The following is a 130,826-nucleotide window of genomic DNA, read 5'->3' as shown; positions in this document are numbered from 1 at the left end:
GGCTCAGGGCGGCTAACAACATAATTCAGGTTTAGTTATACAGAAATAGATAAAATTACGTTTAAACATTATAAACATTTTAATTAAAAATTCTACTTAGATTTAAAAATTAATTAAATTAAAATTAGTAAAAGTGCTAATGCTATGTTTGCTGTTTATGTTCATGATGGCGGTTTCCTTAGCAATTTCCATTTTCATCAGCGAAAGCCAGTCGGAAGAGGAAGGTCTTGCAGGCCCTGCGGAACTGTTCAAGGTCCCGCAGGGCCCGCATTTCCTCTGGAAGTTGGTTCCATAGGCTCGGGGCTATAGAGGAAAAGGCCCGGTTACGGGTGCTTTGCAGCTTCACCTCTCTCGGTCCGGGAATAGTCAACAAGTTTTTCCCGGCTGACCTCAGTGCTCTCTGGGGTTCATATGGGGAGAGACGGTCCCTAAGGTAGACATCTTACACAATTAAAACAGTAAAATAAAACATATAACAGTGGTCTATCAAAACTACACTCAGTTTCCAATGCCAATTAGTTATAAGCCAGCCGGAAGAGGACTGTCTTACAGGCCCTGTGGAACTGGCCAAGGTCCCGCAGGGCCCTCACCTCTTCCGGCAGCTGGTTCCACCAGAAAGGAGCCGTTACAGAGAAAGCCCTGTCCCTGGTAGATTTCAGGCAGGCTTCCTTTGGCCCGGGGATAACGAGCAGATTTTGAGATCCCGATCTCAGTACTCTCTGGGGAACATGTGGGGAGAGATGGTCCCTAAGGTAGGCAGGTCCTAGACCATATAGGGCTTTAAAGGTAATAACCAGCACCTTGTACCGAACTTGGTATATTATTGGCCAGTGCAGAATCCGGAGCCCCGGCCAAATGTGCTCCCATCTTGGGAGCCCCAATAACAACTGGGCAGCGGCATTCTGCACTAACTGCAACTTCCGGGTTCGGCACAAGGGCAGCCCCATGTAGAGGGCATTGCAGTAGTCCAACCTCGAGGTGACCGTTGCATGGATCACCGTTGCTAGATCGTCACCCTCCAGGAAAGGGGCCAACTGCGTCGCCCGCCTAAGATGAAAGAATGCGGACTTAGCAGTGGCTGCTATCTGAGCCTCCATCATTAAGGAAGGCTCCAATAGTACCCCCAGGCTCTTGACCTTGTGCGTCGCTATCAACGGCGCACCATCAAAAACTGGCAGGGGGATTTCCCCTCCTGGACCCCGACGACCCAAGCAAAGGACCTCTGTCTTCACCGGATTTAGCCTCAGCCCGCTCAGCTTGAGCCACCCAACCACGGCCTGTAATGCTCAGTCCAAATTTTCTGGGGTGCAGGCCGGCCATCCATAAGCAGATAGAGCTGGGTGTCATCAGCATACTGGTGACAACCCAGCCCATACCTTTGGGCAATCTGGGCAAGGGGACGCATATAGATGTTAAATAACATTGGGGAGAGGACCGCCCCTTGAGGCACTCCGCAATCAAGTGTGTGCCTCCGGGACAGTTCACCCCCAATCGCGACCCTTTGTCCCTGACCCTCAAGGAAAGAGGAAAGCCATTGTAAGGCCAACCCCTGGATCCCCGTGTCGGTGAGGTGGCGGGCCAGTAACTGATTGTTGACCGTATCGAACACTGCCGATAGGTCCAACAACATCAGCACCGCCGAGCCGCCCTGATCCAGATGCCATTGAAAGTCATCTACCAGGGCAACCAACACCGTCTCCGTCCCATGGCCTGGGTGAAAGCCGGACTGAAGGGGATCAAGGCGGAAGCATCCTCCAGGAAGCTCTGTAGCTGCCTCGCCACTGCCCTCTCGATGAGTTTGCCCAAAAAGGGCAAATTTGAGACTGGCTGGTAGTGTGCCAATTCGGCCGGGTCTAACGTTGTTTTTTTCAAGAGGGGACGGACCACTGCCTCTTTAAGCGGTGTTAGAAAATGCCCTTCCGTAATTCTTCTGTGTATTCTTGCCACCTCTTCCTGATCTCTTCTGCTTCTGTTAGGTCCCTACAGTTTTTGTCTTGTATCATGGCCATCTTTGCATGAAACATTCCCTTGATTTCTCCAGTTTTCTTGAAGAGATCTCTTATCCTTCTCATTCTATTATTTTCCTCTATTGCTTTGCGTTGTTCCTTTAGGAAGGCCTCGTTATCTCTCTTTGCTGTTCTCTGGAAATCTGCATTCAGTTGGATGAATCTTTCCTTTTCACCTTTGCCTTTCGCTTTCCTTCTTTCCTCAGCTATTTGCATTTATAGCCTAACTCAAACACAACACAGCCTAACTCAAACAGGACACAGTATCTTATTCCAAGACACCGTAATGCTGGACAACACATCCAATTACCATGTTAGATTAGACAGGGAAGCCATTGAAATCCAGAAGCATAAACATAATTTCAACAGGAAGGATGCAAAGTTTAAAAATGAATAGGGCATGTTCCTGAAAAAAACATAAAATGCCCTACCTTCCTTGTAGCCACGATGCCGAGTACACCAGCAATGTGTGCATTCTGCCCTCTTCTGCTCAGAGGCTTTCACAAGAAAGCCGCTATTTGTACAAATTGCAGTCCGGTGACCCCCTCATAGTCTAGGTAGCCCTGACTTGTTGATCTTTACATTATCTGACTTCAGACTTCCTCACAGGCTTCTGATTTTGGAGTGGCACTCAGCATCAGTCTGTTTCCATATTGAAAGTCCCATGGTGTGGCTTCATATGGATTTTTCAGAAACCAAGAAAATCCTCTTAGCTGTCAGGAAAAAAAACAACAACCCAACATTCTGGAGGAGCAGAGATGGACTCGCTTTGCTGGTCGAAGAGCTACGTGACTGCGATTACTGATAAGTGAATCCCACATCCTGTCTGAGTCTGGAAATGACATGTTCATGTTGAACGTTCACTATACGTATGTATGTCTATACATGCCCTGACCTGAATAGCCCAAGTGATGCAATCTCGCCAGATCTTGGAGGCTAAGCAGGGTCAGCCCTGGCTTGTGTTTCGATAGGAGACTTGCAAGTCAAGTTCCCTCTAAGCTGCAATCAGCTTCAGTCTTCTCTGTATCGTTCCAATATGTGCAGCAGAATCTTGTGAGCAGAAGTTCTACTTGGTGAGCTCCTGGCATTAAAGCGGTGAGCTCCTGCATAAATTATTGTGCTCCGGGGGTCATCCTTCCTGAGCTAGGACAAAAAGGTGTGAGCTGGAGGCTAAAAAAAATCTGAGCTAGCTCACGCTAACTCAGCTTAGAGGGAACACTGCTTCCAAGGAATACCGGGCTCATGATGTGGAGGCGGGCAACGGCAAAACCGCCTCCAAACATCTCTTGCCTTGAAAATCCTAAGGGGTGCCCATAAGTCAGCTATGGCCTGGCAAGAAAAATGTATATACATATGTATGTGTGTGTGTGTGTGTGTGTGTGTATACATACATATACAAACACACACACACATATATATATAAACACACACACACACACACATGCGGTCTTATTTGGAATACTGTGTGCAATTCTGGTCACCGCACCTCAAAAAGGATATTATAGCACTGGAAAAAGTGCAGAAAAGGGCAACTAGAATGACTAAAGGGTTGGAACACTTTCGCTATGAAGAAAGGTTAAAACGCTTGGGGCTCTTTAGCTTGGAGAAACGTCGACTGCAGGGTGACATGATAGAGGTTTACAAGATTATGCATGGGATGGAGAAGGTAGAGAAAGAAGTACTTTTCTCCCTTTCTCACAATACAAGAACTCGTGGGCATTCAATGAAATTGCTGACCAGTTGGGTTAGAACGGATAAAAGGAGGTACTTCTTCACCCAAAGGGTGATTAACATGTGGAATTAACTGCCACAGGAGGTGGTGGCGGCTACAAGCATAGCCAGCTTCAAGAGCTCCTGCTGAGTCCAAGGCCTGGTTTTAATATGTATGTAATGATTGTGGTTAAAATTATGTTGTTCTCCGCTCTGCCCGCTTTTAGGAAAGGCCAGAATATAAGTCAACAACTAATGATGGCACTTGTTTTCTTTGGCCACTGTGTGACACAGAGTGTTAAACTGGATGGGCCATTGGCCTGATGCAACACGGCTTCTCTTATGTTCTTAAGTAAATAAATATAATGCACAGATAGAGCTCATGAGGAAGTGACCTTCTGAATTCTTGTCAAAGAATGGGCCTTCCTTTGTACTGGGTTTGACACATGAAAAAAAAGATCTTATGCAGGATTTGCTTTCCTTTACTGTGCAGGTCTCTTGCCAGTGGATAAGAGGGGCTGAATAATGGCAGTTGTGGTTGCCAGCTCGCTTTCTGATGAAGACATGAACGTCTAGAAGGATGGTGGACCATTTGAGAGTCCTGTAGAATTATTAATCCTATTGGTTTCGACAGTTCTCTGGGGGACTTTGGAAGTCTTAGTGTGTTATCAAAAAGCAGGACTTTTTTTGAGCAGGAGCACAGTTCCAGCTGGCTTGGCATTAGAGGGTGTGGCCTAATAGGCAAATGAGTTCCTGCTGGGCTACTTCTACAAAAAACCCTGTGTGAAAAAATGGTGACGCCATGGGGTGTGGCCTAATAGGCAAATGAGTTCCTGCTGGGCTTTTTCCATCAAAAAAGCCCTGCCGAAAAGATACTGAGAATGCACATGTTGTGAATGAGTGGCAGATGGACAAGATATGCTGTGTGATGGTTATGGATATGGAAGGATGCATTAACATCCCAGAGACTGGCAGCATATGGGAAAGATACACTTCACCAGAGAGAACAGAGGTGTCAAACTCATTTGTTATGAGGACCGGAACTGACATAAATGTCACTTGTCAGGCTGGGCCATACGTGCCTTAAAGTGTAATGCCAGGTACCAGAGATAGAAACTTTGCAAAAGACACAGGCAAACCCAATTAATAATATTATTTTTCACTCAAAATACAAACATGCTTAAAATATTAACACTCTTAGAGTATTTCCACTGCCTGCTAAGCATCAGCACAGGGCTCTTCTTACAGGGCCTACTATAAGCTCTTGGAGGACTGGCTACATCAGGGGTGTGTGGCTTAATATGCGAAGGAGTACCTGCTATTTCTAGGATGGAAAACCACCGCCTTCCCAAGATTGCCCTGTATGGTGAACTCTCCACCGGCCATCGAAATAGAGGGGCACCAAAGAAGAGGTACAAGGACTCCTTGAAGAAATCCCTTGGCACCTGTCGCATGAACCATCACCAGTGGACTGACCTAGCCTCAGATCGCAAAGCATGGAGGCACACCATCCACCAGGCTGTCTCTTCCTTTGAGAATGCACGCATAGCTGGTCTTGAGGACAAAAGGAGATTGAGGAAGAATCGCACTGCTACAGGACCAACCCTAAATCAGACTTTTCCCTGCAGCCGCTGTGGCCGGAACTGCCTGTCCCACATTGGTCTTGTCAGCCACCAGCGAGCCTGCAGCAGACATGGACTACTGCACCCTTCTTAAATCTTCGTTCGCAAAGCCAAGCCGAGAGAGACCTGCTACAAAAAAAAAAAAAAAACCCTGGATCCACCTAACACTAATAGGATCCAAACCACATTTTACCCATTTGTCAACAAGAATATTATGTGGAACCTTATCAAAAGCCTTAGTGAAATCAAGATAAACTATGCCTACAGCAGTCCACTTATCCAGCAAAGTAGTAATTTTCTCAAAAGAAAGACAGAGAGATAAGGTTAGTCTGACGTGACTATCAATCTCCTGCATTAAAAATCCCTCCTTGGACTTGGAGTTAACAACAACTGGCCAAGGAGTGCTTGTGAAGGGATCTTCATCCTCTTGTTCCAGGTTCCTCAACACCAGTTGAGTTCGGCAGGGAAAGTTTCCCCCCTTCTCGTTTGGAAGAGCCTGTGATCCAAAAGCGACAGGTGGAGGTGCTCGCTGCCAGAGGAAGATACCTCCACGCTGTATTGTTCCATATGGTAGTCCATGCTGCAAGCAGTCACAAGGCATTTAGTCCTGTGCTATTTGCATCCTGGTTGCCCAACCTATCTTTTTTAAAAAGAGATTGTGACCTACATGTGCCTGCTAAGATAGCTTTCTGTCAGAGGATTACATGAAAGGAAAGAGGCTGGGCAGAATCCCTTATATGATGCAGAGACGTTTTCTAGGCCATATTGCTCCATACAGTAGACTCCACTATTGTTTGTTTATGGTCTAACGATGGGTACAGGTTTCTCCAGATCCCAACCTTCCCTCCCCCATTGCTTTCCCTATCTGAAATGGCCCCTGAAAGCTCTACTAAAGATATTTGTTCATACTAATAGGCGGGGCTTTTTTTGTAGAAGAAGAAGATATTGGATTTATATCCTGCCCTCCACTCCAAAGAGTCTCAGAGAGGCTCACAATCTCATTTACCTTCCTCCCCCACAACAGACACCCTGTGAGGTAGATGAAGATATTGGATTTATATCCCGCCCTCCACTCCGAAGAGTCTCAGAGCGGCTCACAATCTCCTTTCCCTTCCTCCCCACAAAAGACACACTGTGAGGTAGATGAAGATATTGGATTTATATCCCGCCCTCCACTCCGAAGAGTCTCAGAGCAGCTCACAATCTCCTTTCCCTCCCTCCCCCACAACAGACACCCTGTGAGGTAGATGATATTGGATTTATATCCCACCCTCCACCCCGAAGAGTCTCAGAGCGGCTCACAATCTCCTTTACCTTCCTCCCCCACAACAGACACCCTGTGAGGTAGATGAAGATATTGGATTTATATCCCGCCCTCCACTCCGAAGAGTCTCAGAGTGGCTCACAATCTCCTTTACCTTCCTCCCCCACAACAGACACCCTGTGAGGTGGGTGGGGCTGGAGAGGGCTCTCACAGCAGCTGCCCTTTCAAGGACAACCTCTGCCAGAGCTATGGCTGACCCAAGGCCATACTAGCAGGTGCAAGCGGAGGAGTGGGGAATCAAACCCGGTTCTCCCAGATAAGAGTCCGCACACTTAACCACTACACCAAACTGGCTCTCCATTAGCAGGAACTCCTATGCATATTAGGCCACACACCCCTGATGTAGCCAGTCCTCCAAGAGCTTACAGTAGGCCCTGGACTAAGAGCCCTGTAAACTCGTGGAGAATTGGTTACATCAGGGGTGTGGCTTAAAATCAGGGCTTTTTTGTAGCTGGAACTCCTTTGCATATTAGGCCACACACTCCTGATGTAGGCAGTCCTCCAAGAGCTTACAGTAGGCCCTGTAAGAAGAGCCCTGTAACCTCCTGGAGGACTGGCTACATCGGGGGGGGTGTGTGTGGCCTGATATGCGAAGAAGTTCCAGCTACAAAAAAAGCCCTGGAAAGCGTTATATCTCTAATTGGGAGAGAACCTTAATTTGTGTCCAGCACCCTTGGGTTTGTCTTCAAGCATCAGCATCCTTAATTTTCTTACGCCAATAAACAATTACATGCAAATTTTCTTACATCAATAAACGGTTATACAAAAATATACATACCAATTGATATTTCTTAGGATAAGAAATTGGACTGGACAAAAATATGGAGCAGATAGGGTTGCCAAGTCCAACCCCAGAAATATCTGGGGACTTTGGGGGTGGAGTCAGGAGACACTGGGGTGGAGCGAGGGGGGAGGGAGGAAACGGCACTGGGGAGCGTGGCGAGCCGCCGCGCCGCTGTCGCCTCTTCTCCGCTCGCCGTGGCTGCTCCTCCGAGATGGGCTCAGCCTGAGCCCATCTCGGAGGAGCAGCCACGGCGAGCGGAGAAGAGGTGGCAGCGGCGCGGCGGCCTCGCCCGCTCGGCCTCTGGGGTGGAAGCGGAGGGGGGGGGTGGAGGCGGGCTGGGGGCGTGGTGAGCCGCAAGTCCGGGTCGTAGAAGGGCCCGGATTCGCGGCTTGCCATGCTCCTGGCCTGCCTCGCCCTCCCCTGCACTGCTGCTGCCTCTTGGCTGCTCCTCCAAGATGGGCTCAGCCTGGGCCCATCTCGGAGGAACAACTGCGGTGGGCGGGGAGGGGGCGGCAACGGTGCGGCGCGGCGGCCTCACCCGCTCCAGGATCGGGCGGCTCGCCGTTTCCCCCCTCTCCCCCTGCTTCTATTTTTTTGGGGAGCGGGGGAAGAGGGTGGAAATCCTGGGGTCCCCCGCCAGGGCGGGAGGGTTGGGAAGCCTAGGAGCAGAGGTCCATCAGTGGCTATTAGCCACAGTGTGTGTGTATATATATATATGTGTGTGTGTGTGTGTGTGTGTGTATGTACACACACACATATATTGGCCACTGTGTGACACAGAGTGTTGGACTGGATGGGCCATTGGCCTGATCCAACATGGCTTCTCTTATGTTCTTATGTGACACAGAGTGTTGGACTGGAGGGGCCATAGGCCTGATCCAACATGGCTTCTCTTATGTTCTTAAGCACTCATAGAAGCATAGAGATGCAGAACACAGGGCAGTATTCAATCCATTATGCATCATACCTCTAATTCAATTGAAACAATCAAGAAAAAAAATAGCAAGGCAAAGAACTCAAGCTTCTGACTTAAGCTGCTGCTAATAATATAATCATATATGCCAGTTTGAACTTACAACTCGTAGAGTCTATTCTATTATCTCTCAATCTGTTGTCCAGATAAATCTTAATATGCTTTCTTTGACTTGGTCCTTTGGCTAAAGGGCACCAAAAACCCTAGCACCAGCCCTGTTCCAACCTTTCTTGTTTGCATTAAATCTGCTCCCAGCTTCTGTCAAATCGCCTTGCAGAAAGCCAGGTACTTCCCCTTTAAAGACAGTGGGTATGGTTTGAGAGGTGGAGTCAGCTGGACTGAAAGTTTCCTGAGCGGCGGCTATCTTGCGTGGAGAATTCAGGCAGAGTGGCTGTGAGTTATTTTGTTGTTATGAGATAAGGATTATTTCTCCACACACACACATCACTTGCTAAGCGCAATAGCAGCATGCTTGGGGATGTTTACTGACAGCGGTTTTTAAGGCATTCAGAGGTGGTTTGCCATTACCTGCCCGGGAAAGCAGGGAAGCATAACATTGCTTTCAAAGCAAAGCACACTGCAGTGCATAGAACTTTGATATTAAACTTTCTTCTCTGGAAATGATTGTGCAATCGTATCACAGTTAAACACAGAAACACCCAATTGGCAGAGGACTTTGTTACCTTTTATGGCTATCCAGACCACACTGGTTTACCATGTGATCAGTCTGCATGCTTAATCAACAAACAGCTTGTATTTCAGCCCACAATACCTGATCCCCTCGTCCGATGAAGTGTGCTCAGAGAGCACACGAAAGCTTATGTTCTGAATAAAACTTGGTTGGTCTTAAAGGTGCAACTTGACTCCTGCTTTGTGCAACTGTGATAATTAATTATTGGTGATAATTAATGGATAGCCACATCCTATCGTTAGTTGGCCCTGGTGGCAAGAGACGTCCTGTGTATTTACCCTACTACAGAGTATATAAAAGGCTGTCATGAGGAAACGGAGACAAGGGCAACAGTCTGTAAGAAAACACTAGAGGAAGCACATCCCGCCCATCCCCGTGAAAGATATTGAGAAAGAGAAAAAGAAGCAAGGATGATGTCGGAAGCGTTGATTGCCCTGCTGGTGTGTCTTCTGGTTCTACACTTTCTGAGACAACTCTGGTCACACAGGTCCTACCCTCCTGGGCCACTCTGGCTGCCCATCGTTGGAAACATTTGGCAATATGCCATCAAACCACAAAAAGATATCGCCATCAAGGTATGTCATTCCATATAATTAACCCGTGTAGTTCATTAGATAATTAAAGTGAGAACTGTATACAATCATTTTCTTACTAGGCTCACGCCATTTCTTGACATTCTTTGGTAGTCCTCTATGGCAGGGGTGGCCAACGGTAGCTCTCCAGATGCTTTTGGCCTACAACTCCCATCAGCCCCAGCCAGCATGGCCAATGGCTGGGGCTGATGGGAGTTGTAGGCAAAAAAAAAATCTGGAGAGCTACTGTTGGCCACCCGTGCTCTATGGAATCTCACATATCAGGCCTGCATCTTTGTAGAGCTCACTTAAAGGAACGTTTAGAGCTCTCAGCAAGGAGAGATGTTCCGCCCTCTCTTCTCAAGAGGATGTCTACAAATATTCTCTACAGAGTTGCTTCATGATCACCATGTGAGTGCTCAGATCTAAGAAAGAGCGCTTGCAAGGAGGGAAGGTAGCTTGTCTAATCAATGACATGAACACCGAAGCATCAACAGTTCCATTTAAGCAACCTGTTTTCTTTGCTGGTGGTCTCTGCACAGTCCAAAAAATCTGCCATCAGGTACAGGCTGCCAAAGGAAAACAGGCTCTGAAGAATGGCTCTTCCAAAAGTAGCCGTTTTAGCCCAGTGCATCACTAGGAACTTCTCAAGGCCTGAATTGTTGACCTGATAAACACTTTTATGTATATATGAAATAGAAACATGCCTGGAGAATGTGGCAGAATCAGCCACTCCAAAGTTCCTTTGTAGTACTAGCCAATTATAGAGAAGGTAGAGAAAGAAATCCTTTTCTCCCTTTCTCACAATACAAGAACTCGTGGGCATTCGATGAAATTGCTGAGCAGTCGGGTTAGAACAGATAAAAGGAAGTACTTCACCCAAAGGGTGATTAACACGTGGAATTCACTGCCACAGGACGTAGTGGCAGCTACAAGCATAGCCAGCTTCAAGAGGGGATTGGATAAACATATGGAGCAGAGGTCCATCAGTGGCTATTAGCCACAGTATACTGTTAGAACTCTCTGTCTGGGGCAGTGATGCTCTGTATTCTTGTTGCTTGGGGGGGGGTGCAAAGTGAAAGGGCTTCTAGACCCACTTGTGAACCTCCTGATGGCACTTGGGTGTGGGTTTTTTGGGGGGCCACTTTGTGACACAGACTGTTGGAGTGGATGGGCCATTGGCCTGATCCAACATGGCTTCTCTTATGTTCTTATTTTCATATCAAGCTTTAATGACATACCATTTCAGCATTTGAAAGACACATTCATTCCCTTTGCAGGACTGGAGTAGCCATGAAAATGATTTTTAACCATCTTGAAATCATACCATATTAGAGGTCTAATGCTAGTTCAGTATGAAACTGCTCTGATATCCTTCCATTCAGGAAAAACAGAGGAGAGGGGAACACATCCTTAGCTAAATGGAAATCAGTAACCATTTTAAGGAGAAAAGTGACATATAGTATTAGTTTGGATACTTAGCAACATTGGATATGCCAGATCATTCAGCATTATTGCCTTGTATTCAACAAGCAAAGAAAAACAAATTTCAATGTCATTTAGCCCTATATTCAAGCTGGTTTTGACAATCACCAGCCCTTCAATGCTACTGAAAACAAAACTCTCCTGAATAGTCAGTCAGTCAGTTTATTAATACAATCATTGACCAGAACATGTAAGTCATTTAGAACAACCCTAAAAGTACCTTATAAAAGTCCCACGAAGAGTCTACATATTAAGATTTGATGACTTGAGGGTTATAACAGTAAAAAAGAATATAACAGATTATTATTTAACCTTTTAAAGCTTTTAAAAAGTCACTTTAAAATTTGTTAAAAGATTCACAGTTTGGCCTATTTGTCTCACTTTTTGCGTTTTTTATAAACCTGGGAACAGAACCTAGCCACCTGTCGCTGTCTAAATAGTCAAAGAATAGTGAATGACCCTCAATAAGGAGACAGAAAATTATCCCTACTGCACGTAGTGAAGAAATGGCTAAAGCAGAATACTGAAAGTGCACAATACAGACCCAAATGAATCAGAGCTGGTTGTAGATCATAACTGTAAAACCTTCAAAAATCGCAGAATATGAACTTAATGGTCATGTAATGGCCAGATTATTCTAAAGAGACTCTGCTACCTAAAATATCTTCTGCTCATGAATCATTTTGAACTGGGTGGGGAGAAGCAAGCACTGAGTCATTACCGACCCCTGGGGTGACGTCACATCACAACGTTTTCTTGGCAGACTTTTTGTTACAGGGTGGTTTGCCATTGCCTTCCCTAGGCCTCTACACTTTACCCCCAAGCAAGTCGGGTACTCATTTTACTGACCTCAGAAGGATGGAAGGCTGAGTCAGCCTCGAGCCGGCTACCTGAACCCAGATTCCACTGGGATGAAACTCAGGTCAAGAGCAGAGCTTGGACTGCAGTACTACAACTTTCCACTCTGCGCCACAGGGCTCCTCTTTGGAATTGAAAACATATGAGTTGATTTCTAAAAAGAGACAAATGGGATGGAAACATTCATTTTCAGCAGGAAGGGTTTAACAGGAAGGGTTTATTTTGTCATAAGTAGGAAAAACAAAAGAATACAAAATAATGCCAGACCATTCGGAACTCTGGAAAAAAGAAAGGATTTTCCCATGTCTCTTAAAGGATACTTTTTAATCAGCGAAACATCTAGGATTTCTGAAGAAGACAGCTGAAAAGACAGAAACGGACATTTACACTAGAGTAGATGATTAGAGTAGAGGATTGTGAGGAACTCCAAAGGGATCTGTTGAGGCTGGGTGAGTGGGTGTCAACGTGGCAGATGCGGTTCAATGTGGCCAAGTGCAAAGTAATGCACATTGGGGCCAAGAATCCCAGCTACAAATACAAGTTGATGGGGTGTGAACTGGCAGAGACGGACCAAGAGAGAGATCTTGGGGTCGTGGTAGATAACTCACTGAAAATGTCAAGACAGTGTGCGTTTGCAATAAAAAAGGCCAACGCCATGCTGGGAATTATTAGGAAGGGAATTGAAAACAAAACAGCCAGTATCATAATGCCCCTGTATAAATCGATGGTGCGGTCTCATTTGGAGTACTGTGTGCAGTTCTGGTCGCCACACCTCAAAAAGGATATTATAGCATTGGAGAAAGTCCAGAGAAGGGCAACTAGAATGATTAAAGGGCTGGAGCACTTTCCCTATGAAGAAAGGTTGAAACGCTTGGGACTCTTTAGCTTGGAGAAACGTCGACTGCGGGGTGACATGATAGAGGTTTACAAGATAATGCATGGGATGGAGAAAGTAGAGAAAGAAGTACTTTTCTCCCTTTCTCACAATACAAGAACTTGTGGGCATTCGATGAAATTGCTGAGCAGACAGGTTAAAACGGATAAAAGGAAGTACTTCTTCACCCAAAGGGTGATTAACATGTGGAATTCACTGCCACAGGAGGTGGTGGCGGCCACAAGTATAGCCACCTTCAAGAGGGGTTTAGATAAAAATATGGAGCAGAGGTCCATCAATGGCTATTAGCCACAGTGTATGTGTGTATATAAAATTTTTGGCCACTGTGTGACACAGAGTGTTGGACTGGATGGGCTGTTGGCCTGATCCAACATGGCTTCTCTTATGTTCTTATGTTCTAACCATTCAGAGTCAATGTTTTCAGGGGAAAGAACTCAGAGTGGGACAAAACAGGTGCAGACATTCCTACTAGTTAACGAATCTGCCACATAATTGTAAACTCTTGCAACATGTATACCCAAGTGCCAGATCTCAATTCCTGGGCAGCCATTCTTGAGTTCTAAGAGAAGAGGCACCGTATAGCTGAACCGGTGCGTTCTTACTTAGTCGTATAAAGTTTTGGGGAGACCTCTTCTGGGGACATCTGAATAATTTTCTCTCACGTAGATGGGAAGAGAGAGGAGCCCCGTGGTGCAGAGTGGTGAAGCTGCAGTACTGCAGTTAAACTCTCTGCTCACAACCTGAGTTCGATCCCAGCGGAAGCTGGGTTTAGGTAGCCAGCTCAAGGTTGGCTCAGCCTTCCATCCTTCCAAGGTCGGTAAAATGAGTACCCAGCTTGCTGGGGTGGGGGGGAGTGTAGATGACCGAGGAAGGCAATGGCAAACCACCCCGTAAAAAATCTGCCGTGAAAACGTTGTGATGTGACGTCTCCCCAGAGTCAGAAATGACTGGTGGTTGCATAGAGGACTACCTTTAATTTTTTAATTTTATTTTTTTTTAGATGGGAAGAGACACCTTTTTCCAGGGCTTTTTTTTTTAGTAGGAATGTACAGGAACACAGTTCTGACTGGCTTGGTGTCAGGGGTGTGGCCTAATATGCAAATGAGTCCCTGCTGGGCTTTTTCTACAAAAAAAATGCCAACCTTTATGGACTGAGAGCTTCTTTAAGTATAACCATACTGACAGTGAGTGCTTCCATCAGTCACTTTTGAGGGGGAGAAAGAAAGAAAAGAAACTCTTCTAAATGAGGAAGGAGGAAATTTTCCCTGGGAAAAAAAAAACCTGAAGCATTTGGAATAAGAGAATGAACTAGCAGCATGGGATTCTTAGTATTCATTCCTACTGAAATGATGAATAGCTCTTTGGAGGTGCATACGGATGATCTTGAGAGCCAGTTTGGTGTGGTGGTGAAGTGTGTGGACTCTTATCTGGGACAACTGGGTTCGATTCCCCACTCCTCCACTTGCACCTGCTGGGATGGCCTTGGGTCAGTTTGGTGTAGTGGTGAAATGTGCGGACTCTTATCTGGGACAACTGGGTTCGATTCCCCACTCCGTCACTTGCAGCTGGTGGGATGGCCTTGAGTCAGCCATAGCTCTCGTAGGAGTTGTCCTTGAAAGGGCGGCTGCTGTAAGAGCTCTCTCAGCCCCACCTACCAAACGGGATGTTTCTTGTGGTGGAGGGGGAGGTAAAGGAGATTGTGACTGCTCTGAGATTCAGAGTATAGGGCGGGATATAAATTCAATATCTTCTTCTCGTTCGTCTTCTTGTAGGGTTGCCATCTGTTGGTTGGTAACTTCCTGGAGATTTGGGGGTGGAGCCTGTGGAGGGTGGGGTTTGGGAAAGTAATAGACCACAGCAGAGTAAATGAGAGCACTTCTCACTTGGAGATATTGGAATGGTAGGATGCCACCATTACTATGTTGAGTCCCTTCTTCATACTACAGTGCGTGTTGAATATCAGTTTACTCAGCCTGGGAACATCGATCAACACTCTCCTATTTTTTTTTACACGCTGTTGTTGACCAACCTGCTTCAGCAGTCAACTGTAATGCTGAAGATGCCAATACAGAAACACTTCCTGTTATCCGCAAAGAGCTTGGATACCTGGAGTGTCGTTTTCTAATCGCCTGAATTTGGGAGAGCCAAATTCCAATCTCCAGTCTGTTCCAGTCACTCTCTCTCTCTGTCTTATCAACTTTATGGAATTGTTAAAAGATAGGGTGCAGGTGGGGAAAATGGTGCATGACTTTGTGCTTGAAAATTTTAGTTTTATTAAAGGGGAAAAACCAGAAGGCGTGCAAAGAAAGTAACTACTTACAAAACTGGACGCCATAAAATAAACCAAAAGGAAAAGGTGAAGGGGAGGGGGGATATTAAAGGCTTCAAATTTTATCTACAACAAAAGTAATTTTGATTTTAAAAATTTCCTTTCTTATAATAGCAAACATGAAATCTCTCTTTTTTTTTCATTCTCCTCAGGCATATTTCCTAGTCAGAGAAACCATCAATGATCAAGACATCCTTATCTTTTTCTTTGTTGTATTGTAATAGTATTTTGTTTATTTTTCCTAATGGTTGTTTTAGATCAGGGGTGTCAAATGTGTGGTCCGTGGGCCAGAGCAGGCCGCCAGAGGGCTCCTATCAGGCCTGCAAGCATCTCACTGTCATCTGCTTCCTTCTCCCTCTCTCTTGCTTCCTTGTGCATCACAGCTTGCTTCGCCAGGCTTGCTCAATCGCACACGAGCTACAGAGCAAAGCCTCTATTTTCTCCATTGGCTAACCAGCACATGAAGCAACTTTTGTACAAAAGCTCTTAATGCCCAGCCATTTCACGTTTTCCCCTGGGTCATAGGCTCAACGCATTGACCATGAGATTTCTCTAATGGATGTCAAAAAATCAAAAGTGAGTTGGCAGCTTACAGATACACACCTGAATAACACCTGAACAGCAAACTCGAGATTGCTTCAACACAGACAATTGTCTCCAGATTTTGATGCAATAATTCCAAGCAAGAGGCATCAGTTATCACAGACTGTTAAATAAACAAAATATTGCAAGAGTGCTAATCTTTAATTATTCTTTCATTATGGCTGTGCCCTTATAAAGTTTATATCTCTGCTATTTGACAGTACAATTTATGACACACATACATGGCCCAGCCCAACAAGGCCCCCTCATAACAAATGAGTTTTGACACCCCTGTTTTAGATTACCTGTGATCACTTCTTCACAAACCATTTTCTGTCGTAGATGGCCTCCTTCTTTTGCTATTAATTCTGCATATTTTGATGCCATTTGACGATATGGCAGCCACTGGATATTCTTTCCTTTGCTTTGTATATCTTGCCAAGTTTTTAATTCTTCCATGACTTATCATGTGATCATATGTTGGGTGATCATTTTTTTCACTGGTTCTTGCATCACAGTAGACACTGAAAAGGTGAAGGGGAGGGAGATATAAAAGGCTTCCAATTTTCTCTACAACACCTATAATCCAGATTACAAAATTTTCCTTTCTTATAGTAGCAAACGTGAAATCTCACTCCTTTCTTTCTCCTCAGGCATATTTCCTAGTCGGAGAAACCATAAATTATCATCAATACATCCTTATCTTTTTCATGCAGAAAGTTAATGAAAGATTTCCAGTCTCTAATAAATGGTATCATTGTATTTTTCCTTAATCAGTATTGTAAGAAGAAGAAGAAGAAGATATTGGATTTATATCCCGCCCTCCACTCCGAATCTCAGAGTCTCAGAGCGGCTCACAATCTCCTTTATCTTCCTCCCCCACAACACACACCCTGTGAGGTGGGTGGGGCTGAGAAGGACTCTCACAGCAGCTGCCCTTTCAAGGACAACTTCTGCCAGAGCTATGGCTGACCCAAGGCCATTCCAGCAGGTGCAAGTGGAGGAGTGGGGAATCAAACCCGGTTCTTCCAGATAAGAAGCCACGCACTTAACCACTACACCAAACTGGCTCTCAAGTTTAGCCATAAGTATAGCCATAGCTGCAATCTGGATATACCAGCCGTTGGCCATGGCTGTACAGCTGGGGAACTGCCTTTGCCCTCCCGGAAGGAGGGAGAGGCATGTTGTCATGGCTACACTGCATCCGGGTGCTTTAGGGCCTGAAGGTATGGCTGGGAGGCTTCTGAGCAAGCTCCGCCTTCACATTCCGTCTTCACCCTTCATAGCAGCCATTTTCTCCCAGAAAGTTGATCTCTGCCAGCTGGAGATCAGTTATTAAAGTGGGAGACCTCCAGGCCCCACCTGAAGGCTGTCAACCATAGGTAAAGAAGAGTGAACAGCACATGTTACAGTCAAACAAACCAGCTGAATTGATCTAATTTTTTTTCTCTTGTCTCTTTTGATGCAAATGGCAGCTGGCCAAAAAATATGGAAACGTTTACATGGTGTGGCTGGGATCTATACCTGTGGTTGTACTATCTGGATATGAAACAGTGAAAGAAGGGCTGATAAACCACTCAGAAGATTTTGCTAACCGGCCTGTGACCCCATTCATGAAGGCTATAGCAAAAGAACGGGGTAAGTTGTTGGGGAAAGTTCAAAATGGGTTTAGTGAAAGATTATCCTTGTCCTCCCTGCAGGTACAGGGAACAAGAGAGAGCAAAGGAAACATCTGAACGTCGCGGTCACTTTTAAATGTATCTGTCTGGTGAAAACTGGAAACTGAAATTGCTCTGCATTCACAAGCTTAGTCATTTGGCACTGCCACATATGTGGTTGTTGTTAGTTTCCTAAATAAACTCGACTGTCCACAAAGGAGACCTCAGGCTGCGGTATTCTGAAGGGGATCTGGGGGGAGCTGAGAGGAAGCTGTCTGATACTTTTGTCACGGGGACAGAATCTGGGAATGTAGCACTTCCCAGCTTTCCTCTTTTTTCCAAGTGGGCCTTGAGAAATCTTCATTCAACAAAGGGAGAGGGTTGCTCACACCCTGTTTTTACTTCAATCATTTACTTGCTGCCATTAATAATGCAGCTAAAAGCATAGACGGCAGGAATTTGGGGGATGAGTATGTCAGGTTTCATTCTAGTCTGTATGCCTTTAAATTTGAATGTGTAAGCTGTTTTGAGTCGTGGGGAAAATGGGGTAGAAACAGTTTAATAAATATAAATAAATAAATCCTGCTTGGTAACAAAAAAAAAAAATGCACGGTAATGTTATTCCTGTCCAGTGTCGTGATCTCTGAATTGCCAGCTTTCTTTCTTTTAAAAAACCCAAGCATCTAGCTAACCCTTGCGGTTATGGTTTGTACAGAAAAGGGCTGGTGTGACAGACAGGTAAGGTTCCGCCTCTCCCTGAGGGCAACCAATGGAAGCGGACAGAATGTTAGGGAGAGACAGTTGGAGAACGACAGTTAAGAGAGTTGAAGACAGAGAAGTTAGTGAGCTGAGGGTGGGTCTGTCTGAGATCATTTCTGCAGTAGTGCAATTCCCCACCTTTATGTTTTGAAAGCTGCGCATTATATAAATTTTTCCACAGTGGATTTTTCCTCACTAGAGGCAAAGCCAAAGTTTTCTCCTTCTTATCCCGTGTTTTTGGAACCCCCAGTTTTAGTGGGTTCTGAAAATGTGGGGTGGACTTCCGGTTTCGGCGACCTAGCCTAGAGAGCGACTCGGACCGACTGGTCCAAAGCGGCTCTCTAATCGGGCAGCAGAGGGGTCCTCCATGCGGGGAGACCCGAGTCTGGGACCCAGGAAGTGTCCCAGAAGGCGGGCAGCTTGAGTCGAGGGTCAAGATTGCCAGCGGTGGCCGCCTCGCGAGCCTCGCTACCCCGATCACCATTTTTAAATGGCATCGGGGTTGGCTGCCAGATTTCTTCTTTCTCTCCTATCAAGTGCTTCTGCATGATAAGAACATAAGAGAAGCCATGTTGGATCAGGCCAACGGCCCATCCAGTCCAACACTCTGTGTCACACAGTGGCAAAAATTTTTATATACCCACATACACTGTGGCTAATAGCCACTGATGGACCTGTGCTCCATATTTTTATCTAAACCCCTCTTGAAGGTGGCTATACTTGTGGCCGCCACCACCTCCTGTGGCAGTGAATTCCACATGTTAATCACCCTTTGGGTGAAGAAGTACTTCCTTTTATCCGTTTTAACCTGTCTGCTCAGCAATTTCATTGAATGCCCACGAGTTCTTGTATTGTGAGAAAGGAAGAAAAGTACTTCTTTCTCTACTTTCTCCATCCCATGCATTATCTTGTAAACCTCTATCATGTCACCCCGCAGTCAACGTTTCTCCAAGCTAAAGAGTCCCAAGCGTTTCAACCTTTCTTCATAGGGAAAGTGCTCCAGCCCTTTAATCATTCTAGTTGCCCTTCTCTGGACTTTCTCCAATGCTATAATATCCTTTTTGAGGTGCGGCGACCAGAACTGCACACAGTACTCCAAATGAGACCGCACCATCGATTTATACAGGGGCATTATGATACTGGCTGATTTGTTTTCAATTCCCTTCCTAATAATTCCCAGCATGGTGTTGGCCTTTTTTATTGCAAACGCACACTGTCTTGACGTTTTCAGTGAGTTATCTACCTATAACATCAGACTTCGCTACTTCTGTGACGATTGTTTTACCTTCATTCCAATACTTAATTCTTCAAGTAAGATTTATGAAATTCAGCGCTTGAGAGTGGAAACTGAAGTGGAACACGGACTGAGGCAAAGGTGAAGAGAAAGAGGGGGGGGGGAGAATACCCAACTCCCTCCTTTTCTTTCCTGAGGCTTCAAAAGGTTTCTGCCTAACTTGGTGATTTCCCTAGTGTTATCCTGCAAAATATTTGGCAAAACTGGAGGGAGACGTTATGGAAACTTAATATCAAACTAAGTCAGTAACTTTTAAAGAAAAATGTGTACAAGATGTTCTATAGATTGTATATAACCCCACAGGAATTGTGTAAGATGTATACTAACATGTCTAACAAATGTTGGAAATGTACTAAACATGTCGGGTCCTTTTATCATATGTGGTGGACCTGTGAGGTGTTGAAAGACTATTGGAAGATGGTTCATGAACTATTACAGAAAACTTTGAAGACACAGATTCAATTTAAACCAGAACTATTTTTATTAAACATATATCCTGGTGACTATTCCAAAGAGATGAGACATTTGTTGGCTCATATTAACACAGCAGCTAGAATTCTTTTGGCACAGAGATGGAAACTTCAGGAGATCCCCACGAGATTGGACTTGGTGGGGAAAATTCTAGATACGGCCGAGTTGGACTGTTTGTCCCAGTTGATGGCTGGGAAGTCTATGGAAGAAGCAAGAAAATATTGGGTAAAACTATATGTTTGGCTAGACACGCAAGACTTTTAAGATTCTTTGGTGTGAACTTATATCTCCTATCTCCTGTATTTTGTATTATAATATCATTTATATTGGAAATATAAGCTTAAATAGACATTTTAAACGAAGACTTACATTCACTAAAACATACTATTTAGATGCTGATGATTTAATCTAAAGAGATAACAATATGTGATAATATTTGTACCTTAAGAAAGCATATTACACGCAGATTAGATTATTATCATATTGATACTTATAACTTTATTTTTCTATTTCCTTCTTACCCGGTCCCCTTAACTTCCTGGAAAACCAATAAAAACTTTTAAAAAGAAGACGACGACGACATTGGATTTATATTCCGCCCTCCACTCAAGAGTCTCAGAGCGGCTCACCATCTCCTTTATCTCCCTCCCCCACAACAGACACCCTGTGAGGTGGGTGGGGCTGGAGAGGGCTCTCCCAGCAGCTGCCCTTTCCAGGACAACCTCTGCCAGAGCTATGGCTGACCCAAGGCCATTCCAGCAGGTGCAAGTGGAGGAGCGGGGAATCAAACCCGGTTCTTCCAGATAAGAGTCCGCACACTGAACCACTACACCCAACTGGTATATTTTAAAACTGAAAATGTGGGATAAGGAGGAGAAGACTATGGGGTTCTACCCATTGAGGAAAAATCTACTCTGGTCAAGTTGGCTTCTATAGGGCAAAGTGCTGGACAATGGAAATTAATGAGGGCTTTGCTAATCAAAAACAAATGTGTTTGTGTACCCTGCAATCAATTCACAGACGACATATGGAGTCCTCACTGAGGGTCTTTTAAGGCAGATGAGAAGCAGAGGTGGTTTGCCAATGCCCTTACCTAATGTAATGGAAAATGCGGAAGACCTACGTCAAGCAGATAGGGGTGGTGATCTACTCTTTCCAAACCTGCGTACGGCAGCACTAAGCTGCAAAAGGGTTGATTGCCCTGAACAGCTGAACCATGTTTGCCTCAGTTAGAACTGCTGCGGAGCCCTGCAAACCAGTCCCAGCTGAGGCTGATAATTGAATAGGGTAGGGTTATGTTAAATTAAGCCTGAGCGGCCTAGGTAGTTTTTTGCTCTGCTCTGTTCTGTGGAACACCTGAAGGAGCTGCTGCCTGATGATTGCTTGATGAACAGACGTTGCAGTGGAGACAGAAAACAAGAGGAACCTCCCCAGCCAAAGCAACAAGACTTCTTGAGAAGAAGAAAATGAAATTGCATTTATATCCCACCCTCCACTCCGAAGAGTCTCAGAGCGGCTCACAATCTCCTTTCCCTTCCTCCCCCACAACAGACACCCTGTGAGGTAGATGAAGATATTGGATTTCTATCCCGCCCTCCACTCCGAAGAGTCTCAGAGCGTCTCACAATCTCCTTTCCCTTCCTCCCCCACAACAGACACCCTGTGAGGTAGATGAAGATATTGGATTTATATCCCCCCCTCCACTCCGAAGAGTCTCAGAGCGGCTCACAATCTCCTTTACCTTCCTCCCCCACAACGGACACCCTGTGAGGTAGATGAAGATATTGGATTTCTATCCCGCCCTCCACTCCGAAGAGTCTCAGAGCGGCTCACAATCTCCTTTCCCTTCCTCCCCCACAACAGACACCCTGTGAGGTAGATGAAGATATTGGATTTATATCCTCCCCTCCACTCCGAAGAGTCTCAGAGCGGCTCACAATCTCTTTTCCCTTCCTTCCCCACAACAGACACCCTGTGAGGTGGGTGGGGCTGGAGAGGGCTCTCACAGCAGCTGCCCTTTCAAGGACAACCTCTGCCAGAGCGATGGCTGACCCAAGGCCATGCTGGCAGGTGCAAGTGGAGGAGTGGGGAATCAAACCCGGTTCTCCCAGATAAGAGTCCGCACACTTAACCACGACACCAAACTGGCTCTCCAGAAGTATCTTTGTAATTGAAACTTTGATCTTATGTTGTAAACTTTAGGATAGTTGGCCTTTGAGTTGGTGAATAAAACTGCTTTCTGTTTGCAAACCGACATTGGCCTGAAATCAATCAAATGACATGGGCAGTACGTCTTCCTCTGCAAAGCCTTCCTTGGAGATACAGAGCCTTCCCTGGTACTGACCCGGCTTAGCTTCCAAGATCTGATGAGATCCTGGAAGCTGCCTTCCCTCCCAATGCAAACATACAGTAGCTGCCCAATATCAGAGACACATCACTGAACCAGATAGGGACTGACTGCAGTCGTATGATTTATAAAGAAGGGACAGCTTTCCAGCACATTACCATACAGAAGCATTCATCTTGCTGTTCTCCAGCCTAAACTGTATAGCAGTAATTGCGTTGAGTACTAATTTCTCATTGGTTCTTTATGGCTTTAGGTATTATATTGTCAAATGGCCACACCTGGAAGCAACAGAGGAAGTTCGGGCTGGTCACCATGCGGAAACTGGGGCTGGGAAGAAAGGCGTGGAGCACCAAATACAAGAGGCGGCCCATCAGCTTGTTGAGACTTTTGCACGTGAGAAAGGTATGCGATGACAGGAAATTGGGCTGGCCATTGGCTTCTGCAGTCTACCAGTGCCGCAACACCAGGCCCCATTTCTGCAATGTTCCCCCACTGACGTTTAAAGTAGCAGCAAGCAACAAATGTAATTTCGTGGCATCCCTACCCCCACATCAACTAGCCGGTCAAGAGCAGCAATAATAGCCCTAGATAAGTTTTCCCACATTGGGATTTAGAAACACCATCAGCTATGCTTACATGGCTTGCAAACAACTGTTCATCCTTTAATTTATAGTCACCCATAGAGGATTTTTTTTTTTCCCTACTCCCTCTCTGCCTATTTTATGAGCGAACCAGAAAAAAACAGAAGAATTATGGCTATAGTAGGATTAGGGCCGGCGCTAGGACAGTGCTGCTCGAGGCAGACCCCTGTGCCACGTTCTCCCTCCCCCCCTGAAAGCTCCCTTTATGGATACATTGCTAAGCGTTATCTAAAAGATAAACCACTCTTAAGATTGCAAAGTTCTCACGTTCTCTTACCTAACTTTACTATGAAATTCACTCTTGACTGTCCACAGAACTTACAACAGACTTTGTTTGCAGGGCAGCCATTTGACCCTACAATGCCCATCACCAATTCCGTCTGCAATGTGATCTGTGCTGTGGCTTTTGGACACCAGTTTTCTGTTGAAGATAAAGAATTCATCAAACTGATGGAAGCCATTGGCGATATGGTTTCATTTTTAAATACCATTATTCACGGTGTAAGTCATCTTCTTTTGCTGTCCTATTACGTCAGGCAAGCATCTCCTTGATTGCCTTTACTTCCATCTTTGAAATGAACTCTTTAAGATGACCAAGGTCACAGAAGAGTTTCAAATGTTCATTAGTTGACTCAAACTATATGGTTTGAATGAGTTCTATCAGAATGAGAAGACTTTCAATTCGATAATGAGCAATGGAAAAATAGACATCAGTGCAGATGCCTTTTGTTCATGGGATTGGATTTAAGCAAAAATTTTACACTTTACCTCTGCTGGCTGATCATTCCTTTGTTATATTGATTCCCTAGTTTGACTAGGTGATGTATCTTATGTATATCTACATCTAATTTTACCAATATATGGCCCAAGCTGAACCAGTAAGAAACGCAAACTCATTAGTCTCATCTGAAAGGAATTCATGAATGGCAGAGAGATCATAGAGACGTACAACAGATTATAAAAAGTACCTCTATTCTTGCAATATTCAGCCTTGTTATCACTTCTAGCCAACCAAATGAATATCATCTGGACTCAATAATAATTTCATTGTTAGTTACCTGGAGCCTGGTAAGATTCACCCCAGTAAAGAATGAAGAGGAAGGAAAGAAATGAAGGAGCAAACAACTCATCCCACCAACCCTATGCTATTCTATATCATTTGTGTGCTTATCTTTGATCAGACAAGTTACCCAAACTCTATGTGCCAGAGAATAATATGGACAGTGTCTTCATAACATCTTCCATATTCCTATAAACAAGTACCATGTTCATCATTTGTCTTGGATTTTCAGCCTTGTTAGAACTCTGCTACAGGCATACTGTCATTATCCCTCTGAGTTGGAGGACATCTTGGGTGTTTCCCACCATCGTGTCAGGGAGGCAGGACTAGAAGGTTTTTTTTTTCCTTCCTCTTCCTGTGATACTGGAACACCCATCTCCTCAGTTCCTTTCCTGCCTCGAGAGGGAGAGCAGCTTGCTGACTTAGCTCCACTAGACTATTCCTCGATTCTGTTCATTTTTTCCTTACTATTCCTTCCTCTTCTAAACTTACTCAATATTTTTTCTATACTCTGTACTTATCAGTTTTTCTTTTCTGCTACATTACCCAGTTTTCTTCCTTCCCTCCTTCCTCTCACGAACGGCAAGGGAATGGCCTGTAAAAGGCCTCATTGAAACCAGTGCATAGACACGTAGGCAGAGCAGTGCGAATGAAGTCCTTCAGGGACGAGTTTCTAGAGGGTGTGCCCAACATCAGATCGCTGCTTATGCCCACGGGGGAGAAATCTGGTGCCGACATGTCCTCTCAGGTTGTCTTGGCTCTCGGCAACGTTTCTAGCACCAAGGACACGCAGCAGCACAGTCAAAAGCACTCGGGCTCAGTGCTTACAGCAGACGAATCTCCTCACCCTCAACGTCTAGCCAGGAGTGGCAGCCATCTTTAAAGCAGCATTTTGGCACAAAGTGCACACAATCGGCATTACACTCTGGAGACCACGGCTGCCGCCGCAGTTCCCAATCTTCAGTTGGGAGATAGGGGGATGGAGTAGTCCCCATCGGGGCAAGCCTCTTCTTCCGGTCAGTTGCAGGGACAGCAGCCCGGTAATGTACCCAATCTCTTGGTACCCTTTCCCAGAGAGTTTATGCATATGCTTCAACAAACTATAAGGGCTGAGATTTTTAATTCCTGCCGCAGTGGTGACATAGGGGCAAGTTCAATGGGCTCTAGGTCTCCCTCCCCTCCCCGAACTCCCCAGCACCCATGTCAGCAACAACTGGGAGGGGGGGGCAGTTGGCCAACTAAAGCTGCCATGAAACAAGCCCCAAAATATAGGGAGCCAGTACATGATGTGGAGGACATTCACTCTGATTCTGAGTCGCAATCCAGAGATAGAAAGGATTTCCTTCCTGATGAGGAGGTAGAGGACATTAGTGTCCCTGAACAATCAGTTCGCTTTTCTAAGTCTGAGGATTACCAATACTTGCTGACTAAAGTTATGGCAGCTTTAGCTCTCCAGGATCCCTCTTCAGAGGAAGTGGTCTCCAATTCTGGCACCAATCCCAGGAACAAGACTGCGGGGGATAGAGAATTCTTCCCAGGGTCACACACTTCAGCAAAAATCTTTCCATTTCCCCAATTCTTTGAAAGGCAACTTAAGGCGGAGTGGGTCAAGCCTAATTCCAACCGGCAGTTCCCTAGCTTTGTTAAAAAAAATTGTATGACTTACCTGCTGTTGCAAACAAAATGTTCCTGTAGTGGATGCTCCAGTATCAGCGATACAATCTTCAGGGCTGGTGTCTGAAGACGGCCACGGTTCCTTCAGAGATAACTGGGACACTCAAGAGGTCACACGAAGCCACTGCCATGGCAGTCAAAGCCTGTGCAGCATTATCCATTGTTTCCAGAGCAGCCATAGTCTGGGCTAGGAGGCTGATTCAACTCTTACCAGAGAATAAGGAACTCCTGGATGGCACCACCACCAGCACATTCTCGTTCGGACGGACAACATAGCTGCCAAGACCTACCTGAATCATCAAGGGGGCTCATGTTCTTCCGCTTTGTCCAAGGAGGCGAAGATACTGTTCAGCTAGTCGGAGCATCCCCTGTTATCCATTCGGGCAGAGCATATCAAGGGTGTGAACAATGTACAAGCAGACTGGCTCAGCCGGTCGATAATTCAGCCAGGGGAATGGAAACTGAAGACATCCCTGTTCCAGCAGATAGTCAATCACTTTGGTCAGCCGACTATGGATCTTCCATCCAAAAGCCTTAGTGGTGGATGCGTTATCAATCATCTGGCCTCAGGAGCTACTATACGCGTTCCCTCCAATCCCAGTCATATCCAGGTTCTTTCGTCAAGTACAACAGCAGGGTGCACAAATCTTAATGGTAGCTCCTTGGTGGTCTCGTCGTCCATGATTTTCCACCATTCAGAGATGAGCAACAAACCCACCTCTTCATCTGGAGGTGATGCCCGACATGCTGACGCAGGGTCCCATCTGGCATCCTCATCCAGAATGGCTGCAGCTGACCATGTGGAGATTGAACCTTGGTTATTCTTCAGACGTGATAGACACATTACTGGCATCCAGAAAAAATTCAACTACCAGAATCTACAATACTACCTGGAAGGCTTTCCCCAGGTGGTGTCACAGAAAGTCTAAGGACCCATTAAAGCCATCTGTCCAATCCACTCCTGAATTCTTGCAAGACGGGTTGAAGTCAGGTCTGGAGCCTGCGATGTTACGGAGAAAGGTAGCAGCGCTATCTTCGGTTTTTCAGCTTATGGATGAGGCAGATGTGGCCAGTCATCCTCACATCCACAGATTTCTGAGGGGAGCTTCGCTGAAAAGTCCACCACAGGTCCATAGATTTCCTACGTGGAGATTGCATACTGTTCTTATAGCTCTCACTAAACCACCTTTTGAGCCAATACAGGACATTTCACTGAATATCTTCTTCCTGATCTGGTGTAGTGGTTAAGTGTGCAGACTCTTATCTGGGAGAACTGGGTTTGATTCCCCCCACCTCCACTAGCACCTGCTGGAATGGCCTTGGGTCAGTTTGGTGTAGGGGTTAAGTGTGCGGACTCTCATCTGGGAGAACCGGGTTTGATTCCCCACTCCCCCACTTGCACCTGCTGGAATGGCCTTGGGTCAGTTTGGTGTAGGGGTTAAGTGTGCGGACTCTCATCTGGGAGAACCGGGTTTGATTCCCCACTCCTCCACTTGCACCTGCTGGAACGACCTTGGGTCCGTTTGGTGTAGTGGTTAAGTGCACGGACTCTCATCTGGGAGAACCGGGTTTGATTCCCCACTCCTCCACTTGCACCTGCTGGAACGACCTTGGGTCCGTTTGGTGTAGCGGTTAAGTGTGCGGACTCTCATCTGGGAGAACCGGGATTGATTCCCCACTCCTCCACTTGCACCTGCTGGAACGACCTTGGGTCCGTTTGGTGTAGCGGTTAAGTGCGCGGACTCTCATCTGGGAGAACCGGGTTTGATTCCCCACTCCCCCACTTGCACCTGCTGGAATGGCCTTGGGTCAGTTTGGTGTAGTGGTTAAGTGTGTGGACTCTCATCAGGGAGAACTGGGTTTGATTCCCCACTCCTCCACTTGCACCTGCTGGAATGACCTTGGGTCCGTTTGGTGTAGTGGTTAAGTGTGCGGACTCTTATCTGGGAGAACCGGGTTTGATTCCCCACTCCTCCACTTGCACCTGCTGGCATGGCCTTGGGTCAGCCATAGCTCTGGCAGAGGTTGTCCTTGAAAGGGCAGCTGCTGTGAGAGCCCTCTCCAGCCCCACCCACCTCACAGGGTGTCTGTTGTGGGGGAGGAAGGTAAAGGATTGTAAGCCACTCTGAGACTCTTCGGAGTGGAGGGCGGGATATAAATCCAATATCATCTTCTTCATCATCATCTAAGTACCCTCTGGGGAATATGTGGGGAGAGAAGGTCCCTAAGGTAAGCAGGTCCTCAGCCATATTGGGCTTTAAAGGTAATAACCAGCACCTTGTTGCGGATCCGGTATAGCACTAGCAGCCAGTACAGCGTCTCCAGCCCAGGCGGCATGTGCTCCCTCATGGAGAACCCCAATAGCAGCCTGGCTGCCACATTCTGGTCTAGTTGCAGTTTCCGGATTCAGGACAATAGCAGCCCCATGTAGAGAGCATTGTGATAGTCCAGTCTCAAGGTGACCGTAGCATGGATCACAGTTGCCAAGTCATTGCCCTCAAGGGGTGCGGCCACACCTCACATTAAAAGCGGGTGTGTAGCGCTCAAATTTGAACCACTGAATATTGATTCGATGCAGGGCTGTTCAGACGAGCATCCAAGAATGCGACTCATTCTGTTGTTGAGCGATCACACATCCAAAACTATCACGCTCTTTTCTTGGAGCATGCGTGATCAGATGTTGATTTTTGGGAGGGGGGGTCCATTGAACATGCGCCCAACTGTTTGGAGGTGGGAAATCAAACAATGCTTCAGAGGCAGGGGGGAAGGGGGGAAATTTCCGGAATTAACATTGCGGATTCAAACCAGGGAACTGCCAGGAATTAATTTCCTAGAAATTGGAAGCGACAATGATATCTAGAAATCCTCCACATTAAAAAAAAAAAAAAAGATTGTTTTCCTGTTCTGAAGAGTGGGATAATGTTTCCGCCCTTCCGCCCCCCCCCCCCCGATCCTGTGTTGATTGGAGAAGCAGAAGTGTCACCTCAGATTCCTGGATGACCTGGCAATGCGCATGTCTGCTGGGGCTTTAAAAAAAAAAAAAGGTGGGAGGGGCGATAAACATTCCAAGGGGCAGTATCGCGCGTGAGCTGTCCAAATAGGAAAAAGCCGATTTTGTGCCGCTGTTTTGAAAAAGGGCCGGACTTTCTGTCGTGTCAAATTAATGTGGCACTGATCCGCAGCGAGTCGGAATGACCCTGGATGACACTTGATTGCCAGATGTGGATGTCTGAACGAACACATTTAATCCGTCAGCCAGACAGAGCTGTGTCGCTGCTAATGGTACGTCTGGCTGCACCCAAGGAAGGGAACCAACTGCGTTACCCGCCTAAGATGGTAAAAGGCGGATTTGGCAGCAGCTGCTATCTGATACTAAATTGCCACGAGGACTTCATATTGTGTTGTTTGGCAGGGGGGAGGGCACCAGAAGTTAGCCTTGCCGAGGGTGCCAGACAGTCTAGGGTCATCCCTGTCTAGCGCAAGAATCATAAAAAGATCACACAGGGACATAGATGGATCTTTTCCCTCTTTCTCCTCCCGTAGCAGATAAATCCAGGTGGGCCTGTAAGGTGCCAGTGAACGCCTGTACGATTTCACTGCAACAGACTACCACGGCTTGCCCTCTGGCATCAACACAACCATACTGATATTATATATTCAGGTTTAGCAGCACCAAGCAGTTAGTGGAACCTGGTGATGTCTGTGCGGGGCAGTTCACAGAAAACATGTGACCATCGTCTGGTAATTTGTTTTATTACAGAGAGTCTGCAGGCAGGAAAGGAACCCCAGCAGTTATTTTACAAACTGAGCCATCTTCGAGTACTGATAGGATTTCGCTTTCATCTTCCTTGCAGCTCTATGAACTTTTCCCACGGATCATGGAATGCCTCCCGGGGCCTCACAAGAAGGCCCTTTCAAGCACAGAGACTGTGCTTTCGTTTGCAAGGAAGGAGATAGAAAGGCATAAGGAGCATCACGCTGTCCATGAGCCGCAGGATTTCATTGATTTCTATCTGTTTCAGATTGAGAAAGTAAGTATGCACCTTCTACACGAAAGCAGATGCGCTCAATAAAAAGGGAAACAACGACAGCAAATGCAAACTGCATTATTTGAAACCCATATACCTCTTTCACTGCATGAGTTTCAGGTTTAGAAAACCGAATGGAGATCTCCTCTCCAGCTCAGAAATTGTAACCTGTTTGTATCACACAAGTGTTGCGTAAGTTGGTGGAATGGGAACTGATCCATCTGAAAGGCAGCATTTTCCAAGTATTGTCTTCAGATTTCTAAGCAACTCAAAAGAAAAGGGTGGAAACCCTTCAGGCCAAGGAATAGATGTGTATACACACACACAGTATTTTGGTTACAGCAGTTAATGGTAACTGATTTTTATTAGTATATTTGCTTGTGGTAGCGGTGGTTTACCTTGAATGACAACATTTGCCACGAACCAAACTCATGGCATTTGTAGGTTTTTAGTAGAAGTCGGCCCCCTCCCAGCCGAACGGCAGCGCCGCTTTCAGGCTGGGGGCCGGGTTTGCCCTCCCGGAAGAAGGGAAGGCTGACGTCGGCTCCCCGACATACGGGAAGCTGACAGGGCGTGGCGTCAGGGCTATAAAGCCCCGCCCTGAACAACACAGTTCTTTCTGGCTCTCGGCCCGCCCGCCCTATGCAGTACAGGTTTTACCGGTTGCCTTATTAGGGGCCAGGTAGGAATTTTTTCATTTTCACTGGATTGGCACAAGTGATTTTGTTTTTTGCCTGCCTTGCACTGCTGGTTAGTGTAGAATTTTGGGGGAGGAGTTGTTAGTTTGGTCACTTGGCAGGATGAGGTATTGGCTACAGTATTTTAGGGGAGCACCTATGGCTCTGCACCAGTTGGTGCTGGTGGTCTGTACGAACTGCAGATGGGCTTTACGGCTCAATGCGGGGAGTGCAAATCACGACAAAGCCTCACTGGGGCGGATCCTTCCAGTGGGTTCGATGCTGGCCTAAGTGGAGGTGGAGTTTGGGCCTGGCTGCTCAGCACCAGCCAGATGATATTGGGCTTGTGCTGGGGGCAGGGTGGCTCGCCCTCCCAGGACAAGGCGGGGTCCTGGGTTTGACCCCAGGGCTTGTCCTGTTAGGCCTAGACCTCTTGCTATTCCAGCTCGTTCAAGTTATGTTTAATAAAGCGGCCTGGTTTTCATCCAACACTGTGTCAGCCTCTTCATTCCGACTGGGGGGGGGGGGGGCAATGTGGCTTTGGGTAGGGTTGCAACTGATCTGATGCTTCCTCAGTACATTTTGTAGAGTCCCAGAGCCATGACTTCAAAGTCAAAATAACATACCGAGTCCGGTACAAGGTGCTGGTCATTACCTTTAAAGCCCTATATGGCCTGGGACCTGCCTACCTGAAGGACCGTCTCTCCCCACATGTCCCCCAGAGAGTACTGAGGTCTGGGACTCAAAACCTTCTCACCATCCCCGGACCTAAGGAAGTCCGTCTTAAGACAACCAGAGACAGGGCCTTTTCCATAATGGCCCCTACATGGTGGAACCAGCTGCCGGAAGAGGTGAGGGCCCTGTGGGACCTTGCTCAGTTCCGCAGGGCCTGCAAGACAACCCTCTTCCGGCTAGCCTACACCTGACTGGAAATAAATGTAGCTTATTAGACTTCTGCGAACCATACTGTATAGATTTGATGTTAAGATTTTAAGGTTTTTAGGTTTTTAAATGTTCTGACTTTTTAAAAAAATGTTTATATATGTAATAATAATCTAAACTCTGTTTTATTGTTTGCTGTGAGCCGCCCTGAGCCATTTTTGTGGGAAGGGCAGGATACAAGTCATAGAATGAATGAATAAATAAATAAATAAATGCTCATAATTTGTTGAAAATGCTATCTCATTTTCTTTACCACCACCAACAGAGCAAGAATGACCCCAAGTCTACTTACAATGAAGACAATCTGGCAGCATGCATTCTTGACCTCTTCATCGCAGGAACAGAAACAACATCCTTGACACTGCGTTGGGCGTTGCTCTTCATGGCAAATCACCCAGACATCCAAGGTAAGAAGGACTTCTATATTGACTTAAAGAAAGGCCACCTTTATATCCCCAATGTTGTAATTCTTGTAAGTTTTCATACTGAGCAGCTAATTAATAGCACAGTCCTATTCCTCCTTAACTGGGAGTAAGTTCCAATGAATATGGCGGCACTTCACTGCAAAGGGAAGTGGTATGAGAAATAGATGACACTGGGAAAGAAATCCCAAGAATTCTAAGTAGATTTTGTAGGAAAATGAATTATTATTGTTGTTGTTTTATAAAGAGTTAAACAAAATAAAGACATCTGAGAAAGCTGGTCTGACATAATAGACTACTGAACTAGATTCTGGAATTGGACCCAAATTCAAATCCTTATTCATCTGATGATTTTAGATTTCACTGGGTGATCTTGGGCTAGTCACTCCAGGGATTTCCCACCAACCTGGAACTGGCAGCTGTAGTCAGCACTGGGCCCAATGAATTCTGCCTCAAAGGCCTTTAGTGATACATTTCAGACCAACAGTCTGGTAGCCCTAGTCAGCACTGGGCTCAATGAGTTCTGCCTCAGAGGCCTTTAGTGATACCTTTCAGACCAGCAGTCTGGCAGCCCTAGTCAGTACTGGGCCCCATGAGTTCTGCCTCAGAGGACTTTAGAGATACCTTTCAGACTTTCTCTGCTGTCTCCCTCCTCCTCCATCCCTCCCAGCCAACTGAAGGGAGGTTTTCTTTCTCTCCTCTGTGAATCAGTGCAACAGGCAGCTCAGCCAATGGGGGAGAGTAGGGAGAGCCAGTAACTGCCAGAGCTAAGGTTGGTTTCATTTTACTGACAGAATCAGCCTTACTGCGTAGCAACAGCCACTCAGGCGGGAGAGAGGAGTAGACTCAACCAATGGCATGAAAGTACTCTTGATTGATAGTTTGATGGACCAAAGGTTGATGAAGTACAATCCCACCGAATCAGGATGCTGGGATTTGCCAACATGAAACCGGTTTTATGTCTATAGATGCTTGTCATGGGGACCAATTTCAGTAGAAGGACACCAATTCTTTTAATTATTTTTGTTTCTTTTCATAGCTAATATATGCTGCTGTATGAACCAAGCCTACAGCTCAATATATATTCCAGTTTTTTGAATATGTGACATTGAAGAGTTTCACTGGTTCATTAATGAGGTAAAGGAAAATGCAGTGCCCATGGTAATTTTTTTTTTTTTTTTACTCTTTTCCTCAGAGAAAGTCCACAAAGAGACTGAAGATGCTTTAGGTTCCTCTCAATTATTCCACTACCAAGATCGGAAGAAACTGCCCTACACTAATGCTGTGATTTGTGAGATTCAGCGTTTCCAATATATCTTATTCTTTGGGGCCCCCCGACAATGTGCAAAAGATGTGAACATGCGTGGTTTTCTTATTCCAAAGGTACAGAATATTCTTATGGTTGCACTTCCGGATTCTAAGAGTGATATTTATAAAAGGTAGCACTTTGTAAGATGTATATGTCAAGAAGAAGGGTAGTTTTTTATACCTCACTTTTCTCTATTTGAAGAAGTCTCAAAGCAGCTCACAATCTCATGTATAGCAGCTTCCTGTGTAGTAGTTTTTGAAGGCTACAAACCTGACCTCATTTCCAGAAACATCAAATTATTACTGTTTTGTCATTCCCCAATTTATCTGGCCCCAACTGTGCTGATCTATTTATGTCAGTGCCTCTCAATGTTATTCAAAGATTATCTAATGATTGGGTGACCATCAATATCCAAAGTGTTCATAATTTAGCATGTGTTTCTTAAAAACCTTTTCCAGTTTAAATGCTGTAACAATAAAACTGCGAAAGCATTTTACAAAGCTCTCCTCCCATGGAAACCTTTTTGTTTCCTGTGAAAGCCAAAGAATCAGACTTAAGAACATAAGAGAAGCCATGTTAGATCAGGCCAATGGCCCATCCAGTCCATCATTCTGTGTCACACAGCGGCCAAATATATATATATATATATATATATACACACACACACACACACACACACACACACACACACTGTGGCTAATAGCCACTGATGGACCTCTGCTCCATATTTTTATCTAAACCCCTCTTGAAGCTGGCTATGCTTGTGGCCGCCACCACCTCCTGTGGCAGTGAATTCCACATGTTAATCACCCTTTGGGTGAAGAAGTACTTCCTTTTATCCGTTTTAACCTGTCTGCTCAGCAATTTCATCGAATGCCCACGAGTTCCTGTATTGTGAGAAAGGGAGAAAAGTACTTCTTTCTCTACTTTCTCCATCCCATGCATTATCTTGTAAACCTCTATCATGTCACCCCGCAGTTGACGTTTCTCCAAGCTAAAGAGTCCCAAGAGTTTCAACCTTTCTTCATAGGGAAAGTGTTCCAGCCCTTTAATCATTCTAGTTGCCCTTTTCTGGACTTTCTCCAATGCTATAATATCCTTTTTGAGGTGCGGCGACCAGAACTGCACACAGTACTCCAAATGAGACCGCACCATCGATTTATACAGGGGCATTATTATACTGGCTAATTTGTTTTCAATTCCCTTCCTAATAATTCCCAGCATGGCATTGGCCTTTTTTATTGCAAATGCACACTGTCTTGTTTCTTAAAAACCTTTTCCAGTTTAAATGCTGTAACAATAAAACTGCGAAAGCACTTTACAAAGCTCTCCTCCCATGGAAACCTTCTTGTTTCCTGAGAAAGCCAAAGACTCAGACTTAAGAAGGAAAGCTAGAAATAAAGCAGTGCATATTGTATTTTTAGCTTATGGAGGCCAACCAGTTATCCAGGGTTGCAGTCAGACAGGTAGTTTGTCCAAATATAGTTGCTGATCTCTAATGGATTAAATCGGCATATTCACATGGCCACATCTGGCACCCATTCCCCAGTTGTAGAACCATAGCATATCCACTGACAACTGGAGTGGCATGACCAGTTCCCGATTCAACCCAAAAATGACACCATGTCATCACTGTGATAGTGTGAACAATGTCTCTGCCCCCCCCCCCCCCCTCATCTCCTGCCAGGTGTCAGGCACTGACCAACAACCCTAGGAAACAACACATATTAGTATTAGGACAATGACTGCAAAAGATCCATATCCTTGTCTGCATGCATCCTGAAGCAAGAATTTCATTCTTCTAGGATGCCATTATTGTTCCAGATCTCCACTCTGTTCTTCTTGATCCCAAAGAATGGGAGACACCAGAGGAATTCAACCCAAATCATTTTTTGGACGAGGATGGAAGTTTTGTGGAAAGAGAAGCATTTCTTCCGTTTGGTGCAGGTAACTGGAAAACGTGGTGGATAGCTGTTCATAGATGAATTTAGGGATATTCTCTTCTTGTTCAGAATGTTCTTAGAAATCGCTAAATTACCAAAACCTTGTGACCAATATTAGTATGATTTCAGTTAGAAAACAACTGGAAGTTAAATTCTATTAAATATAGCTTGGACATAAGATGGGATTTACATCTTTCTTTTTTGCATAACATTCGTATACAGAGCAAGAACGTTCTTTGAATTTCACAATCACCCCGCTGTGCTGGCTTCCCATAGAGCTGCAATAATTTGGCAGAAGAATCGTGGCTGGGTCAAGAGCAGTATCACTCATCCAATAGAATTCATCAAGTCTTCACCATGGGAGATAATATTAATCCCCTGGCTTTATCATGGTGGAATGCTAAAACACCTCATCTCCAGCCTTTCAAGTGTCATCCTCCCACCACCTCCCACCAGGAGGCTATTCCCCTTGAACGACACTTGAAAGATTGGAGATGAGGCGTTTTAGCGTTCTACCATGATAAAGCCAGGGGGTTAATACTATCTCCCAGGACCATACCCAGGATTTTAAAAGAGGAGGGGCTTTTTTAAAAAGTCAGGGGGGCCCCTTTCCCATCCACTGCAGGGCTTGCTGCTTCTCAGAAGCTTTCTGGGGTAGGGACAAAAGCTGGCAGCCAAGCCTAAAACATTGGACTCAAGGGACTACACCTCGTGTGCCAGCAGGGGGTTTCCTTCCACCTCCCTCTCCCCCATCTCAGCACTTTGCTGCCAGCAGTTCTTAGTGTCCCCTCCTCCCCAGTCCATTCCATGCGGCTTCCTTTGCCTCCCGTTCCTCTGCCTATATTTACTCCCTCCATAATAGACACCCTGTGAGGTAAGTGGGGCTGAGAGGGCTCTCACAGCAGCTGCCCTTTCAAGGACAACTCCTGCGATAGCATAAGAACATAAGAACATAAGAGAAGCCATGTTAGATCAGGCCAATGGCCCATCCAGTCCAACATTCTGTGTCACACAGCGGCCAATATATATATATATATATATATATATATATATATATATATATATATATATATATATATATATATATATATATATATATATATATATATATATATATATATATATACACACACACACACAAACACACTGTGGCTAATAGCCACTGATGGACCTCTGCTCCATATTTTTATCTAACCCCTTCTTGAAGGTGGCTATGCTTGTGGACGCCACCACCTCCTGTGGCAGTGAATTCCACATGTTAATCACCCTTTGGGTGAAGAAGTACTTCCTTTTATCCGTTTTAACCTGTCTGCTCAGCAATTTCATCGAATGCCCACGAGTTCTTGTATTGTGAGAAAGGGAGAAAAGTACTTCTTTCTCTACTTTCTCCATCCCATGCATTATCTTGTAAACTTCTATCATGTCACCCCTCAGTCGACGTTTCTCCAAGCTAAAGAGCCCTAAGCGTTTCAACCTTTCTTCATAGGGAAGGTGTTCCAGCCCTTTAATCATTTTAGTTGCCCTTTTCTGAACTTTCTCCAATGCTATAATATCCTTTTTGAGGTGCGGCGACCAGAACTGCACACAGTACTCCAAATGAGACCGCACCATCGATTTATACAGAGGCATTATGATACTGGCTGATTTGTTTTCAATTCCCTTCCTAATAATTCCCAGCATGGCGTTGGCCTTTTTTATTGCAAACGCACACTGTCTTGACATTTTCAGTGAATTATCTACCATGACCCCAAGATCTCTCTCTTGGTCTGTCTCTGCCAGTTCACACCCCATCAACTTGTATTTGTAGCTGGGATTCTTGGCCCCAATGTGCATTACTTTGCACTTGGCCACATTGAACCGCATCTGCCACGTTGACGCCCACTCACCCAGCCTCAACAGATCCCTTTGGAGTTCCTCACAATCCTCTCTGGTTCTCACCACCCTGAACAATTTAGTGTCATCCGCAAATTTGGCCACTTCACTGCTCACTCCCAACTCTAAATCATTTATGAACAAGTTAAAGAGGATGGGACCCAGTACCGAGCCCTGCGGCACCCCACTGCTTACCGTCCTCCACTGCGAAGACTGCCCATTTATACTCACTCTCTGCTTCCTATTACTCAGCCAGTTTTTGATCCACAAGAGGACCTGTCCTTTTACTCCATGACTCTCAAGCTTTCTAAGGAGCCTTTGATGAGGAACTTTATCAAAAGCTTTCTGGAAGTCAAGGTAAACAACATCTATCGGGTCTCCTTTGTCCACATGTTTGTTCACCCCCTCAAAGAAATGTAACAGGTTAGTGAGGCAAGATCTTCCCTTGCAGAACCCATGCTGAGTCTTCCTCAATAACCCGTGTTCATCAATGTGCCTACTCATTCTGTCCTTGATAATGGTTTCTACCAACTTTCCCGGTATTGAAGTCAGACTGACTGGCCTGTAATTTCCCGGATCTCCTCTGGAACCCTTTTTAAAGATGGGGGTGACATTTGCTACCTTCCAGTCCTCAGGAACGGAGGCAGATTTCAATGAAAGATTACAGATTTTTGTTAGAAGATCCACAAGTTCAACTTTGAGTTCTTTCAGAACTCTCGGATGTATGCCATCCGGACCCGGTGACTTATTAGTTTTTAATTTGTCTATCAGTTGTAGGACCTCCTCTTTTGTCACCTCAATCTGACTCAGGTCTTTCAACACCCCTTCCAATATTAGTGGTTCTGGGCGGGCAAACACTTCTCATCTTCCACGGTGAAGACGGAGGCAAAAAATGCATTCAGCTTCTCAGCCATTTCCCCATCCTCCTTCAGTAATCCTTTTACCCCATGGTCATCCAAGGGCCCCACTGCTTCCCTGGCTGGTTTCCTACTTCTAATATATTTGAAGAAATTTTTATTGTTGGTCTTTATGTTTTTTGCAATATGCTCCTCATAGTCCCTTTTTGCCTGCCTGATCACAGTCTTGCATTTGATTTGCCACTGCCTGTGTTCCCTTTTATTAATCTCACTTGGACTGGTTTTCCACTGCTTAAAGGAGTCCTTCTTACCTTTTACAGCTTCCATTACTTTGTTTGTTAACCATGCTGGCCTCTTCTTATACCTGTTTGTGCCTTTCCTAACTTGTGGTATGTATTTTATCTGAGCTTCTAGGATTATAGTTTTAAATAGTCTCCAAGCTTCCCCAAGGGTTTTGACCGTATTTACCTTTCCTTTCAGTTTCCTCCTCACATGCCTCCTCATCTCAGAGAATTTACCCCTTTTAAAGTTAAATGTGGTTGTGGCGGTCTTTTTGGGCAACTCCCTATTTATACAAATGGTGAAATCAATAACATTATGGTCACTGTTCCCAAGCGGCGCAATCACTTTTACGTCTCTCACCAAGTCTTGGGCATTACTTAGGACCAGATCCAGGATCGCCCCACCCCTGGTAGGTTCTGAGACCATCTGCTCCATAGCACAGTCATTGAGAGCATCAAGAAACTCAATCTCTTTCTCTCGACCAGAACACATATTGACCCAATCAATCTGCGGGTAGTTAAAATCACCTATTACGACACAGTTTTTACGTTTAGCCGCTATCTTTAATCCCTCCATCATATTATAATCGTCCTCTCTCTTTTGATTTGGTGGGCGATAACAAACTCCCATAGTTAAATTTCCTTTTGGGCCCTCTATTTCAACCCAAAGCATTTCTAAAAGGGAATCTAATTCTCTGACCTCAGTCTTACTGGACCGTATATCCTCTCTGACATACAGAGCCACCCCACCTCCAACCCTTCCCTCCCTATCCTTCCGATATAACTTATATCCAGGAATCACCGTGTCCCACTGATTCTCCTCATTCCACCAAGTTTCTGAAATTCCCACAATGTCTATGTTTTCTCCCAACACTAAACATTCCAATTCACCAATTTTACTTCGGACACTTCTAGCATTTGCATACAAACATTTATAATTTCCCAAGCAAGCTAGGCCCGCCACCTCTCTCCTGCCGCCTCGAGACTCTAGCAGACAGTCCATACTGTTTGTCACCATCACAGTGGACAACTCTGATCCGTTACTCGGTAGAAAAATAGAAGCCAACCCTTCATCTCTTTGAGACGAGTCCTCCCGAACCAGAGACATTCCATCTCCTGTCGGCTTTCCCCCAAGATTTAGTTTAAAAACTGCTCTGCCACCTTTTTGATTTTAAGCGCCAGCAGCCTGGTTCCATCCGGAGACAGGTGGAGACCGTCTCTTTTGTACAGCTCCGGCTTGTTCCAGAAAGCATCCCAGTGCCTAACAAACTTAAACCCTTCCTCCTTACACCATCGTCTCATCCACACATTGAGACTTCTAATTTGCGCCTGTCTCTCCTGCCCTGCACGTGGAACAGGTAGCACTTCCGAGAAGGCCACCTTGGAGGTCCTGGCCTTAAGTCTCCCACCTAGCAGCCTAAATTTCTCCTCCAGGACCTCACGACTGCATTTCCCCACATCGTTGGTGCCAACATGCACCATGACCACAGGCTCCTCCCCAGCACTGTCTATCAGCCTATCTACTACACGCGTAATGTCCGCTACCTTCGCACCAGGCAGGCAAGTCACCATACGGTCAATACGCGGTTTCGCCACCCAGCTGTCTACTTGCCTAAGGATCGAATCACCAACTACCAAGACCCCCCCTCTCTCCCTGCCCAGGGATGGTTCCTTGGCGCGAAAGGATACCCGCTCACCAACCGAAGAAGAGGTCCCTTCTGAGGGCGCATTCCCCTTATCCTCAGCAAGGTGCCCTGTTCCCTCTAGACCCTCACGCTCTCTGGCAGCAACGGGGCTGCCACATTCAGAGTGGGGCTCATCTAATACGCCCCCAAGAGTCTTCCCCAATTGCCTAACTGACCGTCTCTGCTTCTCCAGGGCAGTCACCTCGGCCTCAAGGGTACGAACTCGTTCCCTGAGGACCAGGAGCTCCTTGCATCGAGCACACACCCAAGACTTCTGTCCTGTGGGCAGATAGTCATACATGTGACACTCAGTGCAAAACACTGGAAAGCCCCCACCCCCCTGCTGGCATTCTACCTTCATGATATATATATTAAATATACAGTCCTCTTTAAATGCTGTTGTTTACGTGGCTCCCCTTCTGGAAGGTCAACTTACCTTATTGGGAGAACAAGGAAATCAGGGATCTGGGTTCCTGGTCCTTAGGAAGCCCCCAGGCAAAGAGCCACAGGCCAAGAGCCCTTTAGCTCTCGCCCTTTGGCAAGGCGCAGCTTAAAATGCAAAGAGGGTGGAGCAGACCACTCCTAAGCAATCATCAACAATTACTCTCAATCAATCAATCAATCACTTTCACCTTTAGCCCACTCACCCAAACGTACAGCAGTTCCCCAGCTATCACAACTCAGCCTTTTCAGCAGTCACCCAAGCCTCAGAATGAAGTCTTTCAAAACGCAGAAATTCTTAGCAACTTCTCCAGCTGTCTCAGCTTATCAGAGCTGCTCTGCTCTGTTCTGTTCCTCTCAGGCCTCTCTGAGATAGCTATGGCTTATCCAAGGCCATTCCTACTCTTGTGTTGGTTCTCTTGTCTTTTGTTGGATTGGGGCAGGGGGCAGAAAAATAGGAAAGAAGCAGCTTGGCAATGTAATGTGGTAGAGAACTTACTGTTCAAGCAACACAAGTCACTGAGGAGAAAGGTAGAAGGAAATCTTGGCCCATCAGCTCACATTTTTTACCCAAGCACAAACCAGATGTTCACCTGAGTGATACATGCTAGACAACAAGACATGTTAATAGATTCCTCCCTTCTTTCCTCTGCAGGGGCCCGTGTCTGCCTCGGACAGCAGCTGGCAAGGATTGAGATCTTCATCTTCTTTACTAGCCTGTTGAGGGCGTTCACTTTCCAGCTGCCAGAAGGAGTGAAGGAACTCAACACAGAGCCTAAAGTTGGGGTATCATTTGTTCCCCACCCATATAAGCTCTGTGCTGTTCCCCGCAGCAGTGCATCATAAACTATACAAATTGGAGTGGCTCGCTAGTTACTGCCAATCTCTCCTTCATGTCTTTTGCTTAAGCCTAAACCAGCTCTCACCTGCTCAGTTCATTCTGTCCTTGGTTTCTGTCAGAGCTCATCAGGTGCTTCCTCGAGATGGACTTCAGGCAGAGCTGTGATGTTCCTGATTGCTAAGCTATTACTATTGCCCAATAAATAATCCTATTACTAGCTTTGATGCCCTCATGTGAATGCTCAAGATGGAGTTCTAAAAGGTAAAGTGTGCCACTGAGTCACAACCAACGCATGGTGACCCCATGAAGTCCTGCCTCGTGGGGTTTTCAAGGCAAGAGATGAGCTAAGGTGGTTTGCCATTGCCTTCCTTTGCACAGAAGCCCCACTCTTCCTTGGTCGTCTCCCATCCACCTACCGACCCTGATCAGTTTCTGAGCTTTCAGAAAATCTGGCTGTTCTGGACTATGAGGGCTGCTAAAAATGCACAACTCTGGGGGTATGTAAAACCAGATTTTTCATTCTTTCTACATGCCTTACAAAGAGGTCATGTGGAGGAAATGGATATGTCAGAACTGAGTTTAAATGGATATGTCAGAACTGAGTTTAAAAACAAGCTTGTAACAGAATATATTCCCAAGCAAGCCTTGCGTTGGTGTAGAGCCAGTTTGGTGTAGTGGTCTAGGGCGGCAGACTCTAATCTGAAGAACCGGGTTTAATTCCCCACTCATCCACATGCAGCTAGCTGGGTGACCTTGGGTCAGTCACAGTTCTCTCAGAGCTGTTCTCTCAAGAGCAGTTCTCTCAGAGCTCTCTCAGCCCCAATTATCTCGCAGGGTCACCAGCCATTGGTATCTGTTGTGGGGAAAGGAAGAGAAGGAGATTGTAAGCCACTGTGAAACTCTGAGGCTGATTTTACACTGGGCAGAAGATTCTGTCTCAGTGCACTTAAAAAAGTGTTAGTTTACATTGTATACCGCCATCACTTCTGCATTGCTTTGCATTCGTTCGCATTCACTTTCTTGAATTGGCACAGAGAGTGTTTTCACCCTGGAATTGCTCCTTACTTTAAAAGACCACTTTTGAACTGGGGTTTTCTGCAGATTCGGATCCGAATGTGGTAGTGTTAAGGTGCATTGTTTCATGGTGATGGTGCTTTGCGCCATGTATTGGATGTAGTACATAATCACAGACTATTGAATTCTCAAAATCAATCCATAGCTAAGAATCACAGGAAACCATTGCAAGTGTAAAGTTTAAACTCAGAGAAAGCGAGGAGCAAAATTTTGGATGTAAATCCAATAATATAATGCAGATTTCTAGCAGGGTAATGCAATGCTCAAAAAATCAGAATCAACAATGAGTGTAAAATCAGCCTGGGTGAAGTGTAGGGTATAAATCCAACTCTTCTTCTCCTTGCTGTTATCCTCACAAATGCTATTATTCAATTGTTCATTAGGAGGGAGACATTTGTACTAGAAATGATTAGTCTGAACAATATTGGTTGTGCATTCACATTAGAAAGCAAACTAGAGCAAGCAAAACCTCATCTATGAAAAGAGCATTAGAAGCTTAAAAAATAGAATTTAAAAAACCTATAGTTCAGCTATGAACCCCAACAACATGAAAGGCACAGTAGCAGAGGGGGCATATCAAAAATAAAAGATGTGTTCAGTCCAAAAGAGTTTTGTGTTTTCTTTTGATGCTATATAAGTAACCTCCAACTCCAACAGTGTGCAATAATCAGTAATAAGTAAGAGCCCAACTGGTGGCAAATCAGAGAATTTTCATTGGTTGGATGTGGCCTACGCAGGATTGGCTCGCACTCTGTCTCTGGCATGCCATTGGCTGATTCTGCTCTCCCCACACCCACCACCAGTACCGTCAGGCAAGAACCCCACCAGCTGGCCACTGACTTTTGAGGGAGACAGTTCTCTGTTAACAAGGGCTGGGGGCTTACTGATCACTACTCCCCTTTCCTCGGGGCCCACTGTAGAAAGTCCTGGACAGTCCATCTCCCCCCACACACAAACAACGCTGCCGAGAAGCAAACAGTAAACTGTGAGAGACATGTTCATGAGCAAAACAGTAGCAGTTCCTTCTCTTCAACTGACACAAAAGGAATGTTCATTCACAACAGGGAGGGGCCAGTACCACAGCAGCAGATAAGTAGACTGACACAGGGTTTCCCAAACTTTTCTTTCCTGTGGCCCGGTTATTTTTACACTTCTCCTTCGTGGCCCACTAAAATTTAGGGGTAAAGCCAAGAGACTTTGGGGGTGGAGTCGGAAGACAGGAATTATGTCATTTCCTGTGGTATCAAGGGCCAAGTGATGTCACTTCCGGGGCACACTGAACCAAAACTCCACCTTTTCATGTGATGTCACTTCCAGGGCACTCCCCCAAACCTGCCTCTTTTTCTGAAGTAAGTTCATTTTCAGAAAAATCTCTCTGAAACTCATGCTGAGACAAAATGGGGGTGGAAAGTGGGCGGTCCTCTCTTTCCACTCCCACACCTGCATGTATCTGTCTGTGTGTTCTTCTCCAGCTTGCAAGCACTCCTAATGCCCATGTTCAATTGCCTGCACCACCAACACACCCCTTCCTCAACAGCACTGGCCAGTGTATGCAGTTGGGAGTGCTGTTGTCATTGCCCTCAGGAATGCCAGCACTGTGTATCACCCACACTGGGCCCTGGCAGATGCTCTACCTCAAAATATGCTGAAACATTTAGCAGGCCCTTCCTTCAGCTGCTACTACTGGAACCCTTCCTCAAGCTACAACCAAGCTTGCTTGGTTTCAAGAAAATCTTTTGACAGCTATTTTTCATACTTTTCTTTAGCTGAAACACTGGGAAATTGCTGTGAAAGGTAGCAGAGAATTGTACCGCAATTAATGAATTAATTTCCAGTTATATGAAGTTCATACAAGCTTCTCTGTAGTTATCCCAAAAAGGATATTTATGAGGGGCCTGCAGCTTTTTACTGGCTGTGTTTCTCATGCCTTTAAAAGCAACCTATTTTGCAGATATTTAGCCAGTGAACTTCTATCATCATTTTTAATATGTACAGGAGGAGTTTAATTTTGGTGTCAGACAGCTGTTAAAAGCAAGACCAGTAAAATGGTGCCAAGTTCATAGTACCATCACTTCCAGTGCTGCTGAGATATACTGCAGTAATCTCCAATAATCTCTTTCTGCCCCACATCTCTCACTCTCACTTACTCACACACACAGAAATCTCATAGAAAGGCCAGCTGGATACAACTAGGGGTGCCAACTTTTCATTGGCAGAGCTCCTATGTCTGCAACAACAGTATGATGAACAGAAAAGTTTCATCCAGTAAAAATGGAAGGAAAGAAGGAAAGAATGAAATGAAAGGAGAGAAAAAGAAGACATGGAAAGAAAGAACATAAGAACATAAGAGGAGCTATGTTGGATCAGGCCAGTGAACTATCCAATCCAAAATTGTCTCATACAATGCCCAAAAAGAACCAGAATGTCCACCAATGGGGCCAAGCCACTAGAAGCCCTCCCACTGCTGCTTCCCCCCCCCCCCGCCCCACTCCCAGCACCAAGAATACAGACAGAGCATCACTTGCAGGGGGGAAAAAGGGGAGGAGGAGAGGGAAAAAAAGCCTTTCTCACCATCAGATGACCCCAGCCAAGCAAAAATTCTGCCCAGAGGTCGTTTGGTAAAAAAAAAATAGCTACTGGAATGCCCACTCCACGCCCCTCCCGGCTAAAAAAAACACACACACCCTTCTTTGCCACCCAGGCAAATCTCCCCAAAAGAGCATACTGCAAGGCACATGAAAGCTCATACCTTGAAGAACACTTCATGGGTCTAAAGTGCCAGTGGACTCCAGCTTTTCTCTTAAACACTGGGAGGGGGGAAGAAGGAAGGAGAGGCAGCCCAGCTCCTCTCTGCACAACACAGAGACAGGGAAAGGAAGGAAGCCAAACAGAGCTCAGGATTTGCAGCCTGCTTCAGTCTTCAAGGCTAGTTTTTTTTCTGCACAGCAGAGAGACGGGGGAAGAAAGGAAACCAAATGGAGCAGAGGCTTTGCAGCCTGTGTCAGTCTTCAAGGCTAGCTTTTCTCTGCACAACAGAGAAACGGGGAAAGGAAGGAAGCAGAGCAGAGGTCATGCTTTGCTGGGGTGGGGCTAGCTTTGCTGGTGGTGGGGTTAGCTTTGGCTTTTCTTGTGACCTGGTAGTGAGGCTTCCATGGCCCTGTACCAGGTCACGACCCTGCAAATGGGAAACACTGGACTGACACTATATAATGACACTATACAAAGCCCCCTTTCTACCTGCAAATACTCTTCACTCTTTCTATTCAAATTAGGCTACAGTGGGCTCATATGATAGAATGGAATCAAGAGAGAGAGGACCTTCCTCCTGGGGAACTACTGTTGCCAATTCCACCCCTGCCCTTTGCTATAATTCTTTTTCTTAATAATGTCTTTAATAACTCTAAACTGATGCTGGTTTGATTCTGAGAATCTGCACCTTATGTTTTGTTGGATAGAAGCTTGTACTCTGGTATACACCTGGCAGAATGGTCCCAGTAAGCATTGTCCTGGGTGCACATGAGTATGAGCTCATGGTGCATTAAAGGGGGATGCCCCTGAGGTCAAGGAGTAGGCATTTAGGTAACAGTTTCTGCTGGTTGATTGCAGGGATCCAGCTAAGAGAATTCTTAGTTCATGGGTGAATCATACATCTGTGGAATTTAATTGTGTACTTAATCAGGGATGCTGACCTGGTGTGTGTCAATGACACCTGATTCAAGGAGTAAATCTCTCTCTGTTATGCCCACTTTCAAGTGAAGGTCTGATGCCTGCAAAACGGGATGGGGGAGTTGCAGGGGTCTTTCATATACCCATCACTCTGTCTATATGTTTTTCATGGGCCTATATCTTTGAGAGGGTTCTCACCATGCAATGTCCCATCCCCAATCTGTCCAGTCCGGCCAAGGAGGTCATTAACATTTCCGAAGTGTTGTTAAGATGCAGAGTGTGAACTGATCACGTCATTCTCTCTGACCAGGGAGGGCATTAGCATTTCTAAAGGGTTAGCCCTGACCTGGAAAATGTGGCTGCTCAGTCAAAAAAAAAAAACAAGAGCAGCTTTTCCATACCTTTGCACAGCCTGATCTGCTTAGTTTCCTTGGAAGTAAGCTTCACTGTGCTAAACTGTCCTCTACCAGGCTCCATGCCCAAGAAAAATCCCTGGCTACGGTGCTGGTTTATCAGAATTTCAAATGTTTGTTTCCGGTGTGTATCCCAGTGTTGAACAGAGTAGGGATCTTATTAAGGTAATGTCCGAATCACTACTGAAGAACTTTGGTATTAAGCTTATCTAGGCTCATTGTCCTTTAATTATTCTACCTCACTCATGACATCCTTGGCAGTATTAATGTCACAATAGGATTAGGAAATCTCAATTTATATCCTTAGTCGGCCTTGAAGCTCAGTAGGTGACCTTGGATCCTAGTCATGGTATTTCAAACTAAATGGCCAAGCAGATTGTTGTGAGGGTGAAATGGAGAAGGTAATCTCCATGTATTTTGTCCGGAACTTCTTGGAGGAGGAACACAATACAAATATAAGACATCGAAATTTAAGGGCAGACCACCTCATCTAGTGTTAATAACAGTATTAAGTGAGAGGCTGTTTCTACATTTGACAGAAGATCCTCTCTTGGTGCCTATTTAAAATGTGCATCTACATTGCATACCGCTGTCACTTCTGTCTTGCTTTGCTTTATCTTAAGTTGTCTGCACTCATTTTCTTTAATTGGCACCAAAAGCGATTTCACCCCAGAGTTGCTCCTCACCAGCACCAGCCTGAAGGTGAATGGCACCCAAGGCAGACTGGTGGCCTGCTGCCCCCCTCCACCGCAACTGGATTCTCTCTTTCCCTCTCTCTCTCTCTGGCTGTTTCAACACTCGGGGTTGATTCTGCTTTTATGAGCATTGAATCCACTTACAGAAAACTCCTGTTCAAAAGTACTCTTGTAAAGTGAAGAACAGGGCCAGCTCACCAACTAGGCAAACTAGGCAGTTGCTGGCAGGCTAGGGACTCCAAATTTGGCCTCCCCCCCAGGCAAACACCTAGTTTGCCCCCCCCCCCCCCGTGCCTCCTCCTCCCTCCCTTCCCCTCCCCAGGTCTATTTCAATGTCCAGAAGGGTGATGATCAATTGCTGCTCCCACCCCCTCCCGCCTATCAGCTGATCGGTGGGTAAAACCATTATATACGCTCACTCAGCACCTGTGCAGGCCAGCAGCAGCATGAGCAAGCCACGTTCGAAAGGGCGCCACTGCTGCTACCTCCTCCCCACTTCCTGGATAGGAAGGAAGTGGGGAGGAGACAGTGGTGTCCTTTCAGATATGGTTAGTTCATGCTGCTGCTGGCCTGCCCAGGCGCTGATTGAGCGCACAGCATGGTTTTACCCACAGATCAGCTGATCGGCGGCGGGGGGGTGGCCGGGAGCGGCAATTGATCATAGCCCTTCTGGACATTGAAATAGGGGAAGAGAGGGAGGAGGAGGCACGGGGGGGCAAACTAGGTGTTTGCCTGGGGGGGGACAAATTTGGAGCCCCCACCCAGCCGGCACCCTAGGCAACCGCCTAGTTTGCCTAGTCGGTGAGCTGGCCCTGTTCTTCACTTTATAAGAGTACTTTTGAACAGGAGTTTTCTGTAAGTGGATTCAATGTTCATAAAAGCAGAATCAACCTCGAGTGTAGAAACAGCCAGAGAGAGAGGGAGGGAGGGAGGGAGAGAATCCAGTAGCATTTTAAAGACATAGAAAATCTTGGTCTAGTGTCAATAAGGATTTCATGGCCACCATGACTACTATGGGTCTGTCTCAAATCACTATTGTGCTCTCACTAACAAGGCACACGTTGAACTTAGTTGTGGTGCAAACTTTGAAACCAGGACAATCATCAGGTGATCTGTCTTTATGTAAATATCCTCAGTTCCATGCGAAGTGAGCTCTTGATTGAATTGTCTTAATGTTTCCTGTGGCGTGTTTAAACACAGAAAATCCATTCAGGAAACATTGTAAGTGTTCTGCTCCGAATTTAAAGCAGTATCAAAGTAATTCGCAATCAAGGCGCATCAGCACGGGACTTCCATGAGCTAACCACCATTGGCAGATGCTGACGTACGGACAGCCACTGAAAATCCGACATGCTTCCGGACTCCACTCATGCCGGTAACGGGATATAATGAACATCTGACCGCACCCCTGGTGTAGTTCATTTTAATCAAAGCACTGTTCATGATAGCTTTTCAGTTGGTGCATCTTGTCGTTGCTTTTGGCCTATTATTTACTGGAGAAGAGACAGTATCTCCCAGGGTCACAGTCAATGTTCCATCTAAGTTCCACAGTGTTGTGAGCAGAAATGCTAAACTGTGTGCGAAAAAGCTAGTCGAATTAAAATTGTGAGTGAGCCTACATTTGATTATTGCATAAATTAGGTTTTTTAGTTCCATAAACTGGACACCACACCCCCTGACGCCCAGTCAGCCAGAACTGCGTTCCTGTGCGTTCCTGCTAAAAAAAAAAAAAAACCCACCTGTTTCAACTAATAGATTGTATAGATCTTTGATATTAAACTTCCTTCTCCGGAAATGATTGCGAAATCACATCACAATCAGTCACGGTGATAATCCCTACATGCACGGATGGCATCATCCCAGAATTAGTTGGAACATCCTGTGTATTTATCCTACCACAGAGTATATAAAAGTAAGTCACTAGAAAATGAAGACAAGGGCAACAGCCTGTAAGAAAAGAACGGCCACTAGAGGAAGAACATCCAGCCCATCCCTCTGAAAGATATCAAGGCAGAGAAAAAGAAGCAAGGATGATGTTGGGGGTGTTGGTCGCCCTGCTGGTGTGTCTCCTGGTTCTGCGCTTTCTGAGACAAGTGCAGTCACACAAGTCCTACCCTCCTGGCCCCCTTTGGCTGCCCATCATTGGAAACGTTTGGCGATACGCCATCAACCTTCAAAAAGATACTTTCATCAAGGTATGTCATTCCATATAATTACTCTGTGCAGTTGATTAAATAGTTAAAGCGAGAACTATATTCAATCTTTTTCTTTCTAGGCTCACACCATTTCTTGACATCCTTTGGTAGTCCTCTGTGCAATCTCACTAGGGTTGCCAATCCCCAGGGGATTAGCAAACACTAGAAATAAACCGCTGCTTTTTTATGTTGCAAATAAACGCTTAAGCAGTTCCTTTCACAATGATGCAATTCTGTTATTATCGTCACAAACCGAAATTCATTCAATGCCCATAGAAAAATCGAAAAGGTATTTCACACCACTCTTGTAAGGTAGTACTTTACAGCCCACTGTCTCAGTTCTCCTTTGCTTGAAAGACGTAGACAGAGGCACGCTTGTATAGGATTCCTCCTATGGGTAGGAGACCGAAGTCTGACAGGTGCGGCGGCTACACAGGTCCTAGGTTCAGTTCTGTGTTTTGTTCACCTTCCACTGGCCGCTTTCTTTTAGCTTTACCATTCGTGCAAGCCGCAAAGTAACATTGTATTGTAATGTGTGGGCAAATGCCTTTAGCACAGTTTCCAAAGCTAAAAGAAAGTGGCCAGTGGAAGGTGAACGAAACACAGAACTGAACCTAGGACCCGTGTAGCCGCCGGCCCTGTCAGACTTCGGTCTGCTACCCATAGGAGGAATTCTATACAAGCGTGGTACTGTCTACGTCTTTCAAGCAAAGGAGAAGTGAGACAGTGGGCTGTAAAGTGCTATTTTGCAAGGGTGATGTGAAATAGCTTCTTGATTTTGAAAGCACTACCTTCCAAGAGTGGTGTGAAATAACTTTTTGATTTTTCTATGGACATTTAATGAAATTTGGCTTGTGATGATAATATAAGTGCATCATTATGAATGAAACTACTTAAGCATTTATTTGCAACGTTAAAAAGCAGTGGTTTATTTCTAGTGTTTGCTAATCAGTACACTGCAGTTTCCGGTTTGCCCAATCCCCAGGTGGGGGCAGGGGATCCCCCGGTTTGGAGGCCCTCCCCCCGCTTCAGGGTCATCAGAAAGCAGGGGGAGGGGAGGGGAATGTCTGCTGGGAACTTTATTATTCCCTATGGAGACTTATTCCCATAGGAAGTAATGGAGAATAGATCTGCGGGTATCTGGGGCTCTGGGGGGGGGGCTGTTCTTTGAGGTAGATGCACCAAATTTTCAGGATAGTGTCCAGTACTTCTCCCCAAAATACCGCCCCCCCCAAGTTTCAAAATGATTGAACCAGGGGGTCCAATTCTATGAGCCACAAAAGAAGGTGCCCCTATCCTTCATTATTTCCTATGGAAGACATTTAAAAGGTGCAGTCCCTTTAAATGTGATGGCTAGCACTCCCTTTGGAGTTCCATTATTCTTGTCACACCCTTGCTCATGGCTCCACCCCCAAAGTCTCCTAGATCCATCCCCAAAGTCCCCAGGTATTTCTTGAATTGGACTTGGCAACCCTAAATCTCACATATCAGATCTGCATCTGTACAGAACTCACTTAAGTGGAGGAGCAGGGAATCAAACCCATTTCTCCCAGATAAGAGTCTGCACACTTAACCAACATGCCAAACTAATAGAAATAAAGTGCACAATTGTATTATCCCAAAACAATCCCTCCCACTCCCCCCCTGCCAGCCCCTCCCCCTCCCCCCTGGAAAAATTGTCTGCCACAAAATTGGTCCCAAAAAGGTTGAGGACCACTGCTCTAGTGGAACCCAAGAAACCTGGGAATCTCCTAGGAAGAGGGAGCGGAGGGTAACAGGTAAGATGGCCTATTTTTTAAAGGTAAATTACATCACATCTTGAGATTTCAAATATCCAATGAAAAAGAAAGGTGTCAAATACATGCAAACCGCCCCAAAAAAGGAATTTTAATTACTTTGGACAATGGTTTTATGGCCATGTTTATTGCAGGAGGCTAGATTTCCTTGAAGTCGGGCAAAGGTGATGCATTTCTCTCTGTGTGTCAAGATGGATACCCATTCATCATGTATTTGGAGATGTTTTTACTTTGATGGTCTTTAACAATAATGAAAGGAAAACGCAGATTCTAAATGAAGGTTAAGAACATAAGAACATAAGAGAAGCCATGCTGGATCAGGCCAACGGCCCATCAAGTCCAACACTCTGTGTCACACAGTGGCAAAAAATGTTATATACACACATACACTGTGGCTAATAGCCACTGATGGACCTCTGCTCCATATTTTTATCTAAACCCCTCTTGAAGGTGGCTATACTTGTGGCCGCCACCACCTCCTGTGGCAGTGAATTCCACATGTTAATCACCCTTTGGGTGAAGAAGTACTTTCTTTTATCCGTTTTAACCTGTCTGCTCAGCAATTTCATCGAATGCCCACGAGTTCTTGTATTGTGAGAAAGGGAGAAAAGTACTTCTTTCTCTACTTTCTCCATTCCCTGCATTATCTTGTAAACCTCTATCATGTCACCCCGCAGTCGACGTTTCTCCTGGTAGAACTGTGAGACCGGATCAGAGGTATACCACACATTCACCCATAACACGATGGCACTTAGCTTTTGACCATTGTGTCTCTGCTGTCTTTCATTTGTTTAGAAAATGCTGAGTTGCAGGGGTGTTTGGGTCCTTTTGTTAGTTATGGTTTCAGAACAGGGCTTAGGGGAGGTTGCTAAAGGTTGCAGGACTATTCCAGCATTGCCCACAATAACTTTGGGGGTGGATCCGGGAGAGGGTGGGGTTTGGGGAGGGTAGGGGAGGAGTCTCAGCAAGGTACAATGCCATAGAGTCCACCCTTCAAAGCAGCCATTTTCTGCCAGCTGGAGATCAGTTGTAAAAGCGGGAGATCTCCAGGCCCCACCTGGAGGCTGTCAACTCTAGGTAAAGAAGAGTGAACTGCGCATGTTACAGTCAAACAAACCAGCTGAATTGGTTTAATTTTTTCTCTTGTCTCTTTTGATGGAACTGGCAGCTGGCCAAACAGTATGGAAGCATTTACATGCTGTGGCTGGGATCTATACCTATAGTTGTACTGTCTGGATATGAAGCAGTGAAAGAAGGGCTGATAAACCACGAAGAAGATTTTGCTGATCGGCCTGTGACCCCATTCTTGAAGGCTATGGGAAAAGAACGGGGTAAGATGATGGGGAAAGTAAAAAAATGGGTTTCGTGAACGATGATCCTTGTCCTCCCTTCAAGTGCAAGGAACAAAAGAGAGCAAAGAAAACATCCAAATGTTGCAGTCACTTCTAGAATTATGTGCCTGGAAACTGAAATTGCTCTGCACTTACTAGCTTTGTCATTGGGCTAGGGTTGCCAAGTCCAATTAAAGAAAAATCTGGGGACTTTGGGGGCGGAGTCAGGAGACTTTGGGGGTGGAGCCAGGAACAAGGATGTGACAAGCATAATTGAACTCCAAAGGAGTTCTGGCCATCACATTTAAAGGGACGGCACACCTTTTCAATGCTTTCCTTCCATAGGAAATAATGAAGGATAGGGGCACCATCTTTTGGGGCTCATAGAATTGGACCCCCTGGTCCAATCTTCTTGAAACTTGGGAGGAATTTTGGGGAGAGGCACTAGATGTTATACTAAAAATTTGGTGCCTCTACCTCAAAAAATAGCCCCCCCTGAGCCCCCAATACCCACGGATCAATTCCCTATTATTCCCTATGGGAATTGTTCTCCATAGGGAATAATAGAGTGCCCAGTAGACATTTCCCTCCCCCCCCATGCTTTCTAAAGGGGGGGAGGGCTTCCAAACCAGGGATCCCCCCTCCCTGCCCCCTCCCTCTCTCACACACACACAAGCACTTACCAGATTGGAGAACTCTACTTGCTGTGAAAACGAAAGAAAAAAAAAGGGAGGGGCTGTTCTCCGAAGCTCTTCCTGCTTCCTGCCCAGCCTTAAAGGGGCCACACATTTTACAAACGGCTCAGGATCTCAACAATATGAAGCCTGCAGGTATGTTCTTCCCCCTTCCACCCCCCACCCCCGCTTCCCGATTTCTGGGGGGCGGGAGATTAGGCTGCGAACCCAGAAGTCCCCCGCCAGAGCGGGGGGGTTGGGAAGCCTACATTGGGCACTGCCACTTTTGTTGCCTGTTTTACGTTGTTACTGTTTTCTACATAAATTTGACAGTCTACAAGGGAGACCTCAGGCTGCTGTAATCTGAAAAAGATCTGGGGGGAACTTGAGAGGAAGTTGTCTTGATTCTTTTGTTCTGGAGACAGAATTTGGGCATGTAGCACCTCCGGCTTCTCCCTTTTTCCAGGTCAAACTTGGGAGGGCCTCATTTAGCAAAGGGGGGGGGAGGAGGTTGCTCACACCCTGTTCTTTCTTCAAGCTTGCTGGCCTTTATAATGCTGCTAGAAGCTCTTAGAATTGCTGAAGTTGAGAAACAAATGGAAAAGGTGACAGGAACTCAAACAAGAAGTCTAAATGCAGCATTTCGGCAGCTTGCCCATAGAGAGAGGGAGAACTATTCCAATAACCGCTGCACGTTATGTAAAATTTTCCACAGTGGATTTTTCCTCACCAGAGGCAAACCCAAAGTTTTCTCCTTCTTACCTCATGTTTTCAGACTTCCCAGTTTTAGCTTGTTCTGAACATTCAGAGTAAGAAGACGACTTTGGGTTTGCACCTGGTGAGGAAAAATCTACTCTGGTCGACTTGGTTACTATAAGGCAAAATGCATTGTGTGTACCAGCCCCAGATTTTTGAGTGCTGCAAGATGGAAATTAATGAGGGCTTTGCTACTCAAAAACAAATATATTTTTGTATACACTGCTGTCAATTCACAGACGATTTATGGAGATCCCAGTGAGGGTCTTTCAAGGCAAATGAGAAGTAGAAATGGTTTGCCATTGCCTTCCCCTGCATAGATCTGGATCTGGATCTCAAAACCTGCTAGTAACCCCCGGGCCGAAGGAGGCTCGTCTGAAGTCAACCAGCGATAGGGCCTTTTCAATCACAGCCCCCTGCTGGTGGAACCAGCTACCGGAGGAGGTGAGGGCCTTGCGGAACCTTGGGCAGTTCTGCAAAGCGTGTAAGACTGTCCTCTTCCGGTCGGCATACAACTGACCGGCATTTAAGAACTGCGGAGGAAGGCCGTCAGAAAAGCACCAAATTGTTAGACTGTTTTCTTTCTGGTTTTATAGTTTTAATTATTGTAAATTATTGAATGTGTTTTAATATTTACTAATTTTATTGTTCTGGTATTTTATGTTGTGAGCTGCCCTGAGCCACCTCGGTGGGGAGGGCGGGATATAAATGGAATAAATAAATAAATAAACAAACAAACAAACAAAGCCTTTCTTGGTGGGAAAGAGCCTTCCTTGCTACTGACCCTCCTTAGCTTCCAAGATCTGATGAGATCAGGCTATTTATTCATTTATATTTATTTTATTTTATTTATATCCTGCCCTCCCTGCCAAAGGCAGGTATAGCAGCGCCCGCCTCACGGCCTCACTGGATCTCTATATTTTAGTCTCTTCGGGGTATTTTTACTTGTTTCTTTGATGGGACCACAGCACCTTTGTTTGCTCTTCCCACAAAATATAGGCTCATGAGAACTTTAACTTAAAGCACAGATTTATTGTAACAAAAAGTCTTAAACTGGGATATGGGAGATATTTACATAGGCTAGTACGTTTGTTCTGTTGTTTCTGTTAGGGGAGGGACCGTTCTGTTGTTCTGTTTCTGTTAGGGGAGGGACCGTGGCTCAGTGGTAGAGCATCTGCTTGGGAAGCAGAAGGTCCCAGGTTCAATCCCCGGCATCTCCAAAAAAGGGTCCAGGCAAATAGGTGTGAAAAACCTCAGCTTGAGACCCTGGAGAGCCGCTGCCAGTCTGAGAAGACAATACTGACTTTGATGGACCAAAGGTCTGATTCAGTATAAGGCAGCTTCATATATTCATATGTTCAGGCTTTACAATCACTTTTACTTTCTTGAGTCTTTCACAGTTACACGGTTCACAGTTTCCTTCAACTCACTCTCCACCTCTAGCCAAGGTCTGGCCTCTTGGGAGTGATGTGTCTAGTCTCACCCCTCGACTGAAGTCTCTCCTCTCAGCCCTTCTTGGTGTCTCAGACCCACATCCACTCCCTCAACCTCCTCACTAGATCTTCAGAGTGGTTCCTAGGTGTTTGTGACCGTTCCGGTCTTAACTGACTCACACACACACAGCCCTCTTGGCTGGTTTTGTCCAGCTGGTAGTCTCTGGAAGACTTCCCCGTCTCCAGCTCCTTCACAGGATCAGCTGCCCTCTCAGCCCTTCTGGCCGGCACTAACTGACCCTCTCAGTCTCTGTCAGGTCCCCACTGACAGACTTCTCTGACAGGCCTCCACTCTGTCAGACATCAACTGACTGAACTCCTGCCTCAGCAGTTTCTCTCCTTCCACTACTTTCCCTCCCTGAGAGCTCTCAGCACTTTGCCCCCACCCTCAGGTCACCTGACGCAGCCCTGTGCGTCTTCAGATTATGGTTAACCCATTGCTTTCCGTCAGAGCAGGCTCAGGGCATTTGGCAGACTATACCATGCTGCCTTCCCTCCCAATGCAAAGATAGGTGGCCAATATCAGAGACGGTATCTGGGGAAAGCCCACAGGGAAAAAAGCTCACAGAAAAACCCCACAGTCATAAATGCTCACAGGGAAAAGCCCACATGCAAAAAAGCCCACACGGAAAAAATCCCATACAGAAAAAAGCCCGCACCGGAAAAAGCCCACGCGGAAAGAAGTCCACACGGAAAAATACCATATAAAGCACCATAGATATTTATAGTTGTGAATAACATTCACCGCCCCCCCCCCCCATTTATGAGAATGAACGGGTATTACCTATATTTGATGTCGTTACCATAGCATTAAAGTATGTCATAGTCACATGCAACAGTCTGTGTTGTGATTTTATCAAGTATAATTAAATAATAATTTTGCTAAGTTGTTTGTATACTTGATGGACTGCAGAGGTACCTGGCTTGCCCATGGCCGGTGTGTGGGAGTAGGTGAGGTAGGTGGTGGCCTGGGGTGCTACCTCACCTATGGGGTGAGGAGAAGAGTGTACCCAGCCCTGCCTAGCTGCTCTCACCTTCAGGCAAGAGCAGCCAAGTGGGGCGCCTCCTTCTCCTCCAAGATCAGCTTCCCTAGCAGCCACACTCGTGTTCTCGGAAGCAATCCAAGACTGGCTTTCTTAGGGCAGTTTTGGAGCACCTCCAAGAGTGCACTTTCAGGCATTCTCCTCTGGGCTCAGAGGAGAACGCACCCCTACCCAGTGGTGTAGGGAGGGGGGGTGGGGGGGTCGCCCCAGGTCTGGGGGGTCTGGGGGGCCCTCGCATTGCCAAGGGGGGTCCCAAACAATGGGCTGGAAGCGAATGCAAGCCCTTGGCAAGTTGTAGGGGGAGCGGCAGCCGTCTGGAGCCGGGGAAGGCGCATGGCTGGCTCCCTGCAGCCCGAGGGGGACCCCGGCAGGCGCCACCGGTGATTTCCTCCCGCTGCAGCGCTTGGTGATCCGGTAGGTCCCCGGGACGGATGGGCTCTCTCGGGCGCGCCTCTGGGGGAATGAAGCCGGGAAGGCGGCAGCCAAGGGAGGCTGGGAGCCTGCGCATGCTGCCCTGGTACGGCGGAGGGCTTGCTTGCGAAGAAGGTGGGCTTCAGGTCGGGCTGCCTTTTCGGGCGTCCCCTTTGCAGAGCGGCGCTTCGGAGCGGTTTTCTTTGCAAAGCGTTTTTTTTTTTCTTGTTCTTTGCGAGTTCGTTTTTTAAAACTGTTATGTAAGGCTTTGTAGATCGCACATGTAAGGAACGGACGGGTTGTCATGCTTGGAACGTGTGAAGCGCTCGTGCTCTCCCCCCCCCCACATAGGGGGGCCCACATAAATCTTGGGCCCCAGGCCCCCAAAGCCCTAGCTACGCCCCTGCCCCTTCCCAAATATTCTTGCCTTGAAAGTGAGAGTGGGCAGGTTCTGGTGCGTTTTCCTCCTTTGAGCTCGACTTCCCTTGCAAGGGAAGCCGTGCTCGGAGAACACACCCCACCCAGCTGTTCCTGCCTTGAAAGTGAGAGTGGGCGGGATCTAGTGTGTTCTCCTCCTCCCTTGCAAGGGAAGCTGGGCTCGGATGATAATGCGCCCCACCCAGCTGCTTTTGCCTTGAAAGTGAGAGCGGGCAGGGTCTGGTGTGTTCTTCTCCTCCAAGCTTGGCTTCCCTTGCAAGGGAAGCTGAGTTTGGAGGAGAAGAAGGCGCCCCACTTGGCTGCCCTTGCCTGAAGGCAAGAGCAGCTGGGCAGGGCCAGGCACACTCTTCTCCTCTGAGCTCAGCTTCCTTTGCAAGGGAAGCTGAGCTCAAAGGAGAAGAATGTGCCCTGCTTGGCTGCTCTAATTTCAAGGTCGAGAGAAGCCAGGTGGGGCACATTCTTCTCCGAGTCCAGTTTCCCTTGCAAGGAAAGCTGAGCTCGGAGGAGAATGCCTGCAAGTGCGCTCTCGGAGTTGCTTGGAGAGCAGTCTTGGATTGCTTCCAAGAGCATGGGTGCGGCTCGCTCACAGTCCTCCCTGCACTCCCCCTGCCACACCACTGCACCCACCCTTCCCTCAGGCCGGGGTGCGGCAGCAGGGCAGGCAAGGACAGGGATGGCGGTGGGGGCAGATGCCGGTCTGGGGCACCCAAGCCCCTAGTGCCGGGTCTGGGCTTGCCATAAAGTAACACTGGCTGATGCAGAGGCAGGTCGCCTAGAGGTGAAAATGAGGACATATAAGGCACTACCTGACATGGTTGCCACTTCCGTGCAGCAATGTGAAGCGGTTGGAAGATAAGCTTAATTACTCAAGGGGACTGACTAATTTGCAATGAAGAATTATAGCTGAGTTTTTATTGTTGTTATTGTTGTTCTTAAATAATTGTTGCTTTTTAGTCTTTTGTTGCGGCCACTGGGCGTAGCACAGTGTATTTGTTAAAATACAAATGAAGGGAGATTGAGATAGGTCCGGAAATTGGCTTCTTTTAATGTTTTGGTTTTAATTTTTAATAACAAAATAAGTAAGTCGTATTTAATTATTTGAAACATTTTAAGCCATATAGTTGTTCAAAGCTGTGAATACTAGACAGTACTTTAGAAATTACTTCATACCAACTTTGAATGGTTGACAAATTGTAGATTAATAAATTTAAAGTATTTATATTTATTTAAAAATATTTCTATATAGAGTTTGATTTATGTTGTTATTGTTTTTTTCTTCTTAATAAAGTTCATTGATAACAAAATTTCCTGTATTTTCCCTTCCAATCCCTTACACTCAAGAGCATTAAAACCCTCTTCATGCAGATCATTTTTGGATAGTAATGAATTCATATACTAATAACATAGCAAAATTATCATTTAATTATACTTGATAAAATCACAACACAAATCGTTGCATGTGAAAATGACATACTTTAATCCTACAGTAACAACATCAAATATAGGTTATACCTCTTCATTCTCATGAATGGGGTGTGAATATTATCCACAATTATAAATATCTATGGTACTTTACATGGATTTTTTCCATGTGGGCTTCTTTCCGTGTGGGCATTTTTCCATATGGGCATTTTTCCTGTGAGCATTTTTGACTATGAGGTTTTTCTGTGGGCTTTTTTCCTGTGGCTTTCTTCGTGGAACCATCAAAGACACATCACTGAAACAGACAGGGACTGATTCTACATCTGCACTGCAGTCATATGATTTATAAAAAAGGGGGCAGATTTCCAGAACATAACCATACAGAACCATTCAGCTTGCTGTTTTCCAGGCTGACAGTCTACTGTCTAGGAGTAATTGCTTTGAGGACTAATTTCTTATTGATTCTTCATGGCTTCAGGCATTGCATTGTCAAATGGCCACACCTGGAGACAACAGAGGAAGTTTGGGCTGGTCACCATGCGGAAACTGGGACTGGGGAAAGAAAGGCATGGAGCACCAAATACAAGAGGAGGCCCATCAGCTTGTCGAGACTTTTGCACGTGCAAGAGGTATGTGATGTCAGGAAACTGGGCGGGCCAATGGCTGCGGTAGTCTACCAATGCTGGCACACCAGCCCTCCTTTCTGCACCAGCCCTCCACTGGTGTTTAAGATGCCAGCTAGCAACAGATGTGATTGCCTGGCAATCCTGCAACAGCTAGCAATAATACCCCTAGAGAAATTTTCCCATATTGGGAGTTAGAAACACCTTCAACTCTACTTTAGATGGCTTCCAAACAACTCTTTCTCCTTTCATTTATACTCAATCATGAAATGGGCAGAGAGCAAGTTAATTTGAAAAGTTTTTGTCTGAGAAACATGGTCTTCGCATTTTGACCCTCTAATAGCGGCCACATTTCATGCGCACTTTCACGGTCAGTCATTAAGGGGTTTTCTTGGTCACATATTGCATTCAAAATAATCAGTTGTGCCTTGGCATCTTTATCAGCAAAGTCTATCAGTTCCTGTGGACAGGGCCGGTACGTGGGAGTAGGCAGCTTCCTTGGGCGCCACTTGGCCTAGGGGCAACATGCGCCCCCTCTCCCCACGGCCGCTGCCACCTCCCTGCTGCCCCGCACTGCCTTCCACGGCCACAGCTGCCCTGCGCCTCCCTCCCCGCACCCCAAAATGCTTCTCATCGCCTCCCCACTGCCCCGCGCCTCCCTCCCCGCAGTCGAAAGCCGCCTCCCTGCTGCCTGCACCCTCCTCCCGCAGCCAAAAATGCTTCCCACCACCTTACACAGCTGCTGCCGCCTTCCCACTGCCCCGTGCCTCCCTCCCAGCACCCAAAAACACTTCCCCCCACCACCTTCCGCAGCTGCCACCGCCACCTTCCTACTGCCCCGTGCCTCCCTCCCGGCACCCAAAGATGCTTCCCAGGGCTGTGACAATCATCCTGGCCCTCCCCTACTTCAAAGGGAGCCGGCCGGTTCTTTTTGAATCAGGTGAGGGTTGAGATGAGAACTTGCGTATAGCATGGGCAGCCGCGATGACGTCACTTCAGATGACGTCAGTGGGCCCCGTGTGCTTCACGCACAGAAGAACAAGGGTGGGCGGGGAAATGGCTGTCTGTCTAGGGGCACCCAAACCCTTAACACCGGGCCGGCTGTGGATTCTCTGCAAATGCAGCATCTTCACACTTCTGTACTCTCAATGTACATTTTACTCTCATTGTCCACATTCTATAATTATGGGCATTTAAAACAGGAATCTGAACCGTAGGAGAACGGAACACAGCCACACTTTGCTGAGGATTACTCACAACACTTGAAGCTGAAGGCTGTCAGACATCTTTCGCCTTATACTTTAGATCATCATGCAGTCTTTTTCCTCAGGCATAAACAGGAAGCTCTCTCTGAGATGCGATTGTGCAGTTCCCTGGGTGAGCGCACACATGGGGGACTTGTAGAAAAACCTCCCTTTCAGCGAGGGTGGGTACTTGAGCCGAACTAGCAGTCTGAAGAGGCAAGCATGGACTGCTGCCAGGATCCTGCAGCTTTAACAGGGACTGTCTGATCCCTCTGAAACTAACATAACTTAAGCGGGTTTTTTCAGGACGAGATAATATCGGGTAAATTTCTCAGTGTGATAGCACCCGCAGGCTGACAGGCTAAGGAGATTTCACAGACTGGGACCATAACCCTGTTGTTAGATAAATTCTTATATTCTCGGAAGCATATTATTCAAATCGCTCAATATTTTGTGTAAAACAACAAATCAAAGAATAGAGAACTATTAGTGATAACTAGGCCTCAGACTCAGCAGGAGCTCACAGGAGCACAGCTCCTGAACCTTTCTGAGGGTTCCCCCTCCTCCTCTCCACCTTGTCCACTGAATAGTAGGTGCATCTGCATAACAATCCCTGTATGAGCTCCACCACCTATTTTTCTACAAAACAACCCCTGGTATTAACTAATGTACTGCATGGTACAGCATATAACCGAAGAAGAGCAGTGAGTTCACAACTGAAACAGAATGCTCGGAGATGCAAATTAGCATCCTCAAACTAACCAATGAACAAACAGTACTTCACCTTCACAATACCTGATGTGCTGTCAACTTGTAAATCCTAACAAGATCACAACACAAAAAAATGAAAAGATATAAAAACCAGTACAAATAGCAAATTAAAACCAGTAACATAGTTCAAATGTACAAAACACAGGGTTTCCAGCTGAAATCCTTGGTCTCCAACTTCACAAACTGGGCTGTATAAGATGGTACTTTGATATCAGTAGTATTAGCAAGGTATCAACAAAATGTCTGCAATGGGGGGGGCGGGGCTAAGATCTCTGGTTGGGTGTGAGGGAATATTTGTCTAGGTTGTATGTTTTGGGAACTCTCTTGATACACTTCTAAATGTTATTTCAAGGATAAGCCACTCTTAAGATTGCAATGTTCTCACTTTCTCTTACCTATGAAATTTCACTATGAAATTCACTCTTGACTGATCACAGAAGTTCCAACAAACTTTGTTTGCAGGGCAGCCATTTGACCCTACAGTGCCCATCACCAATTCTGTCTGCAATGTGGTCAGTGCTGCGGCTTTTGGACAGCGGTTTTCTGCTGAAGATAAAGAATTCGTCAAGTTAATGGAAGCCATTAGCAATATATTGACATTTTTAAGTAGCACTTTTCATGGTGTAAGTCATTTTCTTTTGCTTTCCTATAAGGCCAGACAGGCCTAGATTTCCTTTCTTTCCATCTTTAAGATAAACCCTATAAGATGACTAGGGTCACAGAAGAAGTTCAGATATTCGTTGGTTGACTCAAACTATATGGTTTGAATGGGTTCTGTCAGAATGAGAAGACTTTCGATTTGATAACGAACTATGGAAAAATAGACATCAGTGCAGATGCCTTTTGTTCATGGGGTTGGATTTAAGCAACATTTTTACACTGTACCTCTGCTGGCTGATCAAATGTACCTCTATCCCTGCAATATTCAGCCTTGTTATCACTTCTAGCCAACCAAATGAGTATCTCCTAGATTCCAAAATAATTTCATTGCCGACTACCTGGAGCCTGGTAAGATTGATCCAGTATAGAATGAGAAGGAAGGAAGGAAGGAAGGAAGGAAGGAAGGAAGGAAGGAAGGAAGGAAGGAAGGAAGGAAGGAAGGAAGGAAGGAAGGAAGGAAGGAAGGAAGGAAGGAAGGAGCAAAGAACCCGTGCCACCAAACCTATCCTAGAGCTTTGTAGAAAAAGCCCAGTAGGAATTCATTTGCATATTAGGCCACACCCCGTGACAGCAAGCCAACCAGAACTGCATTCCTGTGTGTTCCTGCTCAAAATAAGCTCCATCTGAATCTTTCATGATTTAAAAGAAATCTATTCTAGAACCTTTATGAGGCATAAACTTGTACCCCCTTCTAAAACTTGCAAATCCTCATTACTATTAGGGTTAGAGGTGTCAGAAGGACAAAAATGAGGAGGTGGGTTATGAATGGTCGCTTCAAATTCTAAGCACTTGCAGCAGTTTATCTCATTCTATTAGGGTTGCCAATCCCCCGACGGGTAAATAAAAAAAAACACTAAGAGACACCATAAATTTTAAGCAACAAGACAGTGTAATGTAGAGGTCACTGGTGTTCTGACCAAGCTTGCACATAGAACTTCAAACAGAAAAGAGCATGTAGCAAAAAGACATTAATAGAAGACAGTTCAAAAGCAGTCTTTCCAATCACAAAGGAATGACAATATTCCAGTATTCAGTTAATGGAACTAAAAGAAGCCCTTCCAAAGACATCTGTTCTAGATATCAAGATATTTCATCCGTCTTTCTTCAGTTTGGAGGCTTATTTATCACTGGAACCTAATCTTTACAATACATTCACAGGAGACCAACAAGGTTCAGAACATGTCTGTAAGATTTCCAGGTTCTCCAACAAGTTTTCAGCACAGTATCTGGTGCCTCTCTTCAAAACACCCTCCAAGTTTCAAAAAGATTGGACCAGGGGGTCAAATTCTATGATCCCCCAAAGAAGGTGCCCCTATCCTTCATTATTTCCAGTGGAGAGAAGGCATTTAAAAGGTCTGTGGTCCCTTTAAATATGATGGCCAGAACTCCCTTTGCTTGTCACAACCTTGGTCCTGGCTCCTGCCCCAATGTCTCCTGGCTCCATCCCCAAAGTCTCCTGGCTCCACCCCCAAAGTCTGCTGGCTCTGCCCCCAAGTCTCCAGATATTTCTTGAATTGGACTTAGCAACTCTACGTTCTACACACAGAAAGTTTCACTTCAAATTAGTAGAACAGGTTTTGTTCCATTTTTGTAGCAATTAGGAATGTGGCCAATTTTGGGTGGGGCTGCAAAACTTCAAAAAAAACCCCCCACATTTGTTTTAATTTGAGGCAGGCCCCTCCCTTCCAGTCTTCTAACACAGAGATACTTACAATTGTGAAGAGATCCCAGGTCGGATCTAGAACAAGAATCGCAAAAAGATCACACGGGGACGTAGATGGACCCCTTCACTCTTTCTCCTCCCGTAGCAGATAAATCCAAGTGGGCCTCTAGGTGGCAGTAAAGATCTATACGATTTCACTGTAACAGATTACCCTGGCTCGCCCTCTGGAATCTGTATCACTTCAATGATATTCAGGTTTAGCAGCAACAAGCAATTAGAAGAACGTGGCGATGGCAAATGTGGGGCAGTTCAAACTTCACAGAAGACAGGTGACAATCTTCTGGTAATTCATTTTATTACACAAAGGCATCACTGGAGACAGCAGGCAGGATAGGGATCAAACCCATGACGCTGATTTGAGAACCCCAGCAGTTATTTTATAGACTGAGTCATCTTATGGTACTGATAGATTTTTGCTTTCATCTTCCTTGCAGCTTTATGAACTTTTCCCACGGATCATGGCATGCCTCCCGGGGCCTCACAAGAAGGCCCTTTCAAGCATAGAGACTGTGCTTTCGTTTGTAAGGGAAGAGATAGAAAGGCATAAGGAGCATCACGCTGTCCATGAACCACAAGATTTCATTGATTTCTATCTGTTTCAGATAGAGAAAGTAAGTATGCACCTTCTATGTGAAATCAGATGCGCTCAATAAGAAGGGAAATAACGACAGTGAATGCAAACGGCATTATTTGAAACCTGTATACCTCTTCACCGCATGAGCTTCAGGTTCAGAAAACTGAATGGAGGTCTCCTCTCCCAGCTCAGGAATTGTAACCCACAAATTTTATCACACAAGTGTTGTGCAGTGTTTGTGGGAAGAGGACTGATCCATCTGAAGAGGTAATATTTTCCAAGTATCGCCTTCAGGCTTCTCAGCAACCCAAAACAAAAGGGCAGAAACCCTCCAGACCAAAAACAGACCAGTTTCTAATGATGTTACAGGACATCTACGTTCTGTCTACGAGTTATTGTTGTTGCTTTTTTGCTGTACAATCGTAGCTGACTTATGGTGATTCCATAGGTTGCTCATGTTCGTAAGTGGTTTGCCATTGCTTCGCTCCATGTCATGACTCTGGTATTCCTCGGTGGTCTCCCATCCAGAGACACTGAGTGACCCATGGTGGGCCAATGGTTTGTTGAGTGCACCCCTAGGCCAATAACAGCACTCTGTTTTGTCACCACAATAGGGGAATTATCATCTATGATGGTATCCTGACCTGGGTACCCCAGGCTAGCCTGATCTCATCAAATCTCAGAAATAAAGCAGGGTCATCCCTGGCTAGTAAGAACATAAGAACATAAGAGAAGCCATGTTGGATCAGGCCAACGGCCCATCCAGTCCAACACTCTGTGTCACATAAGAGAAGCCATGTTGGATCAGGCCAATGACCCATCCAGTCCAACACTCTGTGTCACATAAGAACATAAGAGAAGCCCTGTTGGATCAGGCCAATGGCCCCTCCAGTCCAACACTCTGAGTCGCATAAGAACAGAAGAGAAGCCATGTTGGATCAGGCCAGTGGCTCCTCCAGTCCAACACTCTGTGTCACATAAGAACATAAGAGAAGCCATGTTGGATCAGGCCAGTGGCCCCTCCAGTCCAACACTCTGTGTCACATAAGAACATAAGAGAAGCCATGTTGGATCAGGCCAATGGCCCATCCAGTCCAACACTCTGTGTCACATAAGAACATAAGAGAAGCCCTGTTGGATCAGGCCAATGGCCCCTCCAGTCCAACACTCTGAGTCGCATAAGAACAGAAGAGAAGCCATGTTGGATCAGGCCAGTGGCCCCTCCAGTCCAACACTCTGTGTCACATAAGAACATAAGAGAAGCCATGTTGGATCAGGCCAATGGCCCCTCCAGTCCAACACTCTGTGTCACATAAGAACATAAGAGAAGCCATGTTGGATCAGGCCAACGGCCCATCCAGTCCAACACTCTGTGTCACATAAGAACATAAGAGAAGCCATGTTGGATCAGGCCAATGGCCCCTCCAGTCCAACACTCTGTGTCACATAAGAACATAAGAGAAGCCATGTTGGATCAGGCCAATGGCCCCTCCAGTCCAACACTCTGTGTCACATAAGAACATAAGAGAAGCCATGTTGGATCAGGCCAACGGCCCATCCAGTCCAACACTCTGTGTCACACAGTGGCAAAAAATTTTATATATACACACACACACTGTGGCTAATAGCCACTGATGGACCTGTGCTCCATATTTTTATAGCCACCTTCAAGAGGGGTTTAGATAAAAATATGGAGCACAGGTCCATCAGTGGCTATTAGCCACAGTGGGTGTGTATATATAAAAAATTTTGCCACTGTGTGACACAGAGTGTTGGACTGGATGGGCCGTTGGCCTGATCCAACATGGCTTCTCTTATGTTCTTACTAGCCAGGGATGACCCTGCTTTATTTCTGAGATCTGATGAGATCAGGCTAGCCTGGGGTACCCAGGTCAGAATACCATCATAGATGATAATTCCCCTATTATGGTGACAAAATAGAGTGCTGTAATTGGCCTAGGGGTGCACTCAACAAACCATTGACCCACCATGGGTCACTCATTGTCTCTGGACTCCCATTGTATCTTTTGCCCTGCCTATTGCAGGCCCAGGAATGTTGACCAAGCCACCAAAACAGTCCTACGTCAGAGACATAAGAACATAAGAGAAGCCATGTTGGATCAGACCAGTGGCCCATCCAGTCCAACACTCTGTGTCACACAGTGGCCAAAAAAATGCCAGGTGCCATCAGGAGGTCCATCAGTGGGGCCAGGACACTAGAAGCCCTCCCACTATTGACCCTCCCAAGCATTAAGAATACAGAGCATCACTGCCCTAGACAGAGTTCCACCAATAGAGAGCCAGTTTGGTGTAGTGGTTAAGTGTGCAGACTCTTATCTCGGAGAACCAGGTTTGATTCCCCACTCCTCCATTTGCACCTGCTGGCATGGCCTTGGGTCAGCCATAGCTCTGGCAGAGGTTGTCCTTGAAAGGGCAGCTGCTGTAAAAGCCCTCTCCAGCCCCACCCACCTCACAGGGTGTCTGTTGTAGGGGAGGAAGATAAAGGAGATTGTGAGCCGCTCTGAGACTCTTGAGTGGAGGGCGGAATATAAATCCAATGTCTTCAATACACTGTGGCTTATAGCCACTGTTGGACCTCTGGTCCATATATTTATCACATTTCCAGTCTTCTCTGTGTCCTTTCTGTTAACTGGCCTCAGAAAGGGTTGCTGTTCTACTGCAGCAAAAGACCTCTGCCATCACATCAATGGGCCACACAGATGGTGTCTCAGAACAATCTGTCTCCGAAAGTCACTGAAATAGTCAGGGAGCTGCTATCGCCACCGTAATGTGACAAGGCAGCAAGGCCTGGCCCCACCAGGAGCATTTTCTCGAAGGCCATGGTTGCCACCTCTTTCCTGTTCCTCTCTCCCTCCTCCCCTCCATCTCACTTCAGGACAGATGAGGATTCTCTGGAGTTCAGTTGTGATCCCAGGAGTTCTTCAGGCTCCACCTAAAGGTTGGCTGCCCCTAGGTCTAGCTGCTTGCTACTGTTCAGCAACACACACACCCCACATGACAGACAGTGTGCCATAGGAGCTGGCACTTCAGAGCAAGGTCTGCCACACCCAGGTTCTTGCTGTGGAAGCTGACTGGGTGATTTTGGACCAGTCAGCCTAACCTACCTCACAGGGTTGTTGTACAACTTAAAAGGGGGAGGGGAGAATGATGTAAGCTGTTTTGGGGTCCCTTCCACTGTGGAGAAAGACTGACCTTTTCCTAGGTAGAGCCTGCAGGGAGAGGAGAGAAAATGGAGAGATGAAGTCAGAGGGGCAGATAAAGGGAAGGAGTTAGGGTTGCCAACTCCAGGTTGGTAAATTCCTGGAGATTTGAAGGGTGGAGCCTGAAAAGGTTGTGGCTTGAGGAGGGGTGGGGCCTCAGACAGGTACAATGTCATAGACTCCACCATCCAAACCAGTCATTTCCTCTTGGGGATCCACTTTTGCCAATCCCCAGGTGACAGCTGGAGATAATTTAGAATTACAGCTGCTGACCAGATGGCAGAGATCACTTCCCCTGAGGAATATGGTTGCTTTGCAGGCTGGACTGTGTGATTATATCCTGCTGAGGTTGTTTCCCTCCTGCTTTGATCTCCACTGTGGAGAAAGACTGTACTTTTCCTAGGTAGAGGCTGCAGGGAGGGGGAGGAGATGGAAAGCTAAAGTTAGATCAATTCGCCTACAGAAAACAGCCACTTTGAGGAGCATACTCTATGGCAGGGGTGGTCAGTGGTAGCTCTCCAGATGTTTTTTGCCTACAACTCCCATCAGCCCCAGCCATTGGCCATGCTGGCTGAGGCTGATGGGAGTTGTAGGCAAGAAACATCTGGAGAGCTACCATTGGCGACCCCTGCTCTATGGTATACCACAACACAACCAAGCCACACAAAAAAAGTCAGATCACACTATGAGCTCAAGCCACAAATCTGAATGTGACATGCAAAGGCGGCAAAAATGCACTGCAAACAAAAGAAATGCTGAGCTTCAGTGTCTGTGTGACTGTCGTCATGCTCCCCCCCCACACACACACAGACATTTATTCTTCCTTATCTCCATTCTGGGGCTCTTTCAGGGCTTTGAGCCACCACAGACACAGGGATACACACATATGTGGGGATTGGGGAAGCCAGTATCTCTTTCAGCCCTGAAGTGGGTGGGAAGACAGCAAGGGTGCTAGGATGAGTGAATGCCAAGGGTTGGGGGAGTAGTAGCATGCCAGGGGTGCAGGGGTAGTTGAGAGGAAGAGGTGGTTTGGGGTGAGTGGTAGTTGGAGGGGATGGGAAAAAATGCTATTTGTTACCTTCCTGCTTGAGGGGAGACGAATGGGGCATTGTAAAGGAATCTCAGTTAACTTCTCATGATTAGAAAAGATTCTCTTACACACTTATCTCCTATTTTGACATTTGTTGTTTCAACCCTTGTTTCTCCTTACTTGGATCCATATAGCTGTTGACCCTGTACACTTGGCTTATTGTTCCTGGTTTGTCTCAAAATGTCACAATCCTGTTACATGCTAATCTGCTTTTCAACCTAGTTTATAAATTTGAATGGTTTTCTTCAGTCTCGTTTTATCTGAAGAAGTGTCCTTGCACTCAAAACCTCATGCCTTGAACAAAACGTTTGTGGTCTTAATGGTGCCACTGGACTCTAAATTTATTATTTGTGTGTGTGCAGTGTACTTGTAAATTTAGCATAACTTACTCCTAACTCGAGGTTGACTCAGACCTTTTTTACTCCTAACTCTATGTGGAGTTTCAGGAGAGTTGAGAGAGACTCCAATAGAAAGTGTGAATTGCTTCCATTTGCCAGCATATTGAAATTCCAAAGAAGAAGATATTGGATTTATATCCCGCCCTCCACTCCGAAGAGTCTCAGAGCGGCTCACAATCTCCTTTACCTTCCTCCCCCACAACAGACACCCTGTGAGGTGGGTGGGGCTGGAGAGGGCTCTCACAACAGCTGCCCTTTCAAGGGCAACCTCTGCCAGAGCTATGGCTGACCCAAGGCCATGCTAGCAGGTGCAAGTGGAGGAGTGGGGAATCAAACCCGGTTCTCCCAGATAAGAGTCCACGCACTTAACCACTACACCAAACTGGCTCTCCACAAAGACCAAGCTGGAATTCCCATAGGAAGAGTGAGGATTCATTCTTCTCTTCTGCCTTAATTTTGGTCGCGTGGACTTTAGTGCCTGTGTATGTTGTTGTGTTTATGAATATATTTACGTATGAAATCTATCTAATTTTGTACACACACAATAGCAACTATAAGCAGAATATTTATTATAAAAGGAGTAAGTTATGCTAAATTTATTTTCAAATACCAGACACACACGAACATATACACATAAGGAGTATGTACATATATACATATATATGTGTGCATACACACACACAAGCACACTATTTTGGTTACAAAGGTTACTGGTAGTATTGGTAGATTTTTATTAATATCTTTGCTTTTTGTTGTTGTGGTTTACCCTGATTGATAAAATTCGCCCGGAACCCAAGGATCAAACTCATGGCATTTGTAGGTTTCTAGCAGAATGTGGCTTTGGGTAGGGTTGCAAATGATCTGACGCTCCTTAGTACATTTTGTAAAGTCTTATATCCATGGCTTCCGAGTCAAAATGCTTAGAGTCTGTTGAAAATGCTATCTCGCGTTCTTTACCCATCAACAACAGAGCAAGAATGACCCCAAGTCTACTTGCAATGAAGACAACCTGGCCCAGAGTATTTTTGACCTCTTCATTGCAGGAACAGAAACAACATCCTTGACGTTGCGATGGGCATTGCTGTTGATGGCAAATCGCCCAGACATCCAAGGTAAGAACGACTTCTATATTGACTTAGGCCTTCTGGTCGAGCTTTGGAGGGAGGCAGACGCGCGGCTCTACAGCTCGATAATGATAACTCTATGATAAGCTTCTTTTAATTTTAAATATTCGTTTTAAGCCTGAGGATTTTACCTTTCTTCATCTTAACTCTCTCAACTGTAAGCAGCGTTTTTGAGGAGTGCAAACGTCTCCTGCTTAACTGGATAATTGGCTGGCATCGTAAATAAGAAGCCCAGTGCTATGCTGGGAATTATTAGGAAGGGAATTGAAAACTAGGCCTTATTTTGGGCAGGAGCGGAGCTCCAAAACCTCTAAATTTTATTGTGCTCTTTCTTTCTTCCCCCCGCCCCCATCAAATACTTGCTTCTGGACTCAACTGTTCAAACCTCCTCTGCGAATTTTGCTGAACTAAGATATGACAAACTTTCTAATATTTCCCCCCACAAAAAATGGGAAAATAATCAAAACACATAAAACAGACAAATGGAAATCTTTCTCATGCCACTGTGGATGCATAGGAGAAAGTCATTTAAGAAGAATGATGGGAGTAAAGTTTTATTATAGTAATTATAAGTCACGAAGTATGTCATGGTAGGTGCTGAGCTGATATAATTTAGTACACCTTCCAGTGATGTCAGCGGTGTGTCATATGCAAATGAGTTATGAAAATGAGTTGTGCTAATGAGCTCTGGCACCTCTTTTTCTACATAATGACCCCTGTTGAAAACAAAACAGCCAGTATCATAATGCTCCTTTATAAATCGATGGTGTGGCCTCATTTGGAATCTATGTACAATTCTGGTCATCACACCTCAAAAAAGATATTATAGCATAGGGAAAAGTCTAGAAAAGGGCAACTAGAATGATTAAAGGGATGGAACACTTTCCCTGTGAAGAAAGGTTAAAACACTTGGAGCTCTTTAGCTTGGAGAAACATTGACTGTGGGGTGACATGGTAGAGATTTACAGGTTTATGCATGGGATAGAGAAGGTAGAGAAAGAAGTACTTTCTCACAATACGGGAACTCGTGGACATTCAATGAAATTGCTGAGCAGTCGGGTTAGAACTGATAAAAGGAAGTATTTCTTCACCCAAAGGGTGATTAACACGTGGAATTCACTGCCACATAAGGTGGCGGCGGCTACAAGCATAGACAACTTCAAGAGGGGATTGGATAAGCATATGGAGCAGAGGTCCATCAGTGGCTATTAGCCACAGCGTATTGTTGGAACTCTGTCTGGGACAATGATGCTCTGTGTTCTTGATGCTTGGGGGGACACAGTGGGAGGGCTTCCAGCCCCACTGGTGGACCTTTTGATGGCGCTTGGTTTTTTTGGCCACTGTGTGATACAGAGTGTTGGACTGGATGGGCTATTGGCCTGATCCAACAGGGCTTCTCTTATGTTCTTCTGTGACACAGAGTGTTGGACTGGAGGGGCCACTGGCCTGATCCAACAGGGCTTCTCTTATGTTCTTCTGTGACACAGAGTGTTGGACTGGAGGGGCCACTGGCCTGATCCAACATGGCTTCTCTTATGTTCTTATGACAAGTGTTTGTCCAGCCACTGCTTAAAGATTGCCAGTGAAGGGGAGCTCACCACTTCCTTCATTAGCTACCTTCCCACCTTTAGTTTAAACCCATTAATGAGTCCTCTCCTTTGTTGCTAACACCAACAGCTCCCTGCCCTCCTCTAAGTGGCAGCTCTTCAAATACTTATAGAGGGCAATCATGTCCCCCCTCAGCCTCTTCTCCTCCAGATTGAACAATGCCAAGTCCTTCAGCATTTCCTCATAGGGCTTGGTTTCCAGATCCTTGATCATCCTCGTTGCTCTCCTCTGCAGTTGCTCCATTCTGTCCACATCCTTCTTGAAGTGAGACCTCCAGAACTTCACACAATACACCAGGTGTGGCCTGGCTAATGCAGTGTACAGCGGAACTACGACATCTTGTGATCCGGATGTTTTGCTTCTGCTGATACACCCCAAGATGGCATTTACCTTTTTTATTGCTGCATCACACTTGCTGCTTATATTTAACTTATGGACCACCTGTATCCCAATATCTTGTTCACAGACACTGCTGTCCAAAAGTACATCCCCCATCCAGTTTGTGCGTTTCTCATTTTTGTTATCAAGATGTGAGACTTGGCATTTACCCTTGTTAAATTATATCTTGTTCACTTCTGCTCACTTTTCCAGAGCATTCAGATCTTGTTGAATTCTGTCTCTATATTCTGGTGTGTTTGCTGTTCCTCCCAATTTGGTGTCATCTGCAACTTTAATGAGCAGCTCCTCCACACGCTTCTCCAGATCATTGATAAACTGATTGAAATGTACAGGGCCCTTAATTGAGCCCTGTGGCACCCCACTGGACACCTCCCTCCAATCAGATGCAATGCCCTTGATAACTACTTGTTGACTGTGGTTCTCCAACCAGTTCTCTATCTGCCTAACTATCCTTGAGTTCAGTCCACAGTCCTCTAGTTTCAGAACATCATGGGGAACCCTTTCAAAGGCTTTCCTGAATCCAGGTAAACAACATCAACAGCATTCCCTTGATCCAGCTCATCACTCAATCAAAGAAGGAAATGAGGCTGGTCTAACTGGACCTGTTGAGGACAAATCCATGCTGACTCCCCTGGATCACCAAGTTGTCCTTTAGGTGCTCCCAGATCGATTTCTTTACAAATAGCTCCAGTGTTTTCCCAGGGACTGCTTTCCCTGAGTTGCTTGCCACTCCCACATCCCAGCTGAGGCTCATCTCCTCATTTCCCCATCCAGGCTCAAGGCTGTGTCCCAGGTGATCATCAGGCAGTGGCCTGTTAAAGGGCCAGTTCCTGTCAAACCTGGAGCAGAAGGCTTTGCCTTCTACATGTTTGCTGCTTTGGGGCATGGACATTGAGACTGGGTCATTAGGTTCCATCAGAATCTGGGAAACCAGTGGTGGCTCATGTCCTGTATCCACTCCAAGCATCTAAACTTGTTTCTAAAAACAGTTCCCCAGAGAGCACTAAGATCTAGTTCCCAAAGCCTTTTATGGATCCCTGGACCAAAGGAGGCCAAACTGAGAGTAACAAGAGAGCAGGCCTTCTCCGTAATGGCCCCCCACTGGTGGAATCAATTGCCGGAGGAAGTGCGAGCCCTGTGGGACTTTAATCAGTTCCGCAGGGCTTGCAAAACCACCCTCTTTCTGCAAGCATATAAGGAGCCCTGAAAGCGATACCTCGCCATCGAAATACATCTACTGAACATAGCACCTTAACTCATCGTAGTTTTTAACTTTTATGTAACTGTTTTTTAAATGTATGTACTAATTGTACTTTAAAATTGTTTTATGTAAATCATGGTATACCATATCTTGTTAGCCGCGCTGAGCCTGCTCCGGCGGGGAGGGCGGGATACAAATAAAAGTTGCTTATTATTATTATTATTATTATTATTATTATTATTATTATTATTATTATTATTATTATTTATTTATTTATTTATTTTCAGGGGGCTTTTGTAGTACTTGTTGAAATATGTCCAAAGTTTAACGTTTTATTGCCTACCACCATTTCACTTCCCTTCATTCTGTTTTGGATAGGGTAAATAAGGTTACCTCTTGGATTCAGTATCTGTCTAACTTCCACACTTTCACTTTTCCCTGGGAGAATTATTTGCCCAAGCTGTGAATTCTTTATAAACAGACTTAAATTATCCTTTTACAGTGGAGCTCATGTTATGTAAAGAATGCTTGTCGTGGGGCCAATTTGCGTAAAAGGACACCAATCCCTTTAATTCTTTGTGTTTCTTTTCATAGCTAATATCTGCTGCTGCATGACCCGAACCTACAGCTCAATGTATATTCATATGTCTTGAATATGTGATATTGAATAGTTTCACCGGTTCATGAATGAGGTAGAGGACAATGCAGTGTCCATGATACTTTTTTAATTGTTTTCCTCAGAGAAAGTCCACAAAGAGATTGAAGATGTTTTAGGTTCCTCTCAATTATTCAGCTACCAAGATCGGAAGAAACTGCCCTACACTAATGCTGTGATTCATGAGATCCAACGTCTCTACTACATCTTATTCTTTGGGGTCCCCAGACAATGTACGAAAGATGTGAACATGCGTGGTTTTCTTATTCCAAAGGTACAGGATATTCTTATGGTTGCACTTCTGGACTCTAAGAGTGATATTTATAAAAGGTAGCACTTTGTAAGATGCTTATGTCTAGAAGAAGAAGGGTAGTTTTTTATACCTCACTTTTCTCTACCTGAAGAAGTCTCAAAGTAGCTCACAGTCTCATGTATAGAAACTTCCTGTGTAGCAGTTTTTGAAGGCTACAAAACTTACCTCATTTCCAGAAACATCAAATTATTACTATTGTGTCATTCCCCAATTTATCTGGCCCCAACTGTGCTGATCTATTTGTTAGTGCCTCTCAATTTTATTTTTTAAAAAATCCAATGATTGGGTGACTATCAGTACCCAACGTGTTCATATATTTATCATATGTTTCTTAAAAACCATTTCCAGTTTAGATGCTATAACAATAGATGCTATAACAATAGATGCTATAACAATAGTGCTATAACAACAGATGCTATAACAATAGATGCTATAACAATAGCACTTTACAAAGCTCTCCTCCCCCTGAAACCTTCTTGTTTTCTGGGAAAGCCAAAGAATCAGACTGAAGAAGGAAACCTAGATCAGTGCATATTCTGTTTTTAGCTTATTGAGGCCAGTCGGTTGTCCAGGGCTGTGGTCAGACAGGTAGTTTGGCCCAATATAGTTGCTGATCTCTAACAGATTAAATAGGCATATTTACCTGGACACATCTGGCACCCATTCCCCAGTCATACTCTCCCCTTTGTAAGACAAATTGGAAGCAGAGTAAATAGACACTAGAGGAAGTCCAGCACTTACCAACCCTCACACATTCATCCCGCGTTTCTGGATGTCTGAAATTCCCTCTTCTGAAGTCAAGCCATTTGGGGAGTCTGAACCTTCCCTTCCATACCCGCCTACTTTCTAAAAATCTTTTGGATCAAGTAGAGATGTGTGCATGAGCACATCACCACAGCTAAGTAGTCATTCTGGATCAGGAGTCCCTGTGCATGGGTGATGCACAAAACCCCCCATCAACAATCTGAATGACTGACCATGGGGCAAGCGCTCGGTGAAGCTGGTTCCGGGGTGAGATGTCTGGTCAAAACTTCCTGCAGCTAATTAAACTGCTGCCAATAGAGGCAGGACGAGACTGTGCCAAACCTCCAGTGTGTTCACAGTGCAGGAGCGCATAACATTTGCTCTAGTTTCTTTTCAGTTCTGTTTGTTCAACTGTGTACATAAGAACATAAGAGAAGCCATGTTGGATCAGGCCAACGGCCCATCAAGTCCAACACTCTGTGTCACACAGTGGCAAAAAAATTTATATACACACATACACTGTGGCTAATAGCCACTGATGGACCTGTGCTCCATATTTTTATCTAAACCCTTCTTGAAGGTGGCTATACTTGTGGCCGCCACCACCTCCTGTGGCAGTGAATTCCACATGTTAATCACCCTTTGGGTGAAGAAGTACTTCCTTTTATCCGTTTTAACCTGTCTGTTCAGCAATTTCATCGAATGCCCACGAGTTCTTGTATTGTGAGAAAGGGAGAAAAGTACCTCTTTCTCTACTTTCTCCATCCCATGCATTATCTTGTAAACCTCTATCATGTCACCCCGCAGTGTGTCTCATTCTCATTTTGCGAATGAAATAACAATAGAGCGACCTGATCAGTTCATGCTTAGAAATCCAGCCATTACTGAAAGAATATATGATTCATGAGATTCATGAGATTCATGAGAATTGAAGCATGCATGTATGAGAAATAGCCATGGCCAGTCTGAGGGTTCAAGAAGGACGATTTGGCCTGGGCCTGAAGCTCTATGGGACCTCAAAATTACAAAAATTAAAATACCGTAAATATCAGTCTGTTGTTGTTACCTTTTTCTTTTCATCATTTTTATTTTTGTTGTGGCTTGGATCATCAAAAGCTAGAAATGGCTGGGGCCATTTTGGACATTTGAGGGGGTCTGGAAGCAACAGAAGAAGAAGAAGAAGAATTGCAGATTTTTACCCCGCCCTTCTCTCTGAATCAGAGACTCAGAGTGGCTTACAATCTCCTGTATCTTCTCCCCCCCACAACAGTCACCCTGTGAGGTGGGTGGGGCTGAGAGGGCTCTCACAGCAGCTGCCCTTTCAAGGACAACTCTGCCAGAGCTATGGCTGACCCAAGGCCATTCCAGCAGGTGCAAGTGGAGGAGTGGGGAATCAAACCCGGTTCTCCCAGATAAGAGTCCACACACTTAACCACTACACCAAACTGGCTCTCCAAGATGCCAGGATGCCAGGAGCCCCCTGGATGCCAGGAGCCCCCTCCCTATAGCAGGAAACCTCCCTTTTCCAGCCCCCAACCCCTCTGCCACTCAGTAGGCCAACAGGGTTAACTATAAGGAATAAACCACTGACGCATCAACAGCATAATATAATTTCTGGGATGAACCCAGAAGTAATGTCAAACCACTTAAGGATTCACAAGAATCTCTAAGGTAAAATCATAGTTTCCCTTGACATTTAGAGTGGCATGACTAGTTCCAGGTTCAACCCCAAAATGGCACCATGTCATCACTGTGATGATGTGAACAATGTCTCTGCCCTTCCCCTCATCTCATGCCAGGTGTCAGGCACTGACTGACAACTCTTGGAAACAGCAAATACTAGTTTTGGAACAATGACTGGAAAAGATCAATATCCTTGTCTGTATGCATTCTGTAGCAAGAGTTTCGTTCTTCCAGGGTGCCGTTATTGTTCCAGATCTCCGCTCTGTTCTTCTTGATCCTAAACAATGGGAGACACCAGAGAAATTCAACCCAAATCATTTTTTGGACAAGGATGGAGGTTTTGTGGAAAGAGAAGCGTTTCTTCCATTTGGTGCAGGTAAATGCAAAATGTGGTTGATAGCTGTTCAGAGGTGAATTTAGGAATATTTTCTTCTTGTACAGAATGTTCTTAGGTATTGCTAAATTACCAAAACCTTGTGAGAAATATTAGTATGATTCTGGTTAGAAAACAACTGGAAGGTAAACTCTATTAAATATACCTTGGACATAAGACAGGACTTGCATCTCTCTTTTTTTGCATAACTTTCATATGCAGAGCAAGAATATTCTGTGAATTTCACAATCACCCCGCTGTCTTGGCTTCCTATAGAGCTGCAATAGTTTGGCAGAAGAATTGTGGCTGTGTTGAGAGCAGTACTATTCGTCCAATATAATTCATCAAGTCTTCACCATCAGGGATAGTTTTAATCCCCTGGCTTTATCATGGTGGAACGCTAAAACTCCTCATCTCCAATATTCCAAGTGTCTTTCAAGGCAAATATCATCCTACCACCAACCACCAAGAGGATATTCCCCTTGGATGACACTTGGAAGATTGGAGGTAAGGGGCATTTTCGCACTGACCTTAATCAGCAGCGACGCCCCTCTTCACCGCGCAGGATCGGTGCGGATTTCGCACTAATTGCCGCGGAGCACCCGGAAGAGCCGGAAAGTCCCGCGGCTTTTGCGGAGCAAACAGAAACCACCAAAAACCAGTTTTCATTTGCGCCGCAAAAGCCGCGGGACTTTCCGGCTCTTCCGGGAGCTCCACGGCAATTAGTGCGAAATCCGCGCCGATCCTGCGCGGTGAAGAGGGGCGTCGCTGCTGATTAAGGTCAGTGCGAAAACACCCAAGGTGTTTTAGCATTCCACCATGATAAAGTCAGGGGATTAATACTATCTAGACTTGATGAATTTTATTGGATAAATAGTATTGCTCTCGACACAGCCATGATTCTTCTGCCAAATAATTGCAGCTCTGTGGAAGCCAGCACAGCGGGATGATTGTGAAATTTAAAGAATATATGCCCTTGAGAAAGGACAGACGCTTGCAATGGACTGTACATGTATAGAAATTATATCCCATCGGGCTGTATGTGGACTATGGTACTTTCCTCCAGCTGAGATGTATATGGATTATTATATTGTATTATTATAATGTGGATTATGGCAGTGTGATTTTGAATATGGGTGATGGATATTTGGAAAAAAACCCTCATAAAACAGCAAATATTTTTTGAAAATTAATTTATTGAATACTTAAGGCATTGTTGAAAAACTGATAATGCAGTGTGGTTCTTATGTCATCATTGGCATCTGTTACACTGAGGTGCCCATTTCTTGCTACCAAGCCCAGAAGATGTCAGCAAAACGGAGGAAGTGCTAGAGAACACATATTAATAGATTCTTCACTTGTTGCCTTCCCTTCTTTCCTCTGCAGGGGCCCGTGTCTGCCTGGGAAAGCAGTTGGCGAGGATTGAGATTTTCATCTTCTTTACCAACCTGCTGCAGGCGTTCACTTTCCAGCTGCCAGAAGGAGTGAAAGAACTCAACACAGAGCCTGTAGTTGGGGTATCATTTCTTCCCTGCCCATATAAGCTCTGTGCTGTTCCCCGCAGCGGTGCATCATAAACAATACAAAATGGACTGGCTCATTTGTTACCGCCGATTTCTCCTTCCATGCCTTTTGATTCATCTTAAATCCACTCTCACCTGCTCAATTCATTGTGTCCTTGATTTCTCTGTCGGAGCTCATCAGTTGCTTCTTTGAGAGGCAGATCGCTGATGTTCCTGATTGCTAAACTATTACTATTGTCTGATAAAGGATTTTATTAGTAATTTTGATGCCCTCGCATAAATGCTCAATACAGAGCTCTAAGAAGAAGACTGCGGATTTATACCCCACCTTTCTCTCTGAATCAGAGTCTCAGAGCGTCTTACAATCTCCTTTAACTTCTTCCCACACAACAGACAGCCTGTGCAGTGGGTGGGGCTGAGAGAGCCCTTTCAAGGACAACCACTACAAGAGCCATGGCTGACTCAAGGTCATTCCAGAAGATGCAAGTGGAAGAGTGGGGAATCAAACCCGGTTCACCCAGATAAAAGTCCACACACTTAACCACTACACCAAACTGGTAAAGTGTGCCATTGAGTCACAACCAACACATGGTGACCCCATGAAGTTCTACCTGGGGTTTTTTTCAAGGCAAGAGATGAGCAAAGGCAGTTTGCCACTGCCTTACCTTGCATAGAAGCCCCAATCTTCCTTGGGGGTCTCCCATTCACCTATCGGCCCTTCTTAGTTTCCACGCTTTCACAGGTCTACCCCAATCATATTCTGCAATCATCCAAGGAAAAAGCTAATTAGGCACAGAGGTCTGAGCTACTACAATCTACTGCCTCAATTCCTAAGGAGGGCTTGATTTGGAGTTTAGAATCTTCAAAGTTAGCCCATCAGGAATATTATCCATAAAGAAGAAGACTGCAGACTGCAGATTTATACCCCGCCCTTCTCTCTGAATCAGAGACTCAGACCAGCTTACAATCTCCTATGTCTTCTCCCCCCCACAACAGACACCCTGTGAGGTGGGTGGGGCTGAGAGGGGTCAGGGACAACTCCTGTGAGTGCTATGGCTGATCCAAGGCCATTACAATAGCTGCAAGTGGAGGAGGGGGAAATCAAACCCCAGATAAGAGTCCACACACTTAACCGCTACACTGAACTGACTCTTTTATCTGGGACAACCGGGTTTGATTCCCCACTCCTCCACTCGCTCCTGCTGTAATGGCCTTGGGTCAGTCATAGCTATTGCAGAGGTTGTCCTTGAAAGGGCAGCTGCTGTGAGAGCCCTCTCAGCCCCACCCACATCACAGTCTGCAGTCTTCTTCTTTATGGATAATATTCCTGATGGGCTGAGCTAACTTTGAACATTCTAAACTCCAAATGAAGCTCTCCTTAGGAACCGAGGGGGTAGATTTTAGTAGCTCAGACCTAGACTGCGCCTAATTAGCTCTCTCCTTGGATGATTGCAGGATATGTTTGGGGTAGCCCTTTCTACTTAGCTGTTGATCCAATACTGAAGAATCCCTGTAGTATGAATCGTCACAAGTGGAGTTGTGTTTTATTCTTAAATATTGACCATAAGGTAAATTGTTTTTCATGTGTGCCAGATGAAAGGACAAATAAGATAAGGATGCGTTACAATCTGTTGATTTTTTTAAATAATTTAAATGCCAAAGTGTCCTGTGGAGATCTGAAAATAATGGTATCCAGATATGGTATACTCTTTTTATCACTATGCCCCTGAAATTTAATGGAGTCATGCTGATTGTTTAGCCACTTGGAAAGAACTCTATCTCAGATGATTTTCTAAAGACCAAAATTAGGTCATCAATATACCTTTTATGAGGAATTATGCTGTTAAAGAATGGATGATTAGTTGCATTACAGATCCATCTCAATTCAAATGCCTCCATATACAGGTTAGCTATGTTACGGGCACAGGGGGACCCCATGGCAGTTCCTTTAGTCTGGAGGAAAAACTTATATTTGTATCTAAAGCAGTTATGTTCTAGTATCAGGTCAACCAGATCTAACAGTTCATGAGTGGGTGGTTTTAGAGTATCTCTCTTGTTGAAAACATCCATGAAAGTCAGTGCCAGATTAAACCCTACAGAGGCCCCTAGGCAGTCAAAATCTTGGGGGGCCCCTTGTAAATTATCTCAGAGTTGGAGCGCCCACCCTGCCACCCATAGCCCTCGTGGTAGCCTGCAGGCACCTTCTTAAAAGCCCTTTTGACAAAGCTGTGGGGGAGAGGCAGAGAGAGGTAAACATGGCGACACCAGCAGCAGCCGCACCAGGCAAGTTGAGCAAAGAGTGGCTCAGATGCTGGCTGAGCATGCAGGCTCCAGGGGGAAAACCGGGAAGGGGGGGAGCCGGCCTGGGGCCCCTATAGGTGAGGTGGACTATAGACCAGTGTCTACTTGGACTATTGTTATTCCAGCCCTGATTAAATGGAATGTGCCTCATCCAGTGGAATATTAGTCTCAAGTCAACACCCTCGGTTCTCAAACAGTTCCAGAAGAGGAAGAAATGCCCTCTCTTTGGTCCAGGTTTATGCAATAGAGTCATTAACAGACATTCTCACATTTTGACATATTACTGTTTTATTGCTTTCTCATACTCATGCTATCCAGATCAAAGGTTTGCTCAATTTGTTAATTTTACTGTTCTGTCATTGGATCTTAAATTTGTACCATCTTGCATTCTAAATCACTGCCTACCAGCTATTTGCAGCTCTGCTCATTGTCCCCGATTCCTCGTCTGACGAAGTGTGTTTGAAGCCCACGAAAGCTTACGTTCTAAATAAAACTTTGTTGGTCTTAAAGGTGCGCGTGACTCCTACTTTGTTCCAAAAGGCATCAGCTTAAAAAATGCACAGTAGTATGTATTGTTCAAGGACATAGATACAACCAAAGGCATTTTAAAAATTCTATTACAAAAGGAAGCATTCCTTATTCATAAATGCGAGACATTCTCTCCTATGGGGCTTAATGCATCTCAGGATCTCTCAGTATTTGTATGAATAGCATATAGGTGGATCATTTACCTTTAAGAAAACAGCTGTGATGCATTAGTCTCATTCTTTTAAAAGAATTCGGAAGCTCACTTCCTCATGAGTTCTATCTGTGCATTATATTGCCATAGAACTTTGTATCAGGAACAATCAGGGCATTTTTTGTAGCAGGAACTCCTTTGCATATTAGACTTCACCCTCCTGTTGTAGCCAATCCTCCAAGAGCTTACAGGGCTCCTCGTACAGAGCCTACTGTAAGCTCCGGGAGGAGGGCGAGGGCTAATATGCAAAGGAGTTCCTGCAACAAAAAAAGCCCTGAGAACAACACAAGGATATTGCATTTTTTGCCTCTGAGAAATAATGAGTAGCTAATTGCAGTCTTCATATTACCACCGCTATGGTAATCATGCATATTTGTAGTATGGGCATCCTGCCAACTTTTGATTAAAATGCAATTTTAGAGCATTAGTCAACTGCTGAAGAAAGCATGTTAATATCTTGGTGAAGCCTAGGAGCAAATATTTAATCACAAATACTGAGATTTAAGGAGATAGGCCAAGATAATCTCGGCCATGCCAGGCTGCTGACCGTTTCTCAGCTGGAATCAACATTCCAATGAAATGCAGCATTCAAGAACTCATAGAATTCTGACATCCACCTTTCTTCTCCATAATTAATTGAGCCACCGTACCAGAATTAAATAGGAAAGATATTCAGAATTAAACACGTGCAGCCATAATATATATGCCTGATGACTGCAGTTCAAAATGAGTTGGCCATGATCTCAGGCGACTTCCTATATATTTAGATGTATCTGTGATGCATATAAAAGGATGTCCGTATGAAAGAGAGATGAGTGGCAACAGTCTGAGAGAAAGGAAAAGCCACTAGAGGAAGAACAGTCAGCCTATATAGGTGAAAGATACCGGGGCAGAGAAAAAGAAGCAAGGACAATGGTGGAAACACTGGCCATCTTGATCACCTTGCTGGTGTTTCTCCTGATTCTGTACCTTCTGAAACAACTCTGGTCACACAGTTCCTACCCCCCTGGGCCTCTTCGGCTTCCTTTCGTTGGAAGTGTATGGAAATTAGGAATAACGCTTTTAAAAGATTCTTTCATTAAGGTATGTCATTCCATATTGCTATACTATGTGAAGAAAAAAGTGAGAACTATTTTAGATTATTTTCTTAGTAGATTTACACGGGCTACTTGGCATGGTTTCATAGCCGTGGATGCAGTCTCACGTATGAGTTCAGGAGTGGCGCAGAGAGGGTTGCCAAGTCCATTTCAAGAAATATCTGGGGACTTTGGGGGTGGAGCCAGGAGACTTTGGGGGTGGATTCAGGTTGCTTCATGACCACCATATGAATGCCCAACTTAAATGAAAGGAACTTGCAAGGAAGGATGGTATCTTGTCTGACCTTCAACGTGAACACTGAAACGCCATCAGCTCCACTTGAGCAACCTGTTTTCTTTGTCGGCAGTCTCTGTACAGTCCGACAACTGTGGTGACTAGGGAGCTGCATACCTGATGTCAGGTGCAGGTTGCCTGAAAGAAACAGGCTCTGAAGACCTGCTCTTCCAAAAGCAGCATCAGTTTGAGCACAATGTATCACTAGGAACTCCTCAAAGGCAGAAGTTAGTGAACCAAAGTTCACCTGGAAAGGTGTTACCTAAAGGTATTTTGTGGTCATCTAGCCAGCTTCAAGAGGGGATTGGATAAAAATATGGAGCAGAGGACCATCAATGGCTATTAGCAACAGCATACTGTTGGAACTGTCTGGGGCAGTAATGCTCTGTATTCTTGGTGCTTGTGGGGGGGGGGGCAAAGTGGAAGGGCTTCTAGCCCCACTTGTGAACCTCCTGATGGCACTTGGGTTTTGTTTGTTTTTTTGGCCACTGTGTGACACAGAGTGTTGGACTGGATGGGCCATTGGCTTGATCCAACATGGCTTCTCTTATGTTCTTCTGTGACACAGAGTGTTGGACTGGATGGGCCATTGGCCTGATCCAACAGGGCTTCTCTTATGTTCTTATGTGACACAGAGTGTTGGACTGGATGGGCCATTGGCCTGATCCAACATGGCTTCTCTTATGTTCTTCTGTGACACAGAGTGTTGGACTGGATGGGCCGTTGCCTTGATCCAACATGGCTTCTCTTATGTTCTTAAACACAAAACAAAAATATTGCAATGATGGATCTTGTGCAGCTTGCGTTCCTCAGATAAGGCAACTGCTGAACTAATGAAGTTTGTTGATTACTGAAACTGAAATGTAATCAGTAATTTAATGTCCTTCTTGGCAATCTCCAACTTGGGAAATCTCTCCCAAGTCAATAGAACATAAAGTAGAAGAGATCAATTTTATGTCTAAGCTTGCCTAGTGGATAAATATAATACCAATACGCCAAGATAGGTAGCCATGTTATGTCTGTGTGTCGCAGTAGAAAAGGTATGTGAAGTATCTGAAGAAGTTGGATATCTGAAGAAGTGAGCGGTGACTCCTGAAAACTCCCACCTGGCCACAAATTTTATTAGTCTTTAAGGTGCTCCTTTCTGCTGCTACCAGTACGACAGTTATTTTGGGTTCAAAGTTGGAACTAATTACCTTACGAGGTGAAGGGGGTGACTTTCTCTCGCTGGTGATGTTCAAAACAGAGTTTGCAAGGCTACTGCAGTGAATTTGGGCATTCAGCGAGGAGCTGAATTAGATGACCTTTGGAGTTGGGCTCTTCCCAACTCTTGGATTCTGTCATTCTGAATGTTTCGTGTGCCTACCAGGGATGAAGGTGATCATGCCTGACATGTTCCTGCCTGGCTCATTGGATCCTTTAGGACTGAGTTTGGGGACTCAGGAACAATGGGCAGTAGGATCCACCGTGGGGAGGGACGGTGGCTCAGTGGTAGAGCATCTGCTTGGGAAGCAGAAGGTCCCAGGTTCAATCCCCGGCATCTTCAAAAAAGGGTCCAGGCAAATAGGTGTGAAAAACCTCAGCTTGAAACCCTGGAGAGCCGCTGCCAGTCTGAGTAGACAATACTGACTTTGATGGACCTAGGGTCTGATTCAGTAGAAGGGAGCTTCATATGTTCATATGTTCTGCTCCAATTATGGGCCCCCTGCTGGTTTAAATGATCCAATGGCGTCCTAGCGCAGGAAACTTGAACTATATATAGTTGGCCCTGCTGGCCCACTTCTCCGGTCTTTGAGTTCAACTGTTATTATGCTGTACTGAATAAAGAGAGCAATGTCCACTACCACCACATCTCCTTCATGCGTGGAACTCACTATATTATAGTGGCGACGAAGGTAGGATCCTGGTGAGCGAGCCCTGGCAATCAGCACCACACCATGCATCGCTGCCCTCCGCATCCAGCTCTGCACATCGCATCACCACAGCCAACTGACGTGACTACTACTCCAGTACCACTGCTGAGTTCGACCCGGTCACTCCAAACTCTGGGAGACATGGGCACAGAGACTAAAGTATTACCTCATGGCCCAAAAGCTAAAGGATGGAGACGAGGACCTAGACATGAAGAAGGCTCTGCTGCTGAGCTCCTGCGGCCTTGCCACCCTGAGGTTAGCTGAGAGCCTGGTCGCTCCAGCAGCGTTCGAGACGTCTACCTACAACCAGGTCATCAAGGCGCTGACCAGCCACTTCGCTCCTCAGCCAACCCGCATGACCAGACGGCTCCAATTTCTCAACCTAAATCAGCAGCTGAATGAGTCCACTCCCACTTACCTCGCTTCCTTGTGCGAGATCGGAGTTAAGGCCAAGTTTGCGGTGTGATTGGAAGAGGCCCTGCTTGAAGAAGAAGAAGGAGAAGATATTGGATTTATATCCCGTCCTCCACTCCAAAGAGTCTCAGAACAGCTCACAATCTCCTTTATCTTCCTCCCCCACAACAGACATCCTGTGAGATGGGTGGGGCTGAGAGGGCTCTCACAGCAGCTGCCCTTTCAAGGACAACTCCTGTGAGAGCTATGGCTGACCCAAGGCCATTCCAGCAGGTGCAAGTGGAGGAGGGGGGGAATCAAACCCGGTTCTCCCAGATAAGAGTCTGCACACCTAACCACTACACCAAACTGGCTCTCCTTGACAAATTCACCCACGGCCTGCACAATGAGCGTGCCCACCAGAAAATAGCTGACACTGATGATCCTATCCTGGAGAAGGCCCTGAAGGTCACCACCACAGCTGAAAAGCTTGCAAAGGAGTGAGGCCACCATTCCGAGGTCTGCAGTTACCAACTCCCCACCTTGGCATCTGAGGATTCAGATGGTGATGACGCTCTCAAGCTGCACCATGCAGCCTGCACCATGCACCGAGATGCCCAACTCCATATGTGCCAGAACCCTTGACCTCCTGGTCCTGCGCCAGCTGCGGGGAAGACCACATGCGGCGATTGTGTAAGTTCAGAGACACTGTCTGCCGCCAGTGCAGGAAGACAGGCCACTTGACATGGGTCTGCCAGTCTAAAGCGACCCGGTCCATGTTGGGAGGCATGACACAGCAACAAAATGGCCGACACCATGTGGCCACCAGAGTCGAGGAGCTGCATTCCCTCAACACATCCTCTACCTAGGTCTGCCAATTGTCCATGTCCTCCCCTGACAAACTAAAAACCACCTTCTCAGTGATCTCAGCCCAAACCCTCAAACAACTTTGTCCGAGGAGTGGACCTCACTTGTAACTCTCCCCAGTAAAAATGCGGGACTTTCAAAACGAGAAGTCACCGTGAATGGCGTGGAGTTTTTCAAAGTCAAGGATGGACAGTTCAAGGAAACCCTGCCATTCCTAGTTCCCTCAACACATCCTCTACCTAGGTCTGCCAATTGTCCATGTCCTCCCCTGACAAACTAAAAACCACCTTCTCAGTGATCTCAGCCCAAACCCTCAAACAACTTTGTCCGAGGGGTGGACCTCACTTGTAACTCTCCCCAGTAAAAATGCGGGACTTTCAAAACGAGAAGTCACCGTGAATGGCGTGGAGTTTTTCAAAGTCAAGGATGGACAGTTCAAGGAAACCCTGCCATTCCTAGTTGCATCAGCGAGTTCTAACGGCACTGCACCAGTCCCATCCGGGCATACTACAGATGAAGGTGCTCGCAGTTATGTGTGATGGCCTGGGATCAATGATGCAACCGAGTCTGGGTCGCCCAGTGCCAACCCTGCCAGGAGAACCAACCGGCACCACCCTGCACCCCAGTACAACATTGGGAGTCCACCCACAGCCTGTGGTCCCGCCTGCATTTGGACTTTGCGGGGCTCTTTCAGGGACAAGACCTTCTTCCTCATTGTGGACTCATACTCAAAGGGACTGGAAGTAGTCCCTGTGGTCTCTACTGCCTCCCAGGCCACTATCGGAGCCCTCCACAGGGTTTTTGCTACACACGGCCTGCCAGACACTCTCGTCTCCAACAACCTTGCTTTTACGTCAGATGAGTTCCAGGACTTTCGTGCTAGGAACCTGATACGGCACATCAGGTCCATGCCCTTCCATCGGTCACGAACGGCCAGGCAGAACGGATGGTGCGGACGACTAAGGAATCGCTCCAGCACATCATCCATGGGGACTGGGAGGTCCGTCTTGCTGAGTTTCTCTTGGGCCAGCATGCCATTCCCTGCAGTACCACAGGCCACAGTCTGGCAGAGCTCCTAATGGGCCAGAAGTACTTCTTCACCCAAAAGGTGATTAACACATGGAATTCACTGCCATGTGTTAATCACTGCCACAGGAAGTAGTGGTGGCTACAAGCGTAGACAGCTTCAAGATGGGATTGGATAAGCATATGGAGCAGAAGTCTATTAGTGTCCATTAGCCACAGGGTATAGCTAGGACTCTCTGTCGGGGACAGTGATCCTCTGTATTCTTGGTGCTTGGGGAGGGGGGGCAACAGTGGGAGGACTTCTAGTGTCCTGGCCCCACTGATGGACCTCCTGATGGCACCTGTTTTTTGTTTTTGTGGGGGGCTTTTTGCTACTGTGTGACATAGAGTGTTGGACTGGATGGGCCATTGGCCTGATCCAACATGACTTCTCTTATATTCCAGTGTTACCAGGCAGAATTTTCACATATCCCTCCTAGGAAGGAAAAACAAATATGTATACATATATCTATATATGTATACACACACACACACATACATATGTATATGCATTTTTCTTGCCAAGTCACAGCTGACTTTTGGCCATCCCCTAGGATTTTTAAGGCAAGAGACATTTGGAGGTATTTTGCCATTGCCTGCCTCTACATCATGATGCTGGTATTCCTTGGAAGCAGTGAGTTAGTGCGAGCTGTCCCACAGATTTTTAGCCTGCTGCTCACACATTTTTGTCCTAGCTAAGGAAGGATGACCCCAGAGCATCATCATCATCATCAATCAATCATCATACCGTAGATTTATACCCCGCCCTTCTCTCTGAATCAGAGTCTCAGAGCAGCTTACCATCTCCTTTATCTTCTTCCCCCACAACAGACACCCTGTGAGGTGGGTGGGGCTGAGAGAGCTCTCACAGCAGCTATCCTTTTAAGGACAACCTCTTTGAGAGCTATGGCTGACCCAAGGCCATCCCAGCAGGTGCACGTGGAGGAGCGGGGGTTCAAACCTGGTTCTCCCAAATAAGAGTCCACACACTTAACCGCTACACCAAACTGGCTCTCACAATTTTAATGCCAGTAGCTCACAACCTTCATTCCAGTGGCTCACAAAGTAGAATTTTTGCTCACAAGACTCTGCAGCTTAGAGGGAACATTGCTTGGAAGTCTCCCATCTAAACACTAACATGAACATGCCATTTCTGGACTCAGACAGGATGTGGGATTCACTCATCGCCAATCGCAGTCACGTAGCTCTTCAAGCAACAAAGGGAGCCCAACTCTGCTCCTCCCGAATGTTGTTGTTTCTTTCCTGACAGCAAAGAGGGTATTCTTGGTTTCGAAAAAAAAAAATCCATATGAAGCCACACCATGGCAATCTCGATGAAATGGACTGATGCTGGTGCCGATCCAAAACCAGAAGTCTGTGGGGAAGTCTGCAGTCAGAAAATGAAAATATCAACAAGTCAGGGCTACCTAGACTACGAAGGAGAATCCAGACTGCAATTTGTTCAAACAGCGGCTTTCTCGTGAAAGCCTCTGAGCTGGAGAAGAGGGCAGAACGCGCGCGTTGCTGGTGTAGCTGGCATCGTGGCTACAAGGAAGGTCATAACAGCCTCCTCACCAGAAAATCCATGAAATTTAGGCGTTCTTTGCCATTAGGGTTGCCAAGTACAACTCAGGAAATTTCTGAGAATTTCAGGGGTGGAACCAAGAGACTTTGGGGGCGGAGCCAGAAACAAGGTTGTGACAAGTGTGATTGAACTCCAAAGGGGGTTCTGGCCATCACATTTAAAGGGGCTGCACTCCATTTAAATGCCTTCCTTCCATTGGAAATAATGAAGAACGAGGGCGCCTTCTTGGGAGGCCCGTTGAATTAGACCTCCTGGTCCAATCTTTTTGAAACTGGGGTGGGGGGGGAGTTGAGGAGAGGCATCAGATGCTATCTTGAAAGTTTTCTACCTCAAAAAAAGAGCCCCTCCAAAGCCCCAGATACCCATGGATCAATTCTCTATTATATCCTATGATGATTGGTCTCCATAAGGTATAATGGAGAGCTCAGTGAACATTTCCCCTCCTCCCACACTTTCTGATAACCCTGAAGTGGGGGGAGGACCTCCAAACCAAAGTATCCCTCGCCCCCAATCTGGGGATTGGCAACCCTGTTTGGCATCACTAAAGCCCCATCCATTTATTAGTTCCTCTTCTAATTGCCATACGAATGAAAACCAAAATGGTCCAAAATAACGCCAGACCATTCACATCTCTGGAAAAGAAAAACAATTTTTTCCCCACTTCTCCCTAAAGGATCAGTTTTAATCACTTAAACTTCTGAAACGTGACAGCTAAAAATATAGAGACAAGCATTAGGCTAGCGTAGATGAATAGTTCAGATTCAGCATTTTGGAAAAGGAATTCAGGGAGGGACAAAAGAGGTCAATACATACTGAATAATTCATGATTTCCCCATATAATTGTGCACTCTTGCTACTTGTACACCCATCAGCCAGTCCTTATTGCCTGGGCAGAAATGATTGGATTCTGGGGGGGAAAGGAAAGGTGGAGCTGAAATGGCGTGTTCATGTTTAAAGATATAAACCTCTGTGCACACCTCTTATGAACGAGACATTAGATTACAGATTGCATTTCAGTTTCAGCAAATCCAACAGCAAATGAGACTGTAAGGTTGGGGTAGGAAGTTGAAAAGAATCCCTGTGGAGTTTGGATCCTGGTCATCTTTCCCAGCCTGCTTCCTGTTACGGGATAGAGTTGCCAGGTCCAATTTCAGAAATATCTGCGGGCTTTGGGGGCGGAGCCAGGAGACATTGGGGGCGGAGCCAGGATCAAAGCTTCTGAAACATGACAGCTAACTATATGGAGACAAGCACACACACCCCAGCCTTTATTGGCATATATAAGAATATAAAATAGAGGGCCGGCCAGGTTACATTTTAAAAGAATACATAATCCATACAGAATAAAATTAGGATTACAAGATAAAAACAAAGGAGCAACATAATAAAACCTGACGCATAGTACTACTTATCAGGACCAGTAACTATTGCTCTATTTAAAAAAACCCACCTTTGCTGCTATTTCTGTTACTTCCGGATCATAATTATCAAGCAAGAAAAGCACCCTAAAATCATCAGTGGTCTCTAAAATTTGGGCCAATGTGGGGCATGAAAGATCCCGGCAGGATGCCAAATAGAGAGGACATTGGAGAAGAACATGGGCAATAGTCTCAAAACAATCCATTTTACAGGGACAGCGCCGAGAATAGGGAGTCCCTTGGAAACTGCCAAATAAACGGCTGATGGAAGGGCATTGAATCTGGTCAAGGGAAAGGCTCTGCGCAATTTTGGAGCTAGAAGTTAGTAGAGGTATTAAAGATTTCAGGTTTTCACGGCTGGTAACATCATTAGGGTTTGTAGAATCTTTCGGGATCAAGTGCCGTGTTCTACTGGAGAAAGTTTTTCTTCCAGACGTTTCGTTCTCAGCTGCGGAGAACATCCTCAGTGGCATTGCAGCCGAAGCAGACGCTCTGACCTTCTTGGCTGCTGTGCATTGAGTGAGGCCAGGGCTGTTGGAGAGCTGCTATTTCTAGGCTGGAGGGGGTGTGGTGAAAGGGCAATTGGTTTGTGGATGTGCCCATTGTTTGGTGGGGCTTCCTGGAAGGGTAATGATAAGGCAACTGGCTGTTGAATGTGACCATTGTTCTGTGTTAATTGCTGGGAGGGTTGGAAGGGGTGTGAAGATAAGGAAGATGGTTGTTGACTGTGCTGATTGTTCTGTGGAATGTACTGGTTGTTCTGTGACTTTCTGCAATTTATAGTCTGTAGGGTGTTTTGCAGAGCTGGGTACCAAGATTGGTGGATGGAAATGCCGTCTGGAAGAAAAACTTTCTCCAGTAGAACACGGCACTTGAGCCCGAAAGATTCTACAAACCCTAATTAGTAGAGGTACACAGCTGGAAGATTTTCATTTGGAACAATCCCTAAGTTTAGGGGAGGACAGGTTCTGTTGGCAAGACCATAAAGAGTTTGTAGCTCTGAGCTCAGTAGACTAGATTTTATTTCTAAAAAAGCCTGGGACTCCGAAAGCAAGGATAAGGATTCTAAAGATAGATTCAGGGAGCTTATTTTAGCTTCAGTGTAAGATAGCCAGCTGGAATGATCAGGTTCAGAAAGTAGCTGGCACAGAAAACTAAGTGGATGGGCGTTTTCACACTGACCTTACTCGGGAGCGACGCCCCTCTTCACTGCGCAGTGTCTGCGCGGATTTCGCACTAATTGCTCCGCAGAACCCGGAAGAGCCGCAAAGCCCCGCAGCTTTTGCATCACAAATGTAAACTGACCAAAAACCAGTTTACATTTGCGACGCAAAAGCCGCGGGACTTTGCGGCTCTTCCAGGTTCTGCGGAGCAATTAGTGCGAAATCCGTGCAGACGCTGCGGGGTGAAGAGGGGCGTCGCTCCCGAGTAAGGTCAGTGCGAAAACGCCCGATGAGAGTTGAAGTGGAGTCATAATCGGAGTTAATAGTGTGAACCCATGCCCTAGTAGCTGATAAATTCTGACCACACTCCAAACATAAAACGGCATAAAGAACACATGTAGGTAAACCCAAGATCTTCTGCCAAAAGGTAGAGTGGACACGCTCAACTGAAATGTCAACTGCATCAATCCAGAGAGGTACCCCATACAATAATTGTGCCCGAGTTTTAGCATTAAAAGCCTTAAGTGCTGTCGGCACATAATGGCTGATGACAGACCGGCACTTTGGGCCGACTCAAAGACACCTCTGAAGTCGGCGCAAAAAATCCCTCCACGTGCAAATATCTGCTGGGTGTCCCCATCCCACACTCACCCCGTCCTTCCAGCCACTCCACCTGGCTCAAAAAGCTACCACTGTGAAAATGGGAGCAACTATTTGAGGCAGCTGTCAGTCGCCGGATTGCCTTCTGGACAGGGAAGGGCGCACGCGAGGCGACTTGGCGAGCTGTCAAGCTGTCCCAAGCTGTTCCGGTTTTGTTTGTTTTTTTTAATGAAGCCAATCAGAGCGCAGATGCGCTCATGTGCACCAGGACTTGACCCACCCTGGGAAAACAAAGGAATCTGGCTGCCAGGTCGCCTTCCCGTGTGGCAGCACCGAGCCACCTCATGGACAGGGTGCCGGGGGCATGCGGGTGAGTGTGGGGAGGATCCGGGACAGCTTTTTTTGGGCCGTCCCGATTCAGGCCACTTCCCTGCCACCCCAGATTGCCCATCTGTTCTCAGCCAATGATTACCTCAGTAGAGACAAGCATTATGCCAGTGTAGATGAATAGGAAAGGAAAAGCGGAGTTGAAATGGTGTGTTCATGTTTAAAGACCTTTGTGCACACCTCTTATGAATGATTTCCCCCGATTTAGAGGGAGAGAGGCAACTTTCTGATGAATTCCAAATTTTTTATTATTGTTCAGTCGCACAGTCAAGACCAAGTCTTTGCGACCCCATGGACAAAGTCATGCCAGGCCCTCCTGTCTTCCGCCATCCTCCAAAGTCCATCCAACTTCATTTTATTTACATCCGTAATGCTGTCCAGCCATCTCATCTTTTGCCGTCCCCTTCTTCTTTTGCCATCTGTCTTTCCCAGCATCAGGGTCTTCTCCAGTGAGTGCTCCCTTCTCATTGGGTGGCCAAAGTATTTGAGCTTCAGCTTCAGCATCTGACCTTCCAGGGAACAATCTGGGTTGATTTCCCTTAGGACTGACTGATTGGATCTTCTTGCAGTCCAAGGGACTCTCAAGATTCTTCTCCAGCACCACAGCTCAAAAGCATCTATTCTTCTGCTCTTGGCCTTCCTTATGGTCCAGCTCTCACAGTCATACATTACTACTGGGAATACCATCACTTTGACTATACAGACTTTTGTTATCAGGGGGTGTGAATGTTTTTCAGTAAAATCTCTAAATCCAACAGCAAATGAGACTGTAAAGTTAGGGTACAAAGTTGAAAAGAATCCCTGCTCAGAAACAGCCCCTGCAGATACCCATAGATCAATTTTGTATTATACCCTATGGAAATCAGTCTCCATAGGGAATGATAGAGTGCCCAGCAGACATTCCACCCCCCCCTTGCTTTCTGATGACCTTGAAGTGGGGGGAGGACCTCCAAGCCAGGGAATCCCCTGTCCCCAACTGCAGATTGGCAGCCCTATAATAGGACACCCTATAACAGCTATATAACTGCTACCTACCACTTCGCCTCTCCACTAGGTTGCTTGTTAGGTCTCTCATAAAAACAGGCAAAGAATCCCATTGATATCTTGAGAAGCAACCCGACTGCAGGAGCGCTCCATGAAGTGGGTAGGCGGAGAAGTATGAAAAAATCTTAACAAACCTGTAATCAAAGTGGCCACCCAATGAGAAGGGAGCACTCACTAGAGAAGCCCCTGATGCTGGGGAAAACGTTAGGCAAAAGAAGAAGGGGGACGGCAAAAGATGAGATGACTGGACAGCATTCCTGATGTAACTAACACGAATGCGAGCAGACTTCGGAGGATGGTGGAAGACAGGAGGGCCTGGCGTGACTTTGTCCAGGGGGTCGCAAAGAGTCGGCCTTGACTGTGCGACTGAACAAGAATCAAAAAGTCATTTGCAGGTAACCCACTCATGAAAACTTATCTAAAAGACAATAAGAATGGCTTCAATTTGTGAGCCTGCGAAGCAATCCGAGTAAATCCCTGGTCAGAACTGTGACGTCCCATACTTCTGGCGGTTATCATCACCCAATCATTACGTTAACCAACAAGGGATAAGGCTGCCAATTACAAAATTAATTCCCTCCCCCCCCTCCATCGTTTACTTGTCATTCATTTCCAGGGCTTTTTTTTGTAGCAGGAACTCTTTTGCATATTAGGCCACACACCCCTGACGTAGCCAATTCTCCAAGAGCTTACAGCAAGCCCTGTAAGAAGAGTCCTGTAAGCTCCTGGAGGACTGGCTACATCAGGGGTGCTTAGCCTAATATGCAGAGGAGTTCCTGTTACAAAAAAAGCCCCGTTTGTATCAATAATAATAATAATAATAATAATAATAATAATAATAATAATAATAATAATAATAATAATAATAATAATAATAATAATAAAAATAGGTAAAAGTAGTCCCCTGTGCAAGCACCAGGCATTTCTGTCTCTGGGATGACATTGCATCATGACATTTTCATGGCAGATTTTTTAAAGGGGTAGTTTGCCATTGCCTTCCCCAGTCATCTACACTCTCCCTCCAGCAAGCTGGGTATTCATTTTACCGACCTAGGAAGGATGGAAGGGTGAGTCAACCTGGAGCGAGCTACCTTCCGCCCGGGATTGAACTCAGGCCATGAGGAAAGCTTGGGCAGCAGTACTGCAGGCTGCCACTCTACACCGTGGGGCTCCTAACTTGATAATGCATTGATTAAATTCAATTTTAAGATGTATAATTTAATGTGTTGATTCAATAATACAGGGACTAAATTACAACACGCAAATTTTTGAAATCCCCATTAACGTTCATGCAGATTACTTGAATGCTGAATCAATTTAAGCTGCAAAACACTCCCTCCGGAGTAAAAGAGCCAAGAGACCTAATAAACAAGCCCCAGGATGCCAGCATTTTTCTACTCAGAAAGTCTAGCATCGTCACTACACACATTAGTGTTGAGTGCCAACATTGACCTCATTCTTATCTCCCTCTAGCATTTCCAAAGCAGTCTCTAAAGGCTGGCTTTCCAAAAAGCGCGTCGCCTCCAATAGCTCATTTCGCACCAGCCTAATAGATGTAAATACTGGTAATTAAAACTAATAAAGGCATAAACAAACATGCATGCTATTTGTAAATACTGGTCATTAAAGCTAATAAGGGTCTCAACAAACATGCATGTTGTTATACATCCCAGCTTCTGTAAAAAAATTAAATGATAAAGGGGCCCATTTAGGATTGGGACCACAGTGCAAGAACTGGCGGGATTTAAGGCTACTCCACGTGCCATTTTAATCTGAACAAATCCTCCAGTGCTGGATTAAACCCTGTGGAGGCCCCTAGGCAGTCGAAATCTTGGGGGCTCCCTCACAAATTATCTCAGAGTTGGAGTGCCCATTCCACCACCCACGACCCCCACTGCAGCCTGCAGGCACCTTCTTAAAAGCCCCTTTTATTAAGCTGCAGGGGAGAGGCCGAGAGAGGCAAACTTGGCGACAACGCCAGCAGCAGCTGCACCAGGCAAGTCGGGCAAAGAGTAGCTCAGTTGCTGGCTGCTCGTGCAAGCTGGCAGGGCTGCAAGCAGGGGGGAAAATAGAAGGAAAAGTCAGCCCAGGGCCCCTAAAGGCATGGGGGCCCATAGGCAAGTGCCTACTTGGCCTAATTGTTAATCCGGCTCTGCTTGGGACTGCTCTTTGCCCCACTGAGAAGGAGAAGAAGAGAGAATGTGAGATGTTGACAAGAATGTGAGATGTTGACAAGGAGCTCCAGAAGAGAAAGAAATATGCAAGGGGTAGGCGTGGCCATTAGGGAGGATTTGGCCTGCAATCCACTTTTGGGTCCTCACCCACAGGTTGGTAAACACTGGCGTAATGTATGGAACAAAATGGCATAGCAAATATCACCATATCATAAAACTGATTCTTCCCAGTCTCACTCCTTTCAGCAGGTCCTCTGACAAAGAACTGTTTTGGGAGGCACATGTAGCTCTTCTAAAGGCGTAATAAACTCTGCTGACGGTACTGAAAGATAAGTGGGGCAGCCAAGAAGCAATTAGCAGACTGGGTTAACACGGCCTGGAAAGGAACAAAATGGAGCTTGATGAAACTAAATGGAGACAGCACATTTGTGCCTAGAAAGCACATTTCGGAAGGTGACTCAGGGTAGATGACTGGGCTAATGGCTCTCCTCTCCACCCAAAAAAGAGATACCTAACTCAAAAATGCGTTCTGGGGAAAACAACACTCCACCTTGACGTGACCTCACCACACCTGGTCATACTTCCCCTCCTCCATTCACGCTAACTAATGGGCTATTAATACAACCCAATAGCCTCTCCCATCCTGCATTCAAAGGTCAGCATTTACACATTTACACCATCAAGCACCATTAACACCACTCATGCATCTAAGTATTGTTTTAGGGCACTCATGACAGACCAAACAAGGGTTAATTTTTCCTATAATTGGGCAGACACTGACCCAGTGCAGTGTATATGTGTTCTCTCGGCGCCAAACATCACACCCCTGCTCTCTGTGGGCTTCCTCTCTTTCTCCGAGAAACGCTGGCCATTTCTGTTGCTGTCTTCTGTGGACCTTTACTTCCAGGACTTGGTAGATATCACCTTCGCCGAATCTCTTTTTTTGCTATTCCCTTTTATTTTCCTCTTCGTTTGTGTGTTCCCCATATGCTTTGTATGTATGTTTTGCTCTTTTCTCCTTTTATAATAAAAACATCTTTCTGGTTGTACTTCAGCCTGGTTTATTTAGAGAGTTCTATCAGGGAACAATCTCCATAAACATTGGTGGAGATAGACCTCCTAATTACCCCCTCTCTCGCTGGTCTCCAATTACACTAATTTCCCCAGCCTCCAATTTGGGTAAAGCTGCACAGCACCTTTTCACCTGTCCCCCAAACAGGGCTTTCTTTTGTAGCAGGAACTCCTTTGCATATTAGGGTACATCCCCCAATGTAGCCAGTCCTCCAAGAGCTTACAGTAGACACTGTAAGAAGAAGAAGACTGCAGATTTATACCCTGCCCTTCTCTCTGAATCAGAGACTCACAGCGGCTTACAATCTCCGATATCTTCTCCCCCCACAACAGACACCCTGTGAGGTGGGTGGGTCTGAGGGGGTTCTCACAGCAGCTGCCCTTTCAAGGACAACCTTTGCCAGAGCTATGGCTGACCCAAGGCCATTCCAGCAGCTGCAAGTGGAGGAGTGGGGAATCAAAGATCCTTGCAAGCTCTTGGAGGATTGGCTACATCAGGGGTGAGTGGCCTAATATGCAAATGAGTTCCTGCTACAAAAAGCCCTGCCCCCATCAATGCATTTAAAGTCCTATTTATTTATTTAATAAACATTTTGTCTTTCCTGCTGTGAGACAGCAGATCAAAGCAGCTGTGACCTCAAACCATATGAAAACTTTGTTCTTTAGAACTTCTAACATTTGTATACAAGAAGTCAAAAGACAAGAAAAAAAACTCCAAAGTAAAATAGAATCAAAGGGGAAAAAAGAAACTAGCACAATTGAGAACAAGAAAAAAGGGAATAGTATCTGATCTTCTCTGCTACAGGAATCCCAACATTTATTCATTACTACCTTAGTCTGTAATCTAAGGGAAATATATCAACTTTCTGTATAAACTTATTAACTTAGTCTTCAAAGCCGTGAGTCATCAGTTTGTTTTTCCTTTTTATGCAACACAACCTGATAGCGCCTCTCATATCCGCAGTAATGAAATTTACCCCATTTACTGCCATTCCGTAGGGCCTGTAAGATGGAGTTGTTCTGCCGGGCTTTTGGTTGAGTCAAGCGGGCGTCCTTACTCCACAGTTTATACCATCTGTTTGTCCTCCCTTAACTTTATTTATTTATTTATTTTATGACTTCTATCCCGCCCTTCCCAACAAGTGGCTCAGGGCGGCTTACCACCTTGACTATTATATTTTGGGCCGACGACATCTATCTTTCGATCTGTAAAACTTGACTCCTGCTTTGTATTTTATCCTGTTGTGCTTCTTGTATTATTATTTTATGGTTGGGTTTGAACTGTTATTTGTTATGTCTGCAATCCACCCTGAGCCCATTATGGGAAAGGGTGGGATCTAAATTTTCTAAATAAACAAATAAATAATTAGCTCCACTGCTCTTCCTCATCTGCATAAACATAATGACCCATTGTGACGTAGTAGTTGGAGCAGGGGTGTTGAACAGGGACAGGGGAGGGACAGTGGCTCAGTGGTAGAGCATCTGCTTGGGAAGCAGAAGGTCCCAGGTTCAATCCCCGGCATCTCCAAAAAAGGGTCCAGGCAAATAGGTGTGAAAAACCTCAGCTTGAGACCCTGGAGAGCCGCTGCCAGTCTGAGAAGACAATACTGACTTTGATGGACCAAGGGTCTGATTCAGTATAAGGCAGCTTCATATGTTCATACGTTCATTGTGAGGCAGGAAAATGTCCCCCCTCCATGTGTATGTTTGGGGAGGGACGGTGGCTCAGTGGTAGAGCATCTGCTTGGGAAGCAGAAGGTCCCAGGTTCAATCCCCGGCATCTCCAAAAAAGGGTGCAGGCAAATAGGTGTGAAAAACCTCAGCTTGAGACCCTGGAGAGCCGCTGCCAGTCTGAGAAGACAATACTGACTTTGATGGACCGAGGGTCTGGTTCAGTATAAGGCAGCTTCATATGTTCATACGAACTCATTTGTTTTAAGGGCCAGATTTGACATAAAGAAGGCTTTATTGGGCTGGGCCATGTGTGTCATAAAATGTAATGCCAGGAAGCAGAGATACAGACTTTATAAAGGAAATGGAGGTGGTTTCCTTTTTTCCTATTTCAATTCCAAAAACCTTTATTTGCATAACATTTCCTTTTTTCATTATTTGTATCTCTCTCACGGGTGTCGAGCATCTTGTCTCTTTATTGCTTCTTTATTACTATGCCTGTATCACTGACTGTTATTGTAATGTAGTGCGCATCAAAGCCATGTAACCTTTCCTTAGTTCTCACTAGCAGCAAATGCAGGAATGTCGGCTTTGAAGATAAGGCCTCCGGGAATGCTTTCTCAGGCTCATGTTGGGAGTCCGAACCCAGGATGTAGCAAACTGCAATGGTAGATAAAATAGCAAGCATGTGAATTTCGCACGCTAGGGTAGAAATTCCTAAGGTATCTTTGATGTGCCCCCTTAAAGCTAGTACTCTTTAGTTACACTGTATCACTTCCAATCTGGTTCCTATAGAGCAACATGGATTATCAATAAACCAATACTTTGTTTCAAAATCAAGGACTAGTTATTTTGAGAGCCGATGCTTAACAGTGGTATCAAGGGAACTGGGCAAAGAAAACTCTGGCGCTTTTCTTCCTTCCCCAGAGAATGAGGAGGGGGAGGAGCCTCAGTCAACAGAAGGGAGAGAGGCTTGGCTCAGTAGCTCTGCTGTGTGATTGAGAGAGCCTGGCAAAGCAAGCTCTCCCTCTCCCCTTCCTCCCTAAGGGAGGACCCTCAGCCAATGGGGAAAATAGAGGCTTTGCTCTGTAGCTCCTGTGCAATTGAGCAAGCCTGGCAAAGCAAGCATGCTTCCCAACAACTCACTCTGTTCTGAGAGCCAGTTTGGTGTAGTGGTTAAGTGTGTGGACTCTTATCTGGGAGAACCAGGTTTGATTTCCCCACTCCTCCACATGCAGCTGCTGGAATGGCCTTGGGTCAGCCATAGCTCTGGCAGAGGTTGTCCTTGAAAGGGCAGCTGCTGTGAGAGCCCTCTCAGCCCCACCCACCTCACAGGGCGTCTGTTGTGGGGGGAGAAGACATAGGAGATTGTAAGCTGCTCTGAGTCTCTGATTCAGGGAGAAGGGTGTGGTATAAATCTGCAATTCTTCTTCTTTTTATGCAGAAGGAAGCAGAGAGAGGGAGAAGAAGCAGATGACAGCCAGTTGCTCATGGGCCTGATAGAGCCATCTGGGGGCCTGATTCAGCTCCCAGGTCACATGTTAGAGTGTGGGACTAGGATCTGGGATTCCCAGGTTCAAATTTCCCCTATGTCTTAGAAGCCTGCTGGGTGACCTTGTGCCAATCACATGGTCTCAATCTACCGTACTTCACAGGATCCACATTGGGTATAAGTGAAATCGGAAGGGTTGACAGGTAATATAAAGCTAGTGAGGGATGCTGAGAAAGTAGGGTCCCATGCTCTTTAACTTGTTCATTAATGATTTGGAGTTGGGAGTGAGCAGCGAAGTGGCCAAGTTTGCAGATGACACTAAATTGTTCAGGGTGGTGAGAACCAGAGAGGATTGTGAGGAACTCCAAAGGGATCTGTGGAGGCTGGGTGAGTGGGCGTCAGCGTGGCAGATGAGGATCAATGTGGCCAAGTGCAAAGTAATGCACATTGGGGCCAAGATTCCCAGCTACAAATACAAGTTGATGGGGTGTGAACTTGCAGAGACTGACCGAGAGAGAGATCTTGGGGTCGTGGTAGATAACTCACTGAAAATGTCAAGACAGTGTGCGATTGCAAAAAAGAAGGCCAACACCATGCTGGGAATTATTAGGAAGGGAATTGATAACAAATCAGCCAGTATCGTAATGCCCCTGTATAAATCGATGGTGCGGTCTCATTTGGAGTACTTTGTGCAGTTCTGGTTGCTACACGGCAAAAAGGATATTATAGCATTGGAGAAAGTCCAGAAAAGGGCAACTAGAATGATTAAAGGGTTGGAACACTTTCCCTATGAAGAAAGGTTGAAACGCTTGGGGCTCTTTAGCTTGGAGAAACGTCGCCTGCGGGGTGACATAATAGAGGTCTACAAGATAATGCATGGGATGGAGAAAGTTGAGAAAGAAGTACTTTTCTCCCTTTCTCACAATACAAGAACTCGTGGGCATTCGATGAAATTGCTGAGCAGTCAGGTTAAAACAGATAAAAGGAAGTACTTCTTCACCCAAAGGGTGATTAACATGTGGAATTCACTGCTACAGGAGGTGGTGGCGGCTACAAGCATAGCCAGCTTCAAGAGGGGATTGGATAAAAATATGGAGCAGAGGTCCATTAGTGGCTATTAGCCACAGTGTGTGTGTGTGTGTGTATATGTATATATATTTTTGGCCACTGTGTGACACAGAGTGTTGAACTGAATGGGCCATTGGCCTGATCCAACATGGCTTCTCTTATGTTCTTATGTGACACAGAGTGTTGGACTGGAGGGGCCATTGGCCTGATCCAACATGGCTTCTCTTATGTTCTTATGTGACACAGAGTGTTGAACTGAATGGGCCATTGGCCTGATCCAACATGGCTTCTCTCATGTTCTTATGTGACACAGAGTGTTGAACTGAATGGGCCATTGGCCTGATCCAACATGGCTTCTCTCATGTTCTTATGTGACACAGAGTGTTGAACTGAATGGGCCATTGGCCTGATCCAACATGGCTTCTCTCATGTTCTTATGTGACACAGAGTGTTGGACTGAATGGGCCATTGGCCTGATCCAACATGGCTCCTCTTATGTTCTTATGTGACACAGAGTGTTGGACTGGATGGGCCATTGGCCTGATCCAACAGGGCTTCTCTTATGTTCTTATGTTAGATGGCGCTTCAGGAAAGGAAGGAGAGAAAGATAAAGAAAGGAAGGAGTCTAAGACAAGGGAAATGGGCAGAGAAGAGAGCTGAGTCTGGCCAGGAGCTGAAGAGATAAAGAAGAGTGACCAGCACACGTTACACTCAAACTAGCCACCTGAATTTGTGTAATGTTTTCTCTTGTCTCTTTTCAACCAAATGGCAGCTGGTGAAAGAATATGGAAACGTTTACATGCTGTGGCTGGGACCTGAACCTATAGTTGTGCTGTCTGGCTACGAAGCAGTGAAAGAAGGGCTGATAAACCAATCGGAACTCTTTGCTGATCGTCCAGCGACCCCCTTCATAGAAGCTATCGCGAAAGAACGGGGTGAGTCGTTGGGAAGCATAAAACGTGGGCATCAATTGCCTCACCATCCCCAAAATAAAGACATCACAAAATGCCGAGGCTCTTTTTTTGTAAGCTCTTGGAGGACTGGCTACATTGGGGGGGGGGGGTAACCTAATATGCAAAGGAGCTCCTGCTAGAATTCTACCCCCGTAGCGAATCAAACCACAGGATAACAGAGCAGTCCAATCAAAGTTATTGCAAAGATCTTACAATCTTTGCTAAATCCTTAATACCAAAATAAAATTCTTTCACACTGCCCCGCTACCTTTTTTATATTAATCGCCAGCAACCTGGTTTCTTTCTAATTCTAGTGAACCACATCTCTTTTGTACAGTTTCAGCTCTTTTGTACAGGTTCAGCACCTAACAAAAATAAATCGTTTCGTCCACTTTCTCATGGATGCCTTGAGACTCCTGATCTGTGCCTGTCTAGCTGGCCCTGTGCAGGGAACTAACAGCACTCCTGAGGGTGCTAGCCACCCTGAGCCTGCTTCGGCGGGGAGGGCGGGATATAAATAAAAAAGCATTATTATTATATTATTATTATTGAGTTCCTGACCTTTAACTTTCTGCCTAGTCACTGAATTTTTTTCCTCCAGGACCACATGACTATGGGCGTTTTCGCACTGACCTTACTCGGGATCGACGTCCCTCTTCACCGCGCAGCGTCTGCGCGGATTTCACACTAATTGCTCCGCAGAACCCGGAAGAGCCGCAAAGTCCCGCGGCTTCTGCGTCGCAAATGTAAACTGGTTTTTGGCCAGTTTACATTTGCAACACAAAAGCCGCGGGACTTTGCGGCTCTTCCGGGTTCTGCGGAGCAATTAGTGCGAAATCCGTGCAGACGCTGCGTGGTGAAGAGGGACGTCGCTCCCGAGTAAGGTCAGTGCGAAAACGCCCTATCTTTCCCAGTGCCATGGGTGCCAATGTGCACTATGACTACTGACTCCTTCCTAGCACTATCTATCAACCTATCTAGAAAGCTCATGATATCCACAATATATGCGCCAGGCAGGAAAGTCCCCATAGGGTCAAAACTCCTGTCACAGATCCCATTCTCTACGTTCCTAATGGTCAAAATCATCCACTACCACAACCAACTCCCCCCAGCAGAATCCTTGGTATGACAGCATATTGGTCTGTCACCCAAGGAAGGAGCCCTCTCTAAGGGATCGCATTGCAAACAACCACTGACACAACTTGCGATCAAAAATTTACCCAATTAACAAAACACCCTGCCCCCGTCCAGCAACAAAATAATAACAGCGATAATACAGTAATATCTTGAAAGAAAATATAGAAATATTTCTACAACAAGCTTTAAACCCTGCACAAAAATTTAACTTCGAAAGACTTGACCAACCCCCCCCTCCATCCTAAAAGAAAACCCAAACCCACCCCAAGCAGGCACTCACCCTAAACAGGGACACTTTATAAAAAGAGACTAGTTGCTCTTCTAAAACCAACAGAGTCTGAATTCTGGGGAAAATTTAGAGCTGAGCAAGTTGTTATGTCCATTGAGGAAGCCGATATCTCTATGAAGTCCTGGGGGTTCCTGGGCCTTGAGTATTTTTGCAGCGACTGGTCTCTCAGCTTTGCTATCATAGATAGGAATGCTTCTTTCGTCAGATGCGTGCCATGCCAGAATCAAGAACTAGAATAAGAACAGTACAGTTCCAAGTTACTTGCTTTGAAAAGCTTTTTCCAAGTTACTTGCTTTTAAAAGAGGACTAGAGGTGACATCCATGCAACTTATTGCCGCATAAGTTAAGGGTCCCCTTGATCAGCCTTGATTTCCCAGAAGCTTCTTTTAAAACCCAAGTGTCCTGTCCTAGTTTCCAACATTTTCTTTCTTACAGTGTAGGGTTACAGGATTCCACACAGGTATTTCTTATGTAGGGCTATGGTTCAATATGCAACTCCTTTGCATGTGGAACGTCCGTGTGCGTTCGATGCACTGGTTCTGTGCTGCAGTCTCTACAGGAAGCCCCCACCCCCCATTTTTAAATCAGAGCGATTCTCTAATTTGAACTAAGGTCCTGTGCATTGCTGTCCCATTGCCACAGTAGCACTTGTTCTGCTGGGCAACTATGTCCCTTGCAAGCGAGCACCCTCGGCACAGTTGACCTGACTGCAGAGATTCTCTAGGAGAATCTGACTGCTGCCTGGGGTGGGTTTTCCTATCATTGACGGTGCCCCTAGAGTTGAACCCCCAATCCAATCCTTTGGGAAGTTGGGGGTTCTGCAGGAGCAAGGCACCAGAAGCAGCCCTGCCTTGCACTCAAACCCCCTCCCCTCCAGAGGCCCTTTTCCCACTGCAATTACAGTGGGGAATGTGACTGATAGCTTTTTTCCCATCGTGGGAGGGGGGGGAAGGGCCCTATTTGGGTGCCCCTGGAATTGGATTCCCTTGTCCAATCTTTCTGCAACATGGGGGTTATGTCGGGGAGAGGCCCCTGCAGTAGCCTTCCAAATTTGGAGTCTCTAACTCAAACCCCCTGCCCCCAGCTGCATTTCAGTATATTCCATTTTGCCATTGACATCAATGGCCCATAGGGAATAATGGAGGGTAAGGGAAACCCCTCTTTGGGTTCCTCTAAAGTTGGACCCCTTTGTCCAATCTTTTTGAAACCTGGGGGTTCTTTAGGAGAGAGACCCCTAAAGCGACCCTACAAATGTGTGGCATCTACCTCGAAGCTGTTGCCCCCTAGATGCACTTCATTATACCCTATTTTGCCATTGACTTCAATGGTCCACAGGATATAATGAGGCTGAATGGCCGCCAAATTTTGGTGGCAATTTGCGGCTGCAGCATACGGCTCCTGAATCAGATCAGAGAATCTGATTCGGCTCTCTATGGCCTCAATACAGCCAAATCAGCAATTTTTCTGCGGTGTATGCGTTTCGGCCTAACCGAATGCGCACCCGTATTGGATTCCCCACTCGTCCGCTTACAGCTGCTGGAATGGCCTTGGGCCAGCCATAGCTCTCGCAGAGCTGTCCTTGAAAGGGCAGCTTCTGGGAAAGCTCTCTTAGCACCACCTACCACACAGGGTGTTTGTTGTGGGGGAGCATATGAACATATGAAGCTGCCTTATACTGAATCAGACCCTCGGTCCATCAAAGTCAGTATTGTCTTCTCAGACTGGCAGCGGCTCTCCAGGGTCTCAAGCTGAGGATTTTCACACCTATTTGCCTGGATCCTTTTTTGGAGATGCCAGGGATTGAACCTGGGACCTTCTGCTTCCCAAGCAGATGCTCTACCACTGAGCCACCGTAAAGGTAAAGCAGATAGTGAGCTGCTCTGAGACACTCAGGGTGAAGGGTGGGCTATAAATCGAATATCTCCTTCTTCTTGAACCAGACAGCGATTGATTCCGTATCGGCGTTTCAGTTGTATGGTTTTTGAAGAAGGGGTAGCTTTTCGCTACATTTGCAAAGGTAATCAATCCCTTTGTTGTTTTCTTGGCTGACAATTTAAACTCTTTCTTGAAAAGTAATTTCTTTCTGTACTAATTTCTCATTGGTTCTTTATGGCTTTAGGTATTATATTTTCAAATGGCCACACCTGGAAGCAACAGAGGAAGTTCGGGCTAGCCTCTATGCGGAAACTGGGACTAGGGAAGAAAGGCATGGAGCACCAGATACAAGAGGAGGCCCATCAGCTTGTGGAAATGTTTACACTTGCAAAGGGTATGTGATGTCAGGAAACTGGGTTGACCAATGGTTGCTGTAGGCCATTTTCTTTCTCACTGAAGTTTGAATTACTTTATCTATACACTGGGTAGCCCAGTCTAGCCCAATCTCATCACATCTCAGAAGTTAAGCAGGGTCAGTCCTGGGCAGTATTTAGATGGGAGACCTCCAAGGAATATCCGTAGCTTAGAAGTTACCATATTAATTGCAAGCTGGACTCTACTGGAAAGAAGTTCTTCTGGGCATAATGAGGTGGGGAACAGGTGAGCAGGCAAGGTGTTCTCCAGATTAGATGGACTCTAATCTGGAGAACCAGGTTTGATTCTCCACACCTCCACATGAAGCCTGCTGGGTGAGCTTGGGCCAGTCACAGGTGCCTCAGAACTCTCTCAGCCTTGCCAAACTCATAAGATGACTGTTGTGGGGAGAGGAAGAGAAGGTCATTGTCATCCACTTTGAAACTCCTTAGGGTAGAGTAAAGCAGGGTAGAAAAAACCAACTCTCCTCCTCCCCCTCCTCTTCCTCCATAACAGACCTGGCTCTTCTATTATTGTAAAGTGAGTTCGGTCAGCTCTTAAGTAAGCAGCAACAGTTTATTCAAGAAGAAACAGTTACAAACAGCACAGGCAACTTCACTCAATATATACAGGGTGGCCGAGTTAAACACACACCCCTTTAGTTGGCGGCAATCCCTCCTATTGGTCTTGTCCAGGAAGCTTTCATGGCCATAATAAAACCTTACTCCCATCATAGTTTTTAAATTACTTTCTCCTCTGTGGCCACAGTGGCATGAGGAAGAGTTCCATCTGTCTGTTTTATATGTTTTGGTTATTTTCCTTTTTTTTGTGTGTGGGGGGGGGAATATTAGAAAGTTTGTCAAATCTTAGAGTTCAGCAAAATTCTCACAGGAGCCCAGAAGCAAGAAGCCCAGAAGCAAGGGGTTTTTTTTGGGGGGGGGGGTGCAGGGTAAGGAAAGAAAGAGCACAATAAAAATGTAGAGGTTCTGGAGCTCCGCTCCTGTGTGCTCCTGCCCAAAATGAGGCCCGTATTTAAAAATGTTTAAAAACGTACCAAGGTATTTTCCAAAATGTATAACGTATACAACATAAGAGAAGCCATGTTGGATCAGGCCAATGGCCCATCCAGTCCAACACTCTGTGTCACACAGTGGCCAGAAAAATTATATATATATATATATATATATATATATATATATATATACATACATACACATACACACACACACTGTGGCTAATAGCCACTGATGGACCTCTGCTCCATATTTTTATCTATCCCCCTCTTGAAGCTGGCTATGCTTGTAGCCACCACCACCTCCTGCGGCAGTGAATTCCACATGTTAATCACCCTTTGGGTGAAGAAGTACTTCCTTTATCCATTTTAACCTGAGTGGTCAGCAATTTCATCGAATGCCCACGAGTTCTTGTATTGTGAGAAAGGGAGAAAAGTACTTCTTTCTCAACTTTCTCCATCCCATGCATAATCTTGTAAACTTCTATCATGTCACCCCACAATCAAAGTTTCTGCAAGCTAAAGAGCCCCAAGCGTTTTAACCTTTCTTCATAGGGAACGTGTTCCAACCCTTTAATTATTCTAGTTGCCCTTTTCTGGACTTTTCCCAATGCTATTAATATCCTTTTTGAGGTGTGGTGACCAGAATTGTACACAGTATTCCAAATGAGACCGCACCATCGATTTATACAGGGGCATTATGATACTGGCTGATTTGTTATCAGTTCCCTTCCTAATAATTCCCAGCATAGCGTTGGCCTTTTTTATTGCAATTGCACACTGTCTTGACATTTTCAGTGAGTTATCTACCATGACCCCAAGATCTCTCTCTTGGTCAGTCTCTGCCAGTTCACACCCCATCAACTTGTATTTGTAGCTGGGATTTTTGGACCCAATGTGCATTACTTTGCACTTGGCCACATTGAACCTCATCTGCCACATTGACGCCCACTCACCCAGCCTCAACAGATCCCTTTGGAGTTCCTCACAATCCTCTCTGGTTCTCATTACCCTGAACAATTTAGTGTCATCTGCAAACTTGGCCAGTTCACTGCTTACTCCCAACTCCAAATCATTTATGAACAAGTTAAAGAGCATGGGACCCAATACTGAGCCCTGCGGCACCCCACTGCTTACTGTCCTCCACTGCGAAGACTGCCCATTTATACTCACTCTCTGCTTCCTGTTAATTAGTCAGTTTTTGATCCACAAGAGGACCTGTCCTTTTACTCCATGACTCTCGAGCTTTCTAAGGAGCCTTTGATGAAGAACTTTATCAAAAGCTTTCTGGAAGTACAAATATCCAGTCTCAGCAGTTTTAATTAAAGTCATTCTGAGATTACATCCAGAGCTCCAAAGTCTTTACCTCTTCCACAAGAACCTTGGAAATAATGACTTGTGCGCTAGGAAGAAATATTTTGCATACTTGGGGCATGCTTCCAATGGGGCATCTTGAAAAATGTGATGGCTGATTTGATATTTACATGATGAATCTGAAGCACAAGTACAAACCAATAAGCAAGGATTGCTTTCAGATTTCTTCAAATTGCATAGGGGAGTCAGATAGGGTTGTGTTTTGGCACCCTCCTTATTTAAATCTTTTTATAAATGACCTTCCGGACAATCTTAGGCTTCATAATTCGCATGCACCCATGTTGGCAAATCTTCCAATTGCTGCAATTATGTATGCTGACGACACCCTGCTGGTTGCCCGCTCTCTAGTGGGCACGCGTCGTTTACTGTCAGCATTTGGAAACTACTGCAGTAACGAGGGTTTAACCATCAGCTATGATAAATCTAAGAGAGTTGTTTTTACCAAAAGAACCCCCACCTCGATTCATTTCACACGTCCGGTACTTAAATGGGAGGAAGATCCAACAAGTAACCAGTTATAATTATTTGGGTCTGAGATTCCAATCTATTCTTAATTGGAAGAATCACAGAGAAAACTCTGAGAACGATCAAGAGAATTCTGCGTTTCTTTTTTTTTTCTTCAGAGGTGGGCAATACATTCCCTCTGTGATCAAACTTTTTGATGCTAAAGTGGCTATTCAGTTTCTGTAGGGAGCTCCCTTATGGGCTGACTCAGCAAATGAGTGTTTATTAGTAACATATGGTAATAAATTGAAATTTCTTACATCATTAATAATTACTTTTTTTAATCTATCCCATATATTACTTTCTACCCACCCCTCCCCCCCCCCCGTTACTTGACCCCCTCTGGTGTTATATATTTAAAATCTTAATATTAAAGGTATCCTTAATTAATAAGAACCAAAATTAATATCCTCCTCCCTCTTGTACTTAGTCATTATCAAAAATTGTCCAATGTCCTTTTATTTTCCACTCTTTTTCTACATATCTTCTGAACTTCTTCCACTCCATCTTAAATACTTCTAAATCATAGTCTCTTAAGGTTCTTGCTAACTTGTCCATTTCACTCCATGTCATAACTTTTACAATCCAATCCCATTTCTCTGGTATTTTTTCTTGCTTCCACAACTGCGCATACAATGTCCTAAATGAGTGTTTAGATACGGTTTTGTACTACTTCCTTAGAAAACTCTTGGCTGCCCCCTACTGTATTGCCATTAGAGTTGAGACTCGTTTGTTAACCCTTGGTTTGAATGTGTAGATTCTAAACTTTGGACCATGGGATTGGATGATGCTTTTTTGTTGACTTTGGATGTGTTTACATTCAGTTTGATATAGAGTTTTAGAGTCTTCAAATTGCCTGCCACCGTTCTGCTTTAATTATTTTCCTTTTACATTTGTGGACTTACTCTGCTCATTTTTGCATAGCCAAACTTTTATATTGCCTGCTGAAAGTGTTTCAATTGGGGCGGGGGGAGGGGTCTCTGATCAGAAGGCAGCCGGAATACCAGTGCTTAGTTAAATGTATACGATTGCTTGGAAATGGGGTCAACACTGCAAAACAATACAAATTTAAATTACAAGATGAGGCAAGCAATGGTATGTAAAAATTTCAAGCGCTGTCAGTTCTCATGCAAATTACTGCACCTTGTGGCTTTTGGAAGAATCTTTTAAAATGCATGAAAACGTCTACAGTGCACGTTTGAAACGCCTGTAGAGAAATGACCGGATCAAAACTAGTTTCAAGAAAAAACGTTGCAGCAGCAGCAGCACCGGAACCCATCCCACCGAAACAAATGTAGATGCTTCGAGCAGCAACGATGCAAAACAGTCGTGAGAACATTAGGTAATGTAAAAGGCGAATTTCCAATGCGGTGATAGTCACAAACTGTCAGTGTAAAAACTCCCTGTATCAACATTTGGGGTTGGTAACATGGCACTGGGAGGGAGGCTCGTGGCCCTCTTTCCCGCAGCTGCAGTTCCGATATGCATCAGGCCCTTGACGTGTTTCGGGATTAAGTTCCACAGGGAACTCTCATCTGCCGTAAGACTGTTAAAAGTTCCATCCGTTTCAGCTCTAAGATGTGGCAATGATGGTGATGACCACAATTACAGCAAAGAAGAAGAAGAGGAGGAGGAGGAAGAGGAGGAGGAGGAGAAGAGAAATTGGATTTATAACCTGCCCTTCACTCCCCGTGGTGCAGAGTGGTAAAGCAGCAGTACTGCAGTACTGTGATCTGAACTCTCTGGTCACGACCTATCCCAGCGGAAAAAAAAAGACTATTGTGGTGGGACTTAAACAGCACTATTTTCCATGCTCGTCGTGTGTGCTCTCCTGCCTCCTTTGGTTTTACATACTCCAAGTCCTATTGTCCCTATATAGATTTTCAGACCATCGCAGCCTTCTTTTTAGCCAGGTTTAATGTGCTCCCTACTGCTGTTCTTAGTGGGCGCTACATGAGAAAGCCCTATTCTGAGAGATTATGTGGTTGTGGATCCGGCTGTTGAAACTGTAGAACATGTAGGGTTGCCAACTCCAATTTAAGAAATAACTGGGGACTTTGGGGATGGAGCCAGGAGACATTAGGGGTGGAGCCAAGATCAAGGCTGGACAAGCATAATTGAACTCCAAAGGGAGTTCTGGCCATCACATTTAAAGGGACGGCACACCTTCCATAGAAATTAATGAAGGCTAGGGGCACCTTCTTTTGGGGCTCATAGAATTGCACCCCCTTGTCCAATCATTTTGAAACATGTGGGATATTTTGGGGAGAGGCACTAGATGCTGTGCTGAAAATCTGGTGCCTCTACCTTAAAAAACAGCCCCCCCCCCCAGAGCCCCAGATACCCACAGATCAATTCTCCATGATTTTCTATGGGAATAAATCTCCATAGGGAATAATAGAGTTCCCAGCAGACATTTCCCCCCCTCCCCCCGCTTTCTGACGAACTGGAAGCGGGGGAAGGGTCTCCAAACTGGGGGATCCCCTGCCCCCATCTGGGGATTGGCAACCCTAAGAACATGTGCCTTTTGTTTGCCAAAGGTATAACTACTTCACAGTTTATCGACCCATTAATTTTCGATATTGATCTGCCTGTGGCAAATGTTCCAGCTTTTGCTTGGTGGCTTTCACCTAACCATCCCAGTTTCAGTTGTAAAATTTCTTCTGGGAGTGTTTAGATTTAAGAGACAAGAGGAGGATTTTAAGAATATGGGAAATGATGTTTTATGTTGTCCACTTTGCTCATTCCAAATGTTTATTTTGTAAAATCTGTAAAATCTATACTATTGATGAATTTTCTATTTCATTTCCAATTGCTTATGTGGTTTGGTATAGTGGTTTGCCAATTTGGTGTAGTGGTTAAGTGTGCAGACTCTTATCTGGGAGAACCGGGTTTGATTCCCCACTCCTCCGCTTGCAGCTGCTGGAATGGCCTTGGGTCAGCCATAGCTCTGGCAGAGGTTGTCCTTGAAAGGGCAGCTGCTGTGAGAGCCCTCTCAGCCCCACCCACCTGACAGGGTGTCTGTTGTGGGAGAGGGAGATAAAGGAGATTGTGAGCCGCTCTGAGACTCTTGAGTGGAGGGCGGAATATAAATCCAATGTCTTCTTATGACCAAATAGTCTGTGAGCAATAAATATAGATATGGAATATATATATTATGACCATGATAATTCAAGAAGCATTTTAAGGTAGATGCTGAACTGATATGATTTAGTACACTTCCAGTGATGTCAGGGGTTTGTGGGATATGCGAATGAGTTGTGCAAATGATTTGTGCTGATGAGCTCCAGCATCTCTTTTTCTACAAAATGTTGTTGTTGTTCAGTTGCACAGTCCAGTCCAACTCTTTGTGACCCCATGGACCAAGTCATGCCAGGCCCTCCTGTCTTCCACCATCCTCTGAAGTCTGCTCAAATTCGTGTTCATTACAGCAGTAATGGTGTCCAGCCATCTCCCCTTTTGTCATCCCCTTCTTCTTTTGTCTTCTGCCTTACCCAGCATCAGGGTCTTCTCCAGGGAGTGCTCCCTTCTCATTGGGTGGCCAAAGTATTTGAACTTCAGCTTCAGCATCTGACCTTCCAGGAAACAAAATGACCCCTGTTTAGATATATAACCATGTCTAAGAATGCAAACTCTTACCAAACTCCACTATGAAGTTCATTCTGTGTATTCACAGAAGGGGATCAAATGTTAATATTTTGCAACCAACTTTATTTGCAGGGCAGCCATTGGACCCAGCAGTGGCCATCACCAATTCTGTTACCAATGTGATCTGCGCTGTGGCTTTTGGATGCCGGTTTTCTGCTGAAGATAAAGAATTCCTCAAGTTGGTGGAAGCAGTTGACTGTATCACAAAATTTCCATCTTCCGGTTTTCATACTGCAAGTCATTTTCTTTTGTTTTCGTATTAGGTCAGACAGGTGTTTGTGTGTGTAACCTGCCAGTTTAGCGTAGTGCAGGGGTGACCAACGGTAGCTCTCCAGATGTTTTTTGCCTACAACTCCCATCAGCGCCAGCCAGCATGGCCAATGGCTATAGGCAAAAAACATCTGGAGAGCTATCGTTGGTCACCCTTGGTGTAGTGGTTAAGAGCATGGACTCTAATCTGGGCGAACCAGGTTTGATTCCCCACTCTTCCACATGCAGATGCTGGTGTGACCTTAAGTCAGTCACAGTTCCCTCAGTGCTGTTCTTTCAAGAGCAATTCTCTTAGAACTCTCTCAGCCCCACCTACTTCACAGGGTTTCTGCTGTGGAGAGAGGAAGGGAAGGAGAGTGTAAGCCACTTTGAGACACCAAGTGAAGGGCAGGGTACAAATCTAGTCTCTTCTTGTCTTCTCCGTCTTCATCAAGGAAAGTGACTAAACTGAGGTGCTGCAGAGTCTTCCTTGGTGGTCTCCCATCCAAGTACCAAACCTGCTTAGCTTCTGAGAACTAACATCAGGCTGCCCCATACCATTCTACATCCCTGGGCAGACAGCTCTCTCTGTCTGTCAATTGGAAATGAAAAAAGAATTCTTTTACTTTCAGTTTAACAGGAATACTTGACTCGGACTGAAGAAGAATAGGCTTGAATGAATCTGCTCAGTGTGCTAAAAAGGCCAATGTGATTTTGGACTGTATCAACAGAAAGATGGTGTCCAAATCACATGAAGTGATGGTATCACTCTACTCTGCTCTAATTAGACCTCACCTTGATTATTGTGTTCAGTTTGGGCCACTGCAATTTAAGGAGGATATAGACAAGCTGGGGATGTGTCCAGAGAGGGCAACAAAGATGGTGAGAGGTCTAGAGCCTAAATCCCACAAGGAAAGGCTGAAGGAGCTGGGTATGTTTAGCCTCAAGAAGAGATGATGACTGAGAGGTGATAGGATCGCCATCTTCAAGTACTTGAAGGGCTGTCTTATAGAGGATGGTGCAGAGTTGTTTTCTGTTGCCCCAGAAGGTCAAGCCAGAACCAATGGGTTGAAGTGAAATCAGAAGAGTCTGTGACTAAACGTTAGGAAGAACTTCCTGACCGTTAGATCGGCTCCTCAGTGGAACAGGCTTCCTCAGGAGGTGGTGGGCTCTCCTTCTTTGGAGGTTTTTAGACAGAGGCTAGATGGCCATCTGACAGCAATGCTGATTTTATGAATTTAGGTAGCGGGGGAGCATTTCTGAGCTTCCTGCCTCGTGCTGGAGGTTGGATTAGGTGACCCTAAACATCCCTTCCAACTATATGGCTCTATGATTAACAGAGGACAGAGCAAAGAACAGTGTATCACCCCTTCTCCATTCCTCACTGCAATATCCCAACCACAGAAATAAACTGTACTGGGAAGGAGGGGAAGCGGGGGCTACCTGCATCTTCCACTGAATGTTTCACAGGATCCAGCTCATTCTCATTCTCCCCCAAGGCACACCACTTTAGCCAAGCCCGTTTACTCTAAATTCGGGGCATCTATTTATATCTACAGATAATTATTCCCATTGATTTTACACATTTCACCAAGGTGTTCCCCCCCCCCACTTTAATACCCATTTTTATTTATTAAACAGAGATCCAGCAACATTTCAAAGACTAACAAATTTTATTCCACTCGTTGATGCTGGAACTCACAAAGGTTTATACTGGAATAAATGTTGTTCGTCTGTAAGGTGCCACTAAACGTCTATGTGATTTTTCTGCGACATGGCTAGCCCTCTGGAATCAGTACCACTACTGGCCTTTCCACACTCAACCTTTAATCCTGGTTCAACCCTGTCCCCAAAATGATATTCTACACTATATTCAAGTTCATTCCTGGTTTTGGCCCAGTAGCCTTGTCCTGGTCTCACAGCTCCCCTTCTCCGCGGAGCTTTTGTCTGATTTTGCACAAGCTGCCATGAGGCTACAACGCGCTCTGCCTCTTTCCCGTGGCAAGCAAGAGCCTCTCAAAATCAATTTCTGCTTGCTGCAGGAAAGAGGCAGAGCAAGTTGCCGCCCTGCAGCGGCTCCCGCAAAAATTGGACGGAAGCCCCACAGAGAAGAGGACCGTGAGACCAGGAAAAGGCTAGTAGGGAATCAGTCATTGGTTTCTTTTCATTTCTACATTTAATTGAGGTCACCCCGGTTTCACCCCACAGTTGTCCTGGGGTATATGAATGCTGCAATAATCAGAAATAAATGCAAGGTAAGTGGCCACAAGTTGAATTCAGAGAAAACCCAGGTTGAGGGTTTTGACATTTGTTCACGATTAGCCTGAGCAGTCAAAAGAACCTGCTGATGGATATGAAGACATAGAGCAGAACTTGTTTTATTGCAGGATAGCACCTTTGGAGACTGCAGTCAGGAAAGGAAAATTGGCAGGGAACCACTTAACCCTTTTCACCTCAGCCAGTTCTGTCACTGGTCCCAACTTTCACTCACTGAGGGCATGTTAATCAGAGTAATTTAGGCCACGATTGAGGCTAAACAGCCCAAAGAATGTCTGCGTAGGGCCTTCTCAGTGTTGGCCCCGACCTGGTGGAACATGCTCCCAGCAGAGGCATTTATTGTCATTCCACAGGCCCCGCAAAACGGAGCTATTCTGACAGGCCTTTGGTTGAGGCAATCAGGTGTCCAGAATAGGGTTGCCAAGTCCAATTTAAGAAATCTGGGGGCTTTGGGGGTGGAGCCAGGAGACATTAGGGGTGGAGCCAAGATCAAGGCTGTGACAAGCATCATTGAACTCCAAAGGGGGTTCTGGCCATCACATTTAAAGGGACGGCACACCTTTTCAATGCCTTCCTTCCATAGGAAATAATAAAGGATAGGGGCACCTTCTTTTGGGGCTCATAGAATTGGACCCCCTGGTCCAATCTTTTTGAAACTTGGGGGGTATTTTGGGGAGAGGCACTAGATGATATAATGAAAATTTGGTGCCTCTACCTCAAAGAACAGCCCCCCCAGAGCCCCAGATACCCACAGATCAATTCTCTATTATTTTCTATGGGAATAAATCTCCCTAGGGAATAATAGAGTTCCCAGCAGACATTTCCCTCCCCTCCCCCCGCTTTCTGATGACCCTGAAGCGGGGGGAGGGCCTCCAAACCGGGGGATCCCCTGCCCCCACCTGGGGATTGGCAAACCTAGTCCAGAAAGATCCTAGCCCCTCCCCCCTGATGCTGCTAACACCACTGATAACAGTATGTATGATACTTAAATGGTATGTAGCCCTAACAACAAAGCTGAAGATAAACTGAGTCCAGCTGGAAACCCTGTGTTTTAATGATGTTATTTTTTTATTGAATTGAATTGTTATTTATAGCGATGGCTTTTATATGTTTATTTTATGTTTTGATCCGCCCTAGGCCCTCTCGCAGGGAGGGCGGAATATGAATTCGAATAATAAATGAATAATAAATAAATGATGCTGATGTAGGAACTCAGAATCATTTCTGGTTCCTACATCAGCATAAGAACATAAGAGAAGCCATGTTGGATCAGGCCAATGGCCCATCCAGTCCAACACTCTGTGTCAAACAGTGGCAAAACATTTTATATATACACACACACTGTGGCTAATAGCCACTGATGGACCTCTGCTCCATATTTTTATCTAAACCCCTCTTGAAGGTGGCTATGCTTGTGGTCGCCACCACCTCCTGTGGCAGTGAATTCCACATGTTAATCACCCTTTGGGTGAAGAAGTACTTCCTTTTATCCGTTTTAACCTGTCTGCTCAGCAATTTAATCGAATGCCCACGAGTTCTTGTATTGTGAGAAAGGGAGAAAAGTACCTCTTTCTCTACTTTCTCCATCCCATGCATTATCTTGTAAACCTCTATCATGTCACCCCGCAGTCGACGTTTCTCCAAGCTAAAGAGTCCCAAGCGTTTCAACCTTTCTTCATAGGGAAAGTGTTCCAGCCCCTTAATCGTTCTAGTTGCCCTTCTCTGGACTTTCTCCAATGCTATAATATGCTATAGCATCTGTGTGCATCGACTGTTACTGAGCCATCTCATTTGGCATTCCTCTTTCCTGCAGCTGTATGCAATTGTCCCATGGCTCATGAAGTATCTCCCGGGACCGCACAGGAAGGCACTTGCCTCTGTTGATATTATACATTCTTTTGCAAGGAAGGAGTTAGAAAAACATAAGGAGAGTCTGGCTGTCCATGAGCCGCAGGACTTCATCGATTTCTATCTATGTCAGATGAAGAAAGTAAGTATCCACCTTTCTGTGACATCGGATACACTCTATAAAAATGTCAATGTATGAAAGTAAATGCAAATGTATTGCTTTGAAACCTGTTTTGCTGTATGAGCTCTGGCTTCAGCAGACTGAAAGATGCTCTCCTCTTTAGTCTCCTAATTAGTTGGGGGAATTAGCTTTAAGGAGACAAAGAAAGAGGGGATAACTGAGGGGATAACCGGGACGCCGCCATTAACTATTCTCCGCCCGGGCTAGGCAGCCTCAGAAGGGGGAGGTGGGCCTGGGCTGAAAGATGCTCTCCTCTTCAGTCTCCTAATTAGTTGGGGGAATTAGCTTTAAGGAGACAGAGAACGAGGGGGTAACTGAGGGGATAACCGGGACGCCGCCATTAACTATTCTCCGCCCGGGCTCGGCAGCCTCAAAAGGGGGAGGTGGGCCTGGGCTCACCCGGCATGGAGGGTGGCCCCCTGGCTGACAAGCCCCCGCCAAGGCTGCAAAGGAAGGGGAGGTGGCAGCCCAGCAACGGCGGAGCTGCTCGGGAGGCAGGCCCCGAGACCCCCGGCGGGACCGAGCAGACCGCGGCTGTGGCGGTGGCCTCCTGTTGGTGGTACCCTCTGGAATGAGGAAGTTCATTCATGTTTCTAACTCCCAGACCGCACTGGGATTGTACTTTGTTCTAGCATAACTCAGCCCAAAAGGGGACAGGTTGGATTTAAACCGGATCTCTGAAAGTTGAGGTGGGCCGTGGCTCAGCGACAGAGCATCTGCTTGGCATGCAGAAGGTCCCAGGTGGCTTCTATTCCTGGCTTCTCCAGTTAAAAAGTACCAGACAGTAGGCGATGTAAAAGACCTCTGCATGAAACCCTGGAGAGTGGCTGCCAGCCTGAGTTAACAAGTATTGACTCTGATGGACCCATGGCCTGATGCAGTATAAGGCAGTTGCATAAGAACATAAGAACATAAGAGAAGCCATGTTGGATCAGGCCAACGGCCCATCAAGTCCAACGCTCTGTGTCACACAGTGGCAAAAAAATTTATATACACACATACACTGTGGCTAATAGCCACTGATGGACCTGTGCTCCATATTTTTATCTAAACCCCTCTTGAAGGTGGCTATACTTGTGGCTGCCACCACCTCCTGTGGCAGTGAATTCCACATGTTAATCACCCTTTGGGTGAAGAAGTACTTCCTTTTATCCGTTTTAACCTGTCTGCTCAGCAATTTCATCGAATGCCCACGAGTTCTTGTATTGAACTGCATCTACATTCATATATAGAAGAACGATAGAGCTAGAAGTTGGCATTCTCCAAAATCAGCTGCCAGATCGCCATAAAAAGAGAAGGAAAGAACTCCCACCCTTGAATCTACATGCACACTTTGGCCTCGGTTCTTTGCATGAAAGGTGCACAGTTCACAGTTGCCCTCTCCTGAACCACCTCTCCACTGGTGTGCAACTTCCTTGCTTACTTCCCCTACCTCACCGAACGAACTGTAGTCAGTTGATTCATGCAAAGAAACTGCCTAAACTGCTACATGAGCTGATGGTAACTTGTTGTGTTGGGGGTTTTTTTGCACCCAGACTGCATATATACCCTTTGCACTTTATATCACCTGCTTTTAAAGACTCTAGCTAAACGCCCAACGTTCCCTGCTACTCTGTTGCTAAGCTGCTGAATTTGGAAATTGGACTCCACTATTAACAATCCTTGGCAAATAGAAGGAGAAGACATGGAAGTAGTGACAGACTTCACATTTCTGGGATCCAAAATACTGCAGATGGTGACTGTAGCCATGAAATTAAAAGACGTTTGCTCCTTGGGAGGACAGCTATGGTGAACCTGGGCAGTATAATGAAAAGTAGAGACATCACCCTGCCAACAAAAGTCTGTATGGTCAAAGTGACGATATTCCCAGTAGTAATGTATGGCTGTGAGAGTTGGACCATAAGGAAGGCTAAGTGCAGAAGAATAGATGCTTTTGAGATGTGGTGCTGGAGAAGAATCTTGAGAGTCCCTTGGACTGCAAGAAGATCCAGTCAGTCAGTCCTAAGGGAGATCAACCCAGACTGTTCACTGGAAGGTCAGATGCTGAAGCTGGGGTGACATTGATTTCACAACGTTTTCATGGCAGACTTTTTACGGGGTGGTTTGCCATTGCCTTCGCCAGTCATCTACACTTTCCCCCCAGCAAGCTGGGGACTCATTTTACCGACCTCAAAAGAATGGAAGACTGAGTCAATCTGGAGCCGGCTACCTGAACCAGCTTTCACTGAGATCGAACTCAGGTCGTGAACAGAGGGCTCCGACTGCAGTACTGTAGCTTTACCACTCTTCGCCATGGAGCTCTTTGTGACCCTTTCTAAAAGAAAAAAAGAGTTTCTCTGAGACTAAACAGAATGTGGTTCCGGAAAAATTCAAATGCAGAATATGAAGATATACACTTCTACCAATAACCCAGTCCTTTTACCAGCAACCTAATCATGAAGAAAGTCATTATCGAAATTGTTTAATAAATGAAAAATAAATATTTAATTTAATGGAAATTGCAAATTTGTTGTTGTTTTTTCTGGAGAGAATTCAGTGGAATGATAATAATATTTTTAATAATAATATTTTTAATAATAATAATAATAATAATAATAATAATAATAATAATAATAATAATAATAAAAAATTTTATTTATATCCCGCCCTCCCCGCCTAGGCAGGCTCAGGGCGGCTAACAACATTTCATAAAACATACAGTAATAAATAAGGCTTTAAAATTAACAATATAAAACTTTAAATTTAACATCACTAAAAACCAATCAGTATAATTAAAATTTATAACTTAGTCTGACAGTGACGGTGGCATTTGACGCTAATTCTGTCAGTGTATGCAGTATTTCCAGTGGTAATCCTTAATTAAACAGCGGTAATCCTTGATTAACAGCCCTTGTTCAGCCATCCGTATATGCTAGCCTGAAGAGGGCGGTCTTGCAGGCCCTGTGGAACTGATCAAGGTTCCGCAGGGCCCGCACCTCCTCAGGGAGCTGATTCCATAGGGCAGGGGCCGCGACTGAAAAGGCCCGTGCTCGGGTGTTCTGATGTTTTTAGAACAAATCCTTTAAAAGCTGTCTGGCAATGGGTCACTGACAATGTGCTTTTACTTAGACTATTCTAATTTTTATGCATTGCGTTCTTGTTTTTATATATATATATATAAAAACAAGAACGCAATGCATAAAAATTAGAATATATATATTCTAATATATATATTCTATATATATAGAACAATATATATATATTGTTTAACATAATATATATAATTGTGATCGTGTTCTTGTTTAATATATGTATTTTCATGACAGAACAGTTGTATTCATGACATTTTCTTCAAGGGATTATGCACAAAGATACATTGGGCCCCAGTGGATTCATAAACTGAATGTTCCATATTATTTGAATACTTTGAATGTTTACTGATGGATTTTTAACACTTCTTCTGCACAATATTTGATTTGCATTGATTTGCATTCATATCTCTGCTCCTCAACCTATCGTCACACGTCGCGGCATTTTCTTGGCAGGTGTGATTCGCCATTGCCTTCCCCAGTCATCTAACCTTTTCTCCTTTTTTGGATTACAAAAACTTCCTCGGACCCATGGGTCAAACTGAAGGCTCAGGGAAGTTTCTAATAGAATGTGGCGTTAGGTGTCATCGCGACTGGTCTGAGGCTTCCTCACTACATTTTGTAGAGCCTTTTAACCATGTCTGCCAAGTCGAAATGCTGAGAAGTTGTTGGAAATCATTTCTCTCTTTTGAATTTTCAACTACAGAGCAAGAATGACCCCAAGTCTACTTTCAATAAAAACAACCTGACCCAGTGTATTTTTGACCTCTTCATCGCAGGATCAGAAACAACAGCCTTGACACTGCAATGGGCATTGCTCTTAATGGCAAATCACCCAGACATCCAAGGTAAGAGACACTTTTTTGTGTGGAATCAAGAAATGCCCCTGGTCCAATTTTTCTTATTATTTTTAGTAATTCTTTGCAGTTTTCATATTGAGTAGCTAATCGCCAGCACAATCCTACTCATTAGTTTGTTTCTTTTCATATTTAATATGTGCTGCTCCATTGCACAGATAGGCAAAGGTAGTCCCCTGTGCAAGCACCAAGTCATTACTGATCAATGGGGTGACATCACACATCGCGACGTTTTCTTGGCAGGCTTTATTCACCATTGCCTTCCCCAGTCATCTAACCTTTACCCCCAGCAAGCTGGGTACTCATTTCACCAACCTTGGAAGGATGGAAGGCTGAGTCAACCTTGAGCTGGCCACCTGAACCCAGCTTCCACCAGGATTGAAGTCAGGTCATGAGCAGAGCTTGGACTGCAGCACTGCAGCTTACCACTCTGCAACGCGGGGTCCATAGATTGCACAGATAAGTCTCCTTAAATGTTTTGGGATGCTGACCCAAGCCTCAAGCTTGATGTATTTTGAACATGTGATTGGTTTCACAGAATCGTTAACTTTATAAAGCGAAATGCAATAGGGTTACCAACCTTGGGAAGGGAAATTCTTGGAGATTTGGGGGTCAAAGCCTGTGGAGGTCAGAGGGACCTCAGGGGTTATACTGTCAGACAGTTTACCCTCCAAAACAACCATTGTCTCCAGGGAACTGATCTCTGTTGTTGGACGATCAATTTAAATTTCAGAAGATTACAAGGCTGCAGCTGGAGGTTGGCAACCCTAAGATGCAGTCTCCATGCTAAAGATGCATTTTTAAATATTTTCAGAGAAAGTCCATAAGGAGATTGAAGATGTTTTGGGTTCCTCTCGTCCATTCAGCTATCAAGACTGGAAGAAACTGCCGTATACCAATGCTGTGATTCACGAGATCATGCGTTCCGAATATATCTTATTATTTGGCCTCCCCAGACAATGTACAAAGGATGTGAAGATGTTTGGTTTTCTCATTCCAAAGGTACAGGAAATTCTTATAGTTGCGCTTCTGGAGCCTAAGACTGATATCTGCAAGACGTAGCGCTTTGTAAGATGTATAACACCTTCCTTTGCAGCAATGTTTGAAGGCTACAAACCTGGCCTCTGTTCCAGAAATGATATCAAATAATGCAGGGATGATTGTGTTAACTAGGAATGGACACGAACCACATTTTTGCGATTTGTTTCAATTTAGAATTTGTGGTGATAGGAACTAGAAGGTTGGTTCACAAATCAAGCCAGTTCACATGGGTTCGTGACCCTTGCTTTCTACTCCCCACCACTCAGCTGCTCTTTGCTGAGAGCAGAAAGCAGAGGATTCCCTGTGAAAAGCTACAGGGAGCAGAAAGCAGGGGTTTAAGTGGTTTGGAGCCATTTAAATCCTTGTTTTCTGCTCTTCACAAACTGCCACGGACCGCCATGAACTGCCTTAAAATTAATGAACGTTCATGGAGGCTTTGGAGTTCATAAACCACGAACTGGCCAGAATTTGTCATGAACTTTCATTTGTGAACCACCAGTTCATGAATCCTGCCTATTCTTCGTGTCAACCCCAATTTAGCTGCCCCGATCTCTGTTGATCTATGTGTGATAGTTCCTTTCAATTTGATTCAAAAACACATCTAATGATCAGATGATCACGAGTACCCAAAGTGTTCACACATTCAGCTTGTGTTTCTTAAAAAACTTTTCCCGCATAAATGCTGCAACACAAAGGGATGGTAGCATTTTACAAAGCTCTCCTCACAATGAGATCTTCTGGTTTCTTGACTGAGGCAAAGTTGCCAACCAGACTCAAGAAGAAAACCCAGAATTAAAATAAGGTATGACGTTTTGCTTTGTCAGGGTGAGTTGATGGATTCATGCTTAGAAATCGAAGCTTCATTGGTGAAAGCTGTGAATCCCAAGATCCAAGAGACTGAAACACGTATACATGGGAAAGAGCCATGTCAGTCTGGGGGTTCCAGGAGGCCCTGGACCTGAAGCTCTAATGGGGCTTCAAATTTTCAGAAATATGTATCAGAGCCAGTTTGGTGTAGTGGTTAAATGCACATACCCTTATTTGGGAGAACCAGGTTTGATTTCCCACTCCTCCACATGCAACTGTATGAGTGACCTTGGGTCAGTCATAAACTCTGGGCGTTTTTGCACTGACCTTAATCGGCAGCGACATCCCTCTTCACCGCGCAGGATCTGCGCGGATTTCGCACCAATTGCTGCGGAGCACCCGGAAGAGCTGCAAAGTCCCATGGCTTTTGCGGCGCAAACGGAAACTGGTTTTTGGCGGTTTCCATTTGCGCCGCAAAAGCCGCGGGACTTTGCGGCTCTTCCGGGTGCTCCGCAGCAATTGGTGTGAAATCCGCGCAGATCCTGCGCGGTGAAGAGGGACGTCGCTGCCGATTAAGGTCAGTGCGAAAACGCCCTCTGTCTTCTTGAGGAGAATCTTTCCCTGTATAATCCTTGTGGGCTTCGGCTACTGATGAATGTTTGCGGTGATTCCCATATAAACACAAGTTCTTGCAAATAAGACTGTAAGTTCCTTGGAAGTTTGGTTTGGCCCCATTCCGAAAAGTGATATCAATTATTTAGATTGTAAGCTCTTTGGAGTCCAGTTTGGTCCTACTTCAAAGTGATAGTGATACTTTTTTTTATTATTATTCAATCTGTTCAACCTCAAGCGTGAGGAAGATCTGAAATGCATTGGATCGACTTACCGTAGTCCATACTTTACATTTGGGATTTGTATGTTGTATATATATTTGTACACAAGTGATTGGCAATTGCTAAATTGTTTCTTATCGTTCCTCAAGCAGTGTATTTCTGATCTGAGATCTCCCACTCTAGCAGGAAACCTCCTGTCAACAGTCCTCCAACCACCACTACTACTCAGTAGGCCAGAGCAGCGAAATAAGGGGAAGATCCAGAGCTTTTCTTGTAGCACGAACTCCTTTGCATATTAGGCCACACACCCCTGATGTAGCCAATCCTCCAAGAGCTTACAGGGCTTTTAGTACAGGGCCTACTGTAAGCTCCGGGAGGATTGGCTACATCAGGGGTGTGTGGCCTAATATGCAAAGGAGTTCCTGCGACAAAAAAAGCCCTGGGAAGATCCCTGCCATAACAAATCTGGTAGTGATAATACACGACTCGAGTGTTCAGTGAGAACTTTATGGGTTTACCACCATAGATGGTATCTATGCTCTGGATCCTAGAGCAGCACAACCACTTCCAGGTTCAACCCAGAAATGATGTCATGCCCTCAATGTGATGGCACCAACCATCTCTCCAAGGATGCCAGCTGCAGGCTCGAAACGCTAGGGGACAGAAAATATTTGTATTGAGACAGTGACTGACAAAAGCTTAAGATTGCTGCCTGAGCCAACGCTCTCATCTTTGCAGGAGGCTGCTATTTTTCCAGATCTCCGCTCTGCTCTTTTTGATCCTAAGCAATGGGAGAAACCTCAGGAGTTCAACCCTAATCATTTTTTGGACAAGGATGGAAAATTTGTGGACAGAGAAGCGTTTCTTCCATTCGGTGCAGGTAAAGGCAGAACCCAGAGCTTTGGCCCCATGCTAATGCCGCTGATGCAGTGGTGGTTTGTCATTGCCTGCCTCCGCATAGCAACCCTGAACTTCTTTGGTGGTCCATCCAAGTACTAACCTGGGCTGACCCTGCTTAGCTTCTGAGATCTAAGGAGATTAGGCTAGTTGGGCCATCCATGGTCCGACTAAAGGAATATCTGGGTACTTTGGGGTGGAGCCAGGAGCAAGGTTGTAACAACCACAGTCTAACTCCAAAGGGAGTTCTAACAATCACATTTAAAGGGGCTGCGCACCTTTTAAGTGCCTTCTCTCTATTTGGAATTAATGAAGGATAGGGGCATCTTCTTTTGGGGCTCATAGAATTGGACCCCCAGTCCTATTCTTTGGAAACTTGGGGGGTGTTTTGAGAAGAGGCACTGGAAGCTATGTTGAAAATTTGGTGCCTCTACCTCAAAAACCAGCCCCCTCAGAGCCCCAGATACCCACAAATTTATGCTGAGCTCCATTATACCCTATTGGAATCAATATCCATAGGGTATAATGGAGTGCCCAGAAGACATTTCCCTCCCTCCCCACACACTTTCTGATAACCCTGAAATAGGGGGGGTGGGCCCCCAAACTGGGGGATCCCGTGCCACCAGCTGGGGATTGGCGACCCTAGCAAGTCATGATGAGCATCTGTTATGCATAAATTAGATGCCACCTAACACATATTAATAAATATAAGTTGTGGAGGCCCAGGTGCAGAGAATGTCTGGGTATGGCAGGAATGTCTTCCATCAATTCAGGATGAGAAGACAATACTGACTTTGATGGACTGAGGGTCTGATTCAGTAGAAGGCAGCTTCATATGTTCATATATGTTCATCTCTGGACAAGAATGGAACCATCTAATATTGGATGGCTAACTAACAGCCAAGGACCACCTCTCCTGGTGTACCCCGAGAAGAGCATTACGCTCAGGAGAGAACTTCCTGGTGGTCCTCGGCCTGAGAGATATCTGGCTGTCCTCAGCTAGGGTCAGGGCTTTTTCTGCTGTTTTTCAGGGGAGGGCGGTTTAAAAGACAAATTTAATAAAACCATATATAAATAGATGCATGGATCTTCTTAAGCAGGTGCCTACATCTGAAATCAAGCCTTACCAGAGTCATCTTTGACAGGGGTGTCAAACTCATTTGTTATGAGAGACGAATCTGAGACCATGTCGGGCCAAGCCACGTGTGCCGTAAAACGTAATGCCAGAGAGTGGAGATATAAACTTTAGAAAGGGCACAAACACAAGCATTATTTTAAAAAAACACTAAAATGAGACATGCTTAAAGCATCAGTGTTCTTGCAGTATTGTGGTCAGTATCAAAGTGAGCTCTCGCTCCCCTCCTTCCTCCCCAAGAGAGGAGCCTCAGCCAATGGAGAAAACAGAGGCGTTGCTCTGCAGCTCCCGTGCAACTGAGGAATCCTGACAAAGCAAGCTGTGACTCAGAAGGAAACAAGAAAGAGGACATGGAAGCCGACTGCCTTGCAGGCTTGATAGGAGCCATCCAAGGGCCTGACCTGGCCCGCAGGCCGCATGTTTGACATCCCTGATCTCGAGCTTTGAAATAGGGTAGTCACATAAAATGTCTGAAAAGATGGCATGGTGAAACCCCTCCCAGAGACAAGCATTTGACTATCATTGAAGTAATGGAATTAAGTGTGGCTTTACTCTTGTGCTGGTTTTTCTGCCTTTTGTTGCGCCCCCCCCCCCAGGAAGTTAAGCAGCTTGGCAAAGCTATTTAGTGTGGAGGGAATTATTATTATCATGGCAACACAAGTTTCTAATGAGCTACTTTGAGGGGTAGAGGGGAGTCTTGGACCGTCAACTCATGCTGTCTTACTAAACTCCAAGCTAGATGTTCACTTAGACGGTGATGCATTCTAGACAATACCTGGAATTACATTCCTTACTTGTTGCTTTTCCCTTGTTTCCTTTGCAGGGGCCCGTGTCTGCCTGGGGGAACAGCTGGCGAGAATTGAGATTTTCATCTTCTTTACCACACTGCTGCGGGCGTTCACCTTCCAACCGCCAGAAGGAGTAAAGGAGCTCGGCACAGAAGCTAATATTGGGGTAACGTGTCCTCCCCGACCTTATAAGCTCTGTGCTGTGCCACGCTGCAGCGCCGCAAGCAGATTGAAGTAGCTCCTTTGTTACGGAGGATTTCTCCTTCGTCCCTTTTGCTTCATGCTAAACCTGTTCTCACCTGTTCCATCCGTTCTGTCTTAGATGCCTCTGTCAGAGCTCCGTGAACGCCTCCTCGAGGTGGAACTCAGGCAGATCGGTGATGTTCCTGATTGTTCGACTATTAGGATTACCTGACAAATTTATTAGGCGATGTGGTTAATATAGCAGAGCCCAGTCAAGAAGCGTGATATTGAGGGCGGTACAATAGATATTTTGCCGCAAGGAGTAATAGAACAAAGTAGGAGCCCAGTAGCGCCTTTCAAGCCGACAAAATTTTATTCTTAAAGGCGCCATTGGACTCCTGCTTTGCCCTGTTGCTTCAGATCAACAGGGCTGCCCATCTGGATCTATCGCAAGAAGCACATTGCAAACAGAAAACTTACATCAAGTTAGGGTTGCGAATCCCCAGGTGAGGGCAGGGGATCCCCCAGTTTGGAGGCCCTCCCCCCCCCCCGCTTCAGGGTCGTCAGAAAGCAGGGGGAGGGGAGGGAAATGTCTGCTGGGAACTCTGTTATTCCCTATGGAGATTTATTCCCATAGAAAATCATGGAGAATTGATCCGCGGGTATCTGGGGCTCGGGGGGGGTGGCTGTTTTTTGGGGTAGAGGCACCAAATTTTCAGTATAGCATCTAGTGCCTCTCCCCAAAATACCCCCCCAAGTTTCAAAAATATTGGACCAGGGGGTCCAATTCTATGAGCCCCAAAAGAAGGTGTCCCTATCCCTCATTATTTCCTATGGAAGGAAGGAATTGAAAAGGTGTGCCGTCCCTTTAAATGTGATGGCCAGAACTCCCTTTGGAGCTCAGTTATGCTTGTCACAGCCTTGATCTTGGCTCCACCCCTAATGTCTCCTGGCTCCACCCCCAAAGTCTCCTGGCTCCACCCCCAAAGTCCCCAGGTATTCCTTGAATTGGACTTGGCAACCCTACATCAAGTAGGTTGCAAGTCAAAAGCAGAGAGAAAAAACCTAGTCTAACGAATCCTGTCCCTATCACAAGCGGCCAGATAATCCAGTGTCGGGTATGTGAAAGTATTTGGGTTTTGTGTCTAGAGGAGAGACCCACAGAGATGCGTGGCTCTATGAAGGGCCATGTGAAGAATGGTACTGACCAAAGGGCACACCAAAGCCAATTTCCAGTGGGCGTCAACTGGAGGGCTAGATCCAAGAGGGCAGCCATGTTGGTCTGAAGCAGCAGAACAAAGCAGGAGTTAAGTAGCACCTTTAAGACCAACCACGTTTTATTCAGAATGGAAGCTTTCGTGTGCTCTAAGCACACGTCACCAGACAATACTACGGAACGGCCAGCAGTCCTAAATATAGAGAAAGTGGGCAGTGAGTCAGTATGCAGAGTCATGGAAATGTTTTTTTAGCAGATTAAAATAATCATAAATCGGAGTCTGATGTTTGTTAGTTAGTGGTAACTGGGCTGAAACAACAACAAAAGGTAATATGAAGCAGATTGATGTCCATGTACTAAACCTCTTAGTTATCCTGAAGTGAAGTGCAAAAGAAGAAGAAGAAGAAGAAGAAGAAGAAGAAGAAGAAGAAGATGATGATGATATTGGCCTCCACTCCGAAGAGTCTCAAAGCGGCTCACAATCTCCTTTACCTTCCTTCCCCACAACGGACACCCTGTGAGGTAGATGAAGATATTGGATTTATATCCCGCCCTCCACTCCAAAGAGTCGCAGAGCGGCTCACAATCTCCTTTCCCTTCCTTCCCCACAACAGACACCCTGTGAGGTAGATGAAGATATTGGATTTATATGCCGCCCTCCACTCCGAAGAGTCTCAGAGCGGCTCATAATCTCCTTTCCCTTCCTCCCCCACAACAGACACCCTGCGAGGTAGATGAAGACATTGGATTTATATCCTGCCCTCCACTCTGAAGAGTCGCAGAGCTGCTCACAATCTCCTTTACCTTCCTCCCCCACAACAGACACCCTGTGAGGTGGGTGGGGCTGGAGAGGGCTCTCCCAGCAGCTGCCCTTTCAAGGACAACCTCTGCCAGAGCTATGGCTGACCCAAGGCCATGCTAGCAGGTGCAAGTGGAGGAGTGGGGAATCAAACCCGGTTCTCCCAGATAAGAGTCTGCACACTTAACCACTACACCAACAGGCTCTCCTGAGTCTAAATGAGAGTCTGTTCTAATGTTCTTGTTGTTCTGTCTCTGGGTTAAAATGAGGGCATAGGTTGCTCAGAGGTTTGATTTAAACATGTAACACACATATAAATGTAATTCCAGTTCGCCACTAGAAAAAAGAATACATTAAAATACCGTGGAAGATGGTATACGGCCTCAGATTCAGCGGGAGCTCACAGGAGCACAGCTCCTGAACCTTTTTGAGAGCTCCACCTCCTCCTTCTGAGAGCTCCACCTCCTTCTCCATTGAATAGTATGTGCAGCTGCATAACAATCCCTGGATGAGCTCCACCACCTATTTTTCTACAAAATGACCACTGTGGGTTAGTATATGTAATGAGATAAACAGTCAGTGTTTGAGTATGTCAGTACAAAGAACATTATTGTGATACACTGTTTTAAAAGAGAAATACATTGGAATACTGTGGATGCATAGCTGTACCTGGTGAAAGTGGGTTTAGTATATGTAATGAGATTTTTTTAATCTGCTAAAAAATATTTCCATGACTCTGCGTACTAACTCACTGCCCACTTTCTCTATATTTAGGACTGCTTGCCATTCCATACTATTCTCTGATGAAGTGTGAGAGCACACAAAAGCGTATATTCTGCATAAAACTTCCTTGGTCTTAAAGGTGCTATTTGACTCCTGCTCTATTCAGCTGGAGGGCTGTTTCCCTCAAGGACTTCGGCGTTTCCTTCCAGATAATTTCATCTAAACCATTGACTCAAATATCCAAAACAATAAGCAACACACCAAGTCCAGCTTATTCCTCCTTATCTTAACGACGGAATAGGAAAGTTTCTGCTCTGATTCAGTCATATAAAGTCACGAGCCGTTGACCCAATGTCTAACCTCTCAGGATCCACAAAAGAGTGTTGTATTGTAAACAAAGAAAACTCCCCTCCACAAGGCTGAGGAAGACTTCCTGTTCAAATCAGCTCATTTCCAGAGAGAGTGAATTTTCATGGATCTGCTATCTCCACACCGACTTCTCCCCCATCCGTTTCCATCGCAAAAGGTGTATAAAAATTACCCTTCAGCCCCAGTTCGCGGTAGTTGATTTAGAATCCATCCAGTTACCCCGGTTCCACAGTTTGCCTCTCTGCTTCTCCACCCATTTTGCTGTGTTTTCTCCTGCCTGGTCAGTTTTTCTATCTTGGACCTGCTTTGTCGTCTTCAGGAACAGCCTTGTAAGTTTCTGGTCCCTCTGTTTTCCCCCTTAACATTCCCTCTTTAGATAGGTGGTTTGTTTGGGAAAGGTATCAACTATTTCATGAATGCTTTTGTTTTCCATTCTGTAAATCTGCCGTTGCTTTTTAAAAATCACTTAACCTTTTGAGAAGAAGAAGATGATGATATTGGATTTATATCCTGCCCTCCACTCCGAATCTCACAGTCTCAGAGCGGCTCACAATCTCCTTTACCTTCCTCCCCCACAACAGACACCCTGTGAGGTGGGTGGGGCTGGAGAGGGCTCTCACAGCAGCTGCCCTTTCAAGGACAGAGTCTCAGAGCGGCCTACAATCTCCTTTCCCTTCCTCCCCCACAACAGACACCCTGTGAGGTAGATGAAGGTATTGGATTTATATCCCGCCCTCCACTCCGAAGAGTCTCAGAGAGGCCTACAATCTCTTTTCCCTTCCTCCCCCACAACAGACACCCTGTGAGGTAGATGAAGATATTGGATTTATATCCCGCCCTCCACTCCGAAGAGTCTCAGAGCGGCTCACAATCTCCTTTACCTTCCTCCCCCACAACAGACACCCTGTGAGGTGGGTGAGGCTGGAGAGGGCTCTCACAGCAGCTGCCCTTTCAAGGACAACCTCTGCCAGGGCTATGACTGACCCAAGGCCATCCCAGCAGCTGCAAGTGGAGGAGTGGGGAATCAAACCTGGTTCTCCCAGATAAGAATCCGCACTACACCAAACTGGCTCATTTAAGCTCATTTTCTCATTCTGTTAGTTAAATAAAGACCTCTTTTATTTTGAAAAAAAACAATTTCCTTCTTTTTTTCTTGATGGTCTGAATCTCAATCTTAATATGCAGAGGGTTAAAATCTCAAATATATTTAATACCCCGCAGTACACGTGTCTACACTGTGCCAGCAAAAGAGATGCCTTTGCTTATTACAGGAGGCCTGAACACATATAGCGATTGGGTCACCTTACTTTGGGTCCTCATAGGAGTGAAAGGTGGAGTCTACAAGAAGTAAAACAATAATAAATGAACATGAAGACAGGTGGGGGGCAGAGAAGAGAAAGGCTGGTTGCTGAGCGAGAAGGAAAGAAAGAAGCACGAAAAGGGCGGGAGGACATGACCATCTGGAGGCCACTTAAACTCATCTTTCACATAGTAAAGGGCACCCCCTTGCCCAGATGGTCAGGAGGTATGGGCTGGGTTGTCATCCGTATGTGGATGACACCCAGGTCTATCTATTGATGAGTGGCTGGTCCAACCGCGCCCCGGAGAATTCGGACCTGGCGCTGCAAGCTGTGGTATCATGACTCAGGGTGAGCCGGCT

The 130,826-nt window shown here is 45.6% G+C and overlaps 1 protein-coding gene and 2 pseudogenes across 1 annotated transcript; all 3 read left to right on the top strand.

Moving 5' to 3' along the window:
- Positions 1 to 8,717: 8,717 nt before the first annotated feature.
- LOC132574445 (cytochrome P450 2J2-like) lies at positions 8,718 to 42,713 on the top strand (annotated as a pseudogene).
- A 6,114-nt stretch (positions 42,714 to 48,827) lies between these two features.
- Positions 48,828 to 78,445, top strand: LOC132574461 (cytochrome P450 2J2-like; annotated as a pseudogene).
- Positions 78,446 to 80,435: 1,990 nt separating this feature from the next.
- LOC132574370 (cytochrome P450 2J2-like) lies at positions 80,436 to 126,114 on the top strand. The gene is made up of 10 exons (XM_060242733.1): positions 80,436 to 80,441; positions 82,215 to 82,490; positions 101,462 to 101,624; positions 105,188 to 105,337; positions 111,968 to 112,128; positions 116,235 to 116,411; positions 120,225 to 120,366; positions 121,190 to 121,377; positions 123,795 to 123,936; positions 125,912 to 126,114. The coding sequence occupies exons 1-10, from the start codon at positions 80,436 to 80,438 to the stop codon at positions 126,112 to 126,114; spliced, it is 1,608 nt and encodes a 535-aa protein (XP_060098716.1).
- Positions 126,115 to 130,826: the final 4,712 nt, after the last annotated feature.

This window comes from Heteronotia binoei, chromosome 6, assembly GCF_032191835.1.
Source record: "Heteronotia binoei isolate CCM8104 ecotype False Entrance Well chromosome 6, APGP_CSIRO_Hbin_v1, whole genome shotgun sequence".
Lineage (NCBI taxonomy): Eukaryota > Metazoa > Chordata > Lepidosauria > Squamata > Gekkonidae > Heteronotia > Heteronotia binoei.
Note: the sequence above shows the minus strand (reverse complement) of the source record. Positions and strands in the feature narration are given on the sequence as shown.

Coding starts and splice junctions, on each gene's coding strand:
- LOC132574370 (XM_060242733.1), top strand. Junction 105,338..111,967: donor AATGTTTACACTTGCAAAGG/GTATGTGATGTC, acceptor CTTTATTTGCAG/GGCAGCCATTGGACCCAGCA. Junction 116,412..120,224: donor ATCTATGTCAGATGAAGAAA/GTAAGTATCCAC, acceptor TTTCAACTACAG/AGCAAGAATGACCCCAAGTC.